This window comes from Pseudophryne corroboree, chromosome 2, assembly GCF_028390025.1.
Source record: "Pseudophryne corroboree isolate aPseCor3 chromosome 2, aPseCor3.hap2, whole genome shotgun sequence".
Lineage (NCBI taxonomy): Eukaryota > Metazoa > Chordata > Amphibia > Anura > Myobatrachidae > Pseudophryne > Pseudophryne corroboree.
The window spans coordinates 1,022,807,458-1,022,951,636 of NC_086445.1; the positions used below are offsets into that span (position 1 = coordinate 1,022,807,458).

At 47.1% G+C, this 144,179-nt stretch overlaps 1 protein-coding gene across 1 annotated transcript; it reads right to left on the reverse strand.

The window, feature by feature from the left end:
• Positions 1 to 14,492: 14,492 nt before the first annotated feature.
• On the reverse strand, positions 14,493 to 88,652 carry LOC134988240 (apovitellenin-1-like). The gene is made up of 3 exons (XM_063950531.1): positions 88,590 to 88,652; positions 34,951 to 35,119; positions 14,493 to 14,864 (listed from the first exon to the last, which is right to left on the reverse strand). The coding sequence occupies exons 1-3, from the start codon at positions 88,639 to 88,641 to the stop codon at positions 14,759 to 14,761; spliced, it is 327 nt and encodes a 108-aa protein (XP_063806601.1). The 5' UTR covers positions 88,642 to 88,652; the 3' UTR covers positions 14,493 to 14,758.
• Between the last annotated feature and the right edge of the window lie 55,527 nt (positions 88,653 to 144,179).

The window sequence follows — 144,179 nt, forward strand, 5'->3', positions numbered from 1 at the left end:
ACCACATTTAAGATGTTCCATGTAAAATTTATTACAACATAAAAGCAATGATACAAAACGGTATAGTATCTCTTCTTGCAGATAACACCATATAGTACAGAGGACCAGTTGAAATAACTTTGATAGATTCCTCCTTCTCCTTTGACAATTCGGAGATTTGATGTTTATGAACAAATAACCCGACGCGTTTCGTCTTACTCTAAGACTTCATCAGGGGTATGTCTCTAGTGCTTGATAAATACTGTTAGTGCATCAATAAAATGGCAATCTAAAGATTACACTGGTTGTGACTTGAAGCTATTGTAGCTGCTGGCAAGGTTACACACGCATATGAAATTGTGGTAGACCTGTGTATTTGAACTTGTTATCCAAATCCCTGAATCATAAGGTCACATACCTATTTGAACTTGCGTTCAGGCCTATGCGTTTGAACTTGTTATTCAAGCACTTAACCATAAGGCTTAATCTAACTTTCACCTGTGTACCCCACCGGTGTGTGGTTTTTTCAAGTATCCAGAATACGTAATTGCCATTTTATTGATGCACTAACAGTATTTATCAAGCACTAGAGACATACCCCTGATGAAGTCTTAGAGTAAGACGAAACGCGTCGGGTTATTTGTTCATAAACATCAAATCTCCGAATTGTCAAAGGAGAAGGAGGAATCTATCAAAGTTATTTCAACTGGTCCTCTGTACTATATGGTGTTATCTGCAAGAAGAGATACTATACCGTTTTGTATCATTGCTTTTATGTTGTAATAAATTTTACATGGAACATCTTAAATGTGGTTTTATGCTCACAAATTAGGAGTAAATATCTTAGGGAGACTGCTGTTTTTCCCCGTTGAATATTGGGTGGAAAAACAACCCAAGTGCGCCCATTCCTCTATTGGCACATATTTGTATCTTTTTAGTCCCTCCTAACAAGGGACTTAGTGGAATTTGGCAGCCTTAACCCAATCCTTTCTCACTTTCTGTTTAATAGCGCAAAAGGGAGAGTATCTGTTTTATATATATATATATATATATATATATATAAAGCACACACATACAATACACATGCATAAAGCACACACATACAATACACGTACATAATATACATATATATGCAGAGTACATGTTGTATACATAGTACATACCCTCCAACTGTACCTTTTTAATAGGTACAGTACCTTTTTTTCATGGTCTGTACCGATTTTTGCCTCTCCAAACTTCCATTGAAAGTATAGGAAAAGGGGCGTGGCCACGCCCCCTTTACACGCGGCCACGCCCCCTTTTCGGATTTGTACCGATTTTTCTGTGTAAAATGTTGGAAGGTATGCATAGTATAGATAACTATACATACTGCAAAAGAGCAGGGAGGGTGTTACAGGAGGTGCTGGATAGAGATGGAACTTGTAGGTTTTGGTGAGGGGAAATGAAGCTTATAAAAGTAATTATCCTGTACAGTACTATACACATGTATGTGTGTGTGACACACTGACAGGTGACTAACCATCTCTCCTGTGTTGAGTTCCTGGCTGCAATATCATTCATTCTTCAGCCTGCTGCCCGAGTAGTTGCTGGTCTGTGTGTGGGTGGGGGGTGTCTGTGCTCTGATTGGCTGAGTGACTGTGTGTGCTGTGTCACTCAGCCAATCGGAGCACAGCAGATGCTGCTGAGGAGTTCCTGCACTGATCAGGATTCTCCTCAGCGTTACAGCAGGGCGCACCACAGCTTCAGCAGCTGATAGTGAGTACCTACCGTATACAGCTTGTCACCAGCCCGACCTGCCTTGTCCACGCCCCCGATGATAGTGGGAGGAGTTACAGAGCAGGGGGCACACCTGGGATTAACCAACAGCCCAGGCCGACTCTTGATTGTGAGGATAGGCCAGTGGGCGGGGCTATGGACGGATTCGGGGGCAGAGCCTCAGAGGTATTCAGGACTGACTCGGGCCGGCAGAGTTTCAGACCTCTGTGGTCGGAACTTTGGCCAGCTGGTTTGGGGTGTTGTGGGCCTATTTTCAATGGGAGGCCTGGAGCTGCAGCTCCATCCGCCCCATTGTTAATCCGGCCCTGTCTGTGCTCAGTGTGCTGCTTTATTGTGGGGACTGGGGACCACCAGTATAATATTATATAGGAGGAGTACAGTGCAGAGTTTTGCTGACCAGTGACCACCAGTATATAATATATAGCATTACGGTACAGTAGGCCACTGCTGTACCTACCTCTGTGTCGTCAAGTATACTATCCATCTAGATTCTATACCTGTGGTGCATTTTAGTTTTGCAGTTTGCTGACAGTGACCACCAGTATATATAGCAGTACGGTACGGAAGGCCACTGCTGTACCTACCTCTGTGTCGTCATTAAGTATACTATCCATCTACATTCTATACCTGTGGTGCATTTCAGTTGTGCAGTTTGCTGACACAGTGACCACCAGTATACTATATATAGCAGTACGGTACGGAAGGCCACTGCTGTACCTACCTCTGTGTCGTCATTAAGTATACTATCCATCTACATTCTATACCTGTGGTACATTTTAGTTTTGCAATTTGCTGACACAGTGACCACCAGTATACTATATATAGCAGTACGGAAGGCCACTGCTGTACCTACCTCTGTGTCGTCATTAAGTATACTATCCATCTACATTCTATACCTGTGGTGCATTTTAGTTTTGCAGTTTGCTGACACAGTGACCACCAGTATACTATATATGGCAGTACGGAAGGCCACTGCTGTACCTACCTCTGTGTCGTCATTAAGTATACTATCCATCTACATTCTATACCTGTGGTGCATTTTAGTTTTGCAGTTTGCTGACACAGTGACCACCAGTATACTATATATAGCAGTACGGAAGGCCACTGCTGTACCTACCTTTGTGTCGTCATTAAGTATACTATCCATCTACATTCTATACCTGTGGTGCATTTTAGTTTTGCAGTTTGCTGACACAGTGACCACCAGTATACTATATATAGCAGTACAGAAGGCCACTGCTGTACCTACCTCTGTGTCGTCATTAAGTATACTATCCATCTACATTCTATACCTGTGGTGCATTTTAGTTTTGCAGTTTGCTGACACAGTGACCACCAGTATACTATATATAGCAGTACGGTACGGAAGGCCACTGCTGTACCTACCTCTGTGTCGTCATTAAGTATACTATCCATCTACATTCTATACCTGTGGTGCATTTTAGTTTTGCAGATTGCTGACAGTGACCACCAGTATATATAGCAGTACGGTACGGAAGGCCACTGCTCTACCTACCTCTGTGTCGTCAAGTATACTATCCATCCATACCTGTAGTGCATTTCAGTTGTGCGCAGTATATATAGTAGTAGGCCATTGCTATTGATAGTTACTGGCATATAATTCCACACATTAAAAAATGGAGAACAAAAATGTGGAGGTTAAAATAGGGAAAGATCAAGATCCACTTCCACCTCGTGCTGAAGCTGCTGCCACTAGTCATGGCCGAGACGATGAAATGCCATCAACGTCGTCTGCCAAGGCCGATGCCCAATGTCATAGTAGAGAGCATGTAAAATCCAAAAAACAAAAGTTCAGTAAAATGACCCAAAAATCAAAATTAAAAGCGTCTGAGGAGAAGCGTAAACTTGCCAATATGCCATTTACGACACGGAGTGGCAAGGAACGGCTGAGGCCCTGGCCTATGTTCATGGCTAGTGGGTCAGCTTCACATGAGGATGGAAGCACTCATCCTCTCGCTAGAAAAATGAAAAGACTTAAGCTGGCAAAAGCACAGCAAAGAACTGTGCGTTCTTCTAAATCACAAATCCCCAAGGAGAGTCCAATTGTGTCGGTTGCGATGCCTGACCTTCCCAACACTGGACGGGAAGAGCTTGCGCCTTCTACCATTTGCACGCCCCCTGCAAGTGCTGGAAGGAGCACCCGCAGTCCAGTTCCTGATAGTCAAATTGAAGATGTCACTGTTGAAGTACACCAGGATGAGGATATGGGTGTTGCTGGCGCTGGGGAGGAAATTGACAAGGAGGATTCTGATGGTGAGGTGGTTTGTTTAAGTCAGGCACCCGGGGAGACACCTGTTGTCCGTGGGACGAATATGGCCATTAACATGCCTGGTCAAAATACAAAAAAAAACAGCTCTTCGGTGTGGAATTATTTCAACACAAATGCGGACAACAGGTGTCAAGCCGTGTGTTGCCTTTGTCAAGCTGTAATAAGTAGGGGTAAGGACGTTAACCACCTCTGAACATCCTCCCTTATACGTCACCTGCAGCGCATTCATCATAAGTCAGTGACAAGTTCAAAAACTTTGGGTGACAGCGGAAGCAGTCCACTGACCACTAAATCCCTTCCTCTTGTAACCAAGCTCCTACAAACCACACCACCAACTCCCTCAGTGTCAATTTCCTCCTTACCCAGGAAAGCCAATAGTCTTGCAGGCCATGTCACTGGCAAGTCTGACGAGTCCTCTCCTGCCTGGGATTCCTCCGATGCATCCTTGAGTGTAACGCCTACTGCTGCTGGCGCTGCTGTTGTAGCTGCTGGGAGTCGATCGTCATCCCAGAGGGGAAGTCGGAAGACCACTTGTATTACTTCCAGTAAGCAATTGACTGTCCAACAGTCCTTTGCGAGGAAGATGAAATATCACAGCAGTCATCCTGCTGCAAAGCAGATAACTCAGGCCTTGGCAGCCTGGGCGGTGAGAAACATGGTTCCGGTATCCACCGTTAATTCAGAGCCAACTAGAGACTTGATTGAGGTACTGTGTCCCCGGTACCAAATACCATCTAGGTTCCATTTCTCTAGGCAGGCGATACCGAAAATGTACACAGACCTCAGAAAAAGACTCACCAGTGTCCTAAAAAATGCAGTTGTACCCAATGTCCACTTAACCACGGACATGTGGACAAGTGAAGCAGAGCAGACTCAGGACTATATGACTGTGACAGCCCACTGGGTAGATGTATTGCCTCCCGCAGCAAGAACAGCAGCGGCGGCACCAGTAGCATCATCTCGCAAACACCAACTCGTTCCTAGGCAGGCTACGCTTTGTATCACCGCTTTCCAGAAGAGGCACACAGCTGACAACCTCTTACGGAAACTGAGGAACATCATCGCAGAATGGCTTACCCCAATTGGACTCTCCTGGGGATTTGTGACATCGGACAACGCCAGCAATATTGTGCGTGCATTACATCTGGGCAAATTCCAGCACATCCCATGTTTTGCACATACATTGAATTTGGTGGTGCAGAATTATTTAAAAAACGACAGGGGCGTGCAAGAGATGCTGTCGGTGGCCCGAAGAATTGCGGGCCACTTTCGGCATTCAGCCACCGCGTGCAGAAGACTGGAGCACCACCAAACATTCCTGAACCTGCCCTGCCATCATCTGAAGCAAGAGGTGGTAACAAGGTGGAATTCAACCCTCTATATGCTTCAGAGGATGGAGGAGCAGCAAAAGGCCATTCAAGCCTATACATCTGCCCACGATATAGGCAAAGGAGGGGGAATGCACCTGACTCAAGCGCAGTGGAGAATGATTTCAACGTTGTGCAAGGTTCTGCAACCCTTTGAACTTACCACACGTGAAGTCAGTTCAGACACTGCCAGCCTGAGTCAGGTAATTCCCCTCATCAGGCTTTTGCAGAAGAAGCTGGAGACATTGAAGGAGGAGCTAAAACACTGCGATTCCGCTAGGCATGTGGGACTTGTGGATGGAGCCCTTAATTCGCTTAACCAGGATTCACGGGTGGTCAATCTGTTGAAATCAGAGCACTACATTTTGGCCACCGTGCTCGATCCTAGATTTAAAACCTACGTTGTATCTCTCTTTCCGGCAGACACAAGTCTGCAGAGGTTCAAAGACCTGCTGGTGAGAAAATTGTCCAGTCAAGCAGGACGTGACCCGTCAACATCTCCTCCTTCACATTCTCCCACAACTGGGGGTGCGAGGAAAAGGCTAAGAATTCCGAGCCCACCCGCTGGCGGTGATGCAGGGCAGTCTGGAGCGAGTGCTGACATCTGGTCCGGACTGAAGGACCTGCCAACGATTACTGACATGTCGTCTACTGTCACTTCATATGATTCTCTCACCATTGAAAGAATGGTGGAGGATTATATGAGTGACCGCATCCAAGTAGGCACATCGGACAGTCCGTACGTATACTGGCAGGAAAAAGAGGCAATTTGGAGGCCCTTGCACAAACTGGCTTTATTCTACCTAAGTTGCCCTCCCTCCAGTGTGTACTCCGAAAAGAGTGTTTAGTGCAGCCGCTCACCTTGTCAGCAATCGGCGTACGAGGTTACTTCCAGAAAATGTGGAGAAGATGATGTTCATTAAAATGAATTATAATCAATTCCTCCGTGGAGACATTCACCAGCAGCAATTGCCTCCACAAAGTACACAGGGACCTGAGATGGTGGATTCCAGTGGGGACGAATTAATAATCTGTGAGGAGGGGGATGTACACAGTGAAAGGGGTGAGGAATCGGAGGATGATGATGAGGTGGACATCTTGCCTCTGTAGAGCCAGTTTGTGCAAGGAGAGATTGATTGCTTCTTTTTTTGGTGGGGGCCCAAACCAACCAGTCATTTCAGTCACAGTCGTGTGGCAGACCCTGTCGCTGAAATGATGGGTTCGTTAAAGTGTGCATATCCTGTTTATACAACATAAGGGTGGGTGGGAGTGCCCAAGGACAATTCCATCTTGCACCTCTTTTTTCTTTAATTTTTCTTTGCATCATGTGCTGTTTGGGGACAATTTTTTTGAAGTGCCATTCTGCCTGACACTGCAGTGCCACTCCTAGATGGGCCAGGTGTTTGTGTCCGCCACTTGTGTCGCTTAGCTTAGTCACACAGCGACCTTGGTGCGCCTCTTTTTTTCTTTGCATCATGTGCTGTTTGGGGACAATTTTTTTGAAGTGCCATCCTGCCTGACACTGCAGTGCCACTCCTAGATGGGCCAGGTGTTTGTGTCGGCCACTTGTGTCGCTTAGCTTAGTCACACAGCGACCTTGGTGTGCCTCTTTTTTCTTTGCATCATGTGCTGTTTGGGGACTATTTTTTTTAAGTGCCATCCTGCCTGACACTGCAGTGCCACTCCTAGATGGGCCAGGTGTTTGTGTCGGCCACTTGTGTCGCTTAGCTTAGCCATCCAGCGACCTCGGTGCAAATTTTAGGACTAAAAATAATATTGTGAGGTGTGAGGTGTTCAGAATAGACTGGAAATGAGTGGAAATTATGGTTATTGAGGTTAATAAAACTATGGGATTAAAATGACCCCCAAATTCTATGATTTAAGATGTTTTTTAGGTTTTTTTGTAAAAAAAACACCCGAATCCAAAACACACCCGAATCCGACCAAAAAATTTCGGTGAGGTTTTGCCAAAACGCGTCCGAATCCAAAACACGGCCGCGGAACCAAATCCAAAACCATAACACAAAACCCGAAAAATGTCCGGTGCACATCACTAATTTCGGGTGGGGTGCTGTAAGAAAGGGTGGGGTGGGGAGTGGGTTAGGGTTGTGTATGTGTGGACGGTGGATGTTAGGTATGGGGTTAGCTTGTTTGGGGGATGTGCTTGTGAGGTGCAGATGATGTGGTGGAGGTGGGTGAGGTGGAGTTGCGGGTGGGGTTGTGTTGAGGGGTAGGGGTTTTTGGGTGGTGGTTGTGTTTTATGATGTAGGTAGTGATAGCATGCCGAGAGGGATGGTGTTGTGTGCGGTGCATGTGGAAGATGGTTTTATGTGAAAGGGTCGTGTGGATGGGGGTGATGTTTTGGAGTGGTGGGTGGAAATGTGGTGTGTACATGATGTGAGTGGTGGAGGATTTGCTATGGGGGGGATGGCAATCAGGGTGGGTGAAGGCAAAGTGTGTGTGTGATGGAGGAAGGGCTGGTGGACAGGTAGGTTGAGAGGGGGTGCAGGGTGTGGCAAAGCCATGTGCAAGGTGGTGTTGGTGGGGGGTAGGGTGTAGGTGGTGGTGTATGTGGGTTAAGGTTAGGGATAAAGTTTGTATATGATAGGTTTTGGGTGGCTTTGGGGTGCATTGTGGAGGGGGCTGAAGGGACTGTGGTTGGTGGAGTGTTTTGCGTTAAGGGGTACATGGATTGGGTGGGCTGTCCCGAAGAAGCTGTGGTTGGTGGCTGAGCAGAGTAAGGCTGGATGCTGGATGTGGTCCGGTGACTGTATACTTTGGGCTAGGGGTGGGGGTTTGGGGAGGGGGCGTGCGATGTTGCACTTGGTAGAGTTGTAGGTGTGGGGATAAGGGGCGGTGGGCGAAGGTGCCATGGCTAAGGGATGTCTGCATAGGGCCATTTATGTAAGGTCGTGTGGTGTGTGCATGGGAGGGTGGGTGTTGAGTAGGTTAGGGGGATGTGGAAGGGTGTGTTGAGGTGCAAGGTGCGGGGTTTTGCTGAAAGGTGGTTGTTCGTAATTGGGCTTGGGTGGTAGATGGATGTGTTTGTGAGGCGTTGTGGTGTGATTGTAGTGGCGGGGTTTGTTGTGTGTTGTCGTTGTGGGTGTAGGAGGGTTGTGTTCATAACTGTGAGGGTTACTGTTTACAAATATGTTGTTGGTGGGTGGGGGTTTAGGGAGTATGATTAACTGTTGTTGTGGGATCTGGGGTGTGTTTGGAGGGTGCGTCTATTGTGTTTTTGTGGGAGCGGTGGGTGGATTGTTTATTTGTGTGGCAAGGTGAAGTGGATGTGGTGTTAGGGTGTTTGTTGCGGGCAGAGGTGTGTTGTGTTAGCAGATGTTGGTGTTGGAATTGGGGTATTAGTGGCTTTAGGCTATAGGGGTAGTATTGTGGGGTAGGTGGTGTTTTGATGGTTTGACCTAATTAGTTGGGTGCAAAGGGAGGGAGGTGGGTGTGCGATAGGGTTAGGGTGGTGTGTGGCTGGATTGTGGAGGGTGTTGAAGGGAATGTGTGTGGTGGAGTGTTTTTTTGTGAAGGGTACGTAGTTTGGGGTGTGGTTTGTTGAAATGCTGTGGGTAATGATTTATGGTCCTTGGGCAAGTGTGTGTAGAGGGGTCACTGCCTGTATATGTTTTTGCGTAGGGGTGAGGAATGGGGGTGGTGGTAGGAGGTGTAGTGTGGGATGGAGTTGGGTGGCAGGGGGATGGGGGAGGGGGTTTGAAGTTGGCATGGGTGGAGGAGGTCCACATAGGATGGGTGGGTGGATGGTGGAGGGTTTTTGTGGGGTTTGTGGTGTGTGCATGGGAGGGGATGGGGGTGGCAGGATTAGTCAGATGGGTAAGGTTGTGCTGTGGTTGTGTTGGATGGATGTTGTATTTGTGGTGGCTGGGTGGGCGGTATGGGTGTATTGCGGTTGTGGGATGGGCTTGCGGTGTGCGCGGTGGTGTTGGCCAGGTGGTTGCGTAGGTGTGGGTTTGTTTGTTAAATGTAGTGTTGTGTGTGTTAGGGTTGTTTCCCCTAGTGGTGTGAAGGCGATGGGGGCAGGGGTGGTTGTTGTTGGGTGGTGGTGTAGCAAAGATGGGAAAGGTGTTTTGTGTGTGTTGGGGGGAGGGGAAAGGGAAGTGGAGGGTGCATGCGTGTTGTTAGGAGTGTGGATGGTGAGTGTGTGTGTGTGTGTGTGTGTGTGTGTGTGTGTGTGTGTGGAGGGGGGGAAGAGGAAAAAGGCGGGGGGGAGGGAGGGGAAAGGGCAGTGGAGGGTGCGTGCGTGTTGTTAGGAGTGTGGAGGGTGAGTGTGTGCGTGTGTGGGGGGGAGTGGAGGGTGCGTGAGTGTTGTTAGTAGTGTGGAGGGTGAGTGTGCGTGTGTAGGGGGGAGGGGAAAGTGAAGTTGAGGGTGCAGGCGTGTTGGTAGGAGTGTGGAGGGTGAGAGTGTGTGTGTGTGTTGGGGGGAGGGGAAAGTGAAGTGGAGGGTGCGAGCGTGTTGGTAGGAGTGTGGAGGGTGAGAGTGTGTGTGTGTGTTGGGAGAGGGGAAAGTGAAGTGGAGAGTGCGGGCGTGTTGGTAGGAGTGTGGAGGGTGAGTGTGTGTGTGTAGGGGGGGAGGGGAAAAGGAAGTGGAGGGTGCGTGCCTGCAGGCCAATCTATCAGGTCGCTCGCTTCACCTGCTGGGTGACATGAGCGCCCCCCCCCTCCCTCCCCGTCTCCCCCCGCACGCTCAGCACACATCTCTCCCGCATCGGGCCGTGAGTACTGGCCTGTAATTGTTCTATTACATTAGAAATCATTACACTAATTGCTATCTTAATTGAGGTAGCCTTATGCTTAAGTATGTAGGGTTAGAACACAAAGGGGGGAAAAACACCATTGCTGTGCGAATTTTTGCAAAATTACAAAGCTTGTGTACTTCTGCGAAGGCGTTGCACATATACAATGAGTTGTGTTTTTTGCGATACATAGGGGGTAATTCCAAGTTGATCGCAGCAGGATTTTTGGTAGCAATTGGACAAAACCAGGGCCCTCATTCCGAGTTGTTCGCTCGGTAAATTTCATTGCATCGCAGCGATTTTCCGCTTAGTGCGCATGCGCAATGTCCGCACTGCGACTGCACCAAGTAAATTTGCTATGAAGATAGGATTTTTACTCACGGCTTTTTCTTCGCTCCGGCGATCGTAGTGTGATTGACAGGAAATGGGTGTTACTGGGCGGAAACACGGCGTTTTATGGGCGTGTGGATAAAAACGCTACCGTTTCCGGAAAAACGCGGGAGTGGCTGGAGAAACGGAGGAGTGTCAGGGCGAACGCTGGGTGTGTTTGTGACGTCAAACCAGGAACGACAAGCACTGAACTGATCGCAGATGCCGAGTAAGTCTGAAGCTACTCTGAAACTGCTACGAGGTGTGTAATCGCAATATTGCGAATACATCGTTCGCAATTTTAAGAAGCTAATATTCACTCCCAGTAGGCGGCGGCTTAGCGTGTGCAATACTGCTAAAATCGCCTTGCGAGCGAACTACTCGGAATGAGGGCCCATGTGCACTGCAGGGGAGACAGATTTAACATGTGCAGAGAGAGTTAGATTTGGGTGGGGTGTGTTCAATCTGCAATCTAATTTGCAGTGTAAAAATAAAGCAGCCAGTATTTACCCTGCACAGAAACAAAATAACCCACCCAAATCTAACTCTCTCTGCACATGTTATATCTGCCTCCCCTGCAGTGCACATGGTTTTGTCCAATTGCTACCAAAAATCCTTCTGCGATCAACTTGGAAATACCCCCATAATGTAGCCATGCGAACCGATGCTATTTGATGTACGCCTACTTTGTGCATTTGTACGTGTGCGTTTGCAATAGTGCGTAGTGGGCGTTTGATTGCATTTGTGCGATGTGTTTGCATTTGTGCGTATGCCATTTGCGTACGTTAAAAATAGCAACCCCCACTGTACAGAGAAAACGACACCAAAAAAGCATTAAAAACTCATGTCGACCTTTTGACCTGTCGACCTAGACCATGTCGATTTAAACTCCCTGTCGACCTACTTACCAACGACCTTACATACCACACCCGTCTAAACCATACTTCCTTTATTACATGTAGTACCACTAGAAGCCACTTGGGGGACTCTAACTCAAAAAATTCATCCATTCATTCGTTCATTCATAAAAGTCAATTCTCTAATATGTAAAATAAACTGTTTGCTATCGATCCTGAATGAAAATCAGCGCCAGTTCCATAGCTTGGGCTGGTTATCGGTAGAGCAAGAGCGTGGATTTCCCGTGAATAAGGGGCAATTAGCACCAGTCTACGCCAGGCTTATGTTCCCTCTATCATAATTTGATAGAATTACATAGGGGACGCAAGGCCACAAGAAATGCCTGGGCCCCTGCTGAATAGAAAATGGTGGTTTTGGGCGCCTTTCCTTGTTTGTTCCCCTGCTGCCTAGCACTGGGAATCTCCCGGGCACCAGATCGAGGGTAGATGCCATAGTACCTGGGTGCAGAGATGCATTGGGAGTGGGTAATATTTACTCCAGCCCAAGTGCATTGGAAGGACCAGGCAAGGGCCTGGACCAGCTGTTGATCCGGAGGCGACACCAGAGGTGGGGCTGAAGGTCAGCTCAGAATTCAAATAGGGGAGCCGCACCAACTGCCAGTGAGTCAGTTTGAAATGCCAGTTGGTGACAGTTGGTGTGGTTCCCCTATATGAAATATGAACGTACGTTCAACCCCACCTCTGGAGCCCCCCTGATGGAGGCCGATCTTACTTTTTGCAGCACATGGTGTTTCTTGGGACTGGCCATAGTATCTTACATTGGTTTCTTTCACTGGAGGCGTGGCTACTCCTTCCGCACATTGCAGACTCAAAGGCCATTCCAGCTGAATGGCCAAACATGGGTTCCACCCTATAGGGAGCGCAGTGTGGCTGCTGCCAGGATACCGGAACGATCAAGACTAACGCACCTGGCAGCAACTACAACGCTAGCAACACCGCCAATGGTAACTTTGGGCCTTTGGGCTCTTCCAAGTGTCTAATACGCAGCCTGGGCTTTGACCTACAGAGATAACCCTCACAGTGCCCCTTTAGTGACTGAGGCTTCAGCCGCTGCTGGTGCATCTGTCACCTGTGGCTGAGGGAGGGACTGGGAGGTCCGTTCTCTCTTCTCCGGACCTTTGCTACTGTGAAGGAGGAGCTTAGGCAATTTAATGTGTGTTTTATTTTTGGCCTGCGGGATCTAATGTGTTGGTGTTGTTACAATGTTTCTGTCTGTATGTTATCTCACCACCAGGGGTCACTAGGAACTTCTGAATTGCAGTTCTGGTTCCTGCCAGAGGTGCTGCTCTTTTGGCATTATTGGAGATCAGGTGCCTGGTGATTAATTGCCAAACATGGACTTCACATGGTGTGATGGCCTTTAAGCCTGCTTGGGCCCACCATGCATTGCTGGTCATTAGTGTTGTGGTACTGTCTTCATGTAGGGAAAGTGGCTAGTTCTGATTTTGCTTCCTGGACTTCTCAAGCCACGTATACAGTATGGTCTGTTGTATCGCTTTGTAACGGTACTAACGGGTGTGGATCATCAAATCGACAGTGTCTAGGTCGACAATGTTTAGGTCGACCACTATAGGTCGACAGTCAATAGGTCGACAGGGTTTGAAGGTCGACATGGTGTAGTTTTCTGCGTACAGTGACCGGGAAGCCAAATTAGTGCACCGTGTCCCCTCGCATGGCTCGCTTCGCTCGACATGTTTCGGGCAGATTACCATTCCAGTCGTAGTCCACGTGGATCGTTAAGTATGAAAAAGTTCAAATAAAGAAAAAAAATGTGAAAAACTCATGTCGACGTTTTGACCAGTCGACCTAGCACATGTCAACCTAGAAACCCTGTCGACCTTCAAACCCTGTCGACCTAGAGACTGTCGACCTATAGTGGTCGACCTAAACATTGTCGATCTTCAGACCGGATCCCGGTCCTGACTCTCTGTGCTTAAAGCCTGCCTACCTGTCATTATTACTGGTCTGATAACTGGACTCTTGTTGCTGCAAACTGCTTTATTCTGGACTCTGTGCAAGTGTACTCCGGTGCTTGCCAATCTCTAGTGAACTCTGCAGCTCTCCAAACTACCATCTGCCATTTATCCCGATACATCTTGGTAGCTCATATCCATCTCCCCAATCTGCCACCTGTTCTTATACTCAGTACTTGCATATCTAGCAAATTATGTTTGTGGACTGTTACCTGGTCATGTTTTCAGTTGTACCGTAGTATTCCTCATTCGTACACACCTGCCTGCCCTTTGCTTATTGGTATTCCTAGTGTTTCTGCATATCCAGCTGCTGTGTGTCTCTAAATTTTGATTGTTTGTTATTCAAACACACCCAAGTGGAATTTCCTGGATTGTCCTTTTGTTTTCTACAATAAACATCCAAAGATTCCTTGATACAGTTTGTGAAGTCTGTTCTGGTAAACTCCAGGGGTAATTTGTAACAGGTGTTTTTTTTTCTTCCTTGAGGGGGTCAGTGTGTGTGTGTGCATGTTTGTGTTTTCCTGTGGGGGCCAATGTGCATTATTTTCTCCAGTGGGGCACTGGTTCCGAACTCTGTCCTCAAAGTACCCTAAGAGACCAGGTTTAAGGGTACCATGGCTGAGCATAGATGGTTTAATCAAGCAGACTGAGGTACTCATTTTGTCACCTGTGCTTAAACATGGTTAGCCTTAAAACCTGGACCATTAGGCTGCCTCGAGGATTGAGTTTGGGAGCCTCTACAGTGGGACTTTTTTTTCTGTAGTAGGCAATGTTTTTTCCCTGTGGGGGCCAATGCGCGCGTGTGTGGTTTCCTGTGGGGACCAATGTGTGTGTTTGTTTGTGTGTGTGTTTTGGTTTCCTTTTGGGTCTAAACTGTGTGTATTTGCTGTAGGGGCCAATGTGAATAATACTAATAATAAATTGCTGGATTAGCCTGAGTGATGTGTTCTGCTTTGTCTGTGATACAAGTTACACTGTTAATATGTGTATTCCTTGTACGGTGCTTCAGAAACTTTTGGATGCCTTTAAAAGTAGAAAATAGTAATAACCACATGTACAAGGGATAATACACTGATTATTTTATTACACCGAATAGATTGTCTCACAGATACAATAAGCGCAGAATTCCCCCCATCAATAAGAATCACAGTTGTGTCATTAAGTTACAGCGGTAATGTGTGAGGTGACGGCAGGTGGGGCCTCTGTCTCTAAAACATCAGTCTATATTTTCTGGGGGGTTTTACGCCCCTCCCCCTTCAAAAATTGTTCAATACATTGAATTTATTATAATTTTGAAATATGAGCGACGATTCGCTGACCCGTGAGGAAATTAGTTGTCTTCCTTGGCCTTTATATCCTGTAGAAAGTCTGTGACTTTCTGGTAATATTCTTCTGCTTTCACGGTAAGACTGGACGTCGTCTGTATCAGGAAGCCCCTGCCGAAGACAAATAATCATTGGTACTCAAATGCCCAGCAATGTGTCCCTAAACAAGGGGCCACAAGAAAGAATATTGGCATCCCAACATTAAAACATAAATTCAGTGCCAAATGTGTAGGTACTGTACTGTATGTATAATTAGCAGATGAGGAACAGCAGCTACAGTCCATACAAACCAGTACATTCATAGTCCTCTCCTCGGAGCTCCATCCAGTCAGACAGAGCCCTGATGACAGAATGCAGCAGCCTGGTCCAGGGCCGCGCTCTACCATTAGGCAGCTGCCTAGGGCACCATGATCTGGGGGAGGAGCCCTGACTCTGCTTATCACAAAATGAAGGCTAAGTCAGAAGATGCATCATTGTTAAACTCAATGCAGATGGCAGCTGTTGAACTTCTAAGATGCTGCGTGTCACAACTGAGGGCCTGAGCTGACGGGAGGCAGCCTCAGTTGTAGGGGCTGAGATGTAACGGAACCTGGGAGGTTGTATCAGACCCCTAGACATGTAAGTAACATGTAGAATAACTGCCCGAAGGCGTGACCACGACAACCAGGATAAAAGTCAATGATGTTTATTATGACAAACTCCGTAACACAGCAGCAGTAAAGGAAACATAAAAGTCAACAGAGGATAAATACAATTCCTGGGTACTACAGGGTGGCAAGGGCCACAGGCACTGGTAGAGTGAGACAGTTCTTATAATCTTCTAGTGGGAAAGTCCTTACCAGACCTGACTGTAGCAATGGAGCGAACCCAGGATCGTACCAGCTGGTGTTCCAGGAAAGGCTGGGTTGCTGAAGATAAAACGGCTGCTGTGGATACTGGCTGGAACCAGACTGTTGTTGGTACGGAGTGGATACTGGCTGGAACCAGTTAAATAATAAACGAACTTGAGAGCGATGAAATAATAATGAAGTTTGGAGTTTAAGAGCGGTGAAATAATAATACCGGTGGAGAGTGGTAAACTGCAGAAAGGACACCGGCCCTTTAAGAGAAGCTGTACACTGCTGGAAGCTGGGCTGGAAGCAGGTGATTGATGAAGTTTGGAGTTTGAGAGCGGTGAAATAATAATACCGGTGGAGAGTGGTAAACTGCAGAAAGGACACCGGCCCTTTAAGAGAAGCTGTACACTGCTGGAAGCTGGGCTGGAAGCAGGTGATTGATGAAGTTTGGAGTTTGAGAGCGGTGAAATAATAATACCGGTGGAGAGTGGTAAACTGCAGAAAGGACACCGGCCCTTTAAGAGAAGCTGTACACTGCTGGAAGCTGGGCTGGAAGCAGGTGATTGTTGTAACTGGAAACAGGTGAGTCCAGAATGGATCGGAGAGTCAGGCTACACCGCAGATGGAATGCTGGTGCGGGTCTCTATAGCAGAAGTCTGGAGACAGGAGCTGGAACCTGGAAGACAACCACAGGAGAGAGACAAACTGGAACTAGGTTAGACAACCAAAGCACTGACGCCTTCCTTGCTCAGGCACAGCTTACTTATACCTGCAGCAAGGAAGGGGTTGGCTAGGCAATTATGCAAATCAACAATACAGACAGCAGATTGGTGGAAATGCTCAGATGACAAAATCCAAGATGGCTGCGCCCATGCAGACACTTGGAGGGAAGTTTGGTTTGTAATCCATGTGAGAATTGAAACAGTAATGGCGACGCCGGCCACAGGAGACAGGAGACGCCAGACTGACAAGCGCACATTTAACCACGCGGGCACAGCGGAGGCCGCGGCTGATGAAATCACCACTCTGACATTCTGCATGTGGAAACTCAGGAACAGCGGGATCCGGTCCTGGAACGCTGAGCCAGCCTTAGGAGGCATCTGAAGGGTAAGTAATGGCGTCCAGATACCCGGATCGTGACAGCACCCCCCCCCCCTTTAGGAGTGGCCCCAGGACACTTCTTAGGCTTTAAAGGAAACTTTGCGTGGAAATTTCGGACCAAGGCAGGAGCATGGACGTCTGAGGCATTGGTCCAAGAGCGTTCTTCAGGACCATAGCCCTTCCAGTCAATGAGGTATTGTAACTGACCGTAACGGAAATGTGAGTCCAAAATCTTGGCCACCTCGTACTCGACTCCCCGTTGAGTCTGAACTTTGGGAGCTGGAGGAAGTGCGGAATGAAACCGATTCAGGATCAGCGGTTTCAACAAAGAAACATGAAATGTCCTGGGTATTTTCAAGAAGGATGGTAACTGTAACCTGTAGGCAACAGGATTGATGACTTGTTCAATCTTGAAGGGTCCGATGTAGCGAGGTGCAAATTTCATGCTGGGAACTCTCAACCTCAAATTCTTCGTGGACAGCCACACACGATCACCCACCTTGAGAGCAGGAACCGCTCTACGCTTTCTATCGGCAAACTTCTTATACCTGAATGAGGCTTTAAGCAGGGCTGCGCGGACGTTCCTCCAGTTATTTGAAAACTGACGCAAGGTGACATCCACTGCTGGAACAGAAGTTGCGGGAAGCGGTTGGAATTCTGGGACTTTAGGGTGGAATCCATAATTAATGAAGAATGGTGTAGAAGAAGATGAGGAATGGTATTGATTGTTGTGGCTGAACTCGGCCCAAGGAAGGAGTTGAACCCAGTCATCTTGAGAGGAAGACACATATATACGGAGGAAGGCCTCCAAGTCCTGATTCACCCTCTCGGTTTGACCATTGGTCTGAGGATGGTAAGCCGTGGAAAACTTTAACTTGACTTGGAGGGCTTGACACAAACTTCGCCAAAATTTGGCTACAAATTGTACTCCACGATCCGAGATGATCTCTTCAGGAAGACCGTGAAGTCGGAAGATCTCTTGTATAAACACTTGAGCCAACTTGGAAGCTGACGGAAGACCGGTGAGAGGGATGAAATGTGCCATCTTGGTGAACCGGTCAACTACCACCCAGATGGTATTAAACTTGTTGCAGATAGGTAGATCGGAAACAAAGTCCATCGACAAATGGGTCCAAGGTCGACGGGGAACAGATAATGGAACCAGTTGCCCCGCAGGTGACTGGCGGGAGACTTTGTGTTGGGCACACTTTGGGCAGGAGGCAATAAATTCCATAACGTCCTTCTTCAGAGTTGGCCACCAGTAGGACCTAGAAATAAATTCAAGGGTTTTCTGAATGCCTGTATGTCCAGCAAAACGGGAAGCATGGGCCCAATGCATGAGCTTCTTCCTTAGAACTGGCTTAACAAAACTTTTCCCTGGTGGAGGCGTAGAGTCCATCCCTACCGTGGAGAATGCCAACGGATTAATAATAGGATGCTTGTCTGCAGACTCGGACTCATTTTCTTGCTCCCATGAGCGGGAAAGGGCATCGGCCTTACGATTCTGAGAACCCGGACAGAACTGGAGTTTAAAGTCAAACCTAGAGAAGAAAAGTGCCCATCTGGCCTGACGAGGATTCAGACATTGTGCGCCTTTGAGATATAAAAGATTTTTGTGGTCGGTAAGAATGGTGATTGAGTGGGAAGCTCCCTCCAACAGGTATCTCCACTCCTCCAGAGCGAGCTTGATGGCTAGCAACTCCTGATCGCCAATGGCATAGTTGCGCTCAGCTGGGGAGAACTTCCGGGAGAAGAAACTGCAAGGATGTAGATGTCCATCTTTGGCCCTCTGGGATAACACTGCTCCTACTCCAACGGAGGAGGCATCTACCTCTAAGATAAAAGGAGAGTCGGTGTCGGGCTGTTTCAGAACTGGTGCAGAGATGAACCGTTGCTTCAGAAGGTGAAAGGCCTGTGTAGCTTCCTCGGACCACTTGGACGGATTAGCACCTTTCTTGGTTAATGCAGTGATAGGCGCCACAATGGTGGAAAAGTCTCGTATAAATTTTCTATAATAATTGGCGAACCCTAAGAACCTCTGGACCCCTTTGAGGCTTAAGGGTATAGGCCAATTCTGGATTGCTTGGAGTTTCTCAGGATCCATCTCTAGTCCGGAACCGGACACAATGTAACCTAGAAACGGAATGGTTTTAACTTCAAACACACACTTCTCCAATTTACAATAGAGGTGATTGACACGGAGACGGGAAAGAACCTCTTTTACCCAGAAACGATGATCTTCGAGATTATTAGCAAAGATGAGGGTGTCGTCTAGATAAACCACGACATGGCGGTACAAGATGTCCCTGAAAATCTCATTCACGAAGTGCTGGAAGACTGCTGGAGCATTGCTCAATCCGAAGGGCATGACGAGGTACTCATAATGTCCGTCACGGGTGTTAAAGGCGGTCTTCCACTCGTCACCCTCACGGATTCGGATGAGAATGTAGGCACCCCTCAAGTCCAGCTTTGTGAAAATAGTTGCACCACTAACTCTATCAAAGAGCTCGGTAATCAGGGGTAAAGGGTATCGGTTCTTGACGGTAATGTCGTTCAGACCTCTGTAGTCGATGCACGGACGCAGACCACCGTCTTTCTTCTTAACGAAGAAGAAGCCTGCGCCAGCTGGAGAAGAAGATGGTCGGATGCAACCCTTCGCCAGGTTCTCTTTGATGTACTCTTCCATGGAGTGTGTCTCAGGCAGAGACAATGGATAAGTTCGGCCTCGCGGTGGAACCTTCCCTTGAATGAGGTCGATTGGGCAGTCCCATTCTCTATGAGGAGGAAGGATATCAGCAGAGGCTTTACTGAACACGTCCGTGAAGTCTTGATATGGAGGAGGCGGAACATCAGATGACCTGGGGAAGGAAGAACAAACAGGAAGAACTTTGGCTAAACAAGTCTCAGCACAGGAGGGACCCCATGCCAGTATTTGCGTAGTCGTCCAGTCAATTGATGGGTTGTGGAGACGGAGCCATGGAAGGCCTAAAACCACTGGATGTGTGGCTCTTGGAATCACTAAAAAAGAAATATACTCAGAATGAAGAACTCCCACTCTCAGACGAACTGGAAGAGTCCTTAAGGAAATGACTGCGTCAAAAATCTTGCTGCCATCCACGGCAGTCAAAGAGATGGACGAGGACAGTCTCTCGGTGGGTAGGGACCACCGTTTAACATAAGCTTCGGTTATGAAATTCCCAGCTGCTCCGGAATCAAGGAGGGCAATGACGTTCCTGTAACGTTGAGCAATTTGGAGCGACACTGGGAGGTTACAGTCATGAGGAGATGGAGAGGAGATCATTACTCCTAGCCGGCCCTCTCCTTGGCGAGCTAGGATCTGGAGTTTCCCGGACGTTTGGGACAGGCATTGATAGTGTGCGACGGAGCTGCACAGTAGAGACAGAGAGACTCAGAGAGACGTCTTCGGCGCTCAGCGGGAGATAGACGAGAACGACTAATTTGCATAGGCTCATCCTTGGATGGAGATGGTTGACGAGGAGGAGGAGCAGAAGATTTAGGAGTAGATGATCTTCCTCGCTCAGTTGCTCTCTCTCTGAAACGTAGATCAACCTTCGTGCAAAGAGAAATTAGCTCATCCAACTTAGAGGGCAAGTCTCTGGTAGCTAACTCATCCTTGATGCGTTCTGATAAGCCATGCCAGAATGCAGCATACAGGGCCTCGTCGTTCCATGCCAGTTCGGATGCCAGGATTTTAAACTGTATAAGATACTGTCCCACAGTACGTGTTCCCTGGCGTAAACGGAGAATCTCAGATGAAGCAGATGTTATCCGGCCTGGCTCGTCGAAGATGCGCCTGAATGTAGCTACAAAGTCAGTATAGGAGGATAGCAGGGGATCAGACTTCTCCCATAAAGGTGATGCCCAGTCAAGGCCTGAGCCACTGAGAAGGGAGATGATATAGGCAATTTTGGTACGGTCACTGAAGAAATTGCCAGGTAGAAGCTCAAAGTGGATTTCACATTGATTGAGAAATCCCCTGCAGAACCTTGGAGATCCATCAAATTTTGCTGGCGTTGGAAGATGAAGATGTGGACTGGAAATGGGTAAGGTGGGTGGGGTTACAGCTGGTGTCACTGTAGTGGACGCACCGGACGTGCCAGGTCCACGGAGGGTCATTTGAATCCCATCCAGCCGTGTAGAGAGATCCTGGAGACAGCGGATGATGTGGCCCTGTGCAGCCTCCTGATGTTCAAGTCGGGCTGCCAGTTCTTGCATTGGCCTGGCCGCTTGATCCTGGTCTCCGGCTGGATTCATTAGGTCAGTGCTTACTGTCACAACTGAGGGCCTGAGCTGACGGGAGGCAGCCTCAGTTGTAGGGGCTGAGATGTAACGGAACCTGGGAGGTTGTATCAGACCCCTAGACATGTAAGTAACATGTAGAATAACTGCCCGAAGGCGTGACCACGACAACCAGGATAAAAGTCAATGATGTTTATTATGACAAACTCCGTAACACAGCAGCAGTAAAGGAAACATAAAAGTCAACAGAGGATAAATACAATTCCTGGGTACTACAGGGTGGCAAGGGCCACAGGCACTGGTAGAGTGAGACAGTTCTTATAATCTTCTAGTGGGAAAGTCCTTACCAGACCTGACTGTAGCAATGGAGAGAACCCAGGATCGTACCAGCTGGTGTTCCAGGAAAGGCTGGGTTGCTGAAGATAAAACGGCTGCTGTGGATACTGGCTGGAACCAGACTGTTGTTGGTACGGAGTGGATACTGGCTGGAACCAGTTAAATAATAAACGAACTTGAGAGCGATGAAATAATAATGAAGTTTGGAGTTTAAGAGCGGTGAAATAATAATACCGGTGGAGAGTGGTAAACTGCAGAAAGGACACCGGCCCTTTAAGAGAAGCTGTACACTGCTGGAAGCTGGGCTGGAAGCAGGTGATTGATGAAGTTTGGAGTTTGAGAGCGGTGAAATAATAATACCGGTGGAGAGTGGTAAACTGCAGAAAGGACACCGGCCCTTTAAGAGAAGCTGTACACTGCTGGAAGCTGGGCTGGAAGCAGGTGATTGATGAAGTTTGGAGTTTGAGAGCGGTGAAATAATAATACCGGTGGAGAGTGGTAAACTGCAGAAAGGACACCGGCCCTTTAAGAGAAGCTGTACACTGCTGGAAGCTGGGCTGGAAGCAGGTGATTGTTGTAACTGGAAACAGGTGAGTCCAGAATGGATCGGAGAGTCAGGCTACACCGCAGATGGAATGCTGGTGCGGGTCTCTATAGCAGAAGTCTGGAGACAGGAGCTGGAACCTGGAAGACAACCACAGGAGAGAGACAAACTGGAACTAGGTTAGACAACCAAAGCACTGACGCCTTCCTTGCTCAGGCACAGCTTACTTATACCTGCAGCAAGGAAGGGGTTGGCTAGGCAATTATGCAAATCAACAATACAGACAGCAGATTGGTGGAAATGCTCAGATGACAAAATCCAAGATGGCTGCGCCCATGCAGACACTTGGAGGGAAGTTTGGTTTGTAATCCATGTGAGAATTGAAACAGTAATGGCGACGCCGGCCACAGGAGACAGGAGACGCCAGACTGACAAGCGCACATTTAACCACGCGGGCACAGCGGAGGCCGCGGCTGATGAAATCACCACTCTGACATTCTGCATGTGGAAACTCAGGAACAGCGGGATCCGGTCCTGGAACGCTGAGCCAGCCTTAGGAGGCATCTGAAGGGTAAGTAATGGCGTCCAGATACCCGGATCGTGACACTGCGTCCACACTTTCACCTGAGGGGCTGTAAAGTGGGTACTGGCGTTTGATTGGGGGTTGGGGAGGGAGGGGGGAGGGAGCAGCATGCTGAAGTTTTGCCCTCACAATGCTCATCTGTGCTGGTATTGAAACCATGTTGCACCACTCGCACCTCTGCCTACACCAAGTATGCAGCAGGTGGGCCTGAGTATTATTTCTGAGGGGGGTTTCTAAATAATAATGACGATGATGATGATAATAATTAGAGATGAGCAGGTTCGGTTCCCTGAGAAACAAACCCCCCGAACTTCATGCTCCGAGTCCGGCTCAGGTTTCCCCGCCAGACTCTGAAAACAGAAAGAGGCAAAACGTCATCATCCCGCTGTCGGATTCTTGCAGGTTTTGGATTCCATATAAGGAGCCGCGCATCGCCGCCATTTTTCACTCCAGTCCTGCAGAGTGTAGCGAGAGGACATGTTTCCTCAGTGTCTGTGCGGGAAAGTGGCATGGCGCGTGGAGTGGCGACTTGCTCTTTTGTATCATTCCAGTTGTGTTGTCTTGTGCTGCATCAGTCCAGTGGCGGTGTCTTGTGCTCCATCAGTCCAGTCACTCCAGTGGTGGTGTCCTGTGCTGCCATCAGTCCAGTGGTGCTGCTGTAGAAGTCCAGTCCAGTGGTGCTGTCTTGTGCTGCATCAGTCCAGGGGTGGTGTCCTGTGCTGCCATAAGTCCAGTGGTGGTGTCCTGTGCTGCCATAAGTCCAGCCCAGCGGTACTGCCGTATAAGTCCAGCGGTACTGCCGTATAGGTCCAGTCCAGTGGTGCTGCTGTATAAGTCCAGCGGTACTGCTGTATAAGTCCAGGTGTACTGCTGTATAAGTCCAGGGGTACTGCCGTATAACTCCAGTGGTACTGCCGTCCAGTGGTGCTGTATAAGTCCAGTCCAGTGGTGCTGTCTTGTGCTGCATCAGTCCAGTGGTTGTGTCTTGTGCTGCATCAGTCCAGTCACTCCAGTGGTGGTGTCTTGTGCTGCCATAAGTCCAGTGGTGGTGTCCTGTGCTGCCATAAGTCCAGTACTGCTGTATAAGTCCAGTCCAGTGGTGCTATCTTGTGCTGCATCAGTCCAGTGGTGGTGTCTTGTGCTGCATCAGTCCAGTCACTCCAGTGGTGGTTTCCTGTGCAGCCATAAGTCCAGTACTGCTGTATAAGTCCAGTCCAGTGGTGCTATCTTGTGCTGCATCAGTCCAGTGGTGGTTTCTTGTGCTGCATCAGTCCAGTCACTCCAGTGGTGGTGTCCTGTGCTGCCATAAGTCCAGTGGTGCTGCTGTAGAAGTCCAGTCCAGTTGTGCTGTCGTGTGCTGCATCAGTCCAGTGGTGGTGTCCTGTGCTGCCATAAGTCCAGTGGTGGTGTCCTGTGCTGCCATAAGTCCAGTGGTGCTGCCGTATAAGTCCAGAGCAGTGGTGCTGCTGTATAAGTCCAGTCCAGTGGTGCTGCCGTATAAGTCCAGCGGTACTGCCATATAAGTCCAGTGGTACTGCTATATACAATAAGTCCAGGGGTACTGCCGTATAAGTCCAGGGGTACTGCCATATAAGTCCAGGGGTACTGCCGTATAAGTCCAGGGGTACTGCCGTATAAGTCCAGTCCAGTGGTACTGGCGTATAAGTCAAGGGGTACTGCCGTATAAGTCCAAGGGTACTGCCTTATAACTCCAGCAGTACTGCCGTATAAGTCCAGTGCTGCTGTATAAGTCCAGTCCAATGGTGCTGTCTTGTGCTGAACCAGTACAGTGGTGGTGTCTTGTGCTGCATCAGTCCAGTCACTCCAGTGGTGGTGTCTTGTGCTGTCATAAGTCCAGTGGTGCTGCCGTATAAGTCCAGACCAGTGGTGCTGCCGTATAAGTCCAGCGCAGTGGCGCACCCAGGGGGGTTTCCGAGCACCCAGAAACCCCCCTCCACTAAAAAAAAAAAAAATTTTTTTTTTTTAAGCTGCATGAGTATTATTAATGGCTGTCTAGCGTCCTCTGCAGCCTGCTGTCTTCCTGGTGGCACTTGTAAGTGCAATAAAAGTTTACTTTATTTTAATTATAGTACATATATATCCATGTACATACATATATATACACATGTATATACATACATACATATAAACACACACACACACACACACACACATATGATATATATATATATATACATGTGTATATATATGTGTACTGTACATATATATATATATATATATATATATATGTATGTATGCATGTTTAATATGCTATGTATATGTATGTGTGTGTGTGTGTGTGTGTGTGTGTATGTATATATATATATATATACATGTATATATATATATATATATATGTGTGTAGCTATATGTACAGTATATATATATATATATATATACACACACACACACACACACACACACACACACACACTAGTTTTACGGACCCAGCATATACTGGGTCACCTCAGTCCCCACCCCCGTGATTGGCTCCGCCCAGTTCTGGAAACCCCCCCCATGCAAATCCTGCGTTTGCCACTGCAGCGGTACTGCCATATAAGTCCAGCGGTACTGCTATATACAGTAAGTCCAGGGGTACGGCCGTATAAGTCCAGTCCAGTGGTACTGGCATATAAGTCAAGGGGTACTCCGTATAAGTCCAGGAGTACTGCCGTATTAGTCCAAGGGTACTGCCATATAACTACAGTGGTACTGCCATATAACTCCAGCGGTACTGCCGTATAAGTCCAGTGCTGCTGTATAAGTCCAGTTCAATTGTGCTGTCTTGTGCTGAATAAGTACAGTGGTGGTGTCTTGTGCTGCATCAGTCCAGTCACTCCAGTGGTGGTGTCCTGTGCTGCCATAAGTCCAGTGGTGCTGCTGTGTAAGTCCAGTCCAGTGGTGCTCTCTTGTGCTGCATCAGTCCAGTGGTGGTGTCTTGTGCTGCCATAAGTCCAGTGGTGGTGTCTTGTGCTGCCATAAGTCCAGTGGTGCTGCTGTATAAGTCCAGTCCAGTGGTGCTGCTGTATAAGTCCAGTCCAGTAGTCCTGCCGTTTAAGTCCAGCGGTACTGACATATAAGTCCAGCGGTACTGCCGTATAAGTCCATAGGTACTGCCATATAACTCAGGCGGTACTGCCGTATAAGTCCAGAGGTGCTGTCCTGTGCTGTATATTATTTACTCCAAATAAAGGGGTTATTAATATTTAATCCAAATAATGTTTACAGGGTTTGCCTTGTGTGGTTTAGGGGTACGCTCAACTGTGCTGCATATTATTATAATTACTCCAAATAAAAGGGTTACTATCCAAATAATTTTACAGGCTTTGCCGTGTGTGTGTGGTTTAGGGGTATGCTCTCCTGTGCTGCATATTATTATAGTAACTCCAAATAAAAGGGTTATTATCCAAATGATTTTTACAGGGTTTGCCATGTGTGGTGTAGGGGTACGCTCTCCTGTGCCGCATATTGTTATATAACTCCAGAAAAATAATGGAGAACAAAAATTTGGAGGATAAAATAGGGAAAGATCAAGAACCACTTCCACCTCGTGCTGAAGCTGCTGCCACTAGTCATGACATAGACGATGAAATGCCATCAACGTCGTCTGCCAAGGCCGATGCCCAATGTCAGAGAGGGCATGTAAAATCCAAAAAGCTGAAGTTCAGTAAAATGACCCAAAAAAATTAATTTAAATCATCTAAGGAGAAACGTAAACTTGCCAATATGCTATTTACGACACGGAGTGGCAAGGTACGGCTGAGGCCCTGGCCTATGTTCATGGCTAGTGGTTCAGCTTCACATGACGATGGAAGCCCTCATCCTTCAACTAGAAAAATGAAAAGAGTTAAGCTGCCAAAAGCACAGCAAACAACTGTACATTCTAAGATGGTATCACAAATCCCCAAAAGGAGTCCAAGTGTGTCGGCGGTTGGGATGCCTGACCTTCCCAACACTGGACGGGAAGAGCTTGCACCTTCCACCATTTGCACGCCCCCTGCAAGTGCTGGAAGGAGCACCCGCAGTCCAGTTTCTGATATTCAAATTGAAGATGTCACTGTTGAAGTACACCAGGATGAGGATATGGGTGTTGCTGGCGCTGAGGAGGAAGTTGACGATGAGGATTCTGATGGTGATGTGGTTTGTTTAAATCAGGCACCAGGGGAGACAGTTGTTGTCCGTAGGATGAAAAAACCCATTGTCATGCCTGGGCAAAATACCAAAAAAAGCCACCTCTTCGGTGTGGAATTATTACTCCACAAATGTGGAGGTGCCAAGCCGTGTGTTGCCTTTGTCAATCCATAATAAGTAGGGGTAAGGACGTTAACCACCTTGGAACATCCTCCCTTATACGTCACCTGCAGCGCATTCATCATAAGTCATTGTCAAGTTTAGAAACTTTGGGTAATAGCTTAAGCAGTCCACAGACACCTAAATGATTGGGTTTTGACTTTTGATTGTTTGAATATTATTTCTCTGTGTGGATGAGGATGTAAACACTGGTGGGAGAGGAGCAGGTGCGGGGATGTTGCGGATGGGTGAAGGGTTCCAGAGGTGCTGTGGGATGGGAAGGGGAGGGGGTGCCAGGGATGGGGTAGGGGGACCGGAGGCACCATGGGTGGGGGAGGAGCAGGTACAGGTGGTGCGGCGGATGGGGAAAGGGGTCTCAAGGTGCTCCAGGTGGTGGAGGGGCAGGTGTGGGGGTGCCGTGGGTGGGGGAGGGGTGGGTGAGGGGGGGGACCACGGATTGAGGAGGGTGTCTGCAGATGCTGCGGGTGGAGGGGGGCAGGTGTGGGGGGAGACATATATGGGGGTGGATGGTGGAGGGGGCCTGGAGGTGCTGTGGGTGGTGGAGGGGCGGGGGAGTGGGAGCTGCGGGTGGTGTAGGGGGTCTGGAGGCACAGCGTGTGGGGGAGGGGTGGAGTGCCGCATGTGGTGGAGGGGAAGGTACGGAGGTGTGGTGCATTGGGGAGGGGTCTGGAGGCGCTGCGGGTACTGTACCTGCCAAACAGGTAGTTGGAGGGTATGCAGTAACAGGGCCAGGACAGGGGTGACAGGGTCAGAACAGGGGTGACAGGGCCAGGACAGGGGTGACAGGGTCAGAACAGGGTTGACGGGGCCAGGACAGGGGTGACGGGGCAAGGACAGGGGCGACGGGGCCAGGACAGAAATGACAGGGACAGGATAGGGGTGACATGGCCAGGGTAGGGGTGGCAGGACCAGGACAGGGGTGACAGGGCCAGGATAGGGTTGACAGGGCCAGTATAGGGTTGACAGGGCAAGCACAGGGGTGACAGGGCCAGGATAGGGGTAACAGGGCCAGCATAAGGGTGACAGGGCCAGGATAAGGGTGAAAGGGCCAGGATAAGGGTGAAAGGGCCAGGATAAGGGTGACAGGGCAAGGCCAGGGGTGACAGGGACATGACAGAACACAGGGCACGGGAGAGATTGGTATTAGGGACAGAACAGTGGTGACAGACAGATGTGTCTTACCGGAGTCACTGCTGCTGGCTGCTGCTGTTCCACTCCAACCTGTTGGGATCTGCTGCTGGTGGAGACTTGGCATGGCTGACTCTCTCAGGCTGGAGTCCTGCTTCCTCTGCCCGTCCGCATCCCTCCACCCCTCCTCAGTCACACACCGCAGACCTCGCGTGGCTGCCGGGCACTGTGGTAAGGGGAGACTGGGAGTGACTGGTTAGCCCCCAGGAGACGCTGAGGCTGGAGGGAGGAGGGGGTCGGAGCCTGCAAGCAGCGCGGACTTCTGCAGCACTACCCGCCGGCTAAAGTGTGTGAAGGAGCTGGGTGCACCTCACTATGGGCGGCAGCGCTGCAGCTAGCGGTGGGGTTGCCGGGGCTGGAGATAACAGAGGCAGTACGGAACCTGCACAGCGGCAGGTGCCCCACAAAACTACAGTTAAGAAGCGTGGAGTGTGCCAGAAAGTGACGCTCCTCCACGCCAGAGAGACCCTGCTGAGTATGCTGATGTGGGGGGTCAAGCACATAGTGAGCCGCTGCCCGTCTGTCTGTACGGCATACCCCCTCACACACCCCCATACCTCCCCACTGTCCTGATTTTCGCGGGAAAGTCCCATTTTTTGGGGTCTGTCCCGCTGTCCCACCCGTGGGCCGCAGTGTCCCCCGGTGGGGGGGGCCAGTTGGAAAGCTCCTGTACTCGCTGTTCTGCTTAGCAGAGAAGCGGTGAATAGATGCGCACAGCGACTATTTAGTGGAGACAGCGGGAGAGGGGGCATCACGGGGTACGGATTAAGGGGGGGTTCTGGCAGCAGAGCCGGATTAAGGGGGGGGGCCCAGGGGGTATGTACCGTGGGCCCCACAGTTTTAGGGGGCCCCCCGGCTGGAGTAGCTCTGTCCCAGCTCTGAAGCTCCCAGTCCTGCCAGCAGCAGCATTGTGCTACAGTCAGCACACGCTGCTGCGTATTGGCAGGTCTGTGGTGTTGCAGGGAGGCAGCAGTCTCCCTGCTTTCTTCTGCCTGTGCGGGTGTGTAGGGGGGAGCGACCAGCCGCTCTGGATTTACCCCTAGCTGAGGGGCCAAAATCCCAGTAAAAAAAAACAATCTCGAAATTTGCATAAGGGGGCGTGGCCACGCATAACACGATTAGGCCACGCCCCCAAACCCACAGCAGGCACATCAATGAGATAGGGCCCCCCTGTCTCAAGTGCCCTGGGCCCCCCGGACTCATAATCCGCCCCTGGGGGCATGCCAGCAGCTCACAGAGCGCTGGGCATGCCCCCTCACTGACGAAAATGGGGGCCCTCCCGTGAAGCCCTCCCCTTTTCGTTGGCCACGCCCCCTTTTCGCCGCCTGCGTGTCCCTCCTTCTGCCTGAAGAAAGCTGGGAGGTATGCACCCCTGCCTGTGCCATGCCCATACCATCTGCTTCTGCTCCTAGTCTCCTATAGATTTGCCCAGATCTGTGACTCATTTGACTAACTCCGCCCAGTGTTGTGACTCCGCCCAGCATTAGCAAATGAGTCACAAAGTCACAGATCTGGGCTAATATATAGGAGATAAGGGTGGGTGGGTGGACCCAATGACAATTCCATCTTGCACCTCTTTTTCTTCTTTGCATTATGTGCTCTTTGGGGCCTAGTTTGTAAAAGTGCCATCCTGTCTGACACTGCAGTGCCACTCCTAGATAGGCCACATGTTTGTGCCGCCAGCGACCTCAGTGCAACCTTTTGGCCTAAAAACAATATTGTGAGGTGTTCAGAATAGACTGGAAATTAGTGGAAATGAATGTTATTGAGGCTAATAATACCGTAAGATCAAAATTACCCCCAAATTCTGTACTTTTAGCTGTTTTTATGTTTTTTTCAAAAATCACCCAGATCCAAAACCAAAACCCAAAAGGATGGTTTTGGCAAAACCAATACGATCTAAAACCAAAACATGAAAAGTGCCCGCCGCACATCTCTAATAATAATAATAATAATAATAATAATAACCTTTTTAATGTATGCAGTTGAACTCCACAGAGAGGAATATGTCTGGTGCCAGGGTTTGGGAACACGCAGTGGAGATAGCACTGGATATCTCTATATAATATTCTGTATGGGTGAAGAGGAGGCTACCTACTTGCAGCCAGGACATCTTGGGGGATAGAAGCAGCAGTTGTGCCTATGATCAGAGCAGCCAACTCTTCAGCTCACCCAGGGGTATAGGAAGAAACAAAGGCACCTGGAACAAGCAGCTATTAAGTGCCCCTCTTCTGAAACAAGGACCCCATATGTAGGGCTGGCATGATGCTTAAGAAGTGCTTGACCTCACCCCATCCCCCTTCAGACACTCAATCCCATGGTCAATATACAAGAATCCTACAGTCAACCCAAAGTCAATACCGATGCTCTCAAAAACGATCACCATCAGCATCCTCATTAACCTTCATCCTCCGGAGAAGCCTCCAGCCTTATAATAAATCTCCACTAAACAAAATCAGCCCTCATCCTAATAAATGCTATTCACAAATGTTTTTGGCCTCCCTACACTACCCTGTGACTGTGAGGTCCCATCATTCCCACTTGCAGACCTCAGCATCCAGTCATGAATGATATCCTGAGGGCACCTAGCCAGCCAGCATTGCCACTCAGCATCCAGGAAGGGGGTAGCGTGGGAGACTCCCCACTGCTTGCCAGCCCATCACTCTCCATCTATGAGCACTCCATAGAGAGAGGCGAGCCATGGATCTCCACGCCAGAGGCTGGCAAACTGCCCCACATAGAGAAAAATGAGGGTAATAGAGAAGTTCAAGATATGCTAAGGCTGGGGGTCGCACTAGCCCATGTCATATCTTGGATCATGGGGTTATGCCCTCTATAAGACCTAGCGAAAGACCTGGGAATATGTAATGGCTTCCGAGATGTAGGCATTGGCCAGATTCTGCCCAATGTTTTAAAGTGCCTTTCATTTAAAAGACAAAACCAGCCTGGCTTAGTGTGAGGTTGATCTACTAAACAGAAAGAATCTAGTTTACTAATGTAAAACTGTGCTACCCTCTTAAATACTGCTTGTCCTGTTCCTAACCCTATTCACTCCTGTGTTGCCGTAGTTGCTGATCCTTCCCTTGGGACAATAAAGCCGCAGGTGGAATATCTGTCTCTCTTTGGAGTCTTGACTCACCTACTGTCCTTCATACACAGGGCTGTTTCTAGCCAATTAGGCTCCCAGTGCGAGATTTAAAAATGTGCCCCCCCCCATGACATAAAAAAATGTGCCCCCCCCACACGCACACCTAGATAAAACAAAAACTTGCTCGCGCACCCGGCAAGGGGGCATGGCCTCATCTAAATGGGTGTGGCCTCATTTAAATGGTCATGGCCTCGTCTGAAAAGACTACCTCACAATCCAGTTTTTGACCCTGCACCAACAGATCACGACAACCACAGGAAAAAAAAAATTCTACCATATTAAGCTTCACACAGTAATGCCCCCTGCACCATATTATGCCACACACCGCAATGCCCTTGATACATTAAATCCCCACACTACGGCAGCCAAGAGTCCCCATTTCACACATTACGGCAGGTGTCCCCATTTTACACATTGAGAGAGAGAGAGAGAATACTTACAGAGGCGATTACCGCTCTTCGGCCCGTCTCACCAGTCGCTCCTCGCGCGGCCTTTCCCTCTTCCTAACTTGGATCCCCCTCTGTACTCCGCTCGGGGGGGGGGGGGGGGGGGGGGAGTTTCGCGTCGTGACGGGGTTGCGTCGTGACGTAACAACGCAACCACGTCATTCCGTGAAACTCCGCCCCCCGAGCGGGTTACTCGGGGAGAAATAGGAGGGGGAAGCAGGGAGCCACAGTTAGTGCCGCGGCGGGCGCCCAGTGCGGTTGCACTGCTCGCCTGCCCCAAGAAACGGCCCTGTTCATACATATGCAACGGAGCTGTGCTATGGACATGCTATTATTATTAATATTATTATTATTATTATATTGCCTTTCTATATGGTTTTTTGAGTTTATTGGAATAAAGAAGCAACTGGGGTTCAATAATTTGTGTATGTATGATATAAACTACACAAAGCAAGACATCACTGCAGCCAATCCTAGCTGCCAAGTTCAGGTTGCCAAAGAAATCTTCTGCAGCTCCCCTGATGTCTGCTGGCTTATTGGCCCTCATTCCGAGTTGATCGGTCGCAAGGCGAATTTAGCAGAGTTACACACGCTAAGCCGCCGCCTACTGGGAGTGAATCTTAGCTTCTTAAAATTGCGACCGATGTATTCGCAATATTGCGATTACTAACTACTTAGCAGTTTCAGAGTAGCTCCTGACTTACTCTGCCTGTGCGATCAGTTCAGTGCTTGTCGTTCCTGGTTGACGTCACAAACACACCCAGCGTTCGCCCAGGCACTCCCACCGTTTCCCCGGCCACTCCTGCGTTTTTCCCGGAAACGGTAGCGTTTTCAGCCACACGCCCCTGAAACGCCGTGTTTCCGCCCAGTAACACCCATTTCCTGTCAATCACATTACGATCGCCGGAGCGAAGAAAAAGCCGTGAGTAAAATTACTTTCTTCATAGTAAAGTTACTTGGCGCAGTCGCAGTGCGAACATTGCGCATGCGTACTAAGCGGATTTTCACTGCGATGCGATGAAAAATACCGAGCGAACAACTCGGAATGAGGGCCATAGTCTGTAGACAGTTACGGAAATGATGGATGATAATGGAAGTTATATATAGCGATGGGTGAGGTCAGTCGAAGAAAGAGCTTGTCGCTATTATGGGAGAAAAAACAAACTTGTTTTAGTTTGGTACACAAGCAAGGTTTCCTGCCAAATAACCCGTTATATGTGTACGTCTGGGATATATCTGTCCCCTTTTTCTCCTGTTCTACTTATAATGGTTTTATAGTTTAAAGCGACTCTCCCAGAATGTAAAGGAGAGTACTGAATTTCTCTTGGACCCCCGGAAGAATGGGGCCAGTCTCCAGCATGCCACCTAAGTGCTGAGTTTTGAACAGCGAACGAGCTTAAACGGAATAAACCCTGCCACAAACATAGCTATAGTGATGGCACAAGGGAGGAGCGTGGTTTCCTATTAATATTAGGAAACAATGGAGTGAGTGGGGTGTGGTCGTGGCCCAATCAAAGGGGGTCTGTGCTGATATTATCAGTATTGGAAATGGTTATCATAATCTGTGTGTGAAACAGCAATGCAACATCAGTCGGGACAATGTTGGTGGTATAAGGTATGATGGCACTGTTGGTGGCCCAGTTTGCCAACATCACCTGGGGGTCACGCCACAAGAATCCACCACTGACAACCATCATATAACAGTTTTAGACCCATCCTAATTTCTGCTTCATTTTGTCTGAACCTTTTTCCCTGCTGAGCAATCTGTTCTAGATAAACCAATGCGTTGTCCCAATATACAGCGAAAGACGATTTAGCCCTACAACAAGAACAGACCTCTTTCTCTCTGATTTTGGGAATTGGAACAAGTTAGAACATGCTCCATATCCACTCAGAACGTCTGTTTTGTGGAAGGGACATCCTTTGTCAAAAGTAGCCACCAATAAAATTGTGATTGCCACATTATATTCAGAAGTGGTGGCAGGTATACAAGAACAGTGTGGGATGCGGCTAACATATCGGCTGTCAGGATCCCGGCAGTCGGAATACCAATGCCGGAATCCCAATACCCATCAGAATAATGCCGCCAGAATCCCAACAGGGTCAGGAGACCAACGCCGGAATCCCAACAGCCAGCATCTCGACAGAGAGTGGAGGGCCCGGGCCGCATGCCGCCTGCCGCAACCCGCCGCTGCTCGCTACTGCCCACTGCTGAGAAGGCCCCAGCTCTAAGTATTGAAAATGGCCACCGCCTCAGAGGAGACGGTTATTTGAAATGCTAGAGGAGTTGGTGGCCATTTTGGGAAAGACACTTTCAAAAGGTTGAAAGCGGCAGGTGCAAACAGCGCCCCCCGCTGGGACAGCTGACCCATGGTGGTGGCGGTGATGGCCCGGGAGGGGGGGTGTTCCCCTGACAATGAGTAAAACCCCTGAGAGCAGGTACTGTGGCATATTGCATTTTTAATATGTGGGCATAATTTGGTGACGGGCACAACATGGTGTCAGGAGCATTATTGTGTGGGGCATAATATGGTGACAGGAGCATAATTCTGGGGGCGTAATATGGGGGCTTATTATGGCGCATGGGGCATTACTTTGTGGGGCATAATATACAGTAGTGTTGCTCAGAGTACATGCACAGGAATATATATATATATATATATATATATAGATATAGATAGATAGATAGATATATATATATATATATATACACACACACACATATATATATATATATATATATAATTTTATTTTTCATTTACTTATTTATTTATGGGGGGGGGGGAGCTGTCTATTTTGTCAGTCCTGGGCCCCGTAATTTCTGTTGGCAGCCCTGAGTATAGCAGGCAGGTTAGGGCTAGGGCCATGGAGGATAGGTTTAGGCACCACCCAGGGGGTTAGGATTAGGCTGGGGGGGGGGGGGGGGGGAGGGGAGTTAGAGTTAGGGTGCGGGGAGGGGGGAGAGGAGGTTAGGGTTATGCTGCTGGGAAGTGGGGGCGGGGGTAGGCACTAAGGGGGGAGGGTTAGGGTTAGGCTGCGGGGAGGGGAGTTAGGTATAGTCACCACCAAGGGGAAGTTAGGGTTATGCACTAAGGGTGGAGGTTAGGTTTAGACTGCGGGAAGGGAGGGTTAGGGGGTAGGGGAGAGGGGATAGCATACTAACCCTGCCCCTGTCAGGATTTTAAAGATCCGGATGCCGGCGTCGGTATTCTGGCCGCTGGCATCCTGTCCACTGGTTTCTCATACTGAACCCCACAGTGTCTGGATCATTTCTAAAGATTCCAACACAAATATATCTCAGATATGTTATTAGTGACGCTAGTAACATTGTACCATGTGCTTTGTTCTGTCCCTGATCTTCACTCTTGGCAGGAGAAAAACATTTACACATAATATTGTACAAATATATCATATCTCTGTAAATCAATACAATGAAATCTGTACCGTGTGTCCTGCACTAGTGGTGTTTCAAATATATCCATGAGAACCTTCCCGGCTTCCGGAGATACATTATTCACAGCCGTATAGACGTAAAAAGCCAATGTGTCAGGAATAATCAGCCAGTCTCGACGTACATGGCGCTTGGCGACGGCTTTGCCTTCAGCTCCTCCATCTGTGAGACAGTAATAGGAAGGTTACATTCTATGCAACAAAGTATGTATGTGTATATATATATATATATATATATATATATATAAATATATATATATATCGAAAAAAGGAAAATAATGCGCCGCAAGTGGAAATAAAAACTCTACAACCCAACATATATGGCTGTTCTATATTAACACTACCGATATAGGGCGTCTGCTGATCCCCCAAATAATACCGGGATGGTAAATCCCTGATTTCATTGAATCTATGAAGGAAAGGGATGGGGGGTAGCGACCACTGGTGTCTAAAATGAATTACAAAATATTTGAAACAATTAAAACATTTATTACAAATTTACAAAACTTTTTCTAAAAATGGGATAAAAAGTAATTACACATTTATGTAAAAAGATATAAAGTGCAAGATATTAAGGTGCTTATCGGAGTCAGAGGTCAAATGATGCCCAACGCGTTCCGTCACACAGACGTCATCAAGGGGTGACGAATCGCGTTGGGTATCATCTGACCACTGACTCAGATAAGTACCTTAATATCTTGCACTTTATATCTTTTTACATAAATGTGTAATTACTTTTTATCCCATTTTTAGTAAAAGTTTTGTAAATTTGTAATACATTTTGTAATTGTTTCAAATATTTTGTAATTCATTTTAGACACCAGTGGTCGCTACCCCCCCCCCCCCCCCCATCCCTTTCCTATATATATATATATATATATATATATATATATATATACATATACATATACAGGTTGAGTATCCCTTATCCAAAATGCTTGGGACCAGAAGTATTTTGGATATTGGATTTTTCCGTATTTTGGAATAATTGCACACCATAATGAGATATCATGGTGACAGGACCCACGTCTAAGCACAGAATGCATTTATGTTTCATATACACATTATACACACAGCCTGAAGGTAATTCTAGCCAATAGTTTTAATTACTTTGTGCATTAAACAAAGTGTGTCTACATTCACACAATTCATTTATGTTCATATACACCTTATGCACACAGCCTGAAGGTCTTTGAATACAATATTTTTAATTACTTTTTGTATTAAACAAAGTTTGTGTACATTGAGCTATCAGAAAAAAAAGGTTTCACTATGTCACTCTCACTCAAAAAATTCTGTATTTCGGAATATTTGGATATGGGATACTCAACCTGTATGTATGTGTATATATATATATATATATATATATATATATTAGTGGTATAGCCTGCCGCACACAGTATTGTCCATGTTAGGAGTGCTGGATACATAATATGTTACAATAGTCCCAGAAGGAAGGTGCCTCTGAGCACTGAAACAGCTGTCGACCTACCTGTTTGTTGCTGGAGGCTTGCACTACTTACCACGTTGAAATGGTGATATGATATTATGCAGTTTTTTTGACACCCCATGTGCTTCTACTAATGTTTCTTGCCTCTGGTGCTTTTAAGATCTTATTTTTTGATAAAGATTTTATTATGCAGTAATTTGGAGGTGCTGGTTTCTTTTCTTCTGGGACTATATATATATATATATATATATATATATATATATATATATATAATGTGTGTGTAAGTTCTGTCCTGTCCCTAACATGCGCATGTCCCAAAGACTCCCACTACAAGGAAGACAGGAATGATAGCCCTACAGAAGATGAGGACCAGGCTGGCCACCAGGAACAAAGGTAAGTATTTGAGCATAGGTTGGGGGTGTTGGCAGAGTATTGCGGTGCCTGGTGCAGTGACGTTAGTCCACACTTAATGAGTTAAACAGCAATACAGGTTTATTTAGTATACACACAGGTGACTTGGATATACGCTGTAATGATAGGCAATTGGCCCCTTACAACAGACAGAGTAACACAGTGCTGGTAGCAGTATTTATTGGTATGCTGATGTGGCTGCGGTATGTCAGCAGGGGATGTCTCCGGTGGTAAGGGGTGGAGGACTGCACGTCCGTGCAGTTTGACTCCCGCTGTGAAGGAAATGCACCGCCCGTCTCTCCTATAGCTCCGGCAGCGCGGTACATGCAGGAACGCTTTAAGTCTTTCTCTCACTCTTAAGGTGGGTACACACTAATAGATATATCTGCAGATCAATTGATCTGCAGATATATCTATGGACGGATCGGGCAGTGTGTTGAGCATACACACTGCCCGATACGTCGGGGACTGACTGACATCATGAACTGGGCGGGCGTGTACACCCGCCCGCCCAGTTCATCTGTCAATCACCGCCGGCCGCCGCAGCATGTGTACGGGCGCTCAGCCGACCGCCCCGTACACACACAGCGACGCGCCAATATATCGGTAGATATATTGGCCGTCGGCTGTGCTGCGGGGCCGACGCAATACGTCTGTGAACAACGGAGTTCACAGACGTATCGGCCGTACACACTGGCCGACGGTCCCGTGATATATTGGCCGTTCAGAAGAACGGCCGATATATCGACCAGTGTGTACGGGCCTTTACACTGAGCTCCACTCCCGGTCTCAGCTCTCACTCAACTCTCTGTGTCACTAAGATGGAGGAACAGACCATGCGCTAGGCTCCGCCTCCCTAAGACACTGGCACAAGGGGATGAACACTAGGGGATGTGCTCATGGGATCCTATGCAACTGGAGACAGGTGCAGAGCGCACCATTATCTTACAGGGGGGAGAGGAGCAGGGGGGATGGGGGATCATCAGCAGTCACAGCAGTCTATATTATAATTGCATAAAGGTCTCTGACAGTCATGGCTCCCACAGCTAGGGAGATCGGACAGTTCCTAACCAGAGGGAAGGGCCGAATGGGCCATCTCAATGGGGTAAGTATGGGAGTGGGGTGGGGGTGGGATGGCGAGGGTGCAGGGTTGGCCAGAGCTTGTGTTTCGTATGTTGCTTTTCATATCATGTGAGCTTCTTATATTTTAGATGCTGCTTTTCCCATTCTATATCATCTTGTACATTGTACTTCATATACTGTATAACCAATGTGATCAATGAAGGGCTTCCGGGTTCCGGACGTTTGCTGGATTGTAAATGAAATGTATGGAATCTAATGGGCCCTACAGACTGGGCGACCCGAGCTGCCAGACCGCCGATACGGCATACGGGCGACCCGGCGGCGGGGGGGGGGGGGGGGTTTCTTCACTCCCCCCGTCACCCGGCTCCATAGCAATGCATGCTATAATGGACGATACTGTCCATATCGGCCTGCATGTTTAAACGAGCCGGCACCAGTGATGAACGAGCGCGGAGCCGCACATCATTCATCGTTGGTCCTGTCAAAGTCGGAAAAATATCATGCTACACGTTGCCATATATTCACCTCATGCGCTTGCCCGCTGCACGTGCACATTCTCTCCCGTGCGTGCGGATACTCGCAGCTGCGTGATGGCGCCTCCTCGGCCATACGCTCGAGCGCGTGGTATGTGCATTTACGGTAGGGTTTGTGTGCGTCTAGCGGGCGACTCAAACGTTAAATAATAAAACCAAATAGTATGTTTTATAGATAATGTTCCCCTTAATAATGACTGTAAGTTTGTTTAATGTAACTGGTCGCTGGACAGAGGAATTCCTCTTTGCATGGTACGAAGGGTCAGACAGGGTTTGAGCAGTTGTGTTTGGTACCTAACTAAAGAACATTTTATTAGAAACAATCCGGTGCTGGTTAGGTAAAGATTAATCGCTCCTGCGTATAGTTATGTCTATTAGTAGTTTCTGGACATTTACTATATTTGCGGTTCATTATCCATGCGGCGGGAATTCTGAGATTCCCTCCCATCTGAGCAGTTTGATATAGTCACAGCCCACCTGTTCAAACTAACCTATGACCTTTTGTTATGATGCGAGGAGACATTCCTGTGTCCAATGAACAATGAGATTATGGGTCCCTTTGTAGTATACTGTACGCAGTATATATAAGGACAGCCAGCCTGGCCAGCTCAGTCTTCTCTCCACAAACGGTTTTCATCTTGACTAACTCGGAGCTGGTACCAGGACTGCGCAGCGATCATTCCCCAGTGTGTGTAAGTTATTCTCTGTGACCATTCTAAATCTCTGACTGTATTTGCCATATTCTCTCTCTCTCTGTTATTGCATAAGATTGTGCCGCTATTGTATATTTATGTGTAGTTATTCTGCTTAGATATTGATGTTAGCCTGTAGTGTATGAACTGTTAACTGTTTATTACTTTTTTACATAGCTAGATATTGTTAGTAAAGGTGTTGGAACCTTAGCAAGGTATTGTGTGTTTATTACATTGCTGAGAGTATTCAGAGTGTCTCAATCGCTCAAGAGGCTTTCATACAATAGAGGTTAATTAGCATTGCATTGTGCTCACATTACAAAACCAAGGTTTACAGTACAAACTCAATCTTTCACTGTGTTGCATACAAGGTTTACTGAGTGTCATCCCGTGAGCGTCTGCGCCGCTCGTGTTCTCCTCGTGGTCACGAGCGTACGCTACGCTAGTAGCGTAGCATTACGGTAGTCGGCCGCCTATAGCGTGCTCGACACCACGCGTTAAGTTGTGAGCGAGCGTGTCGCATGTGCGTCTCGACCACGGCTAAGCGTCTGCTACGCTAAGTGCGTACCCTTACGGTACCCCATACGCCAATTGCGTACTGAGTCTCTTACCCATTTTATAGTGAATGTAATAAGATAAATAGTTAGCTTTATCAATTGGCGGCTCGTCCGTCCTCCACATATCCGCACCAGCGAACACAGACTTTATCTGTCAGCAAGGGCGGGAAGGCAGTATCCCTTCGTATCGGGATACAGTAGTGCTGGCTAGATAAGAGTCTGTTTCGCTACGCTGTAGGAGTGCTGGTGGAATCCGGAACCGGAAGGTAAGAACAGTACGCTATTGTCTTTTAAAACTGTTTATTTCTGTTTTGCGTACGCACACACGCACGCACGCACACACCTGTATTTCTTTTTTTCATTTGTGTATTTTCACATATCTCACCTTCCTGCTTGCCATTTATCATTGATAACGTGCTGAGAAAGATTTGTTGCTATTGGTAGTTAAAAGTAATATTAATACGTTAAGGAGTAAATTGTAAAACACGCATACGGCTTTGCCTAAAGATACAAGGAAAGATCTGTGTGGTGCTTGGTAGATGATTACAGTTAAAGGTCATTTACATTGATATAAAACGTGTTAATTGTATTTCTGTGGATATACCTGGCTTGCGTACATGTGTCTCTAACAAAGGGCGGGACTAGCGTACGCGACGCAAGGGCCGACGCGCGGAGCGTATATTACGCAACGGAGCGTCTGGGTACGCCCACATAATACAAATAACACGATAGTATTGTTTTAGTTAGGCGATAAGGAGGCAACGCGATAATAGCGCAAATCAATCTCAGTGTCCAAAATTTTAAGCTAATAGATCCTTCTCTAGTTGCAACTAGAGGTACATACGTGTAAGTGACGGCACGGTGGCTTGGGAGGCATCCCTTGTTAAACATTTAAAATAAGAGCATTAGAGTATAGCAGACCAGGAGGTCTACTGTAGCACAGACCAGGAGGTCCAGACAGACCAGGAGGTCTAGGTACAGCAGACTAGGAAGTCCGCTATAGATAAAGAATAAAGGAGCACAACACCAGGAAGGGTTGGTGCGGTACCCATATAGGCCATTAAGCTCTGGCTGAAGGAATTCGCAGCCACAATTTTCGATTCCACTGGTCGCTCCGCACATAAGATTAGTTGCTTATGTGCAGAACGATTGTACCGCACGTAATTGTGTGCATTAGTTAGTAACTTGACCCAGTACCATTTGCGTACGTAGAGGGGTCATAAACGCTATTTGTACATTCTAACGTGATTTGTGTAATTTTTTTTATTTTAAGGGAGGTTCGCTGGTCACTCGGGAATTCTCTAACAACCAATAGTTACTGGGAAGGGTTAAGTGCTCTTCGGATCACACCCACATGTTCCAGTAAATAGAGGTTCAGGTCGCAGGGGCCCTAGGTTGAGTACGCCAGCGCTAAGGCAGTGTGTGGGCGTATTGGTCGACGTGGGCGTGTGAGTGGAGGTACTCGGTAAACTTCCGCCGCCGGCCTACCCCGGACATCTTGGTTTTTGTAAGGGTTCGCTGAAGACCCTGATTTGAAGGTCAGAGGTAGTGAAAGCAACACCTGCAAAGATGGGGGCCAGTTGTTCAGGTAGGGGGCGATCAACCTCGGTTCGGGTTGACTTAGTAAACCGACCAATCGGGTCGGCAAGGTATGTAATGTGTGAGAAATACGGTTCACACACAGAGGTTTTGTGCGATGAATGGGAGAGAATGACTGTGCATGATGGGGAAAAGTTCCCACGGGTAGGCAGTTTTAGTCCCGAGGTGTTACAAAATCTAAGGAGAAGGATATGTCTCATTAAATCTGCAAAGAGACGGATCAAACATTATGATTATTTACAGTTATGGCAACAGGAAGGTGAAATACAAAGAGGATTGGCTCAAGCGGCTAGATCTAACCCTATCAGGAAACTGATAGCCACCGCTCCCCCACCACCATACATAACGGGAGAGAAGGTGGTTACAGAGAATGGCACACTGGTGAATGATAAACATGCACTTAGTAACTGTATAAATGTTAAGAATAATGTAACCAAGATTGTTGATGCTAATATTAACCCGTGCAAGCTGTACCCTGTTTTAAACTTTCCCCAGGATTGTGACCAAGAGGATGAGCCAACAACAATATCGGCACTCTCTCTAGCAGCCACCATAGCAGAAACAACAGTGGGCACGTCCCAACCAGTAAGAGCAGTATCAAAGGCCCCTAGTGGAGGGACAGGTGAGGTCGTATCAACTGGTAAGTACGGCACCATACACTATGCTGAAACCATTTCACCACATGTTGTAGAATCTACTCAGAATGATGTTATTGAACTTAATCCCGTTAGGGTAATTGCAGTGCCAAATGGGAAAACTGACACTTCAGGACTCACTCCTGTCAGACACATCACCATGCACTGCCCCTTTTCCCGAAGATCAATGGTGTCTGAATTCCCTGATCCTAGGAAAGATCTAGTTGCAAGCCAGAAATACATTAGAGAGCTAGGAAATACTGTGGAGCCCAATAACAAAGACTGGCAGATATTGCTGAGGGCATGTTTACCCTCCAATGTCGACTCAGCGAGATTTATAGCTGACTGTAAATTAGATGAAGAGGTACCCCTTACGGATGTGTACAACCAAGATAATGTAAAGAGAATAAATTTACAGTTAAAAGAGTATTTTCCAGCTGTTGCCAAATGGAACAAAATTTTCTCCATCAAACAAAAAGAGGGAGAAACAGCTGCTGATTATTTTCATCGGGCACTACAGGAAATAGAAGACATTAAGACAAATGTGAATCATAGAGAAGTAGCAGTATCTGTGTTAATGGATGGTTTAAAGGAAGTATTGAGGACGAGGGTACAGACCACCCAACCATGTTGGCGAGGTCTGTCGGTGGCTACTTTGAGAGAGGCCGCTATTGATCATGATCGGAATATCACCAGACACAGGGAGTCACAAAGTGATAAGTTAATGGCCGTAAGTATACAGGCCCTGACCACAAGGCCACCTCTGTATAAATCTCCGACCCCTGTGGGTAAGTCAAATGTGGTAACTTGTTATTACTGTCATAAAGAGGGACATTTTGCACGAGACTGTAGATCGAAAAATGCACAAAAATCATATCAACCCCCTAGACAACGACATGACACACGAAATTGGGATCAAGGACCGCAGAGATGGAGTTATGAGCCACACGCAGGGGAAACAAAAAGGTATCCCCCAAAAAGAGACTGGCAAGTCACTGATAGTTCCCATTTACCCCCTTCACAGGTAATAGCTGCCAGCGCAATGCAGGGAGGTCACCACGCACCATAGGGGCGGGGCCACACCTGTAATCTGCAGCCAGTAAAATTAATTGCGAGCCTTGGAAGTGAACCCGAGGTCACAATTGATGTAGCTGGTAAATCTCTAAATTTCCTTGTAGATACGGGGGCGGCCAAGTCAGTGATAAATTCGACCGTGGGCATGAGAGCCACTGGTAAAACAATTCCAGCCATGGGAGTAACAGGAGTAGTACAGCACTACCCTTTAAGCAAACCTGCAGAGATTACGATAGGGCCTTTGCATACCAAGCATTCTTTTCTGCTGGCTGCATCGGCTCCGACTAATCTCCTAGGGAGAGATTTACTGTGCAAAATGGGATGCGTCATATACTGTACTCCTGAAGGTGTGTTCTTGGACATACCAGAAAACCACGCTCAGTAAGCGCAGGATATGCTTGACTCCCCAACAAGATTAATGTCACACACTGTTGTTGTAAATAGGTGTCCGTCCAAGGTAGAGGAAATGATTTCCCAGATACCGGAATCACTTTGACCAAGGATGGACAAGACACTGGATTGATGGCAAACGTAGCCCCAGTAGTTGTGCAAGTAAAAGATGGTAGGATAGCTCCAAAAATCCCACAATACCCTCTGAAGCCAGAGGTGGAGTTAGGAGTTTACCCTGTAATAGAGCGCTTGCTACAACAGGGCATTCTGGTAAGAACGTCCAGCACTGCCAATAGTCCCATCTTCCCTGTTAAAAAGAGTGGGGGGAGGGGTTACAGATTAGTGCAGGATCTAAGAGGGATCAACAAAATAGTTGAGAGTCAATTCCCCGTAGTGCCAAATCCAGCTGTCATCCTTATGCAAATCCCTCCCACTGCCAAATTTTTCACTGTGATTGACCTCTGCTCCGCTTTCTTCTCGGTACCTCTGCACCCTGACAGTCAATACTTATTCGCATTCGCATACAGAGGAGTTCAGTACACTTGGACTCGATTACCACAAGGTTTCATAGACAGTCCAAGTATTTTCTCACAGGCCCTGCATGATTGTTTACAGTCTTTCCAACCAGAGAGTGGATCAATATTGATACAGTATGTGGACGATTTACTGCTGTGTTCAGATTCACTGGAAGCGTCCCTGAGAGATACGAAACAACTCCTGTTTCATCTTTCAGACACAGGACAAAAGGTTTCCAAGGACAAGTTACAATTATGCCAAACCCGTGTGAAGTATTTGGGACACTGTCTAACACAAGGACTGAGACACCTTACCGCTGATAGAATTCAAGCAATTCGTGACATGACCCTGCCACAAACCCAGCAACAGATTAGAACATTTTTAGGAATGTGTGGGTATTGCCGTAACTGGATCCCAGGTTTTTCCATACTAGCCCTACCTTTGCAGGAGATGGTCTCCTCAAACAAACCTGATCGGATTTCGCACACAGACGAGTCTGAGATGGCATTTGAGAGACTTAAACAGTGCCTAACGCAGGCACCAGCATTAGGTATGCCTGACTATGGGAAACCCTTTGAGCTGTACGGAACAGAGAGTGCTGGGTGCGCAGCAGGTGTCTTAACCCAGAAACATGGTGATGCCAGCAGGCCGGTAGCCTATTATAGCGCCCAGCTAGATACGGTAGCGCGATCCCTCCCCACATGCTTGCGAAGCGTTGCAGCAATAGCATTGCTAGTCACAAAAAGCGAAGATGTAGTGCTAGGACACAATCTCACAATTCATACACCACATGCAGTGTCAGCCTTACTGAATTCGGCCCAAACCAGACACGTCTCATCAGCGCGGTTTACAAGATGGGAATTGGCATTGATGGCCCCCGTAAACATCACCATAAGGAGATGCAGCGCATTAAATCCTGCAACGTATCTCCCAGGTGTGCCTGGACAGGCACAAAGGGTGGAGGATGAGAGTGATGGTGAAGGAGGATTTAATAGAGGGGATGACACGCATGATTGTATGGAATATTTGACCCAAAATTTCACGGCAAGGCCTGACATCAGTGACAACCCACTGGAAGATGTAGATTTTACTTTCTACACTGACGGTAGTTGTCACAGACGGACTCGGGAGACTTGTGTACTGGATACGCAGTCGTAGATGACCAAGGTACCATAGAAGCGGAACCGCTAGGCCCACCACACTCAGCACAAGTTGCTGAACTGGTTGCCCTAACCAGAGCATGTGAATTGGCTAAGGGCAAATCAGCCAATATTTACACAGATTCTAGGTACGCCTTCGGAGTTGTCCATGATTTCGGGGCCCTATGGCGCCTCATAAATTTCATGACGGCAGCTGGCACACCCGTAGCGCATGCAGCCCACGTCAAAAGACTTCTAACAGCGATACAGGAACCCGACAGAGTGGCTGTTATCAAGTGTAAAGCTCATACGTATAGCCAAGACCCGGTATTACTTGGTAACAGCCGAGCAGACGAAGCTGCTAAATCAGCAGCAGGTAACCCCATACAAACAGATAGTACACGACTAATGGTATTTAATACTGTAAATACACAGAAATTATATGAAATACAAAATTTGTGTTCACCACAAGAAAAGGCAGTTTGGAGGTCAAAAGGATATGGCCAGGAGTCCTCAGGACTCTGGACAGACGGACAGGGTAAGCCAGTGGCACCCAGAGCATACCTTCCAAGTCTAGCGGAAGCGGCACATGGGCTGACTCATCTAGGCAAAGAAGGAATGTGTAAGTTGGTAAGAGCTTATTGGTGCGCCCCAGGATTTTCTTCCCATGCGGGTAAAAGAGCGATGACATGTCTCACCTGCTTGAGGAAGAATATCGGAAAGGCAATACCGACAGAGCCATCCCATATCCCTCCGACAGATGGTCCTTTTCAGGTAATACAAATTGATTTCATACAATTGCCACCTTGTAGAAATTTAAAATATGTATTGGTCTGTATTGATGTGTTCTCAAATTGGGTTGAAGCATTTCCCGTGGCCACAAATACCGCTGTATTTACTGCAAAGAAAATTGTGCAGGAATTTGTGTGTAGGTATGGTATCCCTAGAATCATTGAAAGTGATAGGGGTACCCATTTTACAGGTGAAGTCTTTCAAACAATGTGTAAGTTGATGGGAATTAATAGTAAGCTGCACACTCCGTACCGCCCCCAGGCGAGTGCGAAGGTGGAAAGAGTAAACAGCACTATTAAAAATAAATTGAGCAAGGTAATGACTGAAACAGGACTGTTATGGCCCGAAGCTTTGCCAATTGTATTATACAGCATCAGAACCACTCCCAGGTCCCCTCTTAATCTGTCTCCTTTTGAAATTCTGTTTGGTCGACAACCCCATGTTATGATTAACCCCCAGGATGATTTGAAATGTAACAATGAAGTAACCGTAAAGTACTTGGTTAAGATGAGTAAGCAATTGAGGAATCAGAATGATAATCTAAAGTTGGTGATTCCTGATCTGCCAGACAGTAATTGTCATGACATTGAACCTGGGGATTATGTAATGATACGGAATTTTCTACGCTCAGGTTGCCTTATTGACAGATGGGAAGGACCATATCAAGTCTTATTGACCAGCACAACAGCATTGAAGGTTGCCGAGAGAGAGACTTGGGTCCATTCGTCTCATTGTAAAAAGGCCACTGACCCAGAGAGGTCCCGTGATAAAGAACAGACGGTAGAGGTTGTATCACTAGAGTGTCTGTTCAGGGAGGATTGAGACGACACCTGAGCGCTGAGAATAATAAGACCAGAAGCTTGTCGAGCCAGATTTCTTTTTCCCATTTGTTATTTTCTCCAGTTCCCACCTACCTCCTATTTCCTTTCCCCTTTCTTATTTTTCTCCTTTTACTCCTCTAAGATGAACTTGCCCCAAGAGACTGTGATCCGGATTTTCCTGTTGACCATGATCTTGACCAGAGCAGTCTGTTTCGGTGAGAGTACCATGGAGGTCGAGAAAGGATCGGGAATGGGTTCTGATGACCAGGATGCAGGCGTAAATTTCCAAGAGCAACATAATCTCCGAGTAAAGGCGAGTATCAGAAAACGATCTGGTAGCATTGACAATAGAAGAAACTGTGAAGGATTGTTAGCTGAAGAGAACTGCATCTGTAGGCATTGTGACAATATAGTTGAGGATGGGTGCATCAAGAAATGTCAGTCCAGTTTTAATGTCCACATGGACCGGCATCCATTGAGTGACTATCACTCCTTAGTGGGTAAAGTGTTAAACCAGACAGACTGTTGGGTATGCTCTCAAGTACCTCAAGGTCATAGCAAATCAGGACTAGTACCATTCCCTTTAACTGTAGGAGAGGTACTTGAGCTAAGTGGTGGGAGGCCGGTGGACAAGAGGTTTAATATCTCTAGTCCTCCTAGTTTGAAGCTCCACCAATATCATGTGGATAGGTCCTTAGTGTGCTTTAACATTTCCAATCCCCGAAAGCCGGGAAATTGGGAAGTGTCATGGAGTAATCAAACCATGACCTTTTCATACAGAGCCGACAGAATGCCCATAGACACAGAACTTATACGCCAGATAGCCGACCATGGAAGATTTTTCCGGTATAGGTACACTCTAGGAAGTAGGACCATGCGAGTTGGAGAAGTATCACCAGGATACTGTGCACATATCGTACAACCTGATACGTGTACTAAACAGATGGGAGAGTTAGGGTTAGGAGATTTCACATGGAAAATTTGTAACATGATAATGTCATACTCCGTCCCATATGTTCTCCCCGATGATGCATATTTCATATGCGGGAGGAAGGCGTATAAGTGGCTTGCCCCAAACTCAGAGGGATTGTGCTATATTGGAAAAGTACTGCCTGAAGTAATGACTGTAACCCATAACAAAATGAAAGATATTCATCGCAGTGCCCAAGCTCCTTATACTCACACTCATTACGAGCACGTCGTTAAACGGCACCTGATAGAGAGGACAGAGCATTCAGCCTCTGATCTGATCCATGAATCCACCGGGATTCAATTCTTACTCGCGTTAGATATCACTCGTACCGCCAGAGGAGTGATAAATTATAAATATATATCTGCGCTTGCAAATTTATTAGACAATATCACCGAAATGTATGATGACACATTCAGGTACACTGGGAAAGAGTCACAAGCCTACAAAACAGAGCTGGTTCAGCATAGGATGATTCTCAATTACCTCACAGCTGTGACAGGCGAGTATTGTGTTACCCTAGCAACTCAATATGGAATAAAGTGCTGCACGTACATTAAAAACAGCACTGAGGACCCAGCCGAGGTCATAGACCAAAAGATGGATGACATTCTACAATTAAAGTGGGAGTTTCGAAGGAAACACAATCTCACACTCGCTGCTGTGGGTAATGAGCTGACCAGTTGGGTGTCATGGTTGAACCCACGAAATTGGTTCTCGGGCTTAGGAGAATGGGCCCAAGGTATTATTATGGATGTAGGGAAATTTCTTTTGTGTATTCTGGGAGTCGTCATATTGGTTGGCCTGATATTTAGATGCGTTCAGGTTTTAACGAAGAGTAAAAGTAATACCAGGGTGATGAGTTTAAGGAGCGAGGACACTGTACTAACAACAACTAATTTGATTTATGACCCAACGATAGAGACAATGGCCCTCATTCCGAGTTGTTCGCTCGGTATTTTTCATCGCATCGCAGTGAAAATCCGCTTAGTACGCATGCGCAATGTTCGCACTGCGACTGCGCCAAGTAACTTTACTATGAAGAAAGTATTTTTACTCACGGCTTTTTCATCGCTCCGGCGATCGTAATGTGATTGACAGGAAATGGGTGTTACTGGGCGGAAACATGGCGTTTCAGGGGCGTGTGGCTGAAAACGCTACCGTTTCCGGAAAAAACGCAGGAGTGGCCGGAGAAACGGTGGGAGTGCCTGGGCGAACGCTGGGTGTGTTTGTGACGTCAACCAGGAACGACAAGCACTGAACTGATCGCACAGGCAGAGTAAGTCTGGAGCTACTCAGAAACTGCTAAGTAGTTAGTAATCGCAATATTGCGAATACATCGGTCGCAATTTTAAGAAGCTAAGATTCACTCCCAGTAGGCGTAGGCTTAGCGTGTGTAACTCTGCTAAATTCGCCTTGCGACCGATCAACTCGGAATGAGGGCCAATGTTGTGATGAAAATGTGATTCCACGGTCCGTTTCTTTCACCCGTTTCTCCTTTGTTTTCCTCCAAGGTACAAAGACATCCGCTTGGAAGAAGAATTTGACAATCTCTTTTATACAGACCATTGATGAACTATGCTACAAGCCCCCAATTTCCCTAGTGACTTTAACTTTTACGATAGCCCTATACTTTAGAGACTGTAACTTTATGGACAATGGAACAACTTTGCTCGTTATTTATAGCAAAAGCACCGAGAGACATCAGACAACATGTACATCAAGACAAGACATCAGACAAGACTTCAATAGGCAAATGCATATTAAACTCACATAGTTTACGACTGCATGTATAATAATTGCTTCTTATCTTCACCTCTACAACCTCCAGGTAATGACACACATAGTCGATAGGGAATATAGATACAGATATCAGCACTCACATATCCCCCCATTCATGTATCATCAACTAAATGTGCTCCCCCATTTGTTGCAACCAAAAGCCGAAAAGAGCTCGGTAAAGTTTGACAGCCCATCCACAGACCCGTAATACGGGATAAGAAGGATTCAAATGTATACTTCGCAATACCTCGAAGCTTGATTTAAAACATGTACGGCACGATGATACATGACCCCTCAAACATGAATTCATACACACATGCTTCTACTAGCTCCTCTCCTCCCTTTACCTAATCATAAAATTGTATTTACATTATGACATATATTTTTCTTTTTGAACTGTTTTAGGAAGTGGCAGTTATTGATGACTGCCAAAGGGTGGACTGTCAAAGTCGGAAAAATATCATGCTACACGTTGCCATATATTCACCTCATGTGCTTGCCCGCTGCACGTGCACATTCTCTCCCGTGCGTGCAGATACTCGCAGCTGCGTGATGGCGCCTCCTCGGCCATGCGCTCGAGCGCATGGTATGTGCATTTACGGTAGGGTTTGTGTGCGTCTAGCAGGCGACACAAACGTTAAATAATAAAACCAAATAGTATGTTTTATAGATAATGTTCCCCTTAATAATGACTGTAAGTTTGTTTAATGTAACTGGTCGCTGGACAGAGGAATTCCTCTTTGCATGGTACGAAGGGTCAGACAGGGTTTGAGCAGTTGTGTTTGGTACCTAACTAAAGAACATTTTATTAGAAACAATCCGGTGCTGGTTAGGTAAAGATTAATCGCTCCTGTGTATAGTTATGTCTATTAGTAGTTTCTGGACATTTACTATATTTGCGGTTCATTATCCATGCGGCGGGAATTCTGAGATTCCCTCTCACCTGAGCAGTTTGATATAGTCACAGCCCACCTGTTCAAACTAACCTATGACCTTTTGTTATGATGCGAGGAGACATTCCTGTGTCCAATGAACAATGAGATTGTAGGTCCCTTTGTAGTATACTGTATGCAGTATATATAAGGACAGCCAGCCTGGCCAGCTCAGTCTTCTCTCCACAAACGGTTTTCATCTTGACTAACTCGGAGCTGGTACCAGGACTGCGCAGCGATCATTCCCCAGTGTGTGTAAGTTATTCTCTGTGACCATTCTAAATCTCTGACTGTATTTGCCATATTCTCTCTCTCTCTGTTATTGTATAAGATTGTGCCGCTATTGTATATTTATGTGTAGTTATTCTGCTTAGATATTGATGTTAGCCTGTAGTGTATGAACTGTTAACTGTTTATTTCTTTTTTACATAACTTGATATTGTTAGTAAAGGTGTTGGAACCTTAGCAAGGTATTGTGTGTTTATTACATTGCTGAGAGTATTCAGAGTGTCTCAATCGCTCAAGAGGCTTTCATACAATAGAGGTTAATTAGCATTGCATTGTGCTCACATTACAAAACCAAGGTTTACAGTACAAACTCAATCTTTCACTGTGTTGCATACAAGGTTTACTGAGTGTCATCCCGTGAGCGTCTGCGCCGCTCGTGTTCTCCTCGTGGTCACGAGCGTACGCTACGCTAGTAGCGTAGCATTACGGTAGTCGGCCGCCTATAGCGTGCTCGACACCACGCGTTAAGTTGTGAGCGAGCGTGTCGCATGTGCGTCTCGACCACGGCTAAGCGTCTGCTACGCTAAGTGCGTACCCTTACGGTACCCCATACGCCAATTGCGTACTGAGTCTCTTACCCATTTTATAGTGAATGTAATAAGATAAATAGTTAGCTTTATCAGTCCCTACACACTGACATATATGAACGGTTCATATCTCTCACTGGTATCGACCAGTGTGTAGGGCTCTTAAGTTGTGATTGCACCATGGTAGACAGATTGGGTTATCAGGATGCACTGTAATGAAAGAGCGTACATCAAACCTGAATTCACATAACTACTGATCACAGATGAGTGTGTAGGATGTGATGAAAGCCAAGCACAAGTATTACACACCCACTAGTAGATGAGTGTGATGGTGTGTAATCATAGTAATACAGGAGTCCTCTCTGTCTATACCTGCTCTGTGGTATTGAGAATAATATACTGTATAAATGAATGTGTGTGAACTTCTGAGATATTCTAAAACCACTCACCAAAACCTCAGAGACAGACATAATTACTGTTACTGCATGGAGCGGGTATACCACAATTCATTTTACCCAATAATCTTTCTTACATCTAACACCTGTTCATTTTATTTTATTGATTGTAACAATGAATCATAAACCCAGGGGGGTGGGGGTTTCCTGTTGCCTGGAAATCCCCCTTCCCTACAGCCTGGCCAACAGCCACTATGGGACTAATTCATGTTTGTATGCACTTGCCTATGTAACTATGATTTTTTTTTAGGCTACAGAATTAATAATGTTAGCAAGTGAATCTGCCATCTTGATATGATAAGAGACGCCCACCCAAGCAACCACAAACTGATTCGCAACAGCGCGCACGTTCACAGCCTATACGCAAGATAGAGGCACATCTATTGTGAAACGTTGGCCTATGGCCACACAGACTGGCCGCGGCAGTAGTGACGCCGGTACCATGTTTCTCAACGTACACAATCGCAGCTGAAGGCAGGTACATGCCCAGAAAATGTGCATGATACGCCTGCGCTTTGCCGCCACTCCCAGTCACCACCCCCAAACGGTCACTTACTGCCAATCACTCTGCGTTAAAGTTCTCGGTGCAAGCGCGATCTCAAAGGCACCTTAGCACGAGCACAGTGCGATCTCAGCACATGCGCAGTCTGCTGATAATCGCTCCATTATATGAACATCGCACACTGCGTACAAACATGGCTGGTGTGTGTGTGTGTGTGTGTGTGTGTCTGTGGTTACATAAAGTACACTTTGTTTGAGGCAGACTATAGCTTGTTACATGCTGATGATGCATCCTTCATGGACTGGAGACAATCGCTCTAAAACCAAACATTTGGAAACCCCCCCTCTAGGAATCCTGCGTTTGCCCCTGACAAATATATTAGATTGATGAGTTGAATCATGAGAAGTTCCGTTTCAGTGTAATATCTGTGGGTGAACCCCCTGCATCCAACACTCTGTACTGTTTGCTGCAGGCAGTACACTCAGGCAGGTGGTGATAACGGAGCGTAATGTGAACAGGAAGATAAATAATCAGAGCCAGAAATCCTAACTGTCACCAGGTGTGTGTATGTTATATTTTATTATTTCCTGAGAGGTAGGACAACTGCTGCTTTACATGGGCCAATTAAAGACATAAGTTACATTGCTGGAATGTACTTACAGAGGTCACAATATAAGTAATATATTACATTATGAGATATGTTTCCTCTCCACACACCAACGTCCGCTGTGAGTGATTGTTTTATATATATATATATATATATATATATATATATAGTATAATGGGGGTCATTCCGAGTTGTTCGCTCGCTAGCAGTTTTTAGCAGCCGTGCAAACGCTATGTCGCCTCCCACTGGGAGTGTATTTTAGCTTAGCAGAAGTGCGAACGAAAGGATGGCAGAGCGGCTACAAAAAAAGATTGTGCCGTTTCAGAGTAGCTCAATACCTACTCAGCGCTTGCGATCACTTCAGACTATTCAGTTCCGGATTTGACGTCACAAACACGCCCTGCGTTCGCCCAGCCACGCCTGCGTTTTTCCTGGCACGCCTGCGTTTTTCCGAACACTCCCTGAAAACGGTCAGTTGACACCCAGAAATGCCCACTTCATGTCAATCACTCTGCGGCTGCCAGTGCGACTGAAAAGCTTCGCTAGACCCTGTGTGAAACTACATCGGCCGTTGTGAAAGTACATCACGCATGCGCATTGCACCGCATATGCATGCGCAGAAGTGCCGCTTTTTTGCCTCATCGCTACGCAGCGAACATTTTCAACTAGCGATCAACTCGGAATGACCACCAATGTGTGTGTGTGTGTGTGTGTGTGTGTGTGTGTGTGTGTGTGTGTGTGTGTGTGTATATATATATATATATTTCTCTGACGTCCTAGTGGATGCTGGGAACTCCGTAAGGACCATGGGGAATAGACGAGCTCCGCAGGAGACTGGGCACTCTAAAAGAAAGATTAGGTACTATCTGGTGTGCACTGGCTCCTCCCTCTATGCCCCTCCTCCAGACCTCAGTTAGAATTTGTGCCCGGCCAGAGCTGGATGCACCTAGTGGGCTCTCCTGAGCTTGCTAGAAAAGAAAGTATTTGTTAGGTTTTTTATTTTCAGTGAGATCTGCTGGCAACAGACTCACTGCTACGTGGGACTGAGGGGAGAGAAGCAAACCTACCTGCGTGCAGCTAGCTTGTGCTTCTTAGGCTACTGGACACCATTAGCTCCAGAGGGTTCGAACACAGGGCCTGACCTCGATCGTCCGTTCCCGGAGCCGCGCCGCCGTCCCCCTTGCAGAGCCAGAAGACAGAAGAGAAGGAGATGAAATCGGCGGCAGAAGACTCCGGTCTTCATTAAGGTAACGCACAGCACTGCAGCTGTGCGCCATTGCTCCCACTGCACACCACACACTCCGGTCACCGTAGGGTGCAGGGCGCTGGGGGGGGGGGGGGGGGGGCGCCCTGGGCAGCAATAAAATACCTTTTGGCATAAAAATACACATAATACAGTCTGTGACTGTATATGTGTAAAACCCCCGCCATTTTTCAGTCAGAAACTGCAGGGAGAAACCCGCCGCTGAGGGGGCGGGGCCTTCTTCCTCAGCGCACCAGCGCCATTTTTCCTTCACAGTTCCACTGGAAGCAGCTCCCCAGGCTCTCCCCTGCAGTATTCCTGATAAAAGAAGGGTAAAAAAGAGAGGGGGGGCACATAAATTTAGGCGCAAATAATATATATTAGGCAGCTATTGGGAAAAATCACTCATTATAGTGAAAATCCCTGTGTTATATAGCGCTGTGGTATGTGCTGGCATACTCTCTCTCTGTCTCCCCAAAGGACTTTGTGGGGTCCTGTCCTCAGTCAGAGCATTCCCTGTGTGTGTGAGGTGTGTCGGTACGGCTGTGTCGACATGTTTGATGAGGAGGGTTACGTGGAGGCGGAGCAAGGGCAGATAAGTGTGGTGTCGCCCCCGACGGGGCCGACACCGGATTGGATGGATATGTGGAAGGTCTTAACAGACAGTGTCAACTCCTTACATTAAAGGTTCGATGACGCAGCAGCCTTGGGACAGCCGGGATCTCAACCCGCGCCTGCCCAGGCGTCTCAGAGACCATCAGGGGCTCATAAACGCCCGCTAGCTCAGATGGTAGACACAGATGTCGACACGGAGTCTGACTCCAGTGTAGATGAGGATGAGACAAATGCACAGTCTACTAAAGCCATCCGATGCATGATTACTGCAATGAAAAATGTATTGCACATTTCTGATATTAACCCGGTTACTACCAAGAAGGGTATTATGTTTGGGGAGAAAAAGCAGCCAGTGACTTTTCCCCCATCCGATGAATTAAATGAATTATGTGAGGAAGCGTGAAGTTCCCCCGATAAGAAACTAGTGATTTCTAAGAGGTTACTGATGGCGTACCCTTACCCGCCAACGGATAGGTTACGTTGGGAAACATCCCCTAGGGTGGACAAAGCGCTCACACGCTTATCAAAAAAGGTGGCACTGCCGTCTCAGGATACGGCCGCCTTAAAGGAGCCTGAGGATAGAAAGCAGGAAGCTATCCTGAAGTCTGTGTATACACACTCAGGTACTATATACTGAGACCTGCTATTGCTTCGGCATGGATGTGTAGTGCTGCAGCCGCATGGTCTGATACCCTGTCAGACAACATTGATTCCCTCGACAGGGATACTATTTTGCTAACCACAGAACATATAAAAGACGTCGTCTTATATATGCGGGATGCACAGAGGGACATTTGCCTGCTGGCATCTAGAATTAATGCAATGTCCATTTCTGCCAGGAGAGTATTATGGACTCGGCAGTGGACAGGTGATGCTGATTCTAAAAGACACATGGAGGTTTTGCCTTATAAGGGTGAGGAATTGTTTGGGGACGGTCTCTCGGACCTCGTATCCACGGCAACAGCCGGGAAGTCAACTTTTTTACCTCAGGTTCACTCACAGCCTATGAAAGCACCGTATTATCATGTACAGTCCTTTCGGCCTCAGAAAGGCAAGCGGATCAGAGGCGCATCCTTTCTGCCCAGAGGCAGGGTTAGAGGAAAGAAGCTGCACCAGGCAGCCAGTTCCCAGGAACAAAAATCCTCCCCCGCTTCCTCTAAGTCCACCGCATGACGCTGGGGCTCCACAGGCGGAGCCGGGTGCGGTGGGGGCGCGTCTCCGAAACTTCAGCAACCAGTGGGTTCGCTCACAAGTGGATCTCTGGGCTGTTCAAATTGTATCTCAGGGATACAAGCTGGAGTTCGAGGCGACTCCCCCTTGCCGTTACCTCAAATCAGCCTTGCCAGCTGCTCCCAGGGAAAGGGAGGTAGTACTGGCGGCAATTCACAAGCTGTACCTCCAGCAGGTGATAATCAAGGTTCCCCTCCTTCAACAGGGACGGGGTTACTATTCCACAATGTTTGTGGTACCGAAACCAGACGGTTCGGTGAGACCCATTCTAAATTTAAAATCCTTGAACACTTATATAAGGAAGTTCAAGTTCAAAATGGAATCGCTCAGGGCGGTTATTGCAAGCCTGGAAGAGGGGGATTTTATGGTGTCGCTGGACATCAAGGATGCTTACTTGCATGTCCCCGTTAACCCACCTCACCAGGAGTACCTCAGGTTTGTGGTACAGGATTGTCATTACCAATTCCAGACGTTGCCGTTTGGTCTGTCCACGGCACGAGAGTATTTACTAGTGATGTGCACCGGAAATTTTTCGGGTTTTGTGTTATGGTTTTGGGCTCGGTTCCGCGGCCGTGTTTTGGGTTCGAACGCGTTTTGGCAAAACCTCACCGAATTTTTTTTGTCGGATTCGGGTGTGTTTTGGATTCGGGTGTGTTTTGGATTCGGGTGTTTTTTTCAAAAAACCCTAAAAAACAGCTTAAATCATTGAATTTGGGGGTCATTTTGATCCCATAGTATTATTCACCTCAATTACCATAATTTCCACTCATTTCCAGTCTATTCTGAACACCTCACACCTCACAATATTATTTTTAGTCCTAAAATTTGAACCGAGGTCGCTGGATGGCTAAGCTAAGCGACACAAGTGGCCGACACAAACACCTGGCCCATCTAGGAGTGGCACTGCAGTGTCAGGCAGGATGGCCCTTCCAAAAAATACTCCCCAAACAGCACATGACGCAAAGAAAAAAAGAGGCGCAATGAGGTAGCTGTGTGAGTAAGCTAAGCGACCCTAGTGGCCGACACAAACACCTGGCCCATCTAGGAGTGGCACTGCAGTGTCACGCAGGATGGCCCTTCCAAAAAATACTCCCCAAACAGCACATGACGCAAAGAAGAAAAAAAAGAGGCGCAATGAGGTAGCTGTGTGAGTAAGCTAAGCGACCCTAGTGGCCGACACAAACACCTGGCCCATCTAGGAGTGGCACTGCAGTGTCACGCAGGATGGCCCTTCCAAAAAATACTCCCCAAACAGCACATGACGCAAAGAAAAAAGAGGCGCAATGAGGTAGCTGTGTGAGTAAGCTAAGCGACCCTAGTGGCCGACACAAACACCTGGCCCATCTAGGAGTGGCACTGCAGTGTCACGCAGGATGGCCCTTCCAAAAAATACTCCCCAAACAGCACATGACGCAAAGAAGAAAAAAAAGAGGCGCAATGAGGTAGCTGTGTGAGTAAGCTAAGCGACCCTAGTGGCCGACACAAACACCTGGCCCATCTAGGAGTGGCACTGCAGTGTCACGCAGGATGGCCCTTCCAAAAAATACTCCCCAAACAGCACTTGACGCAAAGAAGAAAAAAAAGAGGCACAATGAGGTAGCTGTGTGAGTAAGCTAAGCGACCCTAGTGGCCGACACAAACACCTGGCCCATCTAGGAGCGGCACTGCAGTGTCACGCAGGATGGCCCTTCCAAAAAATACTCCCCAAACAGCACATGACGCAAAGAAAAAAAGAGGCGCACTTGCAGGGGGCGTGCAAATGGTGGAAGGCGCAAGCTCTTCCCGTCCAGTGTTGGGAAGGTCAGGCATCGCAACCGACACAATTGGACTCTCCTTTGGGATTTGTGATTTCGAAGAACGCACAGTTCTTTGCTGTGCTTTTGCCGCAAGTCTTTTCTTTTTTCTAGCGAGAGGATGAGTGCTTCCATCCTCATGTGAAGCTGAACCACTAGCCATGAACATAGGCCAGGGCCTCAGTAGAGATGAGCGGGTTCGGTTTCTCTGAATCCGAACCCGCCAGAACTTCATGTTTTTTTTCACGGGTCCGAGCGACTCGGATCTTCCCGCCTTGCTCGGTTAACCCGAGCGCGCCCGAACGTCATCATGACGCTGTCGGATTCTCGCGAGGCTCGGATTCTATCGCGAGACTCGGATTCTATATAAGGAGCCGCGCGTCGCCGCCATTTTCACACGTGCATTGAGATTGATAGGGAGAGGACGTGGCTGGCGTCCTCTCCGTTTAGAATAGATTAGAGAGACACTTGATTTACTAATTTTGGGGAGCATTAGGAGTACTCAGTACAGTGCAGAGTTTTGCTGATAGTGACCACCAGTTTTATTTATAATCCGTTCTCTGCCTGAAAAAAGCGATACACAGCACACAGTGACTCAGTCACATACCATATCTGTGTGCACTGCTCAGGCTCAGGCCAGTGTGCTGCATCATCTATTATCTATATATAATATTATATATATCTGTCTGACTGTTCAGCTCACACAGCTTATAATTGTGGGGGAGACTGGGGAGCACTACTGCAGTGCCAGTTATAGGTTATAGCAGGAGCCAGGAGTACATAATATATTATATAGTGAGTGACCACCAGACACACAGTGCAGTTTATTTAATATATCCGTTCTCTGCCTGAAAAAAGCGATACACACAGTGACTCAGTCAGTCACATACCATATCTGTGTGCACTGCTCAGGCTCAGGCCAGTGTGCTGCATCATCTATATATATTATATATCTGTCTGACTGCTCAGCTCACACAGCTTATAATTGTGGGGGAGACTGGGGAGCACTACTGCAGTGCCAGTTATAGGTTATAGCAGGAGCCAGGAGTACATAATATTATATTAAAACAGTGCACACTTTTGCTGCAGGAGTGCCACTGCCAGTGTGACTAGTGACCAGTGACCTGACCACCAGTATATATAATATTAGTAGTAGTATACTATCTCTTTATCAACCAGTCTATATTAGCAGCAGACACAGTACAGTGCGGTAGTTCACGGCTGTGGCTACCTCTGTGTCGGCACTCGGCAGCCCGTCCATAACTGTATATACCACCTAACCGTGTTTTTTTTTCTTTCTTTATACATACATACTAGTTACGAGTATACTATCTCTTTATCAACCAGTCTATATTAGCAGCAGACACAGTACAGTGCGGTAGTTCACGGCTGTGGCTACCTCTGTGTCGGCACTCGGCAGCCCGTCCATAATTGTATATACCACCTAACCGTGGTTTTTTTTTCTTTCTTTATACATACATACTAGTTACGAGTATACTATCTCTTTATCAACCAGTCTATATATTAGCAGCAGACACAGTACAGTGCGGTAGTTCACGGCTGTGGCTACCTCTGTGTCGGCACTCGGCAGCCCGTCCATAATTGTATATACCACCTAACCGTGGTTTTTTTTTCTTTCTTTATACATACATACTAGTTACGAGTATACTATCTCTTTATCAACCAGTCTATATATTAGCAGCAGACACAGTACAGTGCGGTAGTTCACGGCTGTGGCTACCTCTGTGTCGGCACTCGGCAGCCCGTCCATAATTGTATATACCACCTAACCGTGGTTTTTTTTTCTTTCTTTATACATACATACTAGTTACGAGTATACTATCTCTTTATCAACCAGTCTATATATTAGCAGCAGACACAGTACAGTGCGGTAGTTCACGGCTGTGGCTACCTCTGTGTCGGCACTCGGCAGCCCGTCCATAATTGTATATACCACCTAACCGTGGTTTTTTTTTCTTTCTTTATACATACATACTAGTTACGAGTATACTATCTCTTTATCAACCAGTCTATATATTAGCAGCAGACACAGTACAGTGCGGTAGTTCACGGCTGTGGCTACCTCTGTGTCGGCACTCGGCAGCCCGTCCATAATTGTATATACCACCTAACCGTGGTTTTTTTTTCTTTCTTTATACATACATACTAGTTACGAGTATACTATCTCTTTATCAACCAGTCTATATATTAGCAGCAGACACAGTACAGTGCGGTAGTTCACGGCTGTGGCTACCTCTGTGTCGGCACTCGGCAGCCCGTCCATAATTGTATATACCACCTAACCGTGGTTTTTTTTTCTTTCTTTATACATACATACTAGTTACGAGTATACTATCTCTTTATCAACCAGTCTATATATTAGCAGCAGACACAGTACAGTGCGGTAGTTCACGGCTGTGGCTACCTCTGTGTCGGCACTCGGCAGCCCGTCCATAATTGTATACTAGTATCCAATCCATCCATCTCCATTGTTTACCTGAGGTGCCTTTTAGTTGTGCCTATTAAAATATGGAGAACAAAAATGTTGAGGTTCCAAAATTAGGGAAAGATCAAGATCCACTTCCACCTCGTGCTGAAGCTGCTGCCACTAGTCATGGCCGAGACGATGAAATGCCAGCAACGTCGTCTGCCAAGGCCGATGCCCAATGGCATAGTACAGAGCATGTCAAAACCAAAACACCAAATATCAGTAAAAAAAGGACTCCAAAACCTAAAAATAAGAATTTACTTACCGATAATTCTATTTCTCGGAGTCCGTAGTGGATGCTGGGGTTCCTGAAAGGACCATGGGGAATAGCGGCTCCGCAGGAGACAGGGCACAAAAAAGTAAAGCTTTACTAGGTCAGGTGGTGTGCACTGGCTCCTCCCCCTATGACCCTCCTCCAGACTCCAGTTAGGTACTGTGCCCGGACGAGCATACACAATAAGGGAGGCATTTTGAATCCCGGGTAAGACTCATACCAGCCACACCAATCACACCGTACAACTTGTGATCTAAACCCAGTTAACAGTATGACAACAGAAAGGGCCTCTTAAAGATGGCTCCTTAACAATAACCCGAATTAGTTAACAATAACTATGTACAAGTATTGCAGATAATCCGCACTTGGGATGGGCGCCCAGCATCCACTACGGACTCCGAGAAATAGAATTATCGGTAAGTAAATTCTTATTTTCTCTATCGTCCTAAGTGGATGCTGGGGTTCCTGAAAGGACCATGGGGATTATACCAAAGCTCCCAAACGGGCGGGAGAGTGCGGATGACTCTGCAGCACCGAATGAGAGAACTCCAGGTCCTCCTTTGCCAGGGTATCAAATTTGTAAAATTTTACAAACGTGTTCTCCCCCGACCACGTAGCTGCTCGGCAGAGTTGTAATGCCGAGACCCCTCGGGCAGCCGCCCAAGATGAGCCCACCTTCCTTGTGGAGTGGGCTTTTACAGTTTTAGGCTGTGGCAGGCCTGCCACAGAATGTGCAAGTTGAATTGTGTTACAAATCCAACGAGCAATCGACTGCTTAGAAGCAGGTGCGCCCAACTTGTTGGGTGCATACAATATAAACAGCGAGTCAGATTTTCTGACTCCAGCCGTCCTTGCAATGTATATTTTTAAGGCTCTGACAACGTCCAACAACTTGGAGTCCTCCAAGTCGCTAGTGGCCGCAGGCACCACAATAGGTTGGTTCAGATGAAATGCTGATACCACTTTAGGGAGAAAATGCGGACGAGTCCGCAGTTCTGCCCTATCCGAATGGAAGATTAGATAAGGACTTTTATAAGATAAAGCCGCCAATTCAGATACTCTCCTGGCAGAGGCCAGGGCTAGTAACATAGTCACTTTCAATGTGAGATATTTCAAATCCACCTTTTTCAATGGTTCAAACCAATGGGATTTGAGGAAATCTAAAACTACATTTAGATCCCACGGTGCCACCGGAGGCACCACAGGAGGCTGTATATGCAGTACTCCCTTGACAAAAGTCTGGACCTCAGGGACAGAGGCCAATTCTTTTTGGAAGAATATTGACAGGGCCGAAATTTGAACCTTAATGGATCCCAATTTGAGACCCATAGATAATCCTGATTGCAGGAAATGTAGGAAACGACCCAGTTGGAATTCCTCCGTCGGAACCCTCCGATCCTCGCACCACGCTACATATTTTCGCCAAATGCGGTGATAATGTTTCACGGTGACTTCCTTCCGTGCCTTAATCAAGGTAGGAATGACTTCTTCTGGAATGCCTTTCCCTTTTAGGATCTGGCGTTCAACCGCCATGCCGTCAAACGCAGCCGCGGTAAGTCTTGAAAAAGACAGGGACCCTGCTGTAGCAGGTCCCTTCTCAGAGGTAGAGGCCACGGTTCGTCCGTGAACATCTCTTGAAGTTCCGGATACCAAGTCCTTCTCGGCCAATCCGGAACCACTAGTATTGTTCTTACTCTTCTTTGCCGTATGATCTTCAATACCTTTGGTATGAGCGGCAGAGGAGGAAACACATACACTGACTGGTACACCCAAGGAGTTACCAGTGCGTCCACAGCTATTGCCTGTGGATCTCTTGACCTGGCGCAATATTTGTCCAGTTTCTTGTTGAGGCGAGACGCCATCATGTCTACAATTGGTCTTTCCCAACGGTCTATTAACATGTTGAAGACTTCTGGATGTAGACCCCACTCTCCCGGATGAAGATCGTGTCTGCTGAGGAAGTCTGCTTCCCAGTTGTCCACGCCCGGGATGAACACTGCTGACAGTGCTATCACGTGATTCTCCGCCCAGCGAAGAATCTTGGCAGCTTCTGCCATTGCACTCCTGCTTCTTGTGCCGCCCTGCCTGTTTACATGGGCGACCGCCGTGATGTTGTCCGACTGAATCAACACCGGCTTTCCTTGCAGGAGAAGTTCCGCCTGGCTTAGAGCATTGTAGATTGCTCTTAGTTCCAGAATGTTTATGTGAAGAGACTTTTCCAGACTCGTCCATACTCCCTGGAAGTTTCTTCCTTGTGTGACTGCTCCCCAGCCTCTCAGGCTGGCGTCCGTGGTCACCAGGATCCAATCCTGAATGCCGAATCTGCGGCCTTCTAATAGGTGAGCCTTCTGCAACCACCACAGAAGTGACACCCTTGTCTTTGGTGACAGGGTTATTTGCAGGTGCATCTGCAGATGCGACCCTGACCATTTGTCCAACAGATCCCTTTGGAATATTCTTGCATGGAATCTGCCGAATGGAATTGCTTCGTAAGAAGCCACCATTTTTCCCAGGACTCTTGTGCATTGATGTACTGACACTTTTCCTGGTTTTAGGAGGTTCCTGACCAGATCGGATAACTCCTTGGCTTTTTCCTCTGGAAGGAAAACCTTTTTCTGAACCGTGTCCAGAATCATTCCTAGGAACAGCAGACGAGTTGTCGGGATTAAATAGGATTTTGGAATATTCAGAATCCACCCGTGTTGTCTTAGCACCTCTTGAGATAGTGCTAAAGCTGTCTCCAGCTGTTCTCTGGACCTTGCCCTTATTAGGAGATCGTCCAAGTATGGGATAACTAATACGCCTTTTCTTCGAAGAAGAATCATCATCTCGGCCATTACCTTGGTAAAGACCCGAGGCGCCGTGGACAATCCGAACGGCAGCGTCTGAAACTGATAGTGACAGTTTTGAACAATGAACCTGAGGTACCCCTGGTGTGCGGGGTAAATCGGAACGTGTAGATACGCATCCTTGATGTCCAAGGATACCATAAAGTCCCCTTCTTCCAGGTTCGCTATCACTGCTCTGAGTGACTCCATCTTGAACTTGAACTTTTTTATGTAGAGGTTCAAGGACTTCAGATTTAGAATAGGCCTTACCGAGCCATCCGGCTTCGGTACCACAAATAGAGTGGAATAATACCCCTTTCCTTGTTGTAATAGGGGTACTTTGACTATCACCTGCTGAGCGTACAGCTTGTGAATGGCTTCCAACACCCTCTCCCTTTCGGAAGAGACGGTTGGTAAGGCAGACTTCAGGAAACGATGAGGAGGATCCGTCTCTAATTCCAACCTGTACCCCTGAGATATTATCTGCAGGATCCAGGGGTCTACCTGCGAGTGAGCCCACTGCGCGCTGTAATTTTTGAGACGGCCCCCCACTGTCCCCGAGTCCGCTTGAGAGGCCCCAGCGTCATGCTGAGGTTTTTGCAGGAGCCGGGGAGGGCTTCTGTTCCTGGGAAGGAGCTGCCTGTTGGTGTCTCTTCCCTCTTCCTCTGCCTCGTGGCAGGTACGACAAGCCCTTTGCTCTCTTATTTTTGTAGGAGCGAAAAGGCTGCGGTTGAAAGGTCGGTGCCTTTCTCTGTTGGGGAGTGACTTGAGGTAAAAAAGTGGATTTCCCGGCAGTAGCCGTGGCCACCAAGTCTGATAGACCAACTCCAAATAACTCCTCCCCTTTATACGGCAAAACCTCCATGTGACGTTTTGAATCCGCATCGCCTGTCCACTGTCGTGTCCATAAGGCTCTTCTGGCTGAAATGGACATAGCACTCACCCGAGATGCCAGTGTGCAAATATCCCTCTGTGCATCACGCATATAGATAAATGCATCCTTTATTTGTTCTAACGACAGTAAAACATTGTCCCTATCTAGGGTATCAATATTTTCAATCAGGGATTCTGACCAAACTACTCCAGCACTGCACATCCAGGCAGTTGCTATAGCTGGTCGTAGTATAACACCTGCATGTGTGTATATATTCTTTTGAATAACTTCCATCTTTCTATCTGATGGATCCTTAAGTGCGGCCGTCTCAGGAGAGGGTAACGCCACTTGTTTGGATAAGCGTGTGAGCGCCTTGTCCACCTTAGGGGGTGTTTCCCAGCGCGCCCTAACCTCTGGCGGGAAAGGGTATAATGCCAATAACTTTTTTGAAATTATCAACTTTTTATCAGGAGCAACCCACGCTTCATCACACACGTCATTTAATTCTTCTGATTCAGGAAAAACTGTTTGTAGTTTTTTCACACCATACATAATACCCTGTTTTACGGTATCTGTAGTATCAGCTAAATGTAACGTCTCCTTCATTGCCAAAATCATATAACGTGTGGCCCTACTGGAAAATACGTTTGAATTTCTACCGTCGTCACTGGAATCAGTGCCCGTGTCTGGGTCTGTGTCGACCGACTGAGGCAAAGGGCGTTTTACAGCCCCTGACGGTGTTTGAGGCGCCTGGACAGGCATTAATTGATTGTCCGGCCGCCTCATGTCCTCAACTGACTGTTTAAGGGAAGATAAACCATCACGTAATTCCACAAATAAAGGCATCCATTCTGGTGTCGACCCCCTGGGGGGTGACATCTGCATATTTGGCAATTGCTCCGCCTCCACACCAATATCGTCCTCATACATGTCGACACCACGTACCGACACACACCGCAAACGCACAGGGAATGCTCTAATGAAGACAGGACCCACTAGCCCTTTTGGGGAGACAGAGGGAGAGTCTGCCAGCACACACCACAAAGCGCTATATATACAAGGGATATCCTTATATTAAGTGCTCCCTTATAGCTGCTTTAATATATATATATATAGCCATTAATGTGCCCCCCCTCTCTGTTTTACCCTGTTTCTGTAGTGCAGTGCAGGGGAGAGACCTGGGAGCCGTTCTGACCAGCGGAGCTGTGACAGAAAATGGCGCCGTGTGCTGAGGAGATAGGCCCCGCCCCTTTTTCGGCGGGTTCTTCTCCCGCTATTTTTCCAGTCAGGCAGGGGTTAAATATCTCCATATAGCCCCTATGGGCTATATGTGAGGTATTTTTAGCCTTGTATAAGGTTTATATTTGCCTCTCAGAGCGCCCCCCCCCAGCGCTCTGCACCCTCAGTGACTGCCCAGTGAAGTGTGCTGAGAGGAAAATGGCGCACAGCTGCAGTGCTGTGCGCTACCTTATGAAGACTGAGGAGTCTTCAGCCGCCGGTTTCCGGACCTCTTCACGCTTCAGCATCTGCAAGGGGGTCGGCGGCGCGGCTCCGGGACCGGACTCCACGGCTGGGCCTGTGTTCGATCCCTCTGGAGCTAATGGTGTCCAGTAGCCAAGCAGCAAATCCACTCTGCATGCAGGTGAGTTTACTACTTTCCCCCTAAGTCCCACGTTGCAGTGATCCTGTTGCCAGCAGGACTCACTGTAAAGAAAAAAACCTAAACTAAACTTTCTCTAAGCAGCTCTTTAGGAGAGCCACCTAGATTGCACCCTTCTCGTTCGGGCACAAAATCTAACTGGAGTCTGGAGGAGGGTCATAGGGGGAGGAGCCAGTGCACACCACCTGACCTAGTAAAGCTTTACTTTTTTGTGCCCTGTCTCCTGCGGAGCCGCTATTCCCCATGGTCCTTTCAGGAACCCCAGCATCCACTTAGGACGATAGAGAAATAAAATTGTCGGAGGAGAAGCGTAAACTTGCCAATATGCCATTTACCACACGGAGTGGCAAGGAACGGCTGAGGCCCTGGCCTATGTTCATGGCTAGTGGTTCAGCTTCACATGAGGATGGAAGCACTCAGCCTCTCGCTAGAAAACTGAAAAGACTCAAGCTGGCAAAAGCACCGCAAAGAACTGTGCGTTCTTTGAAATCCCAAATCCACAAGGAGAGTCCAATTGTGTCGGTTGCGATGCCTGACCTTCCCAACACTGGACGTGAAGAGCATGCGCCTTCCACCATTTGCACGCCCCCTGCAAGTGCTGGAAGGAGCACCCGCAGTCCAGTTCCTGATAGTCAGATTGAAGATGTCAGTGTTGAAGTACACCAGGATGAGGAGGATATGGGTGTTGCTGGCGCTGGGGAGGAAATTGACCAGGAGGATTCTGATGGTGAGGTGGTTTGTTTAAGTCAGGCACCCGGGGAGACACCTGTTGTCCGTGGGAGGAATATGGCCGTTGACATGCCAGGTGAAAATACCAAAAAAATCAGCTCTTCGGTGTGGAGGTATTTCACCAGAAATGCGGACAACAGGTGTCAAGCCGTGTGTTCCCTTTGTCAAGCTGTAATAAGTAGGGGTAAGGACGTTAACCACCTCGGAACATCCTCCCTTATACGTCACCTGCAGCGCATTCATAATAAGTCAGTGACAAGTTCAAAAACTTTGGGTGACAGCGGAAGCAGTCCACTGACCAGTAAATCCCTTCCTCTTGTAACCAAGCTCACGCAAACCACCCCACCAACTCCCTCAGTGTCAATTTCCTCCTTCCCCAGGAATGCCAATAGTCCTGCAGGCCATGTCACTGGCAATTCTGACGAGTCCTCTCCTGCCTGGGATTCCTCCGATGCATCCTTGCGTGTAACGCCTACTGCTGCTGGCGCTGCTGTTGTTGCCGCTGGGAGTCGATGGTCATCCCAGAGGGGAAGTCGTAAGCCCACTTGTACTACTTCCAGTAAGCAATTGACTGTTCAACAGTCCTTTGCGAGGAAGATGAAATATCACAGCAGTCATCCTACTGCAAAGCGGATAACTGAGTCCTTGACAACTATGTTGGTGTTAGACGTGCGTCCGGTATCCGCCGTTAGTTCACAGGGAACTAGACAATTTATTGAGGCAGTGTGCCCCCGTTACCAAATACCATCTAGGTTCCACTTCTCTAGGCAGGCGATACCGAGAATGTACACGGACGTCAGAAAAAGACTCACCAGTGTCCTAAAAAATGCAGTTGTACCCAATGTCCACTTAACCACGGACATGTGGACAAGTGGAGCAGGGCAGGGTCAGGACTATATGACTGTGACAGCCCACTGGGTAGATGTATGGACTCCCGCCGCAAGAACAGCAGCGGCGGCACCAGTAGCAGCATCTCGCAAACGCCAACTCTTTCCTAGGCAGGCTACGCTTTGTATCACCGCTTTCCAGAATACGCACACAGCTGAAAACCTCTTACGGCAACTGAGGAAGATCATCGCGGAATGGCTTACCCCAATTGGACTCTCCTGTGGATTTGTGGCATCGGACAACGCCAGCAATATTGTGTGTGCATTAAATATGGGCAAATTCCAGCACGTCCCATGTTTTGCACATACCTTGAATTTGGTGGTGCAGAATTTTTTAAAAAACGACAGGGGCGTGCAAGAGATGCTGTCGGTGGCCAGAAAAATTGCGGGACACTTTCGGCGTACAGGCACCACGTACAGAAGACTGGAGCACCACCAAAAACTACTGAACCTGCCCTGCCATCATCTGAAGCAAGAAGTGGTAACGAGGTGGAATTCAACCCTCTATATGCTTCAGAGGTTGGAGGAGCAGCAAAAGGCCATTCAAGCCTATACAATTGAGCACGATATAGTAGGTGGAATGCACCTGTCTCAAGTGCAGTGGAGAATGATTTCAACGTTGTGCAAGGTTCTGATGCCCTTTGAACTTGCCACACGTGAAGTCAGTTCAGACACTGCCAGCCTGAGTCAGGTCATTCCCCTCATCAGGCTTTTGCAGAAGAAGCTGGAGGCATTGAAGAAGGAGCTAAAAGGGAGCGATTCCGCTAGGCATGTGGGACTTGTGGATGCAGCCCTTAATTCGCTTAACAAGGATTCACGGGTGGTCAATCTGTTGAAATCAGAGCACTACATTTTGGCCACCGTGCTCGATCCTAGATTTAAAGCCTACCTTGGATCTCTCTTTCCGGCAGACACAGGTCTGCTGGGGTTGAAAGACCTGCTGGTGACAAAATTGTCAAGTCAAGCGGAACGCGACCTGTCAACATCTCCTCCTTCACATTCTCCCGCAACTGGGGGTGCGAGGAAAAGGCTCAGAATTCCGAGCCCACCCGCTGGCGGTGATGCAGGGCAGTCTGGAGCGACTGCTGATGCTGACATCTGGTCCGGACTGAAGGACCTGACAACGATTACGGACATGTCGTCTACTGTCACTGCATATGATTCTCTCAACATTGATAGAATGGTGGAGGATTATATGAGTGACCGCATCCAAGTAGGCACGTCACACAGTCCGTACTTATACTGGCAGGAAAAAGAGGCAATTTGGAGGCCCTTGCACAAACTGGCTTTATTCTACCTAAGTTGCCCTCCCACAAGTGTGTACTCCGAAAGAGTGTTTAGTGCCGCCGCTCACCTTGTCAGCAATCGGCGTACGAGGTTACATCCAGAAAATGTGGAGAAGATGATGTTCATTAAAATGAATTATAATCAATTCCTCCGCGGAGACATTGACCAGCAGCAATTGCCTCCACAAAGTACACAGGGAGCTGAGATGGTGGATTCCAGTGGGGACGAATTGATAATCTGTGAGGAGGGGGATGTACACGGTGATATATCGGAGGGTGAAGATGAGGTGGACATCTTGCCTCTGTAGAGCCAGTTTGTGCAAGGAGAGATTAATTGCTTCTTTTTTGGGGGGGGTCCAAACCAACCCGTCATATCAGTCACAGTCGTGTGGCAGACCCTGTCACTGAAATGATGGGTTGGTTAAAGTGTGCATGTCCTGTTTTGTTTATACAACATAAGGGTGGGTGGGAGGGCCCAAGGACAATTCCATCTTGCACCTCTTTTTTCTTTTCTTTTTCTTTGCATCATGTGCTGATTGGGGAGGGTTTTTTGGAAGGGACATCCTGCGTGACACTGCAGTGCCACTCCTAGATGGGCCCGGTGTTTGTGTCGGCCACTAGGGTCGCTAATCTTACTCACACAGTCAGCTACCTCATTGCGCCTCTTTTTTTCTTTGCGTCATGTGCTGTTTGGGGAGGGTTTTTTGGAAGGGACATCCTGCGTGACACTGCAGTGCCACTCCTAGATGGGCCCGGTGTTTGTGTCGGCCACTAGGGTCGCTAATCTTACTCACACAGCTACCTCATTGCGCCTCTTTTTTTCTTTGCGTCATGTGCTGTTTGGGGAGGGTTTTTTGGAAGGGACATCCTGCGTGACACTGCAGTGCCACTCCTAGATGGGCCCGGTGTTTGTGTCGGCCACTAGGGTCGCTTATCTTACTCACACAGCGACCTCGGTGCAAATTTTAGGACTAAAAATAATATTGTGAGGTGTGAGGTATTCAGAATAGACTGAAAATGAGTGTAAATTATGGTTTTTGAGGTTAATAATACTTTGGGATCAAAATGACCCCCAAATTCTATGATTTAAGCTGTTTTTTAGTGTTTTTTTAAAAAAACACCCGAATCCAAAACACACCCGAATCCGACAAAAAAAATTCGGTGAGGTTTTGCCAAAACGCGTTCGAACCCAAAACACGGCCGCGGAACCGAACCCAAAACCAAAACACAAAACCCGAAAAATTTCAGGCGCTCATCTCTAGGCCTCAGCCGTTCCTTGCCACTCCATGTCGTAAATGGCATATTGGCAAGTTTACGCTTCTCCTCAGACGCTTTTAATTTTGATTTTTGGGTAATTTTTTTACTGATCTTTTGTGTTTTGGATTTTACATGCTCTGTACTATGACATTGAGCATCGGCCTTGGCAGACGACGTTGATGGCATTTCATCGATTCTCGGCCATGACTAGTGGCAGCAGCTTCAGCACGAGGTGGAAGTGGATCTTGATCTTTCCCTATTTTTTTAACCTCCACATTTTTGTTCTCCATATTTTGCGCACAACTAAAAGCCACCACAGGTATACAATGTAGATGGATGGATAGTATATTATTACTTATACTTATGGACGACGAGTGCACTGACGACACAGAGGTAGGTACAGCCGTGGCCTACCGTACTGCTGCTTATATATATATAATATACTGTATAACGGACCTGGTGGACACTGTCAGCAGACTGCTAAACTAGTATGAAGAAAGAAAAAAAAAACACCACAGGTATACAATGTAGATGGATGGATAGTATAGTATTACTTATACTTATGGACGACGAGTGCACTGACGACACAGAGGTAGGTACAGCCGTGGCCTACCGTACTGCTGCTTATATATATATAATATACTGTATAACGGACCTGGTGGACACTGTCAGCAGACTGCTAAACTAGTATGAAGAAAGAAAAAAAACACCACAGGTATACAATGTAGATGGATGGATAGTATAGTATTACTTATACTTATGGACGACGAGTGCACTGACGACACAGAGGTAGGTACAGCCGTGGCCTACCGTACTGCTGCTTATATATATATAATATACTGTATAACGGACCTGGTGGACACTGTCAGCAGACTGCTAAACTAGTATGAAGAAAGAAAAAAAAAACACCACAGGTATACAATGTAGATGGATGGATAGTATAGTATTACTTATACTTATGGACGACGAGTGCACTGACGACACAGAGGTAGGTACAGCCGTGGCCTACCGTACTGCTGCTTATATATATATAATATACTGTATAACGGACCTGGTGGACACTGTCAGCAGACTGCTAAACTAGTATGAAGAAAGAAAAAAAAACACCACAGGTATACAATGTAGATGGATGGATAGTATAGTATTACTTATACTTATGGACGACGAGTGCACTGACGACACAGAGGTAGGTACAGCCGTGGCCTACCGTACTGCTGCTTATATATATATATATATATAATATACTGTATAACGGACCTGGTGGACACTGTCAGCAGACTGCTAAACTAGTATGAAGAAAGAAAAAAAAAACACCACAGGTATACAATGTAGATGGATGGATAGAATAGTATTACTTATACTTATGGACGATGAGTGCACTGACGACACAGAGGTAGGTACAGCCGTGGCCTACTGTACTGCTGCTTATATATATATAATATACTGTATAATGGACCTGGTGGACACTGTCAGCAGACTGCTAAACTAGTATGAAGAAAGAAAAAAAAAAACACCACAGGTATACAATGTAGATGGATGGATAGTATAGTATTACTTATACTTATGGACAACGAGTGCACTGACGACACAGAGGTAGGTACAGCCGTGGCCTACCGTACTGCTGCTTATATATATATAATATACTGTATAACGGACCTGGTGGACACTGTCAGCAGACTGCTAAACTAGTATGAAGAAAGAAAGAAAAAACACCACAGGTATACAATGTAGATGGATGGATAGTATAGTATTACTTATACTTATGGACGACGAGTGCACTGACGACACAGAGGTAGGTACAGCTGTGGCCTACCGTACTGCTGCTTATATATATATAATATACTGTATAACGGACCTGGTGGACACTGTCAGCAGACTGCTAAACTAGTATGAAGAAAGAAAAAAAAAACACCACAGGTATACAATGTAGATGGATGGATAGTATAGTATTACTTATACTTATGGACGACGAGTGCACCGACGACACAGAGGTAGGTACAGCCGTGGCCAACCGTACTGCTGCTTATATATATATAATATACTGTATAACGGACCTGGTGGACACTGTCAGCAGACTGCTAAACTAGTATGAAGAAAGAAAAAAAAACACCACAGGTATACAATGTAGATGGATGGATAGTATAGTATTACTTATACTTATGGACGACGAGTGCACTGACGACACAGAGGTAGGTACAGCCGTGGCCTACCGTACTGCTGCTTATATATATATATAATATACTGTATAACGGACCTGGTGGACACTGTCAGCAGACTGCTAAACTAGTATGAAGAAAGAAAAAAAAACCACCACAGGTATACAATGTAGATGGATGGATAGTATAGTATTACTTATACTTATGGACGACGAGTGCACTGATGACACAGAGGTAGGTACAGCCGTGGCCTACCGTACTGCTGCTTATATATATATAATATACTGTATAACGGACCTGGTGGACACTGTCAGCAGACTGCTAAACTAGTATGAAGAAAGAAAAAAAAAACACCACAGGTATACAATGTAGATGGATGGATAGTATAGTATTACTTATACTTATGGACGACGAGTGCACTGACGACACAGAGGTAGGTACAGCCGTGGCCTACCGTACTGCTGCTTATATATATATAATATACTGTATAACGGACCTGGTGGACACTGTCAGCAGACTGCTAAACTAGTATGAAGAAAGAAAAAAAAACACCACAGGTATACAATGTAGATGGATGGATAGTATAGTATTACTTATACTTATGGACGACGAGTGCACCGACGACACAGAGGTAGGTACAGCCGTGGCCTACCGTACTGCTGCTTATATATATAATATACTGTATAACGGACCTGGTGGACACTGTCAGCAGACTGCTAAACTAGTATGAAGAAAGAAAAAAAAAACACCACAGGTATACAATGTAGATGGATGGATAGTATAGTATTACTTATACTTATGGACGACGAGTGCACTGACGACACAGAGGTAGGTACAGCCGTGGCCTACCGTACTGCTGCTTATATATATATAATATACTGTATAACGGACCTGGTGGACACTGTCAGCAGACTGCTAAACTAGTATGAAGAAAGAAAAAAAAACACCACAGGTATACAATGTAGATGGATGGATAGTATAGTATTACTTATACTTATGGACGACGAGTGCACTGACGACACAGAGGTAGTTACAGCCGTGGCCTACCGTACTGCTGCTTATATATATATATATATAATATACTGTATAACGGACCTGGTGGACACTGTCAGCAGACTGCTAAACAAACTAGCATGAAGAATGAAAAAAAAAAACACCACAGTGTTTTTCAGGCAGACAAACGTATACTGGACTGGTGGTCACTGTCAGCAAAACTGTGCACTGTACTCCTGCTATAACTGCTCCCCAGTCCCCACAATTAGGCAGTGTGAGCAGAGCAGTGCACTCAGCACAGATATATCATGCAGCAGTGCAGCACACTGAGTGAGCACAGCCACAGATATGGTGGATCGTTTTTTTCAGGCAGAGAAACAAAGGATTAAAATCACTGGTGGTATAATCAAAACCCTGCACTGTACTCCCTAACAGCTGTTCCCCGTCCCCAATCCTCCCCACAATTATAACAATGTCACTCTTAGACTTCGTCTTTTCTATTACAGGGAGGACGCCAGCCACGTCCTCTCCCTATCAATCTCAATGCTCGTGTGAAAATGGCGGCAACGCGCGGCTCCTTATATAGAATCCGAGTCTCGCGAGAATCCGACAGCGGGATGATGACGTTCGGGCGCGCTCGGGTTAACCGAGCAAGGCGGGAGGATCCGAGTCGCTCGGACCCGTGTAAAAAAAAGGTGAAGTTCGGGCGGGTCGGATTCCGAGGATCCGAACCCGCTCATCACTAGTATTTACCAAGGTAATGGCCGAAATGATGATACTCCTTCGGAAGAAGGGAGTTATAATTATCCCGTACTTGGACGATCTCCTTATAAAGGCGAGGTCCAGAGAGCAGTTGTTAGTCAGCGTAGCACTTTCTCGGGAAGTGTTGCTACAGCACGGCTGGATTCTGAATATCCCAAAGTCGCAGCTGATTCCTGCGATGCGTCTGCTCTTCCTGGGCATGATTCTGGACACGGAACAGAAGAAGGTGTTTCTCCCGGTGGAGAAGGCCCAGGAATTGTCATCTCTGGTCAGGGACCTCCTGAAACCAAAACAGGTGTCGGTGCATCACTGCACGCGAGTCCTGGGAAAGATGGTGGCTTCTTACGAAGCAATTCCCTTCGGCAGGTTCCATGCAAGGATCTTTCAGTGGGATCTGTTAGACAAATGGTCCGGATCGCATCTTCAGATGCATCGGTTGATCACCCTGTCCCCAAGGGCCAGGGTGTCTCTGCTGTGGTGGCTGCAGAGTGCTCATCTTCTCGAGGGCCGCAGATTCGGCATACAGGACTGGGTCCTGGTGATCACGGACGCAAGCCTCCGAGGATGGGGGGCAGTCACTCAGGGAAGGAACTTCCAGGGACTGTGGTCAAGTCAGGAGACTTCACTACACATAAATATACTGGAACTAAGGGCCATTTACAACGCCCTGAGTCAAGCAGAGCCCCTGCTTCAGAACCAACCAGTGCTGATTCAATCAGACAACATCACGGCGGTCGCCCATGTAAACCGACAGGGCGGCACAAGAAGCAGGATGGCGATGGCAGAAGCCACAAGGAAAATCACGTGCTAGCACTGTCAGCAGTGTTCATTCCGGGAGTGGACAACTGGGAAGCAGACTTCCTCAGCAGGCACGACCTACACCCGGGAGAGTGGGGACTTCATCCAGAAGTCTTCACGCAGATTGTAAACCGTTGGGAACGGCCACAGGTGGACATGATGGCGTCCCGCCTCAACAAAAAGCTAAAAAAAATATTGCGCCAGGTCAAGGGACCCTCAGGCGATAGCTGTGGACGCACTAGTGACACTGTGGGTGTACCAGTCGGTTTATGTGTTCCCTCCTCTTCCTCTCATACCCAAGGTACTGAGGATAGTAAGAAAGAGAGGAGTAAGAACTATACTCATCGTTCCGGATTGGCCAAGAAGAACTTGGTACCCAGAACTAGTACAAGAAATGATCTCAGAGGAACCATGGCCTCTGCCTCTCAGACAGGACCTGTTACAGCAAGGGCCCTGTCTGTTCCAAGACTTACCGCGGCTGCGTTTGACGGCATGGCGGTTGAACGCCGGATCCTAACGGAAAAGGGCATTCCAGATGAAGTGATTCCTACGCTGATAAAGGCTAGGAAAGACGTGACAGCACAACATTATCACCGTATATGGCGAAAATATGTTGCTTGGTGTGAGGCCAGGAAGGCCCCTACAGAGGAATTCCAGCTGGGTCGATTCCTGCACTTCCTACAGTCAGGAGTGACTATGGGCCTAAAATTAGGATCCATAAAGGTCCAGATTTCGGCCCTATCTATTTTCTTTCAAAAAGAACTGGCTTCACTGCCTGAAGTTCAGACGTTTGTTAAGGGAGTGCTGCATATTCAGCCCCCTTTTGTGCCTCCAGTGGCACCTTGGGATCTTAACGTTGTGTTGGGTTTCCTGAAATCCCACTGGTTTGAGCCACTTAAGACCGTGGAGCTAAAATATCTCACGTGGAAAGTGGTCATGCTATTGGCCTTAGCTTCGGCTAGGCGTGTGTCAGAATTGGCGGCTTTGTCGTGTAAAAGCCCTTATCTGATCTTCCATATGGACAGGGCAGAATTGAGGACCCGTCCCCAATTTCTCCCTAAGGTGGTATCAGCGTTTCATTTGAACCAACCTATTGTGGTGCCTTCGGCTACTCGGGACTTGGAGGACTCCAAGTTACTAGATGAAGTCACGGCTTTGAAAATCTATGTAGCTAGGACGTCTGGAGTCAGGAAAACTGACTCGCTGTTTATCCTGCATGCACCCAACAAGCTGGGTGCTCCTGCTTCAAAGCTAACTATTGCGCACTGGATCTGTAACACGATTCAGCAAGCTCATTCTGCGGCAGGATTGCCGCATCCTAAATCAGTGAAAGCCCATTCCACAAGGAAGGTGGGCTCTTCTTGGGCGGCTGCCCGAGGGGTCTCGGCTTTACAGCTTTGCCGAGCTGCTACTTGGTCGGGTTCAAACACATTTGCTAAGTTCTACAAGTTTGATACCCTGGCTGAGGAGGACCTTGCCTTTGCTCATTCGGTGCTGCAGAGTCTTCCGCACTCTCCCGCCCGTTTGGGAGCTTTGGTATAATCCCCATGGTCCTTACGGAGTTCCCAGCATCCACTAGGACGTCAGAGAAAATAAGAATTTACTCACCGGTAATTCTATTTCTCGTAGTCCGTAGTGGATGCTGGGCGCCCGTCCCAAGTGCGGACTCTCTGCAATACATGTATATAGTTATTGCTTAACTAAAGGGTTATTGTTATGAGCCATCTGTTACTGAGGCTCATTTGTTGTTCATACTGTTAACTGGGTATGGTTATCACGAGTTGTACGGTGTGATTGGTGTGGCTGGTATGAGTCTTACCCTGGATTCCAAATCCTTTCCTTGTTGTGTCAGCTCTTCCGGGCACAGTTTCCTTAACTGAGGTCTGGAGGAGGGGCATAGAGGGAGGAGCAAGTGCACACCAGATAGTACCTAATCTTTCTTTTAGAGTGCCCAGTCTCCTGCGGAGCCCGTCTATTCCCCATGGTCCTTACGGAGTTCCCAGCATCCACTACGGACTACGAGAAATAGAATTACCGGTGAGTAAATTCTTATTATATATATATATATATTTGTACACACACATACAAACATATTTTGGATGAGACCGACGCACTGTGTCCTTGCTTTAACTGGGTGTGGTTAATTAGGTCGACGTGTACAATATCAACATGGAAAAAGGTCAACATGAGGTTTTTTTTTACTATTTTTGGTGTTGTTTTCTTCGAAAAGTGACCGGGAACCCCAATTGGTGCACCGCGTTCGTTCGACCATGCTTCGGGCAAGGTGCTTCGCTCCGCTACCGCTGCGTTCGGCACAGGTTACCGTTCCCAATTGTAGTCCACGTGGATCGTAAAGTATGAAAAAGGTCAAAAAATGAAGGATTTTTAAAAAAACCTCATGCCGACCTTTTTGCACGTCGACCTAGTGACCACGTTGACCTAATGCATGTTCGACCTAACGACTGCCATCCCCGTAACTAGGGTAGTGCACACGGCGCCTTGCACCATTTTCGCTGCAGGCACACCGTCCGCATCTTAGGGATGGACATCGGAAGCCCAGCATCAAATGATGGCTATTCTTTCGCCATCTAAACTTTCCATGCGATGGTAACTAACCATTGCATCAAAAGTATTAAATTAAAAAAGCACTCATATGACTTGCGCATGCGCAAAACAATCCTGTTTGCACAAAAGCAACTCGTGGCCGTTCCCGATGTTAAACAGCTGAATTCAGCTGTGTTTTAACATCGGAGGGCCATTGCATCCATACCATTTGATGGCAGCTACCATCGGAAAGCCGCCATCGAATGGTGAAAACACTAACATTGGAATAAAGACATCGATGGTTTCAAGCCATCACATTCCGATGTCCATCCCTACCGTATCTACCCCACTTGTCGCTGGCTGTCAGATGTAACACTGTTTGCTGTATATATTCCAGCAGGCAGCGCTGCATAGTGGGAGTGGTACCGTATGCTCCCTGTGTGCTCCACCTCCCCTCCTGTTGTGCTGGTGCGTGGGATTTCAGGGTTCCAGGTATAGGAGGCTGGTCGATAATGTTTCTGTGGATCCAAACATATGTGTAACCTAGTGCGCGCACAAACACACACACACACACACACACTATACATACAAACACACATGTGTAAAAGGGAATTCTAGGCAGGGCACACCTGAGGATATCGACACGGGTCGATAACATACTTTGCCTTACCCACCGTTTCTGTCCGTGCCCAGCAACCTTATAAAGCAATGAAATAAACTGTGGCCAGTGATATTATCCAGATATTGCCTCCGAGTCTGATTGACGTTAGGTGGGGGGAGCTGGTTAGCGAGCAGGCCAGGGGTTGGCCTTTCCCTCTTATATGCACTTGCACTCGCAGCTGGGAGGGGGCACAGAAGGGGACTTCCTTGACCACAATAGCGGATGTGTACTAATATGTGTGTACAGACGGAGCCATGCTCATTAAACGTGGCTGAATCGCAGGCGGAGGAGCACGGCGTGCCTAGGCGCCTGCGCCACGACACGCCGCTGAGCGTACAGAGATGCTCCCACTCACGTTGAATGGGGCGCGTGCACATCTACAACCCACGCGTATCCCATTTGTTCCCGGCGTCGTGTCTTGCCAGACGCACCAGTAGCAGACGGAGCCACGATTAGCATGGCTCCATCTGTACATCACCTGGCTTGAACATATTCCAGTAGAGGGCGCTGTCTTCAAATATATTTCCGATATCATTCAAGCGAAATCATATGAAACACCGACAGTCAGGATTCTGACAATAACATGACAAGTATTTTTGCCCTCTCGTGTCCCCTACCCTAACCCTCGGGGGTGGCGGCTATGGCTAACCATCCGGAGATCTCGGCTATGGCTAACCCCCCCCCAATTGCCCACCCCTTATTCCCCCACCCCCCGGGCCGTAGCCCTAATCCTGAACCCCCGATACTCACCTTTGGGATGTCGGCTTGCTGTGATCTGGAGCCAGTCTCCTGAGTGGTGTCAGGATTCCAGTGTCGGTCACATAACCGCCGGCAACATAAATGGAGTTATTCAGGAGACGGCTGTGACCCTGACACATGATAGGGAGAGTATTCGTCACAGATTTCCAAGTTACACGCATTGCGCTATTAAGAGCAGTAACTATGGCTGTGCCTTGCACGCAGCGCATATGCAGAGCATAACTGGCATATTGTGTAAAAGGGGGCTCTACCTGGCGCAATGTGTAAAAGGGACTTCTGCCTGGCGCAATGTGTAAAAGGGGCCTCTGCCTGGCACAATATGTAAAGGCTCTACCTGGTGCAATGTGTAGAAGTAGGCTCTACCTGGCACAATGTGTAAAAGAGGGCTCTAACTGGCGTAATATGTAAAAGATGGCTCTTCCTGGCGTAATGTGTAAATGGGGGCTCTACCTGGCATAATGTGTAAAAGGAGGCTCTGCCTGGCGTAATGTGTAAATGACGGCTCTACCTGGAGTAAACTGTAAAAGGCAGTTCTACCTGGTGCAATGTGTAAAAGAGGGCTCTACCTGGTGTAATAAGTGGCACTGCTGTGTGGTGCAATTTGAATAATAAAGACTATTGTTTGTGACCACGCCCATTCCATATAAAGCCATGCCCCTATATTTTTGCCATGCACCATCGGCGAGCACTGTCCATATTTTAAGTATGGGGGCACCAATTCTCTGTTATGAGCCACGGCTGTGGCTCATTCCTGTTTTGCATGTCGGTTAGGTATTTTATGTTTATAGTTCTCTTGCAGGCCAGGATTTCCCTTTGCTCTGGTTTAGAAGATTATTGTTTGCTGTCAGTGGTGAGTCTGTGTAATTGCAGTCTGTTCCCATGTGTTCAGCTTCACCTGGCTGCTAATTGCATCTTGTCAGTTTGGAGTCATGCAACAGGGCAGCTGCATGACATAATTAATTAGGCCTCTCTGTTATATGCTGGCTGAGAGCAATTCACAGACGCTGGTGATATTTCTAGGTTTCCAGTCTTCCAGAGTGTTTGAGTTCTGAGCTTGTTCCTGCCAGTTCCTGAGCTCCTGTTTAGCAGTGTCTGTCTAGCTGCTTCCTGTGTCGATTCCTGTGTCAGTCCCTGTGTCGATTCCTGTGTCTGATCCCGTGTCCTGCCGTGAAGCGTTCCTGTCCAGAAGTCCTGTGGCTTTGCCTATGCCTGGTTGAGTTTCTGGCTTCTTGGTGTCCACCGGTCTGTCGTTTGGGATTCTGCCTGTCCTCCAGTTCTGAGAGTCTGTGTCGGCAGCATTGGGGGTTCCTGTCCGTTTGCCAGTATTTGTACCGGTTCCGTGAGTAGCGGCTTTGCCGCGTCCGTCGGCCTAGGCCGCTGTATTCCTTGGTTGTATCTGTCACTGGTGTTTTGCAGAGGGTTCTGCTTATGCTGTCACCGCCGGTACACAAAACTATTGTGTCGGCGTGTGGTCAGCATTTCCTTTGTTGTTCTTTTCCTTTGGCGGCAAGCCGCACATACATTTAGTTTTAGCCTAGTTAGTAGCCCCTGGCTTTGGTTGTTTCAGTTAGAGGGCCCCTTGTTATTACCCTGTCTCAGTTCACGCTTTGTCTCTCTTTAAGACCTGAGGGGGCATCGGAGTTGGGCAGACCTAATCCGCACTTCAAACGCGGCTGCCATGGGCCCAAGAAACCATAGTCCTGCAAGCGTGAATTGACAACACGGGTAAAACAACGGAGGTAGGGTGCCAGGGGCTATTCCCGTTCCATTTCACCAAATCCAGTATTACGTCCTGGTGCTCTAGACTCACTTCATAACATCTCCCTTGTTCTGAGCACCAGGAACCTAACATTATCACCAGCCATACCACAAAAAAGAAATAAAACTTTTTCTTTTTTGGCCCAGTCCAGTGTCTAGTCTAGAATCCAGTCCGGTGTTTAGAAATCCAGTCCTGTCTAGAACTCAGTGTCCAGAATCCAGTCCGGTGTTTAGAATCCAGTCCTGTCTAGAATTCAGTGTTTAGAATCCAGTCCGGTGTTTAGAATCCAGTCCGGTATTTAAAAAAAAAAAATTCTAGTCTTGCCTTGTCTTGTCTTGCCTTGTCTAGTCTTGCCTTGTCTAGTCTTGCCTTGTCTTGTCTAGTTTTAAATCCTCCTATGTCTACTATGCAAGCCCTGCAGGCATCTCTCTCAGCCCTGTACTCTGCTTTCAGTGCTTTGAGACCTGAGCGACTAGAAGTTTTGCAGCAATCCTTAAAGCAACTGCAAAACCTTCTGACTAAAATCTTGCTCATCTTGCCAGAAGTTGTTGAGAGTACATCTATCTCTAAAGATACTCTTGTTCACAGTATGGTGACAAGAGAATCCTCTGGTTTAATTGAAGAGAAAAGGTTTAAAAGTTTTCTGCGGCCCAGGCTCTCAGAAGAGGAGCGTCTGCGTCGCAGAAACTTAAACTTATGCCTATATTGTGGGGGTTTAGGCCACTATCTGCAGACCTGTGAGTTGCGCAAGCCAAAGTGTGGTGACAAGTCTTGCCCTCTGGCCAAGCTGAGTCAGGATACAAGACCTACCCCTGTCTCTACTGTGGCAGAGGTACTTGTCACACAACCCACACTAAAAAGCTCTCTGTCCTATAATTGGGGTCCTTGGGCAAGGGAGCCCCATTATAGATTCAGGAATCAAAAGAGAATGTTTCTCTCCTCTCTTGATTTTCCTGTTCAAGCAGAGTTGCACACCCCTGGAGTGGTGCCCGATGCCCAGGGTCCTGGAGTGGTGCCCGATGCCCAGGGTCCTGGAGCGGTGCCCGATGCCCAGAGTGCCAGAGCGGTACCCGATGCCCAGAGTGCTGGAGCGGTACCCGATGCCCAGAGTGCTGGAGCGGTACCCGATGCCCAGAGTGCTGGAGCGGTACCCGATGCCCAGAGTGCTGGAGCGGTACCCGATGCCCAGAGTGCTGGAGTGGTACCCGATGCGCTGGCTTATAGAGGGACATCAAATATTATAGCTCAGGTTTCCATACCAGAAGAGGTCTCAGAAGCTGTTACTCCAGGTAGGGACTTGAAAAGCGCAACCCCAGAAAGGGTGTCTAAAACCATAGTTCTAGAAGGGAACTCAAGAAGCAAAACCCCAGAAGGGATCTTTGAAGTAATATCCCCAAGTGGCGTCTCGAGAGACAAAGCCCCAAAGAAGGGACTAGAAGTCGCTTCCCCAGGAAAGGACTCAAGAGGCATAGCGTTAGTGGAGGTTCTGAAGGTTATAGCTTCAGCAAAAGTCCCGGAAGTCATTGTACCGGGAGGAGTTTCGATAATTATTGACTCAGAGAGGGAGGCCAATGGCTCAGTCCCAGTGAGGGAAGCCAATGGCTCGGTCCCAGTGAGGGAGGCCGATGGCTCGGTCCCAGTGGGGGAGGCCGACGGCTCGGTCCCAGTAAAAGAATCTGAGGTGCTGACCCCAGCGGGGTTCCCGAAGGTCACTGCCCCGGGTGGGGTTCAGATAGTCACTACCCCGGGTGAGGTTCAGAAAGTCACTGCCCCGGGTGGGGTTCAGAAAGTCACTGCCCCGGGTGGGGTTCAGAAAGTCACTGCCCCGGGTGGGGTTCAGAAAGTCACTGCCCCAGGTGGGGTTCAGAGAGTCTCAGCCTCGAGTAAGGTCAATAGTGACCAGGCCCTAGCAAAGCACTCTAGTCAGTCAGATGGGAAGGAAACAGATCCTGACTCTGTTGATATCTCAACATCCATAATCTTTGATGGGGACTTAGTCCAATTTCTGGCGCTTTTCAAACACTATTACATCATTATGTTATCTAGACCATTTCTGGGCATCACTTCAGAGAACCTTGTGCTCTATCTGATTTATTCCTTTAGAGGAGAGCCTTTTGAGTGGGCGACCAGCCTAATGAAAGCTGAAGATCCCATTCTTCAGGATCCCCCAGCATTCAGTGATGCAATTATTAAAAGATATGGTTCCAAGGAAATTGGTTCAGGTTCCTCTAAGTCACCCGTCTTGTCTGCTGAGAGTCCACCAAATACTGTAAACTCGGCACAAGAGTCTCAGCCCGTTGTTTTGACTGCAGGATGTGCTTTTCTGTCTTCTTCTTCTAATAGGAGTACTTTGCCTGAAAGTTCAGTTCCCAAGGGTAAGAAACACATTTCTGATTAGAACGCAGCCTTGCTGGGTGGTACCATCAGTTCAGACAATGTTTGGGGAATTACCTTGGTCAGACCTAAAGAGCTTTGTAAAAAGAAGAAGAAGAAGAAAAAGAAATAATTTTTGACTCTTGCCTTGATAAAAAAAAAAAAGATTTTTTTCTCTCCTTGTCTTGTGTCCAGTGGCCACCGTCAAGGGGAGGGCACTGTTACAAGCTGTTGTTACAGCTTGTTTCTGTTTTCTTGTCTGTTAGACCAGTGTGTCAGGTTTTTTTTTTGTATCCCTTGTTTTGGATATTCTGAATTTTGGGGTCCTTTGACCCCTCCTCAAGGAAGGGGGGGGTACTGTTATGAGCCACGGCTGTGGCTCATTCCTGTTTTGCATGTCGGTTAGGTATTTTATGTTTATAGTTCTCTTGCAGGCCAGGATTTCCCTTTGCTCTGGTTTAGAAGATTATTGTTTGCTGTCAGTGGTGAGTCTGTGTAATTGCAGTCTGTTCCCATGTGTTCAGCTTCACCTGGCTGCTAATTGCATCTTGTCAGTTTGGAGTCATGCAACAGGGCAGCTGCATGACATAATTAATTAGGCCTCTCTGTTATATGCTGGCTGAGTGCAATTCACAGACGCTGGTGATATTTCTAGGTTTCCAGTCTTCCAGAGTGTTTGAGTTCTGAGCTTGTTCCTGCCAGTTCCTGAGCTCCTGTTTAGCAGTGTCTGTCTAGCTGCTTCCTGTGTCGATTCCTATGTCAGTCCCTGTGTCGATTCCTGTGTCTGATCCCGTGTCCTGCCGTGAAGCGTTCCTGTCCAGAAGTCCTGTGGCTTTGCCTATGCCTGGTTGAGTTTCTGGCTTCTTGGTGTCCACCGGTCTGTCGTTTGGGATTCTGCCTGTCCTCCAGTTCTGAGAGTCTGTGTCGGCAGCATAGGGGTTCCTGTCCGTTTGCCAGTATTTGTACCGGTTCCGTGAGTAGCGGCTTTGCCGCGTCCGTCGGCCTAGACCGCTGTATTCCTTGGTTGTATCTGTCACTGGTGTTTTGCAGAGGGTTCTGCTTATGCTGTCACCGCCGGTACACAAAAGTATTGTGTCAGCGTGTGGTCAGCATTTCCTTTGTTGTTCTTTTCCTTTGGCGGCAAGCCGCACATACATTTAGTTTTAGCCTAGTTAGTAGCCCTTGGCTTTGGTTGTTTCACTTAGAGGGCCCCTTGTTATTACCCTGTCTCAGTTCACGCTTTGTCTCTCTTTAAGACCTGAGGGGGCATCGGAGTTGGGCAGACCTAATCCGCCCTTCAAACGCGGCTGCCATGGGCCCAAGAAACCATAGTCCTGCAAGCGTGAATTGACAACACGGGTAAAACAACGGAGGTAGGGTGCCAGGGGCTATTCCCGTTCCATTTCACCAAATCCAGTATTACGTCCTGGTGCTCTGGACTCACTTCATAACTTCTCCCTTGTTCTGAGCACCAGGAACCTAACATTCTCTTTCTGGCACAAGGCATCAAAATGTCTGGTTATGGCTCTGGCGCTACTACATTAATACTGGGCAACTGTGACCGAGTACAAAGTCCTTATTTCTCTGGCTTTTTCCAGTGTTAGCAAGTTCGGAGACAAATAATCTCCTGCGCATGCGTGGTGGCCATTTTTGCCGCAGCTGCGGTACCCATTGCAGGACTGCGGAAAGGTGAGTATTAAAACAATATGGGTGCAGTATGTACGGCTTTGGGCCTCCCTGGAACCAGGCATTTCTATCATTACACCCATGATAGAAACGCCTAGGCAAGGGCCCCATGTTCCACCCAATGGCAAAAAACTCATATAGAAACATGGGATGGACAAGAAAAACAGAACCCCCCCCCATGCACACACACATCCCCAACCCCCAGCTGTGGCCGTATAGCAACTGTACCTGCTGCACCGGAGGTAGTTACACCCTCGTGTGGTCTAATAATTCCTGAAGCTGACACGAAACAGAAACTACAGGAGATATTGGCCCTCATTCCAAATTGTGCGCTCGCTAGCTGATTTTAGCAGCATTGCACACGCTAGGCCGCCGCCCTCTGGGAGTGTATCTTAGCTTAGCAGAATAGCGAACGAAAGATTAGCAGAATTGCTAATAAATAATTATTTGCAGTTTCTGAGTAGCTCCAGACCTAAACGATCAGCTCAGTCCGTTTAGTTCCTGGTTTGACGTCACAAACACGCCCTGCGTTCAGCCAGGCACTCCCCCGTTTCAACAGCCACTCCCGCGTTTTTCCCTGACACGCCTGCGTTTCTTAGCACACTCCCGAAAAAACGCTGAGTTGCCGCCCAGAAACGCCCCTTTCCTGTCAATCATAAACCGATCAGCAGAGCGACTGAAAAGCGCCGCAGAATCCGCAGCAAATCTACTTAGTTTTTAGTTAAATAACTAAGCGCATGCGCCCTGCGTGCCTTGCGCATGCGCAATTAGCAACAAATCGCAGCATAGCGAAAATCGGCAACGAGCTAACAACTCGGAATGACCCCCATTGTACATTGCAAAACTGTAACAAACCTCTCTGCGGTGAGAATCACCTGCAGGTAATATCTATAAAGCTTATGTATGAGTCATAAAGGCTTCTGACCTCGCTCTACAAGTATAGAAACATTGGGGGTCATTCCTAGTTGATGTCAGTGCCGGCCCCCCACCTCCCCTCCCCCACCCCGTAGAAGTGCAAAAGCATCGCACAGCGGCGATGCTTCAGCACTTTAGGAGTAGCTCCCGGCCAGGGCAGCTTTAGCGTGCTGGCCGGGAGCTACTCGTCGCTCCCCGGGCCGCAGTGGCTGCGTGTGACGTCACGCAGCCGCTGCGGCCCGCCCTTCCCCCCGCACGGACCGGCCACGCCTGCATTGGCCGGACCATTCCCGCGAAACAGCGGCCAAACGCCGCCGTTCCGCCCCCCTTCCCCCGCTCAGTGACCGCCTCTGCCTGTCAATCAGGCAGAGGCGCATGCACAGTTCTGACCCGATCGCTGCGCTGTGATAAACTGCAGCGTGCGATCGGGTCAGAATGACCCGCATAGAAACATAGAATTTGACGGCAGATAAGAACCACTTGGCCCATATAGTCTGCCCATTTTTTTTTATCCTTTAGGTAATCTCAACCCTTTTTTTCTTTGTAAGCATATTCATATGTCTATTCCAAGCATGTTTAAATTGCTCTACAGTCTTAGCCTCTACCACCTCTGATGGGAGGCTATTCCACTAATCCACTACCCTTTCTGTGAATTAATTTTTCCTTACATTTCCCCTGAACCTCCCCCCTCCATACTTGCCTACTTTTGAAAAAGTATTTCAGGGAGATTGTTAAAGCAACAACTAAAAGCGCGGGCGCGTACTGCTACATCTGGCGTGTTATGAAAATGACTTACATCCAAATGTAAATGAGCCCCAAAGAATGTAATAGCTACATAATGGGGGTAAGGTGTAATCAGGGAGATTGCTGGTCTGTTCAGGGAGTGAGGAAGCTTGCTCCTGTTTCAGGGAGTCTCCTGCAGAATGAGGGAGGGTAGGCAACTATGGTACAGTCCACTGCCAAATTTCTGTGTATGAAACTACTGTATGTTCAATAGTGCTGGTCTGGATCCTCTATCAGAAGCATTAAGGGGGAGAGGTCGACCCACGGCGTCCCCCTTGTTACCGCTCAAATAAACTCCCCTTTAAATAAGAGTCTGACACACGTCTTTTGGATCGAATTACTGGCCACAGTTTATTTCCATTACCTTATTCCATGTTACCTTACAAGGTTGCAGGGCCCGGACAGAAATGGTGGGCAAGGTGCAAATGGGTCACTGACCCCTCCTGATTACCTGGGGGCGTGCCCTGCCTACCCAGTAGGCACCGCGGCAACGCCCCTGGGGAACTAGCCCTCCTGGCGCATATCACGCTCGCCTGGCACGCAGCCCACTGGCCCAACCGTCCAAGGCTGGAGCAGAGCGTGTGCCCGTTCACCGAGGGTGAATCTGCCAACCTCAGCTGGCTCCCCCCGTTCGCCATGCCTTGCACACCGCTTCTTCCCGCCGCCCGCTGACTGTGACATACATATAACCTGCCTTCGTTTGCTATAACACGTTAACATACCACCATACTGTAACCATACTGTAGCTAGGAGCTCTGCTCTCTCTGCCCTCAATGCCCGCCTCCTCCCCCTGCTTGTCCTATTTAACCCCCCGGTGTCCGGCCGCCCCCCCCGTCTCCTGACTGGCTGCCAGGTACTTGCAGGTGTGAAAGAGGGGACGGGCATACCTACCCGCCCCCCCCCTTCCTTCGCGCCGTTGGCCCGCGGGCCGCCTGCCGCCCCTCCCCCTTAACCCACTCCGGCGCCATCCCTGGCTCGGCACCTTTGCTCTCCTTCTTATCCCTGCGCTTGCCATTGATGCGGAGAGATGTGTTTCAGCAAGACAAAATCACTGGCTGCCAGGAACCTAGACAAAGAATGGGCACTACCCTTACACTCAGCACATATATTCAGAATCCTTACCAAGCTGGCTTTATGCCCCGATAAGGCCACTGTGTGCAAATCTTTCCTTGGCCCTTGGCTCTGTAGGCTGAGCCTTCCCATGTTAATATCTCGCCAGGTGTGTGATGCCGGCAAAGTCATTGCATAGATACATACTGTATGTTTTGCAGGCTCCTCTCAGAGCGCGCCCTCATAGAACTTTAACTTCCCAGTTACATCCCAGCTATTCTGTTGCAAGGGTGGAAGCCAATACCATAGGCATGACTCCGCAGCGCCCTCACTTGTGTGCAGGTGCAGGTTCTCCATCTGAGTATGCCCTCCTGTGTGATTGGTTGAGCCTCTCTGTACGTAAGCATGCAACATCCTGGTGAGCATTTGTAGCCTCCCTCCTGTTACCTCCCAGGCACCATGCTGGAGCACCCCTCACATCTCTGCTACCAGGCATCTAAATTCATTCACGCAGCTCTGTACGAACAAAATCAGGATGCTGCGCACTTGCAACGCCGCTGCGTCCGACTCAATCTGGCCCACCGTGCAAACAGGCCTACGTCCAACTTGCCATCAGGCCGTCGGTATGCTTTGTAGATGAGCGCCACTGCCAGCAATCTATAATACCCGTGAGAATCTCTATCACACATTGGTTTGTACTTTATCTCTCTCCAATCAGCTTCCAACTGCCATTTTACAAACAATGTGAAGTACTAAGCCTCGCAGAGTGGAGAGAGATAAAGTATCAACCAATCAGCTCCTGTCCTTTTTTAAACACAGTCTCTAACAGTATCTGGATGATAAGTCGACAGTGTCTAGGTCGACGGTCAATAGGGTGACATATAAAATGATTAAAAAACTAGAAAAAAAACTTGTGTCAATTTTTTTGTGTCAACCATGTCATGTTGACATTTTGTACCTCTCGACCTTTTGACCTTGTCATCTTAATGTATATCGATCTTGTGGGGTCAACCTACTGACCGCCAACCTAGACACTGTAGATCTTCTATATCACAACTGCCTGTAACATGGCAGTTAGGAGCTGATTGGCTGGTACTTTATCTCTCTCCAAAGCTTAGTCAATCTCCCCCGCAGCGTGTTTTAAAAATGACAGGTATGAGCTGATTGGTTGGTATTTTATCTCTTTCCACTTTCTCTCTCTCTCTCTCTCTCTCTCTCTCTCTCTCTCTCTCTCTCTCTCTCTCCAAGCTCTGATATACCGTATCTCCCTCCAAGTCAATTAGGATTTGCAGCACGATTTGGGGTTTTTATACAGGGATTGAATTAGGATTTAATTTTTCTTCAGTTTATAATCCTATTTTGGAAAGCACTTTATGTTCTTTCCCAGGCTCCTCTGCGTGCACTCTATTGGTCCGCCTTGACTTTTTTGAAAACTTTAAGTTAGGGAGTTTACAATAAACGTTTCACCAATTTACCGCAGAAGAAGCCGAGCAGGAGAATTGTTGCCGCGGTAACTGCCAGACGCATGGCGGAATTCGGGCAGCTGGAATATTAAAGACATTGTTTTATGGGAGGAGAAACATTCAATGGAAAACTCAAAAAATTCCAATTTTTTTTTTAAAAAAAGCTGTAAATAATTATAAAGTATGAGAATATTCAGCAGTACATGGGAATTAGAGGATAGACGTAGTCTGATGTCTTGTATTACAGGCGGGAAAATAAACATATGTTTAAAGCACAATAGAAGAGAGATCTTAATAGGAAAACAGACGGAACAAGAACACAACATGCTTAGTTCATTATATTAATCATTACCAAGCATCCCATTGCTCTGCGTCCGTCTGTACCTGCACCAAAATATTCTGTCACCCCTGCTCCATTTTTTGATTAGAGCTGGATTATACTGTATGTGATACCTAAATATTCCATATGGTGGCGCTCTGATCCTTAAACACAATCTATGCGCATATTAGTACATTGAACCTCTATCTATTACCTTTATGTGATAATTGTTTAAACATCTTGAATCTATTTGAATTTCACGTGTTTCCTTGGTGGGGTGGGAGAGTGGGTGAGAGAGGAGAGGGTGTGACAGAGAGAGTGAGAGAGAGCAGGGGAAGGGAGAGAGCTTTCTCAAGGGCGGTAAGCCTGAAACGCATAGGAAGCGAGAGACCGGACATTCGGAAAGAGTGTGACATCATTTCATCGCGCCGATGGGCGAACAAACGGGCAAACACAGAGGGAACCAGCCAGAGGAGGTGAAGCACGGCACAAAGAAGTAAGGAGCGATAGGGATAGCAAGTTAGCTTTCCTGCTGTCACTGCAGCGTGACCATCGGAAACATCGGAACCCCAGTACTGCACACGGACTCATTACTAAATTTTCAGAAAAGGAGCCATAAACATTTATGGTTAACTAAAAACTTTTTATTTACGGTATTGTGTTCTACACATTTAAATCATATACACAAGCTTTATCCTACACAACATTTAAATAGGAGCGGATTCACATTACGCACATCATTTTTTGGGTCATTGGCAAAATCCAACATGTTGGAAGTCCTCAAGTTGGGGATTTGTAGCATGTAGTATTTTGCAGATCCCCAACAAATCATCGATCATCAGTGTCTGCAGATCTGCATCAGCGGAACGGGGAAACACCACTTAGATGTATGGCCCGCATTAGTTCTCACAAGTAGAAGGGTAAGAGATATTTGGTCATTCCTCTATAAACTAGTATAATCATATTTTCTTATTATTATTTATGTATTTATTGTGCTATTACATTTAGAAAGGGAAACTATTTGACCCCTCCACACGTTACGCCACACAGTAGTTCTTCTTATACACCTTACACCACACAGTAGTTCTTCTTATACACGTTACACCACACAGTAGTTATTCTTATACACGTTACGCCACACAGTAGTTCTTCTTATACACGTTACACCACACAGTAGTTCTTCTTATACACGTTACACCACACAGTAGTTCTTCTTATACACGTTACACCACACAGTAGTTCTTCTTATACACGTTACACCACACAGTAGTTCTTCTTATACACGTTACGCCACACAGTAGTTCTTATACACATTACACCACACAGTAGTTCTTCTTATACACGTTACGCCACACAGTAGTTCTTATACACATTACACCACACAGTAGTTCTTCTTATACACGTTACGCCACACAGTAGTTCTTCTTATACACGTTACGCCACACAGTAGTTCTTCTTATACACGTTACACCACACAGTAGTTCTTCTTATACACGTTACACCACACAGTAGTTCTTCTTATACACGTTACGCCACACAGTAGTTCTTATACACATTACACCACACAGTAGTTCTTCTTATACACGTTACACCACACAGTAGTTCTTATACACATTACACCACACAGTAGTTCTTCTTATACACGTTACACCACACAGTAGTTCTTCTTATACACCTTACACCACACAGTAGTTCTTCTTATACACGTTACACCACACAGTAGTTCTTCTTATACACGTTACGCCACACAGTAATTCTTCTTATACACCTTACACCACACAGTAATTCTTCTTATACACCTTACACCACACAGTAATTCTTCTTATACACCTTACACCACACAGTAGCTCTTCTTATACACGTTACTCCACACAATAGTGCTCTTATACATGTTACGCCGCACAGTAGTTCTTCTTATACACGTTACACCACACAGTAGTTCTTCTTATACACGTTACGCCACACAGTAGTTCTTCTTATACACGTTACGCCACACAGTAGTGCTCTTATACACGTTATACCACACAGTAGTTCTTCTTATACACGTTATACCACACAGTAATGCTCTTATACACGTTATGCCACACAGTAGTTCCTCTTATACACATTATGCCACACAGTAGTTCTTCTTATACACGTTACACCACACAGTAGTTCTTTTTATACACGTTACGCCACACAGTAGTGCTCTTATACACGTTATGCCACACAGTAGTTCTTCTTATACACGTTATACCACACAGTAGTGCTCTTATACACGTTATACCACACAGTAGTGCTCTTATACACGTTATGCCACACAGTAGTTCCTCTTATACATGTTACGCCACACAGTAGTTCTTCTTATACACGTTACACCACACAGTAGTTCTTTTTATACACGTTACGCCACACAGTAGTTCTTCTTATACACGTAACACCACACAGTAGTTCTTCTTATACACGTTATACCACACAGTAGTGCTCTTATACACGTTACACCACACAGTAGTTCCTCTTATACACGTTATGCCACACAGTAGTTATTCTTATACACGTTACACCACACAGTAGTTCTTTTTATACACGTTATGCCACACAGTAGTGCTCTTATACATGTTATGCCACACAGTAGTTCTTCTTATACACGGTACACCACACAGTAGTTCTTCTCAGGGCCGGCTCCAGGCACGTTCGGCTTGAATGGAAGCGCAGGGCGCTGGGTTTGTAAGGGCGGCTGTCACTTTCAAATTTGGTGCCGGCCTCTAGCCAATCAGAGCTCGCAGACCGGCTCCTGATTGGCTGTAGGATCGCGAGCTTTGATGGGCTCACGAACTGGTGCCATATTTGAGATGCCTGCTGCACTGCCGCAGAAGATGGGGAGATCGTACTTACTGAGGGGGAAGGAGAGGCACGCGCTACGCTCTCCTCCCCTCCCTTCGGACACCAGCAGCATGACCTGTCTGTGGAGCCCCGCGGCGTTGCTAGGAGAAGGGGAACCCAGCAGCGGAGGAGCCGGGCGGCGGTGTTTGAAGAGGAGTCCAGCAGCAGAGGAGCCCGGCGGCAGTGAGCAGCACTTCTGGGAGCATATATGTATCTGGCACTGTGGGGCATATCTGTATCTGGCACTGCTGGGGGGCAAACTGTATCATGTGTATCTGGCACTGCTGGGGGGCATATCATGTGTATCTGGCACTGCTGGGGGCATATCATGTGTATCTGGCACTGCTGCGGGGCATATCATGTGTATCTGGCACTGCTGGGGGCATATCATTTGTATCTGGCACTGCTGGGGGACATATCATGTGTATCTGGCACTGACGCGGTGCATATCATGTGTATCTGGCACTGCTGGGGGGCATATCAGGTGTATCTGGCACTGCTGCGGGGCATATCATGTGTATCTGGCACTGCTGGGGGCATATCATTTGTATCTGGCACTGCTGGGGGACATATCATGTGTAGCTGGCACTGATGCGGGGCATATCATGTGTATCTGGCACTGCTGGGGGGCATATCATGTGTATCTGGCACTGCTGGGAGGCATATCATGTGTATCTGGCACTGATGCAGGGCATATCATGTGTATCTGGCACTGCTGGGGGGAATATCATGTGTATCTGTCACTGTTGCGGGGCATATCATGTATATCTGGCACTGCTGCGGGGCATATCATGTGTATCTGGCATTGCTGTGGGGCATATAATGTGTATCTGGCGCTATACTGGAGACATTATGTGTAAGGAACACTCCTGTGGCTGTTATGTGTAAGGCCGCTAATTGTGTGTGTAGAGGGGGTGTGAAAAAGTATTTATTTATAGTTTGATAATATGAAGTTGCGAGGCCACAGACATTTTTCCAGGAGCGGGCGCGCCGAAGGCATGGGAGGGGGGCACTTCGAAAATTTCTCGCTCTGGGTGTTAGTAGGCCTGGAGCCAGCCCTGGTTCTTCTTATACACATTACATCACACAGTAGTAGTTCTTATACACATTACATCTAGAGATGAGCGGGTTCGGTTCCTCGGAATCCGAACTCCCCCGAACTTCACCCATTTTTCACGGTTCTGAGCAGACTCGGATCCTCCCGCCTTGCTCGGTTAACCCGAGCGCGCCCGAACGTCATCATCCCGCTGTCGGATTCTCGCGAGATTCGTATTCTATATAAGGAGCCGCGCGTCGCTGCCATTTTTCACTCGTGCATTGGAGATGATAGTGAGAGGACGTGGCTGGCGTTCTCTCAGTTTCTGTGTTCAGTGTGCTGCAAATATCTGTGCTCAGTGTGCTGCAAATATCTGTGCTCAGTGTGCTGCAAATATCTACGTTCTCTGCCTGAAAAACGCTCCATATCTGTGCTCAGTGTGCTGCAAATATCTGTGCTCAGTGTGCTTTATTGTGGGGACTGGGGACCACCAGTATTATATAGTAGGAGGACAGTGAAGAGTTTTTGCCGACCAGTGACCACCAGTATATAATATATAGCAGTACGGTACAGTAGTCCACTGCTCTACCTACCTCTGTGTCGTCAAGAATACTATCCATCCATACCTGTGGTACATTTAAGTTGTGCGCAGTATATATATAGTAGGAGGACAGTGCATAATTTTACTGACCACCAGTATATAATATATAGCAGTATGGTACAGTAGGCCACTGCTCTACCTACCTCGGTGTCGTCAAGTATACTATCCATCCATACCTGTGGTGCATTTAAGTTGTGCGCAGTATATATATAGTAGTAGGACAGTGCATAATTTTGCTGACCACCAGTATATAATATATAGCAGTACGGTACAGTAGGCCATTGCTATTGATATATTACTGGCATATAATCCACACATTAAAAGATGGAGAACAAAAATGTGGAGGGAGGCTAGCCACTTGGGTTGCTTAGCTTAGCCATCCAGCGACCTTGGTGCACCTCTTTTTTTCTTTGCATCATGTGCTGTTTGGGGACTATTTTTTAAATCTGCCATCCTGTCTGACACTGCAGTGCCACTCCTAGAAGGGCCAGGTGTTTGTGTCGACCACTTGGGTCGCTTAGCTTAGTCACACAGCTACCTCATTGCACCTCTTTTTTTCTTTGCATCATGTGCTATTTGGGGACTATTTTTTGAAGTGCCATCCTGTCTGACACTGCAGTGCCACTCCTAGATGGGCCAGGTGTTTGTGTCGGCCACTTGGGTCGCTTAGCTTAGTCACACAGCTACCTCATTGCATCTCTTTATTTCTTTGCATCATGTGCTGTTTGGGGACTATTTTTTGAAGTGCCATCCTGTCTGACACTGCAGTGCCACTCCTAGATGGGCCAGGTGTTTGTGTCGGCCACTTGGGTCGCTTAGCTTAGTCACACAGCTACCTCATTGCACCTCTTTTTTTCTTTGCATCATATGCTGTTTGGTGACTATTTTTTAAATCTGCCATCCTGTCTGACACTGCAGTGCCTCTCCTAGATGGGCCAGGTGTTTGTGCCAGCCACTTGGGTCGCTTATCTTAGTCATCCAGCGACCTCTGTGCAAATTTTAGGACTAAAGATAATATGGTGAGGTGTTCAGAATAGACTGGAAATTTGTGGAAATAATGGTTATTGAGGTTAATAATACTATGGGATCAAAATGACCCCCAAATTCTATGATTTAAGCTGTTTTTGAGGGTTTTTTGTAAAAAAAAACACCCGAATCTGCCCAAAAAAATTCAGGAAGGTTTTGCCAAAACGCGTCCGAATCCAAAACCAAAACACAAAACCCGAAAAATGTCCGGTGCACATCACTAATTACATCACACAGTAGTTCTTCTTATACACATTACATCTCACAGTAGTTCTTCTTATACACATTACATCACACAGTTGTTCTTCTTATACACATTACATCACACAGTAGTTTATACACGTTACGTCACACAGTAGTTCTTCTTATACACATTACATCACACAGTTGTTCTTCTTATACACATTACATCACACAGTAGTTCTTATACACATTACGTCACACAGTAGTGCTCCTTATACACTTTACACCACACATAGAAACATAAAATGTGACGGCAGATAAGAACCACTTGGCCCATCTGGTCTGCCCCTTTTTTTTACTTTATTTTTATCTCAAACCTTATTTGATCCTTATTTCTTTGTAAGGATATCCTTATGTCTATCCCATGCATGTATAAATTGCTCTACTGTCTTAGGGCCTAATTCAGATCTGATCGTAGATGTGCTAAATTTAGCACATCTACGATATTTTTCTCAGACATGCGGGCGTCCGCCCCGCATGTCTGGCTCTGCCCCTCCCCCGCACAGGTAAAAACCATCGCACGGCGGTGATGCCTTTGTACCTGGCAAGTAGCTACCTGCAGAGCAGCTACTGCGCGTTGGCAGGCCACTACTCACCGTGTCCTGGGTCGCAGCAGCTGCGTGTGATGTCATGCAGCCACCGCGGCCCACTCCCCCAACGGTCTAGACACGCCACCATTGACCGGACCGTGCCCCACCAACGGTGTTCTAACGCCGTTGGCATGCCCCCTCCCACCCCGCAACCACCTCTGCCTGTCAATCAGGAAGAGGCGATCACAACCCTAAGATGCTTTTAGCATCTCACTGGGCTCCCGGAGTGCGCACGCGCAGTGCGCCTGCTGCGAGAGTGCATTCCACAAAAAATCAGACTGCGGTCGCTGCTTCTGCAGCGATGCAGTCTGAATTACTCCCTTAGCCTCTACCATCTCTGATGGGAGGCTATTCCACTTGTCCACTACCCTTTCTGTGAAGTAATTTTTCCCCAAATTTCCCCTAACCCCCCCCCCCCCACCACCCCCCTCCAGTCTCAGTGCATGTCCTCGTGTCCTATTGCTTCTCTTCATTTGGAGAATGTTTCACTCCTGGACTTTGTTAAAACCCTTGATATATATGAAAGTTTCTATCATGTCCCCCCTTTCCCTTCTCTGCTCCAAACTATACATATTGAGATTTCTTAGTCTTTCTAGGTATGTTTTGTGATGTAGGCCATGCACCATTTTAGTTGCCCTTTCACTAGAGCTACTTATACACGTTACACCACACAGTAATGCTCCTTATACACGTTACACCACACAGTAATGCTCCTTATACACGTTACACCACACAGTAATGCTCCTTATACACGTTACACCACACAGTAATGCTCCTTATACACGTTACACCACACAGTAATGCTCCTTATACACGTTACACCACACAGTAATGCTCCTTATACACGTTACACCACACAGTAATGCTCCTTATACACGTTACACCACACAGTAATGCTCCTTATACACGTTACACCACACAGTAATGCTCCTTATACACGTTACACCACACAGTAATGCTCCTTATACACGTTACACCACACAGTAATGCTCCTTATACACGTTACACCACACAGTAATGCTCCTTATACACGTTACGTCACACGGTAGAGCTCCTTATTTACGTTACGCCACACAGTAGAGCTCCTTATACACGTTGTGCCACAGAGTAGTGCTCCTTATACAAGTTGCGCCAAACAGTATCATAATTACATAGTTGTTGAGGTTGAAAAAAAACAAATGTCCATTGAGTTCAACCTGTAGTAAGATTTTTTATTTTATTTTTTTATCTAACTAAATCCTTGGATATTTTCTCTTACGTCCTAGAGGATGCTGGGGACTCCGTTAGGATCATGGGGTATAGACGGGCTCCGCAGGAGACATGGGCACTCTAAGACTTTAGATGGGTGTGAACTGGCTCCTCCCTCTATGCCCCTCCTCCAGACCTCAGTTAGATCCTGTGCCCAGAGAAGACTGGATGCACTACAGGGGAGCTCTACTGAGTTTCTCTGAAAAGACTTTTGTTAGGTTTTTTATTTTCAGGGAGCACTGCTGGCAACAGGCTCCCTGCATCGTGGGACTGAGGGGAGAGAAGCAGACCCACTTTCCTGGACTGATGGGCTCTGCTTCTTAGGCTACTGGACATCATTAGCTACAGAGGGTCGGAACACAGGTGTCGTCCTTGCTGTTCGTCCCAGAGCCACGCCGCCGTCCTCCTCACAGAGCCGGAAGATAGAAGCCGGGTAAGTATAGGAACCAAGAAGACTTCACAGGCGGCAGAAGACTTCAGATCTTCATGAGGTATCGCGCAGCGGTCGCGCTGTGCGCCATTGCTCCCACAACACACACAGGCACAGCAAGGGTGCAGGGTGCAGGGGGGGGGGGGCGCCCTGTGCAGCAATTTTTACCTCACATAAGCCTTGCACAAGTATATAGATACTACGGAGGCAGTATATAATAAATCCCCTGCCAGTATAAAGAAAAATAGCGGGACCGAAGCCTGCCGTTGAGGGGCGGAGCTTGATCCTCCAGCACTAACCAGCGCCATTTTCTCCACAGCAAGCTGCAGAGAAGCTGCTCCCGGACTCCCCTGCTGAACAAGTAACAGGGGACAAAAACGAGGGGGGGGGGGGCACATTTATTTGGTGCTAATTGTGTATATAAAGCACTGTACAGGCTGGGACTTTGTTTCAGTATCTTGTGGCGCTCACTGGCGTGCGCAGCACATTTTATTAGGGGGTGCACCGTCGGAGGGGTGTGTCTAGCACCGCCTTTTGGACGTGTCTAGCACCATCTATTGATGGTCAGCGCATATAAAATATCCACCCTTGTACCAATCCTAATAAAGCAGATACATTGTCATATGTTGTGGTGTGCACAAAACAAACACCCCTGATGGCACTCACTGCAATTACAGTTCTCCTCCTCAGCCTGGTCTGGCTCTCCCTCTCTTTCCCCTGCAAGCTGCAGTCACTCACTGACACTGACAGTCGCAGACAAGTTACTGCTGCTGCTGGATACTGCTGCTGCTGCTGGAAAAACGAGTGACGTGTCAATGCTGCTGCTGACCGCCTGCCAGTATTGAACTTGTCTTCTTCACGTCACATCACACTGTTTTTGTACGTGGAGGTGGAGCTGGGAATTTGAAAGCCGATGGCAGTGGCACCCTTGATTAACCCAGGCGTCCGGTCAGTAGTGCAGTCCTGACAGGGTGTAGCGCAGAGGGGACAGTAATCTGCCTGCTCGGCGATTGCTGCATCAGGCATGTGAGATTGGGGTGCCGGACATTAGGGGGTGCCTGTGCGCACCAGGCACCCACCCTGCGCACACCTATGGTGGCGCTGGGTGTGTGCTGGCATACTCTCTCTCTGTCTCTCCAAAGGGCCTTATTGTGGGTCTGTCCCCATATTCATATATCCCAGTGTGTGTGGGGGTGTCAGTACGTGTGTGTCGAAATGTCTGAAGCGGAAGGCTCGTCTAGGGAGGATGCAGAGCAGATGGTGGTGGTGTCTCTGTCGGCACAGCCGACACCTGATTGGTTGGACATGTGGAATGTTTTAAATGCTAATGTGGCTTTATTACATAAGAGATTGGACAAAGCAGAGTCCAAGGACAAAGCAGGGAGTCAATCCATGGCTTTGACTTTGTCACAAGACCCTTCAGGGTCCCATAAACGTCCCGTTTCCCAGATAGCAGACACTGATACCGACACGGATTCCGACTCCAGTGTCGACTATGATGATGCAAGGTTGCACCTAAGAGTGGCCAAGAGTATTCAATATATGATTATTGCAATAAAAGATGTTTTGCATATCACAGAGGACCCCTCTGTCCCTGACACGAGGGTCTGCACGTTTAAGGAAAAGAAACCTGTGGTAAAGTTTCCCCCATCTCATGAGCTGAACGCTTTATTTGAAAAGGCTTGGGAAACTCCAGACAAGAGACTGCAGGTTCCCAAGAGAATTATTATGGTGTATCCTTTCCCCTCAAAGGACAGGTTACGTTGAGAATCCTCGCCCACGGTGGACAAGGCCTTGACGCGCTTGTCCAAAAAGGTGGCACTACCGTCCCCGGACACGGCGGCCCTAAAGGATCCTGCGGATCGCAGGCAGGAAGCTACCTTAAAATCAATTTATGCGACTACGGGAGCCCTGCTCAGAACTGCAGCAGCGTCGGCATGGGTGGGTAGCGCAATTGCAGCGTGGGCAGATAACTTGTCATCTGACATTGACACACAAGATAAAGATAGTATTTTGTCGACCTTAGGTCACATCAAGGACGCAGCGTTATATATGAGAGAGGCTGCAAGAGATATTGGGCTGTTGGGTTCAAGAGCCAATGCCATGGCAGTCTCTGCTAGAAGGTCCCTGTGGACCCGTCAATGGACAGGTGATGCTGATTTAAAGAGACATATGGAGGCTTTGCCTTACAAAGGTGAAGTTTTATTTGGGGAGGGCCTTGCGGACCTGGTTTCCACAGCTACCACGGGTAAGTCTTCTTTTTTGCCTTACGTTCCCCCCAGAGCAAAAGAAAACACCTCAATACCAGATGCAGTCCTTTCGGTAGCATAAGTTCAGAAAGGGTTGTGGCTCTTCCTTCCTCGCCAGAGGTAGAGGGAAAAGAACACCAGCTACGGCTAGTTCCCAGGAACAAAAATCCTCCCCGGCCTCTACCAAATCCGCCGCATGACGCTGGGGCTCCGCTATGGGAGATCGCACCGGTGGGGGCACGTCTTCGACTCTTCAGCCAAGTCTGGGTTCAGTCGAATTTGGATCCTTGGGTGGTCGAAATTGTATCCCAAGGCTACAAACTGGAGTTCGAAGATGTGCCTCCACACCGATTTTTCAAATCGGCCTTGCCAGCTTCTCCCCCAGAGAGGGAAATAGTTTCAGCTGTCAAACAAAAGCTGTGTCAACAGCAGGTGATTATCAAGGTTCCCCTAGTGCAACAGGGGAAAGGGTTTTATTCAACCCTATTTGTGGCCCCGAAGCCGGATGGCTCGGTCAGACTAATTCTGAATCTAAAATCCCTAAACCTATATTTGAAAAGGTACAAATTCAAGATGGAATCTCTCCGGGCAGTGATCTCCAGCCTGGAAGGGGGGTATTTTATGGTGTCACTAGACATAAAGGATGCATACCTTCATGTCCCCATATATCCGCCTCATCAGGCGTACCTGAGATTCGCTGTACAGGATTGTCATTACCAGTTTCGGACGTTGCCGTTTGGGCTTTCCACGGCCCCGAGAATTTTCACCAAGGTAATGGCGGAAATGATGGTGCTCCTGCGCAAGCAGGGGGTCACAATTATCCCATACTTGGACGATCTCCTGAGAAAGGCAAGATCAAAGATCAATTACTAAAAAGCGTGTCTCTCTCCCTGAGAGTACTACAACAACACGGCTGGATTCTAAATCTACCAAAGTCGCAGTTGGTTCCGACAACTCGGCTGTCATTTTTGGGCATGGTTCGGGACACGGAAAAAAGAGGGTTTTTCTCCCAATGGAAAAAGCCCAGGAACTCCAGAACATGGTCAAGGACCTGCTGAAACAAAAAAGAGTGTCAGTTCATCAATGCACTCGAGAATTGGGAAAGATGGTGGCGGCCTACGAGGCCATTCCGTTCGGCAGGTTCCATGCGAGAACTTTTCAGTGGGACCTTCTGGACAAGTGGTCAGGGTCCCATCTACAAATGCATCGGAGGATAAGCCTGTCCCCCAGGGCCAGGGTCTCTCTCCTGTGGTGGCTCCAGAGTGCTCACCTTCTAGAGGGTCGCAGGTTCGGCATTCAAGATTGGGTTCTTGTGACCACGGACGCGAGCCTCCGAGGATGGGGAGCAGTCACACAAGGAAAACATTTTCAGAGAATATGGTCAAGCCAGGAGGCTTGTCTACACATCAATGTGCTGGAATTAAGGGCCATATACAACGGCCTGCAACAGGCGGAGAAGCTTCTTCACAACCTACCCGTTCTGATCCAGTCAGACAACGTCACAGCCGTGGCACATGTAAACCGCCAGGGCAGGACAAGGAGCAGAGCAGCAATGGCAGAAGCCACCAGGATTCTTCGCTGGGCGGAAAATCATGTAAGCGCTCTGTCAGTGGTCTTCATTCCGGGAGTAGACAACTGGGAAGCAGACTTCCTCAGCAGACACGTTCTCCATCCAGGAGAGTGGGGACTTCATCAAGAGGTCTTTGCAGAGGTAACAAGTCGTTGGGGACTTCCTCAACTAGACATGATGGCGTCACGCCTCAACAGAAAGCTTCGGACGTATTGTTCCAGGTCGAGGGACCCTCAGGCAGTGGCGGTGGACGCCCTGGTGACACCGTGGGTGTTTCAGTCGGTCTATGTGTTCCCTCCACTTCCACTTATCTCAAAATTATTGAGAATCATAAGACGAACAAGAGTGCAGACAATACTCATTGTTCCAGATTGGCCTCGAAGGGCCTGGTATTCAGATCTTCAGGAAATGATCACAGAAGATCCGTGGCCTCTTCCTCCCAGGGAGGACCTGTTGCAACAGGGGCCCTGTGTGTTCCAAGACTTACCGCGGTTACGTTTGACGGCATGGCGGTTGAACACCAAATCCTAGCTAGGAAAGGTATTCCGGAGGAAGTCATCCCTAATCTAATCAAAGCTAGGAAGGAGGCAACGGTGAAGCATTATCACCGTATCTGGAGGAAATATGTATCTTGGTGTGAAGCCAAGAATGCTCCTACGGAAGATTTTCAGCTGGGTCGTGTTCTCCATTTTCTACAGACAGGAGTGGATATGGAACTAAAGTTAGGCTCCATTAAGGTGCAGATTTCGGCCTTATCTATATTCTTTCAGAGGGAATTGGCTTCTCTTCCAGAAGTCCAGACTTTTGTAAAGGGAGTGCTGCACATCCAACCTCCTTTTGTGCCCCCGATGGCACCATGGGACCTTAACGTGGTGTTACAGTTCCTTAAATCACACTGGTTTGAACCTCTTCAAACAGTTGAATAAAAATTTCTCACTTGGAAAGTGGTCATGTTGTTGGCCTTGGCATCTGCGAGGCGGGTGTCCAAATTGGCGGCTTTGTCTCACAAGAGCCCCTATCTGATTTTCCATGTGGATCGAGCAGAGTTGAGGACTCGTCCTCAATTTCTGCCTAAAGTGGTTTCGTCGTTTCATATGAACCAACCTATTGTGGTGCCTGTGGCTACGGGTGACTTGGAGGATTCCAAGTCCCTTGATGTAGTCAGGGCCTTAAAAATTTATGTAGCCAGGACGGCTCAGGTTAGGAAAACAGAGACACTGTTTGTCCTGCATGCAGCCAACAAGGTTGGCGCTCCTGCTTCTAGCAGACTATTGCTCGCTGGATCTGTAACACGATTCAGCAGGCTCATTCTACGGCTGGATTGCCATTACCAAATTCGGTAAAGGCCCATTCCACTAGGAAGGTGGGCTCTTCTTGGGCGGCTGCCCGAGGCGTCTCGGCATTGCAGCTTTGCCGAGCAGCTACTTGGTCTGGTTCAAACACTTTTGCAAAATTCTACAAGTTTGATACCCTGGCTGATGAGGACCTCATGTTTGCTCAATCGGTGCTGCAGAGTCATCCGCACTCTCCCGCCCGGTCTGGAGCTTTGGTATAATCCCCATGTTCCTTACGGAGTCCCCAGCATCCTCTAGGACGTAAGAGAAAATAAGATTTTAAACCTACCGGTAAATCTTTTTCTCCTAGTCCGTAGAGGATGCTGGGCGCCCGTCCCAGTGCGGACAATTTCTGCAAGGCTTGTATATAGTTGTTGCTTACGTAAGGGTTATGTTACAGTTGAGATCAGTCTCTGGCTGTTGCTGTTTTGTTCATGCTGTTAACTGGTTTAGTATATACCATGTTGTACGGTGTGTATGGTGTGGGGATCGGTATGATATCCCGCCAATCATAATCCCGACGGACTATATACCGACACCCATTGACCGATGGTCGAAATCCCGACAAGGTCTAAATACCGACACGGACTAAATACCGACATGTAAAATACAGACAAGGTCTAAATACCGACATGTAAAATGCCGACAGGTCGAAATACCGACATGCATTTTTTGATGTTTTTTTGTGTGTATGTCGACATAAATCAACATGGACACCATATAAAGTGTACCGCGTCCCCTCGCATGGCTCGCTGCGCTCGCCATGCTTCGGGCACACTATTATATTCCCCCTCCAGGTCCACTGGGACGGTAAAGTATGAACAAGTCGGTTTTAATAAAAAAAATCATGAAAAACTTGTGTCGGTATTTCGACCTGTCGGCATTTTACATGTCGGTATTTAGACCTTGTCGGTATTTTACATGTCGGTATTTAGACCTTGTCGGTATTTTACATGTCGGTATTTAGACCTTGTCGGTATTTTACATGTCGGTATTTAGTCCGTGTCGGTATTTAGACCTTGTCGGGATTTCGACCATCGGTCAATGGGTGTCGGTATATAGTCCGTCGGGATTATGATTGGAGGTAAAGCGACTGCATCCCATGGTGGGGGCTGGTATGTGTCTCACCCTTAGATTAACAAAAATCCTTTCCTCGTACTGTCCGTCTCCTCTGGGCACAGTTCTATAACTGAGGTCTGGAGGAGGGGCATAGAGGGAGGAGCCAGTTCACACCCATCTAAAGTCTTAGAGTGCCGATGTCTCCTGCGGAGCCCGTCTATACCCCACAGTCCTTACGGATTCCCCAGCATCCTCTACGGACTAGGAGAAAAAGATTTCCCGGTAGGTTTAAAATCTTATTTTTTCCCGCTAGGAATTTATCTAGTCCATTTGTAAACTTATTGATTGAGTCCACCATTACTACCTTCTCTGACAAAGAATTCCAAATCTTTACTGTTCTTACTGTTTTCTGCGTTGTGTATGTAATTTTTGTTCTTCTAACCTCAGGGGGTGTCCTATGTAGTGCTTTTTTGATGAACAAATCGTTTGATAAATCCTTGTATTGTCCCTTAATGTATTTAAAAATATTAATAATGTCTCCTCTCAGCCGCCTCTTTTCCAGTGTAAACAAATCTAACCTTTTAAGTCTTTCCTCATAATCCAGTGCCTCTAACCTCTTAACCAGATTGGTGGCTCGCCTCTGAACTAGGGATGTGCACTTGAAATTTTTCGGGTTTTGTGTTTTGGTTTTGGGTTCGGTTCTGCGGCCGTGTTTTGGGTTCGACCGCGTTTTGGCAAAACCTCACCGAATTTTTTTTGTCGGATTCGGGTGTGTTTTGGATTTGGGTGTTTTTTTCAAAAAACCCTAAAAAACAGCTTAAATCATAGAATTTGGGGGTCATTTTGATCCCAAAGTATTATTAACCTCAAAAACCATAATTTCCACTCATTTTCAGTCTATTCTGAATACCTCACACCTCACAATATTATTTTTAGTCCTAAAATTTGCACCGAGGTCGCTGGATGACTAAGCTAAGCGACCCTAGTGGCCGACACAAACACCTGGCCCATCTAGGAGTGGCACTGCAGTGTCACGCAGGATGGCCCTTCCAAAAAACACTCCCCAAACAGCACATGACGCAAAGAAGAAAAAAAGAGGCGCAATGAGGTAGCTGTGTGAGTAAGATAAGCGACCCTAGTGGCCGACACAAACACCTGGCCCATCTAGGAGTGTCACTGCAGTGTCACGCAGGATGGCCCTTCCAAAAAACACTCCCCAAACAGCACATGACGCAAAGAAGAAAAAAAGAGGCGCAATGAGGTAGCTGTGTGAGTAAGATAAGCGACCCTAGTGGCCGACACAAACACCTGGCCCATCTAGGAGTGGCACTGCAGTGTCACGCAGGATGGCCCTTCCAAAAAACACTCCCCAAACAGCACATGACGCAAAGAAAAATTAAAGAAAAAAGAGGTGCAAGATGGAATTGTCCTTGGGCCCTCCCACCCACCCTTATGTTGTATAAACAGGACATGCACACTTTAACCAACCCATCATTTCAGTGACAGGGTCTGCCACACGACTGTGACTGAAATGACGGGTTGGTTTGGACCCCCACCGAAAAAGAAGCAATTAATCTCTCCTTGCACAAACTGGCTCTACAGAGGCAAGATGTCCACCTCATCATCATCCTCCGATATATCACTGTGTACATCCCGCTCCTCACAGATTATCAATTCGTCCCCACTGGAATCCACCATCTCAGCTCCCTGTGTACTTTGTGGAGGCAATTGCTGCTGGTCAATGTCTCCACGGAGGAATTGATTATAATTCATTTTAATGAACATCATTTTCTCCACATTTTCTGGAAGTAACCTCGTACGCAGATTGCTGACAAGGTGAGCGGCGGCACTAAACACTCTTTCGGAGTACACACTTGTGGGAGGGCAACTTAGGTAGAATAAAGCCAGTTTGTGCAAGGGCCTCCAAATTGCCTCTTTTTCCTGCCAGTATAAGTACGGACTGTCTGACGTGCCTACTTGGATGCGGTCACTCATATAATCCTCCACCATTCTTTCAATGGTGACAGAATCATATGCAGTGACAGTAGACGACATGTCCGTAATCGTTGTCAGGTCCTTCAGTCCGGACCAGATGTCAGCATCAGCAGTCGCTCCAGACTGCCCTGCATCACCGCCAGCGGGTGGGCTCGGAATTCCGAGCCTTTTCCTCGCACCCCCAGTTGCGGGAGAATGTGAAGGAGGAAATGTTGACAGGTCGCGTTCCGCTTGACTTGACAATTTTGTCACCAGCAGGTCTTTGAACCCCAGCAGACTTGTGTCTGCCGGAAAGAGAGATCCAAGGTAGGTTTTAAATCTAGGATCGAGCACGGTGGCCAAAATGTAGTGCTCTGATTTCAACAGATTGACCACCCGTGAATCCTTGTTAAGCGAATTAAGGGCTCCATCCACAAGTCCCACATGCCTAGCGGAATCGCTCCCTTTTAGCTCCTCCTTCAATGCCTCCAGCTTCTTCTGCAAAAGCCTGATGAGGGGAATGACCTGACTCAGGCTGGCAGTGTCTGAACTGACTTCACGTGTGGCAAGTTCAAAAGGTTGCAGAACCTTGCACAACGTTGAAATCATTCTCCACTGCGCTTGAGACAGGTACATTCCACCTCCAATATCGTGCTCAATTGTATAGGCTTGAATGGCCTTTTGCTGCTCCTCCAACCTCTGAAGCATATAGAGGGTTGAATTCCACCTCGTTACCACTTCTTGCTTCAGATGATGGCAGGGCAGGTTCAGGCGTTTTTGGTGGTGCTCCAGTCTTCTGTACGTGGTGCCTGTACGCCGAAAGTGTCCCGCAATTCTTCTGGCCACCGACAGCATCTCTTGCATGCCCCTGTCATTTTTTAAAAAATTCTGCACCACCAAATTCAAGGTATGTGCAAAACATGGGACGTGCTGGAATTTGCCCATATTTAATGCACACACAATATTGCTGGCGTTGTCCGATGCCACAAATCCACAGGAGAGTCCAATTGGGGTAAGCCATTCCGCGATGATCTTCCTCAGTTGCCGTAAGAGGTTTTCAGCTGTGTGCGTATTCTGGAAACCGGTGATACAAAGCGTAGCCTGCCTAGGAAAGAGTTGGCGTTTGCGAGATGCTGCTACTGGTGCCGCCGCTGCTGTTCTTGCGGCGGGAGTCCATACATCTACCCAGTGGGCTGTCACAGTCATATAGTCCTGACCCTGCCCTGCTCCACTTGTCCACATGTCCGTGGTTAAGTGGACATTGGGTACAACTGCATTTTTTAGGACACTGGTGAGTCTTTTTCTGACGTCCGTGTACATTCTCGGTATCGCCTGCCTAGAGAAGTGGAACCTAGATGGTATTTGGTAACGGGGGCACACTGCCTCAAGAAATTGTCTAGTTCCCTGTGAACTAACGGCGGATACCGGACGCACGTCTAACACAACATAGTTGTCAAGGCCTCAGTTATCCGCTTTGCAACAGGATGACTGCTGTGATATTTCATCTTCCTCGCAAAGGACTGTTGGACAGTCAATTGCTTGGTGGAAGTAGTAAAAGTGGGCTTACGACTTCCCCTCTGGGATGACCATCGACTCCCAGCAGCAACAACAGCAGCGCCAGCAGCAGTAGGCGTTACACGCAAGGATGCATCGGAGGAATCCCAGGCAGGAGAGGACTCGTCAGAATTGCCAGTGACATGGCATGCAGGACTATTGGCATTCCTGGGGAAGGAGGAAATTGACACTGAGGGAGTTGGTGGGGTGGTTTGCATGAGCTTGGTTACAAGAGGAAGGGATTTACTGGTCAGTGGACTGCTTCCGCTGTCGCCCAAAGTTTTTGAACTTGTCACTGACTTATTATGAATGCGCTGCAGGTGACGTATAAGGGAGGATGTTCCGAGGTGGTTAACGTCCTTACCCCTACTTATTACAGCTTGACAAAGGCAACACACGGCTTGACAAATGTTGTCAGCATTTCTGGTGAAATACTTCCACACCGAAGAGCTGATTTTTTGGGTATTTTCACCAGGCATGTCAACGGCCCTATTCCTCCCACGGACAACAGGTGTCTCCCCGGGTGCCTGACTTAAACAAACCACCTCACCATCAGAATCCTCCTTGTCAATTTCCTCCCCAGCGCCAGCAACACCCATATCCTCCTCATCCTGGTGTACTTCAACACTGACATCTTCAATCTGACTATCAGGAACTGGACTGCGGGTGCTCCTTCCAGCACTTGCAGGGGGCGTGCAAATGGTGGAAGGCGCATGCTCTTCACCTCCAGTGTTGGGAAGGTCAGGCATCGCAACCGACACAATTGGACTCTCCTTGTGGATTTGGGATTTCGAAGAACGCACAGTTCTTTGCGGTGCTTTTGCCAGCTTGAGTCTTTTCAGTTTTCTAGCGAGAGGCTGAGTGCTTCCATCCTCATGTGAAGCTGAACCACTAGCCATGAACATAGGCCAGGGCCTCAGCCGTTCCTTGCCACTCCGTGTGGTAAATGGCATATTGGCAAGTTTATGCTTCTCCTCCGACAATTTTATTTTAGATTTTGGAGTCCTTTTTTTACTGATATTTGGTGTTTTGGATTTTACATGCTCTGTACTATGACATTGGGCATCGGCCTTGGCAGACGACGTTGCTGGCATTTCATCGTCTCGGCCATGACTAGTGGCAGCAGCTTCAGCGCGAGGTGGAAGTGGATCTTGATCTTTCCCTAATTTTGGAACCTCAACATTTTTGTTCTCCATATTTTAATAGGCACAACTAAAAGGCACCTCAGGTAAACAATGGAGATGGATGGATACTAGTATACTTATGGATGGACGAGCGACTGCCGACACAGAGGTAGCAACAGCCGTGGACTACCGTACTGTGTCTGCTGCTAATATAGACTGGATGATAAGGAGATGAAATTAATATATATATATATATAATATCACTAGTACTGCAGCCGGACAGGTATATATATTTATTATGTAATGACTGATGACGGACCTGCTGGACACTGTCAGCTCAGCAGCACCGCAGACTGCTACAGTAAGCTACTATAGTAGTATGTATAAAGAAGAAAGAAAAAAGAAAAAACACGGGTAGGTGGTATACAATTATGGATGGACGAGCAACTGCCGACACAGAGGTAGCTACAGCCGTGGACTACCGTACTGTGTCTGCTGTTAATATAGACTGGATGATAATGAGATGAAATCAATATATATTATATCACACTAGTACTGCAGCCGGACAGGTAGATATATTTATTATGTAATGACTGATGACGGACCTGCTGGACACTGTCAGCTCAGCAGCACCGCAGACTGCTACAGTAAGCTACTATAGTAGTATGTATAAAGAAGAAAGAAAAAAAAACCACGGGTAGGTGGTATACAATTATGGATGGACGAGCGACTGCCGACACAGAGGTAGCTACAGCCGTGGACTACCGTACTGTGTCTGCTGCTAATACAGACTGGATGATAATGAGATGAAATCAATATATATATATATATAATATCACTAGTACTGCAGCCGGACAGGTATATATATTTATTATGTAATGACTGATGACGGACCTGCTGGACACTGTCAGCTCAGCAGCACCGCAGACTGCTACAGTAAGCTACTATAGTAGTATGTATAAAGAAGAAAGAAAAAAAAAACCACGGGTAGGTGGTATACAATTATGGATGGACGAGCGACTGCCGACACAGAGGTAGCTACAGCCGTGGACTACCGTACTGTGTCTGCTGCTAATATAGACTGGATGATAATGAGATGAAATCAATATATATATATATAATATCACTAGTACTGCAGCCAGACAGGTATATATATTTATTATGTAATGACTGATGACGGACCTGCTGGACACTGTCAGCTCAGCAGCACCGCAGACTGCTACAGTAAGCTACTATAGTAGTATGTATAAAGAAGAAAGAAGAGAAAAAAACCACGGGTAGGTGGTATACAATTATGGATGGACGAGTGACTGCCGACACAGAGGTAGCTACAGCCGTGGACTACCGTACTGTGTCTGCTGCTAATATAGACTGGATGATAATGAGATGAAATCAATATATATATATATATATAATATCACTAGTACTGCAGCCGGACAGGTATATATATTTATTATGTAATGACTGATGACGGACCTGCTGGACACTGTCAGCTCAGCAGCACCGCAGACTGCTACAGTAAGCTACTATAGTAGTATGTATAAAGAAGAAAGAAAAAAAAAAACCACGGGTAGGTGGTATACAATTATGGATGGACGAGCGACTGCCGACACAGAGGTAGCTACAGCCGTGGACTACCGTACTGTGTCTGCTGCTAATATAGACTGGATGATAATGAGATGAAATCAATATATATATATATAATATCACTAGTACTGCAGCCGGACAGGTATATATATTTATTATGTAATGACTGATGACGGACCTGCTGGACACTGTCAGCTCAGCAGCACCACAGACTGCTACAGTAAGCTACTATAGTAGTATGTATAAAGAAGAAAGAAAAAAAAAACCACGGGTAGGTGGTATACAATTATGGATGGACGAGCGACTGCCGACACAGAGGTAGCTACAGCCGTGGACTACCGTACTGTGTCTGCTGCTAATATAGACTGGATGATAATGAGATGAAATCAATATATATATATATATATATATAATATCACTAGTACTGCAGCCGGACAGGTATATATATTTATTATGTAATGACTGATGACAGACCTGCTGGACACTGTCAGCTCAGCAGCACCGCAGACTGCTACAGTAAGCTACTATAGTAGTATGTATAAAGAAGAAAGAAAAAAAAAAACCACGGGTAGGTGGTATACAATTATGGATGGACGAGCGACTGCCGACACAGAGGTAGCTACAGCCGTGGACTACCGTACTGTGTCTGCTGCTAATATAGACTGGATGATAATGAGATGAAATCAATATATATATATATATAATATCACTAGTACTGCAGCCGGACAGGTATATATATTTATTATGTAATGACTGATGACAGACCTGCTGGACACAGTCAGCTCAGCAGCACCGCAGACTGCTACAGTAAGCTACTATAGTAGTATGTATAAAGAAGAAAAAAAAAAACCACGGGTAGGTGGTATACAATATTATATATATATTATATACAATTATATATATATATATATATATATATATATATATATTAAACTGGTGGTGACTGGTGGTCAGGTCACTGGTCACACTATCAGCAACTTGCAAGTAGTACTCCTAAGCAGACAATCACAATATATATTATACTGGTGGTCAGTGTGGTCACAATGGCAGTGTGGCACTCTGGCAGCAAAAGTGTGCACTGTACGTTATATGTACTCCTGAGTCCTGCTCTCAGACTCTAACTGCTCCCCACTGTCAGTGTCTCCCCCACAAGTCAGATAATATACAGTCACACTATCTATCACTTCAGCAAGTAACTAGTACTCCTCCTAATGCTCCCCAAAATTACTACTGTGTCTCTCTCTACTGTCTCACTCTCTTCTCTATAAACGGAGAGGATGCCAGCCACGTCCTCTCCCTATGAATCTCAATGCACGTGTGAAAATGGCGGCGACGCGCGGCTCCTTATATAGAATCCGAGTCTCGCGATAGAATCCGAGCCTCGCGAGAATCCGACAGCGGGATGATGACGTTCGGGCACGCTCGGGTTAACCGAGCAAGGCGGGAAGATCCGAGTCGCTCGGCCCCGTGTAAAAAAACATGAAGTTCGGGCGGGTTCGGATTCCGAGGAACCGAACCCGCTCATCCCTACTCTGAACCATTTCAAGTTCCAAGATACAGTATATTTTTATAGTGCGGTGCCCAGAACTGTACACAATATTCCAGATGTGGCCGCACCAATGATTTATACAGTGGCAGGATTACACTCTCATCCCTTGTCTCCATTCCCTGTTTTATGCATGCTAACACCTTATTTGCTTTTGTTGCTGCATTTTGACATTGCGTACTGCTACCAAGTTTATTGTCGATGAGCACTCCCAAATCTTTTTCAACTACTGTTATCCCTACATTTTCCCCATTTAGTTTATAGGCTGCCTGATTGTTCTTAGTCCCAAAGTACTTAACTTTACATTTGTCACTCTGTATTGAACCTCATTCTCCATTTATCCGCCCAGACCTCAAGTCTAGATAAGTCATTCTGCAGAGACTCAACATCCTAGTCTGAATTAATTACTCTACATAACTTAGTATCATCTGCGAAAATTGACACTGTGCTTTCCAGTCCCTCTCCTAGGTCATTAATGAATATGTTAAACAACAATGGTCCGAGTACTGAACCCTGTGGAATTCCACTGAGCACCGAAGCCCATTCAGAGTACATCTCATTAATCCCCACTCGCTGTTCCCTATTGAACAGCCAAATATTCACCAAAGTACAAATAGTGTCCCCTACCCCGAGCTCCCTTAATTTGAGAATTAGTCTCTTATGTGGAACTTTGTTAAAGGCCTTAGCGAAGTCCAAAAAGATGACATCCACTGCATGACCCTGTTCAATATTATCGCTCACTTTCTCGTAGAAGCTTATTAAGTTAATTTGACAGGATCTGTCCTTCACAAAGCTATGCTGATTCCTAGTAATGACCTTGGAGGTATCCAAGTACTCAAGTATGCTGTCCTTTAATATACCTTCTATCAATTTCCCCACTATAGATGTCAAACTTACCAGTCTATAGTTACCGGGGTGAGTTTTAATACCCTTTTTAAATATTGGGACAACCTCTGCTATACGCCAGTCCTTTGGTATCGTTCCTGATCTAATTGACTCTCTGAAAATCAAATATAGGGGTCTCGATATCTCTACATTAAGTTCCATAAGAACCCTGGGGTGGAGTCCATCTGGCCCAGTAGATTTATTTATCTTAATTTTACTTAGACTCTCCCAGACTACTTCCTCGTTTAACCAAGAACCTAGCATCGGGTCGTTATCATAGCTAATGTTATGCTCTACTCTCATCAACCTGTCCTCATTTGTGAATACTGATGAAAAACAATTATTAAACAAATCCGCTTTATCCCTATCATCATTAATCAAGACATCCAACTCGCCCTTTAAAGGCCCAATATTCTCCCTTTTTAACTTTTTTCCGTTTATGTACTTCAAGAACTTTTTGGGGATTGTTATACTCTCCTTTGCAATTTGTTTTTCGTTTTCTATTTTTGCTGCTCTGATTTATTTTTTGCATTTTTTGTTACATTCCTTGTAGAACTGGAATGATTCCACCATTCCGTCAGACTTAAATGCTTTGAAAGCACGCTTTTTTTTATCCATTCGTTCTTTGACCCTCTTATTAAGCCACATCGGTTTTAATTTCCTACTCCTGTTTTTGTTGACTTTGGGAATATACAAATGAGTGTACTTATTGAGCGTAGTTGTAAAAATATCCCACATTTCAGCAGTATTCTTACCATGCAATACAATTTTCCAATTGATGTCCCTCATTGCTTGTTTCAGCAATATGAAATTAGCTTTCCTAAAGTTAAAAGTTTTAGTTAGACCCTTATATTGTTGTTTTTGGAAGCTAATATCGAATGTGATCATATTGTGATCGCTATTTTTTAGGGTCTCCCCTACTTTAGTATTTGATATTATTTCCTCATTATTAGTTAGTACTAGGTCCAGTATAGCCCTATGCCTGGTTGGTTCCCCGATTACCTGGGACAAGTAGTGATCTTTTAGAATGTTTAAGAACCTATTACCCCTAGTTGTATTTACTATTTCGGTGTTCCAGTTTATGTCTGGGTAATTAAAGTCCCCAACAATAATTACGTCCCCCATACCTGCCGGTTTTTCGATTTGCTGCCAGAGTAGTAATTCATCAGACACACTAATATCTAGCAGTTTGTAGCATGTCCCTATTAGAAGTTTTTTTGTATCTTTACCCCCACTTGAAATCTCAAACCACAATGACTCCACATTATCTCCAGTCCCCTCGTAAATGACTTTCTTTAAATACAGTTTTTAGAAAGGTTTAACATACAGACAAACACCCCCTCCCATTTTATTAGTCCTATCTCTCCTGAAGAGGGTGTACCCCCCCATGTTTGCCGCCCAGTCGTGTGAATACTTGTTAGGCTTCTTGCATTTGTAATCATACACTTAAGTTTGTTAATTCCCTGATCCGTAAATTTTGTTTTGGATAACGTTTCCTTAGGAATCTGAGTTTCCCTTAAATTACCATTGCTGACTATTTTTCTCCTTCCCCCCTCTCCACCCTCATTATACTTTATACATCCCATTTTTCTTCGCTCTCTAGTTGTCCCACTAATTCTTTCTAATCCCTCCCCCAAGGCACCTAGTTTAAAATATCCTCCAAACTTCTAACCATCCTTCCCCCCCAACACAGCTGCCCCCTCCTCATTCAGGTGCAATCCATCGTGACAAAAGAGATGGCGCCTAACTGAGAAGTCTGCCCAGTGTTCTAAGAACACAAACCCCTCTTTACTGTACCAGTCCCTAAGCCACACATTTACCTCCCTAATCTCCCTCTGCCTCCCTGGACTAGCGCGTGGCATAGGTAATATTTCAGAGAATATTTCCTTAGATGTCCTTGCCTTTAATTTTTGGCATAGGTCTCTATAATCTTTCTTAAGGACATCCCACCTACCACTAACTTTGTCGTTGGTGCCAACGTGCACCGAGTAGAGCTCCTAATACACATTACACCACACAGCAGTGCTCCATATACACGTTATGCTACACATTAGAGCTCCTTATACATGTTACGCCACACAGTAGTGCTCCTTATACACATTACGCCGCACAGTAGTGCTCCTAATACATGTTACCCCCCCGTAGTGCTCCTTATACCATGTTACACCACACAGTAGTGCTCCTTATACACATTACCCCACATGGTAGAGCTCCTTATTTATGTTACACCACAAAGTAGTGTTCCTTATACACGTTATGCCACACAGTAGAGTTCCTTATTCATGTTACACCACAAAGTAGTGCTTCTTATACACGTTATGCCACACAGTAGTATTCCTTATACACATTATGTCACACAGTAGTGCTCCTTTTATACATTATGCCACACAGTAGTATTCCTTATATATGTTACGTCACACAGTAGTGCTCTTTATACACATTAGGTCACAAAGTAGAGCTCCTTATACACGTTACGTGACACAGTAGTGCCCGTTATACATGTTATGCCCACAGTAGAGCTCCTTATACATGTTAATCCACACAGTAGAGCTCCTTATACATCTTACATCACACAGTAGTGCTCCTTATACACATTAGGTCACACAGTAGTGCTCCTTATACACATTATGCCACACAGTAGAGCTCCTTATACACATTATGCCACACAGTAGAGCTCCTTGTATACATTACACCACACAACAGTGTTCCTTATACACGTTATGCAACATAGTGGTATTCCTTATACACATCATGTCACACAGTAGTGCTCCTCATACATGTTACGCCACATGGTATAGCTCCTTATTTACATTACACCACACAGTAGAGCTCCTTATACACGTTACGCCAGACAGTAGTGCTCCTTATACATGTTACACCACACAGTATTGCTTCTTATACACGTTATGTCACACAGTAGTGCTCCTTATACACATTACGCCACATGGCAGAGCTCCTTATTTAAGTTACGCCACAAAGTAGTGCTCCTTATACACGTTATGCCACACAGTAGGGTTTCTTATACATGTTACGCCACACAGTAGTTTCTTTTACACATTACACCACACAGTAGTGCCTCTTATACACTAAATGCCACACAGTAGTGTTCCTTATACACATTACGCCACACAGTAGTACTTCTTATACACGTTATACTACACAATAGTATTCCTTATACATGTTACGTCACACAGTAGTGCTTCTTTTACATGTTACGCCACACAGTTGTGCTCCTTATACACATAGTAGTGCACCTTATACATATTATGTCACACGGTAGTGCTCCTTATACACATTATGTCACAAAGTAGAGCTCCTTATATACATTACACCACACGGTAGACCTCCTTATTAATGTTACGCCATAAAGTAGTGCTCCTTATATAAGTTACACCACATAGTAGTGCTCCTTATACAAGTTACGCCACACAGTAGTATTCCTTATACACGTTACGCCACACAGTAGTGCCTCTTATACACGTTATGCTACACAGTAGTATTCCTTATACATGTTACATCACACAGTAGTGCTTCTTTTACACGTTACGCCACACAGTTGTGCTCCTTATACACATAGTAGTGCACCTTATACATGTTATATCACACAGTAGTGCTCCTTATACACGTTATGCCACACAGTAGAGCTCCTTATACATGTCACACCACACAGTAGAGCTCCTTATACATGTTACAACACACAGTAGTGCTCCTTTTATATGATACATCACACAGTACGGCTTCTTATACACACTACGTCACACAGTAGTGCTCCTTATATACATTATGTAACACAGTAGTGCTCCTTATACATGTTACACCACACAGTAGAGCTCCTTATACATGTTACGCCACACAGTGGTATTGCTTATACACATTACGTCACACAGTAGTGCTCCATATACATGTTACGCCACACAGTGGTATTCCTTATACACGTTACGTCACATGGTAGTGCTCCCTGTATAAATTACACTACACGGTAGACCTCCTTATTAATGTTACGCCACAAAGTAGTGCTTATACACGTTACACCACACAATAGCGCTCCTTTTCCACGTTATGCCACACAGTAGGGCTCCTTATACACGTTACGCCAGACAGTAGTGCTCCTTATACATGTTACACGACACAGTAGTGCTTCTTATACACATTACGCCACATGGTAGAGCTCCTTATTTAAGTTACGCCACAAAGTAGTGCTCCTTATACGCGTTACGCCACACAGTAGGGTTTCTTATACATGTTACACCACACAGTAGAGTTTCTTTTACACATTACACCACACAGTAGTGCTCCTTATACACTTAACGCCGCACAGTAGTGTTCCTTATACACTTTACGCCACACATTAGTGCTTCTTATACACGTTATGCTACACAGTAGTATTCCTTATACATGTTACGTCACACAGTAGTGCTTCTTTTATATGTTACGCCACACAGTCGTGCTCCTTATACACACAGTATTGCTCATTATACACGTTATGTCACAAAGTAGAGCTCCTTATACACGTTACGTGACACAGTAGTGCCCTTTATACACATTATGCCACACAGTAGAGCTCCTTATACATGTCAAACCACACAGTAGTGCTCCTTTTATATGATACATCACACAATAGGGCTTCTTATACACATTACGTCACACAGTAGTGCTCCTTATTTACATTATGTAACACAGTAGTGCTCCTTATACATGTTACACCACACAGTAGAGCTCCTTATACACGTTACGCCACACAGTAGAACTCCTTATATACATTACGCCACACAACAGTGTTCCTTATACACGTTATGCAACATAGTGGTATTCCTTATACACATTATGTCACACAGTAGTGCTCCTCATACATGTTATGCCACATGGTATAGCTCCTTATTTACATTACGCCACACAGTAGAGCTCCTTATACACGTTATGCCAGACAGTAGTGCTCCTTATACATGTTACACCACACAGTAGTGCTTCTTATACATGTTATGTCACACAGTAGTGCTCCTTATACACATTACGCCACATGGTAGAGCTCCTTATTTAAGTTATGCCACAAAGTAGTGCTCCTTATACACGTTATGCCACACAGTAGGGTTTCTTATACATGTTACACCACACAGTAGTTTCTTTTACACATTACACCACACAGTAGTGCTCCTTATACACTTAACGCCACACATTAGTGTTCCTTATACACTTTACGTCACACAGTAGTGCTTCTTATACACGTTATGCTACACAATAGTATTCCTGATACATGTTACGTCACACAGTAGTGCTTCTTTTACATGTTACGCCACACAGTTGTGCTTCTTATACACATAGTAGTGCACCTTATACATATTATGTCACACAGTAGTGCTCCTTATACACATTACGTCACAAAGTAGAGCTCCTTATATACATTACACCACACGGTAGACCTCCTTATTAACGTTACGCCACAAAGTAGTGCTCCTTATATAAGTTACGCCACACAGTAGTGCTCCTTATATAAGTTACACCACATAGTAGTGCTCCTTATACAAGTTATGCCACACAGTAGTATTCCTTATACACGTTACGCCACACAGTAGTGCCTCTTATACACGTTATGCTACACAGTAGTATTCCTTATACATGTTACGTCACACAGTAGTGCTTCTTTTACATGTTACGCCACACAGTAGTGCTCCTTATACACATAGTAATGCACCTTATACACATTATGTCACACAGTAGTGCTCCTTATACACGTTATGCCACACAGTAGAGCTCTTTATACATGTCACACCACACAGCAGAGCTCCTTATACATGTTACGCCACACAGTAGTGCTTCTTTTATATGATAAATCACACAGTAGGGCTTCTTATACACATTATGTCACACAGTAGTGCTCCTTATATACATTATGTAACACAGTAGTGCTCCTTATACATGTTACACCACACAGTAGAACTCCTTGTACATGTTACGCCACACAGTAGAGCTACTTATACACGTTACGTCACACAGTAGTGCTCCATATACACGTTACGCCACACAGTGGTATTCCTTATACATGTTACGTCACATGGTAGTGCTCCCTGTATACATTACACTACACGGTAGACCTCCTTATTAACGTTACGCCACAAAGTAGTGCTCCTTATACATGTTACACCACACAATAGCGCTCCTTTTTCACGTCATGCCACACTTAGTGCTCCTTATACACGTTACGCCAGACAGTAGTGCTCCTTATACATGTTACACCACACAGTAGTTCTTCTTATACACGTTATGTCACATAGTAGTGCTCCTTATACACATTACGCCACATGGTAAAGCTCCTTATTTAAGTTACGCCACAAAGTAGTGCTCCTTATACACATTACGCCACACAGTAGGGTTTCTTATACATGTTACGCCACACAGTAGAGTTTCTTTTACACATTACATTACACAGTAATGCTCCTTATACACTTAACGCCACACAGTAGTGTTCCTTATACACGTTACGTCACAAAGTAGAACCCCTTATACACGTTACGTGACACAGTAGTGCCCTTTATACACGTTATGCCACACAGTAGAGCTCCTTATACATATCACACCACACAGTAGTGCTCCTTTTATATGATACATCACACAGTAGGGCTTCTTATACACATTACGTCACACAGTAGTGCTCCTTATTTACATTATGTAACACAGTAGTGCTCCTTATACATGTTACACCACACAGTAGAGCTCCTTATACACGTTACGCCACACAGTAGAGCTCCTTATATACATTACGCCACACAACAGTGTTCCTTATACACGTTGCATCACACAGTAGTGCTCCTTATACACGTTACGCCACACATTAGTGCTCCTTATACACATTACGCCACACAGTAGTGCTCCTTATACACGTTACGCCACACAGCAGTGCTCCTTATATACGTTACGCCACACAGTAGTGCTCTTTATACACCTTACACCACACAGTAGTGCTCCTTATACACGTTACACCACACAGCAGTGCTCCTTATACACGTTACCCCACACAGTAGAGCACCTTATACACACTACGCCACACAGTAGTGCTCCTTATACACGTTACACCACACAGTAGTGCTCTTTATATATGTTACGCCAGGGCCTACCTGATGCGCACTCCAACATTTACTACCAGGAATGTGAGTGCACTATTACTATATCTAGCACAGGCATGTCAAACTCAAAATCCCAACTGGGCCAAATAATCAAGGTCTAAGATTGTGTGGGCCACAGGAAAAAGTCTTATATGCAATTTTGAAAGGTCTATTAGAAAAATCTAAATTAGAGTGTTAACATTTTTACATTAATTTACTTAGTTTTCTTCCTGATACTTGACACCTCTTTGCTGCCACCAATTTTTAAATTTCAGAAATATTACTGAATGTGATCACTTTTAAAGTGAACCACATATCAGTGTGAGCTGGGAGCTGTGTTATTCCTCCTCATACATCACTGCAGGCCCCTCTCTTCTATATAATAATAATACCACATATCAGTGTGAGCTGGGAGCTGTGTTATCCCCCCCATATATCACTGTATAGTCCCCTCTCCTCTATATAATAATAATACCACATATCAGTGTGAGCTGGGAGCTGTGTTATCCCCCCTCATATATCACTGTATAGTCCCCTCTCCTCTATATAATAATAATAATACCACATATCAGTGTGAGCTGGGAGCTGTGTTATTCCCCCCCCCCCTCATATATCACTGTATAGTCCCCTCTCCTCTATATAATAATAATAATACCACATATCAGTGTGAGCTGGGAGCTGTGTTATTCCCCTCATATATCACTGTATAGTCCCCTCTCCTCTATATAATAATAATACCACATATCAGTGTGAGCTGGGAGCTGTGTTATTCCCCCTCATATATCACTGTATAGTCCCCTCTCCTCTATATAATAATAATACCACATATCAGTGTGAGCTGGGAGCTGTGTTATTCCCCCTCATATATCACTGTATAGTCCCCTCTCCTCTATATAATAATAATACCACATATCAGTGTGAGCTGGGAGCTGTGTTATTCCCCCCATATATCACTGTATAGTCCCCTCTCCTCTATATAATAATAATACCACATATCAGTGTGAGCTGGGAGCTGTGTTATTCCCCTCATATATCACTGTATAGTCCCCTCTCCTCTATATAATAATACTACCACATATCAGTGTGAGCTGGGAGCTGTGTTATTCCCCTCATATATCACTGTATAGTCCCCTCTCCTCTATATAATAATAATAATAATAATAATAATAATACTATTATATACCTCCCAACATCGGGAGACGGGGGAAGCGGGACTCCCAGGCGCGGCAAAGCCGTGTCACGGTCAAAAGGGGGTGTGGTCTACAGAAAAGTGGCATGGCTTCACGTGAGTGCCGCGATCGTGAGCCACACCCCTGTTTTTCATCACTATGGGGGCATGCTCTGAGCTCTGTGAACTGCTGGTATGTCTCCAGACCCTCTGTTTCCTGTGAATAGATGCTCATGGGCACACAGTGTCTGACAGGAGTCTCCCAACTGCCCCCCACCCCCACCGCGGGACACTGCTGCCCGTGTGTGGGATGGTGGGACAGTCCGCAAAAAACAGGACTGTCCCGCGAAAATCGGGACAGTTGGGAGGTATGCTATTACCATATATCAGTGTGAGCTGGGAGCTGTGTTATCTCCCCTCATATATCACTGTATAGTCCCCTCTCCTCTATATACTAATAATACCACATATCAGTGTGAGCTGGGAGCTGTGTTATCTCCCCTCATATATCACTGTATAGTCCCCTCTCCTCTATATAATAATAATACCACATATCAGTGTGAGCTGGGAGCTGTGTTATATCCCCTCATATATCACTGTATAGTCCCCTCTCCTCTATATAATAATAATAATAATAATAATAATAATAATAATAAAACCACATATCAGTGTGAGCTGGGAGCTGTGTTATTCCCCCTCATATATCACTGTATAGTCCCCTCTCCTCTATATAATAATAATACCACATATCAGTGTGAGCTGGGAGCTGTGTTATTCCCCCCATATATCACTGTATAATCCCCTCTCCTCTATATAATAATAATACCACATATCAGTGAGAGCTGGGAGCTGTGTTATTCCCCTCATATATCACTGTATAGTCCCCTCTCCTCTATATAATAATAATACCACATATCAGTGTGAGCTGGGAGCTGTGTTATTCCCCCCATATATCACTGTATAGTCCCCTCTCCTCTATATAATAATACCACATATCAGTGTGAGCTGGGAGCTGTGTTATTCCCCCCATATATCACTGTATAGTCCCCTCTCCTCTATATAATAATAATACCACATATCAGTGTGAGCTGGGAGCTGTGTTATTCCCCCCATATATCACTGTATAGTCCCCTCTCCTCTATATAATAATAATACCACATATCAGTGTGAGCTGGGAGCTGTGTTATTTCCCCCATATATCACTGTATAGTCCCCTCTCCTCTATATAATAATAATACCACATATCAGTGTGAGCTGGGAGCTGTGTTATTCCCCCCATATATCACTGTATAGTCCCCTCTCCTCTATATAATAATAATACCACATATCAGTGTGAGCTGGGAGCTGTGTTATTCCCCCCCATATATCACTGTATAATCCCCTCTCCTCTATATAATAATAATAATAATAATAATAATAATAATAATAATAATAATAATAAAACCACATATCAGTGTGAGCTGGGAGCTGTGTTATTCCCCCCATATATCACTGTATAGTCCCCTCTCCTCAATATAATAATAATACCACATATCAGTGTGAGCTGGGAGCTGTGTTATTCCCCCTCATATATCACTGTATAGTCCCCTCTCCTCTATATAATAATAATACCACATATCAGTGTGAGCTGGGAGCTGTGTTATTTTCCTCATATATCACTGTATAGTCCCCTCTCCTCTATATAATAATAATACCACATATCAGTGTGAGCTGGGAGCTGTGTTATTCCCCCTCATATATCACTGTATAGTCCCCTCTCCTCTATATAATAATACCACATATCAGTGTGAGCTGGGAGCTGTGTTATTCCCCCTCATATATCACTGTATAGTCCCCTCTCCTCTATATAATAATAATACCACATATCAGTGTGAGCTGGGAGCTGTGTTATTCCCCCCATATATCACTGTATAGTCCCCTCTCCTCTATATAATAATAATACCACATATCAGTGTGAGCTGGGAGCTGTGTTATTCCCCCTCATATATCACTGTATAGTCCCCTCTCCTCTATATAATAATAATACCACATATCAGTGTGAGCTGGGAGCTGTGTTATTCCCCCCATATATCACTGTATAGTCCCCTCTCCTCTATATAATAATAATACCACATATCAGTGTGAGCTGGGAGCTGTGTTATTCCCCCCATATATCACTGTATAGTCCCCTCTCCTCTATATAATAATAATACCACATATCAGTGTGAGCTGGGAGCTGTGTTATTCCCCCTCATATATCACTGTATAGTCCCCTCTCCTCTATATAATAATAATACCACATATCAGTGTGAGCTGGGAGCTGTGTTATTCCCCCCATATATCACTGTATAATCCCCTCTCCTCTATATAATAATAATACCACATATCAGTGTGAGCTGGGAGCTGTGTTATTCCTCCTCATATATCACTGTATATTCCCCTCTCCTCTATATAATAATAATAATACCACATATCAGTGTGAGCTGGGAGCTGTGTTATTCCCTCTCATATATCACTGTATAATCCCCTCACCTCTATATAATAATGATAATAATTATAATAATCATCATCATCATAATAATATTATTAATAATAATAATAATAATAATAATAATAATAATAATTATTATTATTATTATTATTATTATTATTATTATTATTATTATTATTATTATTATTATTATAATACCACATATCAGTGTGAGCTGGGAGCTGTGTTATTCCCCCTCATGAGGTACCCCGGAAAATCTGTATATGCCCCTTTAAAACATAAATGGAAGTGTTTGTACCTGACATTTCCATGGCTGGCACAGCAGGGGTTAAGGCACAGATGAGAGTGGCGGGATCAGATTGTATGGTGAGCTGAGAGCAAGTGGAGCCTTGTGGGAAGAATAGGGCATGGATAGAAGAGTTGGAGAGAAGCCATTGCAGGGAGTAGGCGTGTATTGAGGTGCGGAGCACTACAGCTGTATGGTAAGAGCCTGTGGTAACGCAGGCTGGTGGAGAGCAGCGCTACAAAGCTAAGGCAGCGGGGTGCTTCCAGTTGGTAAAGAGAACCGGGAGAGTGGGGGTGTGAGACGACGAAGCCGGTAACCAGAGACCGCCAGGCCTTGTGCAGAGGTGCGGATGCCGCGGCTATCTTGAAGAGAGCTGAACCGCTGAGAGAGACCAGTGAGGGAGCGGAATAGCCTGAACGGTTCCGAGTGAGTACAGAGACGGTTAGTGGTGCGGAGTACAGGAGGGTGAGTGTTAAGCCCTAATTGTCTGTTGTCACACACACACCACCCACGACCGCATGGAGAAGGGGTGCTGACAGGCTCATGAGTGAGAACCATGTACAGTAATCCCTTCAAACATTCAAACATGGGGCCTAATTCAGACCAGATCGTAGATGTGCTAAATTTAGCACATCTACGAGCAGTCACACAGACATGCGGCGGGACGCCCAGCACAGGGCTAGCCGCCCCGTATGTCAGGCCCTACCCCGCCCCCCCATCCGCACAGCGGCGATGCTTTTGTACTTTAGGAGCAGCTCCCTGCCAGCGCAGATCCTGGAGTTACTCATTGCTCTGAGGGTCGCATCGGCTGCGTGTGACGTCACGCAGCCACCGCAGCCCGCCCCCCCCACCAACGGTCCGGGCGCGCGTGAGTTGCCCGGACAGCGCCCCCTAAGCGGCAGCCAAACGCTGCCGGCCCTCCCGCCCAGCGACCGCCTCTGCCTGTCAATCAGGCAGAGGCGATCGCAGGGCTGAGACAGCCATCGGCTGTCTGGCATGCGCCGGCGCACTGCGGCACCGGCACATGCGCAGTTCACACCTGATCGGCTGCTGTGCGAAAACGCACAGCAGCGATCGGGTCTGAATTAGGCCCACAGTGCAGAAAGTACAAGCTGTTATTTGTTGGGACAATTATTATAGAGATTCTCATTCGTTTTGATGATTATTAAAGGGACATTGAGTCGCTTTGGAGAATAAGGACTGAGCCAATTGTTTAAAGAGATAATTACTACAGAGACAGTTGCTTGTTAGAAATTCCAAGACACCTTTGCTATTACTACCTACATCCTTGTGCAACATTGGAGTACAGAGATATTTTCTAACTTAAACTCAGGTTCAGTATATCTTCTTAAGTGCCGGCACACCATAGCCCCATTGCAAAATTGTGGTACTGTAGAATCTAGATCCCTTGTGCAACAAGTAATAATAATAATAATTTTATTTATATAGCGCTCTTTCTCCAATAGGACTCAAGGCGCTTAAAAGATACATAGGGGTGTAGTATGGTATGCCGGCGGTCGGGCTCCCAGCGACCAGCATACCGGCGCCGGGAGCCCGACCGCCGGCATACCGACAGTGTGGTGAGCGCAAATGAGCCCCTTGCGGGCACGGTGGTGCGCTATGCGCGACACACTATTTTATTCTCCCTCCAGGGGGGTCGTGGACCCCCAGAGGGAGAATAAGTGTCGGTATGCCGGCTGTCGGGATCCCGGCGCCGGTATACTGTGCGCCGGGATCCCGACAGCCGGCATACTGAAGACCACCCCATAATATAGTACAGAGAATAATGAAGAACATAAAATACAGAAGCATGAAGATACTAAAAGGGACATTATGGAAATGCTGAGTAAAAAGGAAAGTCTTGAGTCTACTTTTGAAGGATTCTATAGTTGGGGCCTCTCGCACTGTGCGGGGAAGTGAGTTCCATAGAGTTGGAGCCGCATGACTAAAAGCTCGACCCCCAGATGAATTACGGGAGAGTCTAGGTACTGCTAAAAGTTCTTCATCTACAGATCGCAATAATCGAGTGGGGTAGTATGGGGTCAGTAGCTGCTTCAGGTACCTTGGGCCCTGGTCATGTAGTGCTTTGAAACGCAGTAAGCCAATCTTGAAGATGATTCTCCATCTTACAGGCAGCCAGTGAAGAGAGTAGAGTATGGGTGTTATGTGGCTAGAATGGGACTGGTCGGTTGACAGCCTGGCAGCTGTGTTTTGCACCAGCTGTAAGCGGTGCAATTCTTTTGCTGGGAGACCAAGGTAGAGGGCATTACAGTAGTCTAATCGAGATGATACAAATGCATGGATGACTTTTGGCAGATCATCTGAGGGAATTAAGTGCTTGATTCTGGCTATGTTCCTCAGGTGAAAGAATGAGGATTTGATTGTGGCTGATATCTGATGTTTAAGTGTCAAGCCACCATCCAGCACAACGCCAAGATTCCGCACACGATCAGTGGTTTGTAATTCTGAATCCCCAAGTGTAAGTACAGTTGGTTGACTATGCTGCAGTCTTGTCCTTTGATGTTGTGGTCCTATCATAAGGACCTCTGTTTTATCCGGGTTCAGTCACAGCCAACTAGCACTCATCCACTCCTGGAGCTCAGCTAGACAGCCATTTAGGGTGGCTATTGGGTTATCAGTGCCCGGAGCAAAGGACAAGTACAGTTGTGTATCATCTGCATAACAGTGGTAGACTAGCCCATGGCGCCTGATTATTTCACCCAGCGGGAGCATGTATACTGCAAAAAGCATGGGTGATAGTATAGAACCTTGTGGGACACCACATGGCAATGGCACTGGTGGTGATGAGTATAATCCAGAAGATACTCTCTGTGACCTGCCTGTGAGAAATGATTTGAACCAGTTTAGGACTGTGCCATCCAGTCCACAAAAATGTATCAATCAGAAGCCCATGGTCCACGGTATCAAATGCTGCAGAGAGATCCAGAAGGATTAATATTGAACAGTCGCCTCTGTCTCTTGCCATCAGAAGATCATTTAACACACACACCAGGGCTGTTTCAGTGCTATGTCTTCTCCTGAATCCTGATTGGAATGGATCATAGATTTCATGGGTTGTCAGGCGGGTTTCCAGTTAATTTGCAACCACTTTCTCAATAACCTTTCCTAGAAAAGGAAGGTTTGATACCGGTCTATAGTTGGTCATGCAGTCGGGATCTAAATTATTATTTTTTAAGAAGAGGTCTAACAATTGCTTCCTTTAGGGGTCCAGGAAATATTCTTCGTTATGCTTTATTAGTTTTATTTTGTCATCCACTAGGTTAGTCTTCCTCCATCGTCTTTCCAGTCTACGCCCAGTACAGTGTACCACAGCCCCCATTGCAACACTGTGGCACTGTAGGATCCATGAGCTCCAACATATATTGCCGTTAAAGATTGGGACAATTTATTTAGAGAAAGTTAGGGAAATAGTGATTATTCTTCATTCCAATTATATTCTTAATCATCTTCGTCATTGTCTTTTTCTTATCATATTATTATTTGGGATATACATGCATCTGTGATTAGAGTGATTGAATTATTGAATGTTCCAGTGTATCGTGAGCTGTAGGTGAAAACCTGATTCTAATAGAAACCTTTAAAGTTACTATTTCCACTGTTTATATTATATCCCCACTGTACAGTCCACACATATCCTCCATATATTTTCTCTTTCTTCATTTTCCCTTTCTCCTGACCCTGGTTCATCACTGCTGTGATGTGGACAACTATGGTATAGATAGCACCTATCCTTGTGTATCAATGCCTATTTCCCTATAGATTGTAAACTTGCGAGCAGGACCCTCCTACTTCTATGACTGTTTTTTATTACCCAGTTTTGTTTTATCATTGTGTCCAATTATAAAGCGCACCGGAATTTGCTGCGCTATATAAGAAACTGTTAATAAATAATAAATAAAGTTATTTTATTCTTCATTGAAATTGTCCTCTTTAATTGTCATATTGTGATTGTTTAATTATTACCGTGTATCCTGTAATCGCCTTCTATCCAGAATTCTTTTTCGGCACAATAAAAGAAACTTCTTGATGGAGATTGCAGTCATCGAACTCAGTGTGTGCGTATTAATCTGTCCTACCTCTCTGAACCACATACAAGAAACAAGGTATGGGAACAACATCTTATGGAAAAGGTCCATCCAATAGCCACCTAACACCTGTGATACCTCTTCCAAATACACCTTAAGACACCTGCCAACCCCAGGATGTTACATTGATATATCACTGTATAGTCCACGCTCCTCTAAATAATAATAATAATAATCTCCTATATATTTGGCTACATCTGTGACTCTGTGCCTGGCCGTAACGCTGGGTGGAGTCACAGCGGTGGGCGGAGTCAGCAAGTCTCTGCTCCTGCTGCCTGTCCATCTCTCTCTTCCCTCCCCCCACCCATCAGCAGCTCTGGCTCCCCGGCCGCGGCGCCGAGCCAACAACAACGGCTGATGCCGCCCCCGGCATACACATTAGGAGGGATGGGTGGCGCAGGAGAAGGTTTTCATAGCCCTCCCTGCGCTGTGTACACACACCCGCCGCCTCCTCCACACACATCCAGCTGTCCGCTCTCCTGCTGTGACAGGAGGCGAGTGCTGCAGTGACGTCATCTCCTGCAGCACTCGCCTCCTGTCACAGAGAAGAGCTGGCACACACTCTCCAGTCTCCGGGGGCTGCCAGCATCTACAGGCAAGCTGGAAACACCCCCGGAGCGAGAGAGAACAGACCCACGAGGCCACGCCCCTTTCACAGCAGGTCACGCCCCTTTAGGCCGCGGGGAGGGTGTGAGAGATGTGTGTAACAGTAATACTGACCCGGTGACGCCTCTGGACACTACTGTTTACCAGCCTGCAGCAGCCGCCCACAGCCTCAACGGTGAGTCCCTCCGGCCATCCTACCCACTGATTCTATGTGTGGTCCCCACTTTACAAATGTCTACTCTTCTGGTGCCCTCCCCCTCCACTACTTTCCCCCCTCTCTTCATCAGCTTCCTCACTGGGGACCCTCCCTGCCGACCCGCGTCTCTATATCCCCTCCCTACCGCCCCACGTCTCTCTATCCCCTCCCTACCGCCCCGCGTCTTTCTATCCCCTCCCTACCGCCCCGCGTCTCTATATCCCCTCCCTTTTGCCCCGCGTCTCTCTATCCCCTCCAAGCCGCCCGCCTCTCTGTATCCCCTCCCTACCGCCCCGCGTCTCTCTATCCCCTCCCAGCCACCCCGCCTCTCTGTATCTACCTGCTGCCCCGCGTCTCTGTATCCCCTCCCTAACACCCTGCATCTCTGTATCCCCTCCCTACCGCCCCACGTCTCTCTATCCCCTCCCTACCGTCCCGCGTCTCTGTATCTCCTCCCTACCGCCCACGTCTGTCTGTATCCCCTCCTCCCTACGCCTCTGTATCCCCACCCTACCACCCCGCGTCTCTCTAACCCCTCCTTACTGCCCGCGTCTCTCTATCCCCTCCCTACCGCCCACGTCTCTCTATCCCCTCCCTGCCACCCTGCGTCTCTCTATCCCCTCCCTACCGCCCCGCGTCTCTCTATCCCCTCCCTACCGCCCTGCGTCTCTCTATCCCCTCCCTACCGCCCACATCTCTCTATCCCCTCCCTACCGCCCATGTCTCTCTTTCCCCTCCCTGCCACCCTGCGTATCTCTATCCCCTCCCTACCGCCCCGCGTCTCTCTATCCCCTCCCAGCCGCCCGCCTCTCTGTATCCTCTACCTGCTGCCCCGCGTCTCTGTATCCCCTCCCCAACACCCTGCATCTCTGTAACCCCTCCCTACCGCCCACGTCTCTCTATCCCCTCCCTGCCACCCTGCGTCTCTCTATCCACTCCCAGCCGCCCGCCTCTCTGTATCCTCTTCCTGCTGCCCCGCGTCTCTGTATCCCCTCCCTAACACCCTGCATCTCTGTATCCCCACTCTACCACCCCGCTTCTCTCTATCCCCTCCCTACCGCCCTGCGTCTCTCTATCCCCTCCCTACCGCCCTGCATCTCTCTATCCCCTCCCTACCGCCCTGCGTCTCTCTATCCCCTCCCTGCCACCCTGCGTCTCTCTATCCCCTCCCTACCGGCCCGCGTCTCTCTATCCCCTCCCTACCACCCCGCGTCTCTGTTTCCCCTCCCTACCGCCCTGCGTTTCTGTATCCCCTCCCTACCGCCCTGCGTCTCTCTATCCCCTCCCTACCGCCCTGCATCTCTGTGTGCCCTCCCTACCGCCCTGTGTCTCTGTATCCCCTCCCTACCGCTCTGCGTCTCTGTATCCCCTCCCTACCGCCATGTGTCTCTGTATCCCCTCCCTACCGCCCTGTGTCTCTGTATCCCCTCCCTACCGCCGTGTCTCTGTATCCCCTCCCTACCGCTCTGCGTCTCTGTATCCCCTCCCTACCGCCCTGTGTCTCTGTATCCCCTCCCTACCGCTCTGCGTCTCTGTATCCCCTCCCTACCGCCCTGTGTCTCTGTATCCCCTCCCTACCGCTCTGCGTCTCTGTATCACCTCCCTACGGCCCTGCGTTTCTGTATCCCCTCCCTACCCCCCTGTATCCCATACACGGTCCATACCACTGGCTCCTTGATACCTCCCTGACAAACCCTCACCAGGAGGACAGGAGCCATAACCCCCTGTGGTGCCCCCCATAGTTACCAGTATATCGGTGATGCTCCGCTCTGCCGCCTCCTCCCTATCCCTCACACAGCAAGCGCAGGGCGCAAGCCCAGCACCGAGCACATGACCGCACTGTCCATGCCCATTGGCCCTGGTACCAGCTCCAGCAACCGCCCCCTCCTCCTACTGCACCTGAGGGGGGCGCGCACATAGCGCATGCAGAGGGGACTGGTGCACCTGCGGCCGCGTGGAGACCTTGCGTGCGCAACATGTCCGTGTTGCTACACCTGAAGGATGGTACGGTGTAGAGAGAGGACACAGCTGCCTCTGTTCCTCATTGTACCAGCACTTCCCTCTGTGTCTAATAACACCATATACCTCTTCATGCGGGTATGTCTATACCACATGCATCCTTATCCGTGTCCTATATATTGTTACACATACAATCACATAGTTATTGGTCCCGCACCCCCTCCCCCCACACCTGCATCCACATCCTCGTCCACTCGCAGCATCTACATACTCCCTGCCTCATCTGCGGTCCCCCCCGCACCCGCTACATTCTGTACATCGTGCTCTGCAGGCACTGTTCACGCCGTCGCAAGGGGCTACGCCCCCTTCACCATTGGAAGCACTTTCGTCGTGCAATATTTAACCACTAACAAACCTAGGAATGCAGGTAATACTCATACAAATATTGAACCGTAGCAAGGCGTGCAGAGGTTAAGGGGGTGTAGCCCCTTTCGATGGTGTGAAGAGCGCCCGTAGGGCGCGATGAAGCGCCTAGTAATAATAATAATTAGTGATGTGCACCGGACATTTTTTTCGGGTTTTGTGTTTTGGTTTTGGATTCGGTTCCGAGGCCGTGTTTTGGATTCGGATGCGTTTTGGCAAAACCTCCCTGAAAATTTTTTGTCGGATTCAGGTGTGTTTTGGATTCGGGTGTTTTTTTACAAAAAACCCTCAAAAACAGCTTAAATCATAGAATTTGGGGGTCATTTTGATCCCATAGTATTATTAACCTCAATAACCATAATTTCCACTAATTTCCAGTCTATTCTGAACACCTCACACCTCACAATATTATTTTTAGTCCTAAAATTTGCACCGAGGTCGCTGGATGGCTAAGCTAAGCGACCCAAGTGGCCGACACAAACACCTGGCCCATCTAGGAGTGGCACTGCTGTGTCAGACAGATTGGCACTTCAAAAAATAGTCCCCAAACAGCACATGATGCAAAGAAAAATGAAAGAAAAAAGAGGTGCAAGATGGAATTGTCCTTGGGCCCTCCCATCCACCCTTATGTTGTATAAACAGGACATGCACACTTTAACAAACCCATCACAGGGTCTGCCACATGACTGTGACTGAAATGACTGGTTGGTTTGGGCCCCCACCAAAAAAGAAGCAATCAATCTCTCCTTGCACAAACTGGCTCTACAGAGGCAAGATGTCCACCTCCTCCTCATCCCTTTCACTATGTACATCCCCCTCCTCACAGATTATTAATTCGTCCCCACTGGAATCCACCATCTCATGTCCCTGCGTACTTTCTGGAGGCAATTGCTGGTGAATGTCTCCACGGAGGAATTGATTATAATTCATTTTGATGAACATCATCTTCTCCACATTTTCTGGAAGTAACCTCGTACGCCGATTGCTGACAAGGTGAGCGGCTGCACTAAACACTCTTTCGGAGTACACACTGGAGGAGGGGCAACTTAGGTAAAATAAAGCCAGTTTCTGCAAGGGCCTCCAAATTGCCTCTTTTTCCTGCCAGTATACGTACGGACTGTTTGACGTGCCTACTTGGATGCGGTCACTCATATAATCCTCCACCATTCTTTCAATGGTGACAGAATCATATGCAGTGACAGTAGACGACATGTCAGTAATCGTTGGCAGGTCCTTCAGTCCGGACCAGATGTCAGCACTTGCTCCAGACTGCCCTGCATCACCGCCAGCGGGTGGGCTCGGAATTCGTAGCCTTTTCCTCGCAGCCCCAGTTGCGGGAGAATGTGAAGGAGGAGCTGTTGATTGGTCACGTTCCGCTTGACTTGACAATTTTCTCACCAGCAGGTCTTTGAACCTCTGCAGACTTGTGTCTGCCGGAAAGAGAGATACAACGTAGGTTTTAAATCTAGGATCGAGCAAAATGTAGTGCTCTGATTTCAACATATTGACCACCCGTGAATCCTGGTTAAGCGAATTAAGGGCTCCATCCACAAGTCCCACATGCCTAGCGGAATCGCTCTGTTTTAGCTCCTCCTTCAATCTATCCAGCTTCTTCTGCAAAGCCTGATGAGGGGAATGGCCTGACTCAGGCTGGCAGTGTCTGAACTGACTTCACGTGTGGCAAGTTCAAAGGGTTGCAGAACCTTGCAAAACGTTGAAATCATTCTCCACTGCGCTTGATTCAGGTGCATTCCCCCTCCTTTGCCTATATCGTAGGTAGCTGTATAGGCTTGAATGGCCTTTTGCTGCTCCTCCATCCTCTGAAGCATATAGAGGGTTGAATTCCACCTCGTTACCACCTCTTGCTTCAGATGATGGCAGGGCAGGTTCAGGACTGTTTGCTGGTGCTCCAGTCTTCGGCACGCGGTGGCTGAATGCCGAAAGTGGCCCGAAATTCTTCGGGCCACCGACAGCATCTCTTGCACGCCCCTGTCGTTTTTTAAATAATTCTGCACCACCAAATTCAATGTATGTGCAAAACATGGGACGTGCTGGAATTTGCCCACATGTAATGCACGCACAATATTGGTGGCGTTGTCCGATGTCACAAATCCACAGGAGAGTCCAATTGGGGTAAGCCATTCTGCGATGATGTTCCTCAGTTTCCGTAAGAGGTTGTCAGCTGTGTGCCTCTTATGGAAAGCGGTGATACAAAGCGTAGCCTGCCTAGGAACGAGTTGGCGTTTGCGAGATGCTGCTACTGGTGCCGCCGCTGCTGTTCTTGCTGCGGGAGGCAATACATCTACCCAGTGGGCTGTCACAGTCATATAGTCCTGAGTCTGCCCTGCTCCACTTGTCCACATGTCCGTGGTTAAGTGGACATTGGGTACAACTGCATTTTTTAGGACACTGGTGACTCTTTTTCTGAGGTCTGTGTACATTCTCGGTATCGCCTGCCTAGGGAAATGGAATCTAGATGGTATTTGGTACCGGGGACACACTATCTCAAGAAATTCTTTAGTTCCCTGTGAATTAACGGTGGATACCGGAAACACGTTTTCACCACCCAGGCTGCCAAGGCCTGAGTTATCCGCTTTGCAGCAGGATGACTGCTGTGATATTTCATCTTCCTCGCAAAGGATTGTTGGACAGTCAATTGCTTACTGGAAATAGTACAAGTGGTCTTCCGACTTCCCCTCTGGGATGACGATCGACTCCCAGCAGCAACAACAGCAGCGCCAGCAGCAGTAGGCGTTACACTCAAGGATGCATCGGAGGAATCCCAGGCAGGAGAGGACTCGTCAGTCCACAGGTATGGATGGATAGTATACTTGACGACACAGAGGTAGGTAGAGCAGTGGCCTACTGTACCGTACTGCTATATATTATATATTGGTGGTCAGCAAACTGTGCAAAACTGAAATGCACCACAGGTATGGATGGATAGTATACTTGACGACACAGAGGTAGGTAGAACAGTTGCCTACTGTACCGTACTGCTATATATTATATACTGGTGGTCAGCAAACTGTGCAAAACTGAAATGCACCACAGGTATGGATGGATAGTATACTTGATGACACAGAGGTAGGTAGAGCAGTGGCCTACTGTACCGTACTGCTATATATTATATACTGGTGGTCAGCAAACTGTGCAAAACTGAAATGCACCACAGGTATGGATGGATAGTATACTTGACGACACAGAGGTAGGTAGAGCAGTGGCCTACTGTACCGTACTGCTATACTGCTATATATTATATACTGGTGATCAGCAAACTGTGCAAAACTGAAATGCACCACAGGTATGGATGGATAGTATACTTGACGACACAGAGGTAGGTAGAGCAGTGGCCTACTGTACCGTACTGCTATATATTATATACTGGTGGTCAGCAAACTGTGCAAAACTGAAATGCACCACAGGTATGGATGGATAGTATACTTGACGACACAGAGGTAGGTAGAGCAGTGGCCTACTGTACCGTACTGCTATATATTATATACTGGTGGTCAGCAAAATTATGCACTGTACTCCTACTATATAAGTATATATACTACAATGCAGCACAGATATGGAGCGTTTTTCAGGCAGAGAACGTATAATACTGGTGGTCACTGGTCAGCAAAACTCTGCACTGTACTCCTACTATATAATACTGGTGGGCCCCAGTCCCCACAATAAAGCAGTGTGAGCACAGATATTTGCAGCACACTGAGCACAGATATGGAGCGTTTTTCAGGCAGAGAACGTATAATACTGGTGGTCACTGGTCACTGGTCAGCAAAACTCTGCACTGTACTCCTCCTATATAATACTGGTGGTCTCCAGTCCCCACAATAAAGCAGTGTGAGCACAGATATTTGCAGCACACTGAGCACAGATATGGAGCGTTTTTCAGGCAGAGAACGTAGATATTTGCAGCACACTGAGCACAGATATTTGCAGCACACTGAGCACAGATATTTGCAGCCCCCTGAACATAGAAACTGAGAGGACGCCAGCCACGTCCTCTCACGATCATCTCCAATGCACAAGTGAAAAATGGCGGCGATGCGCGGCTCCTTATATAGAATACGAATCTCGTGAGAATCCGACAGCGGGATGATGACGTTCAGGCGCGCTCGGGTTAACCGAGCAAGGCGGGAGGATCCGAGTTGCATGGACCCGTGCAAAAAAAGGTGAAGTTCGGGTGGGTTCGGATTCCGACGAACCGAACCCGCTCATCACTAATAATAATACCACATATTAGTGGGAGCTGTGTAATCCCCCTTCATGTATCACTGTATAGTCCCCTCTCCTCTGTATAATAATAATAATAATAATACCACATATCAGTGTGAGCTGGGAGCTGTGTTATTCCCCCTCATATATCACTGTATAGTCCCCTCTCCTCTATATAATAATAATAATAATAATAATAATATAATAATAATAATACCACATATCAGTGTGAGCTGGGAGCTGTGTTATTCCCCCCATATATCACTGTATAGTCCCCTCTCCTCTATATAATAATAATACCACATATCAGTGTGAGCTGGGAGCTGTGTTATTCCCCCCATATATCACTGTATAGTCCCCTCTCCTCTATATAATAATACTACCACATATCAGTGTGAGCTGGGAGCTGTGTTATTCCCCCCATATATCACTGTATAGTCCCCTCTCCTCTATATAATAATAATACCACATATCAGTGTGAGCTGGGAGCTGTGTTATTCCCCCCATATATCACTGTATAGTCCCCTCTCCTCTATATAATAATACTACCACATATCAGTGTGAGCTGGGAGCTGTGTTATCCCCCTCATATATCACTGTATAGTCCCCTCTCCTCTATATAATAATAATACCACATATCAGTGTGAGCTGGGAGCTGTGTTATTCCCCCCATATATCACTGTATAGTCCCCTCTCCTCTATATAATAATAATACCACATATCAGTGTGAGCTGGGAGCTGTGTTATTCCCCCCATATATCACTGTATAGTCCCCTCTCCTCTATATAATATTACCACATATCAGTGTGAGCTGGGAGCTGTGTTATTCCCCCTCATATATCACTGTATAGTCCCCTCTCCTCTATATAATAATAATACCTCATATCAGTGTGAGCTGGGAGCTGTGTTATTCCCCCCATATATCACTGTATAGTCCCCTCTCCTCTATATAATAGTACCACATATCAGTGTGAGCTGGGAGCTGTGTTATTCCCCCCATATATCACTGTATAGTCCCCTCTCCTCTATATAATAATAATACCACATATCAGTGTGAGCTGGGAGCTGTGTTATTCCCCCTCATATATCACTGTATAGTCCCCTCTCCTCTATATAATAATAATAATACCACATATCAGTGTGAGCTGGGAACTGGTTTATTTCCCCTCATATATCACTGTATAGTCCTGTCTTCATTGCACTGGGCCTGCACCATATGCACGTTACTTTCCCAAGCAATCAACATCAGTACAGAATTTGCAGGGCCATGAAGTGCAAAAGGGAGGCACTAGAGATACACTGCTCTGTCTGTAATGGCTCTCACAAGCTTATTGCCAGGTTGGGCCTCAGTGTAAAAGAGTCTCTGACAAAAAACCCTGGTCAGCGGACCCAGCAATCCAATCCAGGTAGCAAGCAGGGTTGTACACGGGTTACAGGGCAGTGTGTACGGGTAACCTGGGTCGCCCAGCCCAGGATCCCGTTCAAACCCTACATAGAGCTGGCTCATGGAGCTTGGAGATGATGTTATCTCCAAGCAGGGCCGTCTTTTCGTATGGGCTCAATGGGCTCTTGCCCAAGGGCCCCAGGAGTAAAAGGGTCCTAGGTTGATAGCTGAGGGTCCCCTCTTTCCAGGGGTACCAGATTTTTGAAAATCGGCCCTGGGGAACCGGAGATATCCGACTTCAAAGCAGTGGTCCCCATCCAAGCCTGTTAATTGTTTTTCCCAGCCAGATATCTCGGGTTCTGTCTGACTTAGAGTATTTCTTAGGGTATACCCCAAAATCTGGGACTCTCCTTTTTCAGTTGCCACTGGCAGCTGATCTCTACTATGCCCAGAACCAGAGATATCAGCCTTCAAGCAGCTGGTCCTTGCTCCAGCTCCACACGCCTGGTATGCAGTTTTATATTTTTGTTGGTGGATTGCTCTGGTTCCTGAAGTCTGATCCCCAAGTCCCCAGAACCTCCTGAAAGGTGGGACTCTCTAGTTTTGTTTATCCCATTAAAGCTAAGAAATCTAATTCCAGGAACTGGAGATATCTGCAGTAAAGCAAGCTGCCCTCCCACCGGAAAATGATGAATATTTAGCCCACTCCACTATTCACCCCTCCCCTGTGTATTAAACACCCCCTACCACCCTGGAAGTTATGTACCAGGGCCCCTTCATTCAGCACAATGTCCCCTTCTACAGTTTAGTGTTCTCCTTCCCGCCCCATTTGTGCAGTAAAGGAGTAATTAGCAGAAATAATTTCTCCAGGTCCTACATGCTGAGCAAAAGATCGAACCCCCCTTACCCCCTGCGGAACATCAAAGCTGCCACTGATAGCACCCCCCACCCCTACCGCTGATGGGTGGGTAGGGGCCCCAGTGCATTGCTGTGCCCAGGGGCCTACGCTACTGTTAAGACGGCTCTGTCTCCAAGCACTGGCAGAAACCCAGGACAAGCCGGCAGTGTAAACGAGGTTTCAAGTCACTGCGACGCGGCTTGAACCCATGTTCAGTGGCCTGTGAAGAACACACGTTGGCAGTGTAAAAGGGGCATCACTCACTGGTGGGTAGAGCTGTGTCTCTTGCATACTGCCCCCTTCCTGCACATGTCTGGCATTGCAACGGTGGAATGGGTGGTAGCACGCAATGCCAGATTAATGACAGGGCAGGTGGGGTGGTTGTACAGGGGCCCCACACACAGCTATATTACTGGTGGCACTATGACATATGTGAACTGGCATTTCTGTGTGGCATAATGTGAACTTGGGGCAATGCCACGTGCTTAGCACATTTGTGGTGCTGGGATTATTTATACATTAAACTTTTTAATAGCATCACCAGTATATAAAGAGGCGGAACTACCATTGGTGCAGCAGGTGTATTACACCAGGCCCCCTGAGGACTAACGGGCCCACTGCTGCCCGGACCAGCAATGAGTTATCCACTGACCCCCCCCCCCCCCCCCCCCCCTCCGCAGACCATTTTGAGCAATATCAGATGAATGGCCCAGTACTCCCATAATAAAAAACTAAATACACAAACATAATAGAACCAATAGGAGACAGAACTGCACTTTCTAAGCACACATTCTCCCACCTCATGGTAAGGCTCCTGTCTCTTCTTCCTAGCAGCTACTCTCTGGTCGAGTGCACTGATTGAGCACTCCAATCTTCACATACACACAGCAAACTTGGTAGAAGAAGCTACTACCACTGGCAGAGTAGGACTGGCCCACAGGGGAACAGGGGAAACCACCGGTAGGCCCCACTACCTGTGGGCCCTCCTCCTCCTCTAGGGATCAGGTTCCAGTCTCTATCCTAGTGCATATGAATTATGCATTATACATGTGTTACAGTGGTGTAACTAGTGGTCCGCAACCACTGCGAGCGCTTGGAGGTGCGCAGGGCTGCGGGGCGCCCTAGCCGCCACTAATCTCTGCTGGGAAGGAGGGACACAGAGGGGAGGGCACAGCGCACTCCTCTCCTGTGTGTCCCTCCTTCGTCTCCAGCGGCAGCAGCGTGTCTGTTTAGTGAAGTGCCCGTTCGTGAACGCTGATTGGCTCACGAACCGGCACTTCATTAAACAGACACGCCGCTGCCGCCGGAGACGAAGGAGGGACACACAGGAGAGGCGCGCGCTGTGCCCTCCGCATTCCTCCTTCACAAAACAGCATAGCAGCGGGGGAGCCCAGGGGGAGGGGGGGGGGGTTGAACCTGGCACTGGGGGGACGACCATATTTGGCACTGGGGGGCATAGTTGGCACTGGGTGGGGGCATAGTTACACTGGGGGGGCATATTTGGCCCTGGGGAAGCATATTTGGCACTGGGGGGTGTATGTGTACCTGGCACTGGGGGGGAGGGCATATTTGGCACTGGGGGCTTATGTGTACCTGGCACTGTGGGGGAATATCTGGCACTGGGGACATATGTGGCACTGAAAGCACAGCCCTAGCAACAAGCATTACCCCCTGGTTACAAGCACAACACCCAGCTCATGAAATCCCTGGCAACAAGCATTACCCCCTAGGAATGAGTGTGACACCCAGTGCATGAAACCCCTGGCAACTAATATTACCCTCTGGCAACAAGCTTGAAATCCAGCACATGATACCTCTGGCAACAAGCATAACACCTACCGCATGAAACCCCTGGCAACGAGCATGGAACCAAGAGCATGAAACCCCTGGCAACGAGCATGGAACCAAGAGCATGAAACCCCTGGCAACGAGCATGACACCCTGAGCATGAAAACCCTGGCACCGTGCATGGAACCAAGAGCATGAAACCCCTGGCAACGAGCAGGTAATTTAAAAGTAATTAGAAGCCTTACTGTAGGACTTAATGTGTAAAGGGCATTGCGGTGTGTGACATAATGTATCACGAACATTGCGGTGTGTGTCATAATGTGTCACAGGCATTACAGTGTGTGGCATAGTATATCACGGGCATTGTGGTATGTGGTATAATGTCTCAGGGGCATTGCGGTGTGTGGCATAATGTATAACGGGCATTGCGGTATGTGTCACAGGCATTACGGTGATTGGTACACTATATCACGGGCATTGTGGTATGTGGTATAATGTCTCAGGGTCATTGCAGTGTGTGACATAATGTATCACGGACATTGCTGTGTGTGTCATAATGTGTCACAGGCATTGTATGTGCTATAATGTTTTAGGGGCATTACGGTGTGTGGCATAATGTGTCGGGGGCATTATGGAGTGTCGCATATTGTGTCATGGGCATTATTGTGTGTGGCATAATGTGTCGGGGCATTATGGTGTGCGGCATATTGTGTCATGGGCATTATTGTGTGTGGCATAATGTGTCGGGGCATTATGGTGTGTGCATATTGTGTCATGTGCATTATTGTGTGTGGCATAATGTCTAAGGGCCATTGCAGTATGTGGCATAATGTATACTGCGCATTACTATACGGATGAAAAATGACAAATAATGTAAGGGGCATGAATCAGGATTATTTATTTTTCCTGTGGTGGCCAACGTATGGGCGTGCAGGTTGCAAAACTGGGGTATAAGGTAGTCTTTTCCTGCAATGCCACGCCCCTTTATGCAAAGCCACGCCCATTTCAGCAAGGCCACTGCCCCTTTTGCGGCGCGCTGAAGATTCACCTCTTTACTAGTGTCAATTATGGGGGGGGCAGACAATGTTTTGGCATGGGGGAGAAATATTTCTAGTTACGCCACTGATGTGTTACATTATACTTCATAAGAAGATGGTTTATTAAATATTTACCAAGGACATGTACTCTGTAATGGTTAGCCAAACCTCTGTGGTGGCTGGCCACACCCTTAAGCATGGGCCCCTACAACAGCATTCCCCCGGTGGGCCCTTCTTTCCCCAGTCCGACACTGACCACTGGGCATGTGCAGCAGCTCTGCTCTGTCCCTTAAACTGATGTTGTGGCAGCAGCTCTAGTAATCATATTATATACCATTGCTATTGTGGTCATAATCTCAACTGCTGGCCAAGAGGAGGGGGGTTTCCAGGCAACCGGAACCCCCCCCCCCACGTTTGCCTATGACTGCCTCCCCCTGCCACTCACTGCCTCTCCCTGTAACCCACTGCCTCCCCTTACATTACGCTGTCGCCTTATGCCTCTCCGTCACCCAATGCTGTGTGGCATATAATGAAATTGGGCTGGGGTGGAAGAGGGGGGCCCAAATTATATTTTTGCACCTGGCACAAGTTCCGCCACTGAGTATATCATATGGACAATTGTAGTGATAGGGCCCCCCACAAGTTAGTTGTCACATGTTAAAAATTTGATGGTTTTACCTTCGATGGCTATTTAGCGTACATGCGCAGTTGGAGCTTGTAATTCACGCATGGGCAACAGTGTTGTGTTGCGGACACCGCTTCCGGGTGTGCAATGTTCATTTACTTAACATCGGATGAGCTATTGGAACCTGCATGCAATCTGTCAAACAACGCAACCCTGGCATCAAATGGAAAAAAAACATTTCCATGGAACCGGGAATGTCTCTACACGCGGGGGTGTATGTAATATAAAGTACATCAGGAGTTTCCATTAGCAAAATAATCCTGCAAATAAAACTAAGCTTAAATAAATAAGCTTCTGCTCCTTTCCACGCTCATTCTCTCAATAACAGAGCTATCGTACAGTGGGGGTCATTCCGAGTTGATCGCTCGCTAGCTAGTTTTAGCAGCCGTGCAAACGCTATGCCGCCGCCCACTGGGAGTGTATTTTAGCTTAGCAGAAGTGCAAACGGTTGTATCGCAGAGTGGCTACAAAAAATGTTTTGTGTAGTTTCAGAGTAGCTCAAAACCTACTCAGAGCTTGTGATCACTTCAGACTGTTCAGTTCCGGATTTGACGTCACAAACCCGCCCAGCGTTTGCCCAGCCATGCCTGTGTTTTCCCTGGCACGCCTGCGTTTTTCATAACACTCCCTGAAAACGGTCAGTTGCCACCCAGAAACGCCCACTTCGTGTCAATCACTCTGCGGCTGCCAGTGCGACTGAAATGCTTCGCTAGACCCTGTGCAAAACTACATCGTTCGTTGTGCCTGTACGTTACGCGTGCACATTGCGCTGCATACGCATGCGCAGAACTGCAGATTTTTAGCCTGATCACTGCGCTGCGAACAAATTCAGCTAGCGATCAACTCGGAATGACCCCCAGTGTTACTAATTATCCGCGACACACGTTGAGTTTCTGAATACTGGATTTAAAAACCTCTAAACAAATTTCATCCAAAACTTCTGTTCATTTTGTACATTTTGGCAAAATAAGCATTATATTATATTATTAATATTACTATTATGAATATTATTATTTTTATTATTATTTTTATTTTATTATTATTATTTTTCCATATTCTATTCTATTTGGTATTCTGCATTTTAAATATTAAATTAATTATTACCATTTGTATCTTCATGTTTGAAATCCTAAATGATTATTTTTATTGTAACACTTACCAACTGCAGTGAGGCGTCCTATAAACTGAGACTCCGATCAGTTGTATAAGAGTAAACAGTTTGGACTCTTAGTTAAAGAACAAATTCCATTTTGCGCAAGAGCGATCCCCGGACCCTGGGCAGGAGGCTGAATAAATTGCTGTTTTTGTGTTGTTGTTGTTTTTTTTTTAAATTAAATTTGCTGTGAAAATTTACATATTTTAAACACATCTTTCACTTTTATTTTTACGTTTTAAAATTGAAACGACTGATTTTTTTGCAGAATACTCACTGGGCCAGCTGCGTGTTGGGCGGCCAGAAACTGTGACTCAGGTCAGTTTAATATAAATGTAAATAACGCTTTCTTTTAGAGATCAAATTCCATTTTTCGTAAGAACATTCACCGGAAACCTGGCTGGAGGGCTGAAAAACTCTGTTTTTGTTTTATTTTGCACAATAACAGGAAACTGACGAAGGTTTAAAGTATAAATTTAAAACAAAATATTTCATGCTACAGTAACTGCAAAGTATCATTAATGGTGGAATCGCAGCTAGGATGTCTGTCATTCACGTGTTTTAGTCATTTTCATACTCGTGTTTGTGTGTATATATATTTATTATTATTATCTCATTATTTTATGTTACAATGTTACTGCAGCACTGTACAAGGAATGCGCATAGGGGGAGATGTATCAAGTAGTGTGAAGAGTGGAGACGTGGATTGGCCATCGCAACCGAAAAGCTTCTACCTATCATTTTATAAAATGTACTCGATACATGCTAGCTAAAAGCTGATTGGTTACCATAGGCAACTTCTCCACTTCTCCACTGCTTGATACATCTTCGCCATAGTAACAGTGTAACTTGACAAATCATAAATATATTCTAGACTGAATTGGCATGTATACAGTAGTAGCAACATACGCCAATAAAATGACAGACCGGGAAGGAGGAGGACACCAGGCGAGGGTAGGGCAACTTACTTGTAGGGTATACAGTAATAAGTCACAGGGAGTTGAGATGGTTCGGCACCCAGTGACCCTGTACACTAAGTAAGGGCGAGCATACAGTACCAGAATGTATTTAAAGACAAAATGCAATGAGCACAGGTGGCACATACTGCAAAGTGCTCTGGGCATAGGTGCCAGCTCTGTGGGTGTTGCGAGTGCTCAAGCATGCCCAATGCCCATCTAGCCCTGATTATTGTGGCATACATTTTGGCTATGTGGTGGCAGAGGCAGTGTTGTGCTATCACTGTCAGAGGCAAGGGGCATGTAAGGAAAATCTGGTGGCTAGAGGGGGCATGTAAGAAAAGCTGTAAGGCAGAGGGTCATGTGAGGGAAAAGCTGGTGGGCAGAGGGTCATGTGAGGGAAAAGCTGGTGGGCAGAGGGTCATGTGAGGGATAGGCTGGTGGGCAGAGGGTCATGTGAGGGAAAAGCTGGTGGGCAGAGGGTCATGTGAGGGATGGGCTGGTGGGCAAATGGTCATGTGAGGGAAAAGCTGGTGGGCAGAGGGTCATGTGAAGGAAAAGCTACTGGGCAGAGGGTCATGTGAGGGAAAAGCTGGTGGGCAGAGGGTCATGTGAGGGAAAAGCCGGTGGGCAGAGGGTCATGTGAGGGATAGGCTGGTGGGCAGAGGGTCATGTGAGGGAAAAGCCGGTGGGCAGAGGGTCATGTGAGGGAAAAGCTGGTGGGCAGAGGGTCATGTGAGGTAAAAAGCTGGTGGGCAGAGGGTCATGTGAGGGAAAAGCTGGTGGGCAGAGGGTCATGTGAGGGAAAAGCTGGTGGGCAGAGGGTAATGTGAGAGAAAAGCTGGTGGGCAGAGGGTCATGTGAGGGAAAAGCTCATGGGCAGAGGGTCTTGTGAGGGAAAAGCCGGTGGGCAGAGGGTCATGGGCAGAGGGTCATGTGAGGGATAGGCTGGTGGGCAAATGGTCATGTGAGGGAAAAGCTGGTGGGCAAAGGGTCATGTGAGGGAAAAGGTGGTGGGCAGAGGGTCATGTGAAGGATAGGCTGGTGGGAAAAAGGTCATGTGAGGGAAAAGCTGGTGGACAGAGGGTCATGTGAGGGAAAAGCTGGTGGGCAGAGGGTCATGTGAGGGAAAAGCCGGTGGGCAGAGGGTCATGTGAGGGAAAAGCTGGTGGGTACAGGGTCATGTGAGGGAAAAGCCGGTGGGCAGAGGGTCATGTGAGGGATAGGCTGGTGGGCAAATGGTTATGTGAGGGAAAAGCTGGTGGGCAGAGGGTCATGTGAAGGAAAAGCTAGTGGGCAGAGGGTCATGTGAGGGAAAAGGTGGTGGGCAGAGGGTCATGTGAAGGAAAAGCTGGTGGGCAGAGGGTCATGTGAGGGAAAAGCTGGTGAGCAGAGGGTCATGTGAAGGAAAAGCTGGTGGGCAGAGGGTCATGTGAGGGAAAAGCTCTTGGACAGTCGAAATCCCAACAAGGGACACTAAGTAGTTCTAACTCTCCTCCTACCCCTAGAAAAAATAAAACCGGTGGAGACGTTCATGATTCCATTAAATTTTTCATTGAATATTTGACATTTTATGTAGGTATTGTTCATGCATAAAGACATTTATTAACCACAGCATACAATTGAGCAATTGTAAATGTATTATACGATGGGAGCTCGCTAGATAAAACAGCATCTGTTCCGTACAATAAAACGTTAGCCTTAAATCAGAGCTTTGTATCCTTATCTTTCTGTTACCTGAGCAAACGTTCCCCAGCTAGGGGGGTGATTTATCATATCTTGGAGAGCGTTGAAGTGGAGAAGTTGCCAATCACCTGCCATTTTACTGACTGTGCTAGATAAATAACAGTCAGAACCTGATTGGTTGCAAAGGGCAACTTCTCTATCTGCTATATGAGAAATAAATGTACAGTAACACAATCTGCTATA

What these genes read in the sequence shown, in the direction of transcription:
- LOC134988240 (XM_063950531.1), bottom strand. Translation starts at nt 88,641, where the DNA reads ATGCGTCTGGCAGTTACCGCGGCAACAATTCTCCTGCTCGGCTTCTTC. An exon ending in CCTGCTCGGCTTCTTCTGCG is followed by an intron (nt 35,120 to 88,589) that starts GTAAATTGGTGA and finishes ACTGTCTCACAG; the next exon opens with ATGGAGGAGCTGAAGGCAAA. An exon ending in CCACTAGTGCAGGACACACG is followed by an intron (nt 14,865 to 34,950) that starts GTACAGATTTCA and finishes TGTCTTCGGCAG; the next exon opens with GGGCTTCCTGATACAGACGA.